The following is a 144,179-nucleotide window of genomic DNA, read 5'->3' on the forward strand; positions in this document are numbered from 1 at the left end:
GTCCTGGGAGCCGACACACTCTCGGTAAAGGGGGGGCCGTAAGAAGAGCATAATTCAAGCCTTTAGCTGCTTTATTCTAACATATTCTACCATATAACAAGACTGGCTGGCAGCTGTGAAATGATTAAATGCCCTGCGGCTCTGTTTCAAGGCTACATTCGGGAGGGAGCCGGGCATTCCTTCCCGGCGCTGCCTACGTTGTGTTTCAACGAACTCTTATTAGCCTCGCGGCCCTGTGGCCTTGTCCTTTCACGTTCAGACAACAATATTAACAGTCGAGCAGTGTAAGCAGAAAATGTGCTGCGAAGCAATAAGAACTGAAAGCAATGAGCAATTGTTAGAAAACAAAATGGCGATCCTTGTTACATCAAAATGGCCGTTCATTGGTAAACTCGGAAACCTGTATTTCTATCGTATCGTGCATGAGACGGTTGGCCCACGGCCACCAAAATGCGTTTGCCGTCAATCATGAGAGGTATGCATTTTTCTAGACTGACAAGCCTAGCAGTAGTGAATATTTAGTTTGCCATCTAAGAGGATCCTATGGTTGTGAGCTATAGGGAATGTGAGGGAGGATGGGAGAGAAAAGATAACGAGGAGTTGAGAACAAGTAGAGTGTTGAAAACAGGGAGTTAAATGACAATGGCATTAGATAGTTTGAGTATTTGGCATGTACTGGCATCCAGTGATTGATGGCAGAAAGATACACTCATACATGTTTGGAGTAAAGGAGTGAAAGAGGTCATAGGAGAGGCCAAATGAACGGATTAGTTTACCAAGAGTTAAAGCTTAGAGCATAAAGAGAAGTGAGCTAAGAAAATACCTTTGGGAACAACACATGTGGATCTTCATGATGTTTAAAAGAGCCCGATGGAGAGATGAGAGGTCAACGAGTTCAGGGCAGAGTAGCAGGGGCTGGTGTTATTGAGGTTACACATAAGAGGAGGGTGATCAACAGTATCAAACACAGAAGAGAGATGATAAAGGAAGGTGACCATCAATGAGAGTTTGAAGTGGTGAGCAGCGGTGAAGAAGCTGAAGATATATGTGAGTGGTTTTTCAAAGGAGTGTCGGCTGCTGGACCCAAATTGGAGTTGGGTTGGAAGGGTTTGTTGATTGCCAGGTGAGTCGTAATATTAATACATGGTACAGACTCTAACATTTTCCAGGCTGTATTTTCTGAAGAGTGTTTCATTAAAGCAAGAATTTTTGGAAAAGAATACTGGATAACTCTACTTACTATAACTTGTTGGGGCAGGCGTGATTAACTATCACTTACCTATTATATATAGCCTGTATATTTCATGAGGCTAAGAGTAGAGCCTCATTGTGCTAGTTGCGCAGCACGTGCATCATACTACCTTTAGGACTAGAGCACACTGACAATCGGTCTTACTGAACTTTCCATGTTCTAGCAGTGTTATATCAGGAGAGACACAGGTCAATACATTTCAAGGTTACTAGAGGTTATTCACTGGGTTTTGGGGGTTAGTACCTGGGTTTTATGAGGATGAATAGGACAATAGCTATTTTGTAACAAGCAAAGAAGGTCCTGGAGCGGTTGAAGAAAGTTAATATGTGGGAGCAGGTGGGAGCAAATAGGCCCAATTGTCTGTATGTAAAACAGGTCACCAGAAAAACATGATGAGCTGGTAGTGGCCGGGAGCAGAGAGAGGCGATGAGCTTAGTCTAGTATCTAAACTTCACTCAATACAGGGCTGTAGAGGGGGCAAGGAGGCATTCCTTGCAGGATGCAGATATTATGCTGCACAGGAGAAAACTAAAATGCACACTCTCAAAAATATTCTCTAGGATTCCTCCCATTGCGCAGTTGGCAAATGAAAGGTAAAGGTGAAAGCCAATGCAGGCTACAGACCTGCACAGATCAGGTCCTTATCACAGAATGAAGTGGCTGCCATGTGCAGGTCCTGGTGGGAAATCTATGCGAAGAAAGTGTGCACAGAAAGAAAAGCACCAGCTTAAAAACCAACATGTGCGCTGCAGCCTGCGCACATCTGAAAAATGACATGTGAAAGGAAACTGTGCGATGTTTGCAGCCCATCTACAATAAACATATATGTCCTAACTAACCAACAAGGTCGAGATAAATATTTCCAAGTACCAGAACGTATCCACCAACCTTAATTAAGATGAAAAACAGTCCAAATCTGTGATGAAAAGCACTGCATTTACAAGGACAGAAAGTAGAAATGGACCTGCATTTTCAGCTGGTATGTGTTTTTATTTCCTTTATTTAGGAATCAGTATTTTGAAACGTACATATGTTGAAAATGTGGACTTTAAACAGAAATTTGATTGCAAAGTAAAAGTCATAATATTGTTCTGTTTTAAAATGTCAATTGCATTATTGAGAATAAAGGGACCTTTCAAGGCTGCATTGGGGCAATAGCAGCTTTGGGGACTAGAAAGCAAAGCAACAAAGTGACATTTTACTGAACTTCCTGAACTGCCAATCGGGCCATCCAGAGCTAAACAGGTAGGCAGACTCCAAAATAATACAAAGTGCTTTCCTTTTCCAGAGCTCCCTCCTACCTTCATACCACCCCTGTCTCTGTGAGACTAAAGATCTCTGCCTACAATCATCTTCCATTGCCTAGGTCACCCTGGGGGAACATGCCCTAAGTGTTTGATACATTTTCAGCCCAAACTTTAGAAAGCTTCTACCTCACATGCTGAAAAATGTGAAACTTTCAACTGGTTATTGCAGAGGACTTCTGGCATGGGCTGAGACCTTTTGGGATCAGTACTAAAGAGGTGATGTTTCCCCAGCAAATTTTCCTTTCATCGAGAGAACCGACAAGTGCATGACAAATTAAGTAATGTGTATTCTTCACAGAAATGCTATTGATAGAACATTGTTTCTAATCATATCACAACATCCCACTTTTGCCTGATCTTGCTGTACATCGTGTCAGTGTGTTGGGTGCAGGGACACTGCCACAAGGTGTGATTAAACATTGGAAAAACCTAAGAATTTCAATGTATGCATTAAATATAAAACTTATTGCTGCAATCTTAGCAAACTTACATGATAAATATTATAGTTTTCATGGCCGTTATTGTATTTTTTTGTTGTTGTTGAAATTATAGGAATAAATGTGCCAAAAGATATCTGTTTATGCCCATCTCCCTAGTCCCACATAACCTCTTAAAGGAAGATAAAATGAAAATGTGCCACACCGTTTCTCATGGCAAATTTGAAGCTGAATGTAACCATTTCAGCTGCTGGTGTGTCCTTGCAAAAGCCCGCAGCTGGTGTTCACATACAGCAGCACAGCAGATCAGGAATATGCATCTGTACAATCAACGAACAACAGTGATTATGTTACTCACCCACTGAGCCAGATGGCAGCTCAGTGTAACTGACACAATGTTTAACCACAGAGAACATGTAGAAAGTATGCCTGACCAACAAAGCACACTTTCTTGCAGACGAAAACACTGTCACTTAGTCTTACAAAAAGAAGAATTAGGAAATTAGCTGTGCATGTGTGCGTCGTAATGTGTATAGATTCTGCTTCTATTCCATTCATACTACATGGTTGAATACGCTGGATATATCGAATTTTTATTCGCACGTGAATGGTTTTTTAATTTCCGTAAGTGTCTGATTTTTATTGCCTCAAATGTACATGCCTAAAAAATAGAGGCATCTGTAGATTTTGTAAAAGGGAAAAACTCTGATATACTCATCCAATTTTCACTTTTTTTTGTTATGTTCAGTCAATCTACGCGCATCTCAAAAGTCTACAAAAACGGAACATTTTCAGGATTTTTGTATGTTTAAATGAAAGTGGAGTTTTTTGGGGTCTATTGAAAACAGTGTTCTGCTAAAACAAAAACAAAAACATTTTTTTCTGAAAAAAACTCATGAGCCTTCACCTAATTTGGCATGCGTACTCCAGGCCATAACATAAGGGTGCTCTAGTTCACAGGACTTATCTGGGCTAGATCAGAAGTCAGGGAAGAAAGAGAGCCATGCAACATTTTGGTAGAGCTAATCTGCATATTTGTTGGACATTACAAAATATACTGTTTACATGAAATAACCCATTTACATTTCAGAATTGGGGGCTGCAGCAGGGTTTCATGGTGGCGTGTTGCCCTCGTTCTCTTCATTCCCCTGTTTTAGCTCAACAAGCCAAGGAAACAGTGGAACCTCAAACTTCAGCATGCCTGTAATATTAGCCCTTTAGTCTCGTCCTTGCTCCCGGGTTCATTTGTAAGAGTCATTATACTCTCCAGGTTCGATTACATCAAATCCCTATAAAGTTCTAGAACAAATGGGTGGAGAAGCATTGGGATTCCCTGCACAAAATCAGGAAACACAGCAGGGATGTAATTTCACCAAAATGCCAGAGTGATATCACATGACCCTTGACCTCTGATGACATCACAGGAAGTGATGTCATTTGACCTCACTCTGAAGTGACATCATGGGCAGCGATGGAGCACGACCTATCTCCTCTTTACAAAACAGCAAGTGGCATCAAATAGCATTGTTCCTAAGTACCCCACAAAAAATATGGTTATGATATCACTGCAATGTGATATACATTTCATACAAGAATGGATCACCAAATGTATCTTTAATATCAGTGTATATAGGAACCATTTTACCAAATCACTGTGAATGCAAGCAGATATCCTAGGCCAAATGATAATGATGTGTTATTATATAGCACCTACACTTAGGTGCTTTATATAGACAAAATAAACATACAATATCACCCAACCTGTGTTGGTACTCACCTCAGAAGGACGAAAGGCTGAGTTGTCCATGCAGGAATATGAACCTGTAACCTGCAGATTACACACACATCGTAGCAGCGAGCACTCTACCCACTGAGCTATCTTACCAGCTGTATTAAAATGAGCAATTAAATGTCTGAATATTCTCAAAGTCAGAAAGCAAATTACACTCTGTAGTGGATACCACTGAATTGGTCACTGAAATTCAACAGCAGGCCAGTTCATCTGCAGGTACGCTGAACTAGCATTCACGAGCCACAGTCCCACCGAAATTATCCGCCTGGTGCAAAGTTGGCCACATGTCAAGCCCATGTGGATGTACTTTCAGGCTTCAGGGGTTGGCAAAATGTATGCCTTTGGGAGGGTTCATATCTGTATATTATAAAATGTAGATTAGCGCTGGGAAAACCGCTGGCTCACACGGCATCCCGTACCCTGGGCACTCGCTACTTCATACATACAAACAAACATCCTGAACAGCATGCCACGGAGATAGGAAAGATAGACACATTACAACAAAGCATTAATTGTAGCACAATGAAATCAAGGGCCACTTTATGCACTGTAGTCAAACATTTCTACACTGTACACAAGCTTTTAGGCATAAGGATTTTGTCAAGTGACAGACACTGAGCTGGAATGTCTTGTTATGATTGTAACAGAGACAACAGCAGAAAAAAACATGCTATAACTGCAACTTGCGAATCACAAAATACAGTCCGAAATTGATGCTTATTCTACTCTAAAGTAGAGCTCTAAAGCAGCCTTGGGAGCATGGATGAACCACAATTGGCTCAAATTGAACGGAGACAAGACTGAGGTGCTGGTGGTGGGGTGTCCCCTCGACCCTTCACTCTGGGTTTCCTCTTTCTGGCCTACCTCCCTGGGTGTCCTCCCCTCTCCAGTGGGTAAGGTGAAAAACCTGGGTGTTATGCTTTCAGGTTCCTTGTCTATGGCCAACCAAGTTGCTGCTGTTTGTCAAGCGGGTCACTTTCAGTTGAAATTCTTAAAACGAGTTCTTCCTCTGATCCCTGCTCCTCTTCACCCTCCAGTGGTAGCAGCCTTGATATTATCGCAGCTGGATTATTGTAACTCACTGTATCTGGCCGAGCCAAAGAGCCAAAGGGTCTCATTCAGTGATTACAACGTCTCCAGAATATGGCGGCTCGAGTGGAGACCGATCCACCCTATGAAGCACACACATCCCCGGTGCTACGCTCTCTGCACTGGCTCCCCGTTAACCAGCGTATTCACTTTAAAGCATTATGCATAGTTCATCACATTATACACGATCAGGGCTCTGAGTTCCTGCAAACTATATTCTCATGCTATTGCCCTATTCTTCCGTTGCGCTCAGCGTCCGCTAACCTGTTTACCGTACCCTCTTACCATCGTGTGAGGATCTAAGACAGGGCTTTTTCTATAGCTGGAGCCAAACTGTGGAACGAACTACCCCCTTCTATAAAGATACTTTCAAATCATCTGGCCTTTAGGAAAGCAATTAAGACTCTCCTGCTCTAGCTAGCTCAGTGTCTACTCTGTCAGCAGCTTCTGCTATGCATGTGTGCCCATCTCTCCAGCGCCAAGATACCTCTGGTGACCGTGCGCTTAAGAAATGACAGTAACATAATGTAACATAAAAGCTTTTTGGAGGTTTTTTTCTGCATTGTGAATTTGAGGTGTTTAAGAACGGACTAAATCAGTGACTCACCCCCTGAAGTGTGCCTGAAATAAACCTTTAATGAGCCTAAGAATTATTGTATAGAATTCCAGAAAGACAAATTATTTGTTATTCCTATTGTTTCTTATTTAGGGTCACTGATCAAAGTGTTACACTTGTGGAACCCCCTGTTTTTAAGAGGCCTGAAGATGAAAACTAGCTACTCCAGAAGCAAAGCCATATGGCGCTGGCCACAGTCCAGGAGCTTCAATTTAAAAAAAAAAACGTTTAATATTGGCAGACCTCAGGGGTCGCAGGTGTGATCACTGGCAACCCCCAAATGACGTCCCTGAAACATGTAGTGGATTTTCAACTATGGTTCCCTGTTCGTGCAAGGAATCTGAGCCAAAGTGGTGTGGATGTGTCCCAACCCATGGTTCTCTAGTTTCAGTGAGATTTCACGCATTCAAACTAGTAAAATGAGGGTCAGAGTGGTGTGTTTAGTGTGTGGAGTGGAGGTTGTTTAACAAATGCTTTACAGTCCTTTGAACATTTTAATGTATCGATTCCCATAGAATGTGAATATGTCTATTTGATTTTACTACATAATCTGGTTATGGATGACTGCAAGTAAAGCATCAGAATCTGAAGGTCTGTGGGGCAGTGGATGAGAGGGCCAATATCTGTATACACCTCTCAGACCAAGAGAGGTAGCTGGCCTAGAACATCCTCCAGTCTACAATCAATCTTTTGAGTGGCATGCCATTCATTCTACTCAAGATTGTTTTCTGCATCATTTCTTTGCGGGAACATTTTGCCCAATAAAATCCTCAGAAACATGGTGGGAGGCAAGGGCAGGCAAGGGCATGCAAGGGCATACAAGGGCAGGGTGGGGTGGGCAATAGCAAATAAATAATAAAAAAAATAAAAATTCTGATGAGTTTTTTAGGCAAAAATGTCTGCAAAAAACACAGCAGAAAAAAAAAACCTGGAATGAATGAACATAGGACCCTGTTGAATAAATAGCCTCTGGGTAGCCCTGCAGCATTCCAGCCTATTTATGCCACCTTGACCAGCATGATTTAGCTCAAATAGTACTATTTGAGGGAGAATTATAAACACATATGGTACTTTAAACAAATGGTGTAGCCATCCCAGCTCTATGGCTTGCGTTTCCTAGACCGCCCAAAAAAGAGGAAACTCTTCCACAGAAGCCCACATACATGGAAGAGGGTTTAGGAAATGCTAGAAGAGGAGGCCCCAGAATGGGGGAACAGATAGGAGGTTTGTGGTGCGGGCGAGGGCTAAGACAGAGGGAGCAGTAAAATAAGAATTTCGGTGAGTGGGGTCAGGGGGCAGGTAGACTTGAACGAGACTAGTGCACCCAGGAGGCGAAGGCACGGTTTTGGGGGAGAGGACAGGGGTGATGCGTATTGAATGGGGGGGCAGAAGGTGAAAACCCCCAATTAAGTGAGATGCTATAGGCATTTGTGGCCAGTGTGAGGCTGCTCCGAGGTGCCCCAAAAAAAGGCTTTTTTATTGGGCGACCTCAAGTGGGTGACAAATACACATAAATCCGGTGTATTGTGTTACCTTGAAGAGAAAGTCTTCAATCTATGCCTTCGTAGCAGCAAACATTGAAAAGTTGCAGAGCGAAGGAAAGTAATGCTGCATTAGCAGTACAGGGAGTCTTGGGTGGGTCTTAGATGTATTATTTATAGTGTTGCACAGTGTTCTCACATGGAGCGTATAAAAGGCAATTATAGGGTATTAATTATAAACCAAGCAATGAGGAAAGATCAGCATAATAAAATATGAAGTTCCACTTAACAGAAGCAGTGGTGTCCATTTTAGGAGCCAAGACGACCTATGTGAAACACTTGTCATATGCCATAGGCCATATGCCATATCATATCATATCATATCATATGTTTGAGAATGGTAGGCCTGCTGCTGGGAGAGTTGTAAGAAAAGTATAAAGTTAAGATTTGGGGTACATTGGGAAAAGTGGATAAGGTCCCCACAAGGCATACCCCAGCTAGTCCTAATCATGACCAAGGAGTAAAGAGGAAAAGATTTGAAAAAGTCCATCTGCTCTGTGTTCCCAGGGATCTTTTTTTTTTTTTAAATCTTTTATTTTTGGTTTGCATATCACATCACAGCTGTTCCACATTTCAACTCATTTCAAGGTACACAAAATAGTAATGCTTACCCCCCACATCTTGTTCATTTATGCAACAATCATGTATATTTACACAGTTTCAGCCTTTTTTGTCACACACGGGTTGCAGGTTCTCCAGTCTTAGTTAGAATCTATTCACTATTAGAGTTCTCTGCATTGGATAGAGATCCACTCAGGTATGTTCTGAACAGAGTCCAAATAGCTTTCAGTCTACTCGTTGTTGGCGTCATGCCTATATAAGTTTCTTCGCATTCATTAACATATGTTAAGCTTTTAAGGAAGTGTTCTATGCGTGGGGCGTGGTTACTTTTCCATGCTTGGAGAATACATTTCTTAGCCACTACGCATGCAACATTGAACAGTCTTCTAGTTTTTTTCTGGGATTTTCCCTATATCCCTGAACATGTATTTGGGGTTGAGCTGTGGAGGGATCTGTGTCATATCCTCTAATATGTTCGCAACTGCTCGCCAGAACCCAGCTATCAGGGGACATGCCCAATACATATGGAATAAATCCGCACAGGGGCTACCACATTTCGGGCAATTTCCGGATATCGTGTTATAGAATTTCGCCATTCTAACTGGGGTGTAGTGGAGTCTGTTCAATATTTTAAATTGTATCAGCCTGAGGCCAGCATTCAGTGAGATTTTTTTAGACAAAGGGCAGTATCTAGCCCATTTCCCCTCTTCTATGGTTGTACCCAAGTCCTTCTCCTATGTGGCTTTGGCATTGTTCGTTGATTTTGAGTGAGTTTGGATTATGCTGTACAGTTTGGACACCCCTGTACCAGTCTGCGAATCGGTTCTTCTGGGTATGTTGGCCATTGCTTCTTGAATGCTGCTTTCATACGGTGGTATTGTAGAGTAACCAATTGGTTACTCCCCACTGTGTCTGCGAAGTCCACGGGTGTCACGAATCTCCCATTTGGGAACATGTTTCTCATTTTAATCTCATATTCAGGGATCCAGGTTTTATGTATGCTGGTGTTGTATGTGGGTTTGATGCCTGGGAAGTTCCATAGTGGGGCCTGCAAATCATAGGGTGAGTCTATTTTCAGCCTTTTACCGATTGCGACCCAGGCAGCAATCGTGGATGTTGCCGGGTCGAATTTCATTCATCCCTTTGGGTTTTCGTGAATATTATGGAGCGCAGGTCGGTTGGGCGAACCGAGTGTTGCTCGATGGGAACATGTGGTGTTCTATCTGTTGGATCCTGCCAGTATTTCACGTATTGTGCTTGTGCCACTAGATAGTACAAGTTGAAATCGGGTGCGGCAATGCCCCTCATCTTGTAGGGTTCTATCAGTTTTTCCCATTTCATTCTGTTAGTGCCGCTGTTCCATATGAATGTTGTTGCCATGGATCGCAAGTTATCAAAGAAAGGTCTGCCTGGCCTTATTGGAACATTGCTGAACACGTATAGGAGCTTGGGGAGCACCACCATTTTGAGTACTGCAATACAGCCGATGAGTGATATAGGCAGTCTAGCCCATATCTGTAATTTGGTATGGATTGTCTGTAACAGGAATTCATAGTTGTCCATGTATAATGACATTCTGTCTCGGGAGACGAGAATTCCCAGGTATCTGATACTATCAGGGGACCATCTTAGACCGTGTGTTTGTGTAGTGCAGGTCGTGGCTGATGTCAATGGAAAAATTTCAGATTTTGCGGTGTTTATTTTGTATCCTGAGTGAGTGGTGAATTCTTCTATCACTGCTAGTGTGGGAGCAAGAGTTTTCTCTGGCTCGCGAATATACAATAGTGTATCGTCTGCATATAGCGATATGGATTGGAAAATACTAGCCATCCTTATGCCCCTCTGCGCTTGTTCTAATCTGATCGCTGCCGCCACAGGTTCTATCGTGAGGGCAAAAAGGACGGGAGAAAAGGGGCATCCCTGTCTGGTTCCCCGGTTTAGTGTGAAGTGTTTGGACAAAGTGTGGTTCGTAAGGACCCTGGCTTTGGGGGAAGTGTAAAGCAGTCGGACATATTGTCTTAGGTATGGGCCAAATCCGAATTTATTTAGGACCTCGTACAGGTTTGACCATGAGACTGAGTCGAATGCTTTCTCGGCGTCTAGTGATATAGCCGCCGCCTGTTCCTCTGGTTTAATCTGTGCCATGATTCTGAATAGTCTACGCAGGTTTAGGGCCGTGGATCTCGTTGGAATGAATCTGCATTGGTCAGGGTTTATTAGTGGGGAAATTTTGTGTAGTAGTCTGGTTGCGAGCACCTTTACCTAGATCTTAGCATCTGTGTTGATCAACGAGAGGGGCCGCTAGGAGGACAGTTTGTGGGGGGGCGCCTAGGTTTTAATAGCACTGTAATGATAGCATCCATCATTGTGTCTGGGAATGAGCCGGTTCTCATGGCCTCTTCCCATACCAGGGTAAGTATTGGGGAGAGTATTGCGGAATATTCTTTGTATAGTTCTGAGCTCAGTCCGTCTGGACCCAGGGCTTTTCCAGTTGCCAGTGATTTGATTGCTTCTTCTGCGATCTCTTCACTAGTTATCTGTTGTTCAAGGGACCAATTGTTGTCTGGCGAGAGCCTAGGGAGTGTGATCTTGCTTAGGTTTTCCCTAAGGTCTTCCTGAGAACATGAAACATGGTTTGCATATAGGTCAGTATAGAATTTGGTGAATTCAGAGTTTATTTCTTCTTCTCTATTCACAGCTTCCCCTGTGCTAGCTAGGATGCTTGTGATAGGGGTGTGGTTGTACTCACTCTTCAGTAAGCGTGCTAATAGGTGTCCCGCCTTGTTGCCCTCACCATATCTGCATGCTCTGACTGGTGTAGCCATATATTGCTGTTCTTTTGTTGCTAATTCATTACATTTCTGGAGGTGTGTGTTAATTTCAGCTAGTGTTTGTTTGTTGTGTGCTATAGTTATTTTTGAGTGTTTTCAAGTGTGATTCCGTTTTGGTTAATTCGGTTCTGACGGCCTTAAGGAGTCCAGTTGCTTTAGACATTATGTTACCTCTTATCCATACCTTGAATGTTTCCCATATGGTCGACCATTTTCTACTGACCCTTTGTTTAGTTGGAAGAATTCCTCCATTTCAATGTGTAATGACTCTACTACATTCGGGTCTCTGAGGATATTTGGGTGCATTCTCTACCGTCTAGCTGGTGGTTTTATGTTTTGGATCGTTACTTCAAGTGTAAATGGCGAGTGATCTGACAGTGTGTGAGGGAGTATATCACAATGTTGCACTGAATTGATCAAGTGAGAGGAGATAAACCAGTAGTCTATCCTCGACTCTGTGTCGTGTACCGAAGAATAGAATGTGTATTGTCTGTCTAACGGGTGTATCCCTCTCCAGGCATCTGCTAGGGTTAATTCCGATAGGGCTTGATGTAAGACGGTGGCAGCTCTGGTGAGGTTTCTTTGTCCGATGATCTATCCAAGGAGATGTCTAGTATGGTGTTGAAGTCTCCTCCCCATAACACCCATACGTCCATGGTCAGGCCAATTTCAGCTAATACTTTGATGCAAAACTCGGGGTCATCTGTGTTTGGTCCACAAGTGTTGACCAGTATCAATTTCTCGCCTGTCATGGTGCCCCACACAACTACATACCTGCCCTGAGGGTCGATTTTTCTTTTCTCAATTACAAACCCCAAGGAGGGGTATATCAATGTGAGTACTCCCCTATTGTGAGATGAATATTCAGTATAATATCTATTGGTTCCCCATTGTCGTAGAATGTTTTCATTGACCCTTTGTAGTGCGTGAGTTTCTTGCAGCATAGCTATGTGTGGGCGATGTCTATTAATGTATGCCCCTACTTTACTAACTTTGGCCCTATTGTTTAGTCCACGGATATTCCAGGTAAAATGTGGGTTGAAATGTGTTCTGTGCCATTTCAACAAGATTGGATAATGTGTGAAGTGAGGGGCCACTCCTTTGAGGAGTCCAGATTGTGATATTGTGACGGCAATTTTTAGGCCATTAAAATGAGTTAACTTTAACTCCTGGTGCCCAACTGGTGAACTATCAGGGGGTAATAATGTATTCAAACAACACAACAGTCTCTTGTGTCCTGTACCCACCCCCACCCAGACCATCTGCCCCGACATGATGATGATGATCCCTTAATACAAACTTGTGGTTCTTCCCGGGGGGACGAGCATTGCAGTGCCGATCCTGGAGCCGAGCGTATCTCATCCGGCTCAACTTAAATTATGGAAGCTGCATCCCCCAATCTGCCGCAATTACGTCATTGAGTGAATAAAAGGATATTTTGAGACTGCCGTCAGTCATTGGAGTTTCTCGGTTCTTCCCCTGGTTGTTGTAGGTCATTTCGATCGAGTTTGTTTCTGCCAGGAGGGAGGGGAATTGAGGCTTCTGCATAGGCCATATCCGCTGCAGGGAATTCAAAAAAGTGTGCCCGTCCTCTGTGTTGTATGTGCAGCTTTGCAGGGAATAACAGAGCATAAGGTATTTTCCTCAGCCTAAATTGGCGTTTGATCGTTTCATAGGATCGCCTTTGAGTTTGGACTCCGGCCGAGAAGTCAGGGTTGATGTGGATATTGTCATTGCTGTGTCTCAGGGGTCCCATCTCTCTTGCCAATCGCAGAGCAGTGTCTCTGTCTCTATAGTTTAGCAATTTGGCGATGACCGTGCGTGGAGGGGCACCCGGTTTGGGCATCGGGGCCAGGGTGCGATGTGCACGTTCAACCAAAAATTGTGGGGAGAAGGAGTCTTTGCCGAGCAGGGATTTCAGCAGGGTTTCAATACGAGCTTCCATTGGGCCCTTACAAAATGATTCAGAGAACCTGACGATCCGTATGCTGTTGCAGCGTGATCTCGACTTCAAATCTTCACATTTGACCCCTAGCTTGGTCATTTCACCTTTCAGGAGAGTTATGTCGTGAGTGTTTTGATGAATTAAGTCTTTGTTGATGCTGATTCTGTTTTCTGTTTCCGAAATCCTGGCATTTTCTTTGTCGACACGGTCTTTGAGGGAGCCTATAGTTGAGACGATGTTGTCTAATTTGACCTTGACTGCTAGGAATCCGTTCTGAACCATGGTGAGGAGATGGTCGAATTTCGTGTCATCTGTGACCGCCGGTGAGGTGGCAGCTGGTGATTCCGGCCCATCAATGGATGTTTGTGAGTTTGTGTAAGAGTCCATTTTTTTCCGGGCATTTTAGGGGTGTCTGTTCCGTATGGACTTGTTGGGACTGTGGGCTTGGGTGCCCTGTTTGATCTGTTATTACCTGTGCCGGGGTCCAGGTTGGCGTGGGTATAGGCTGAAGGACGTGGTGGGTTCGGGAGAGACAATGCAGGCGTGACGGGCGCCTTTCCTTCTTTGTTACACTGATCCTCTGGTAGTTGGCTTTCCGGCACTCAATAAGCTTAGTGTCAGGTTGTCAAGTTCAATCGTTTGTGGCTGTAGGGCCAGCTTATTCCAGGGGATATCGCTGCTATTGGTTGGACAATGGCTGCAAGACTTTTTGGTTAACAATTTGGCTTGTGTACCTCGTGTTCGTTCTCAGAAATGGACTGTGACCTTTCACATCTACATTTGTACTTAGTTCATATTTCCACAGTTAAGAGCAATGTCTGCATGTGGGGTAATGGTGGGGCTTATAAATCTTGATTCTGGCGGATATTGCACCTGGTGTATCTAGCCCGAGGACTGGCACGGGCTGTGGGGTTGTAGTGGAGAGTGAGTTTAAATTTGCTTCATTCTGCCCATGGTATGCGGCCCTCCTGGTGACTGATAGTTTGTGCGGGGACTGGTTGCAGGTGGTCTTTCCAGCCACATGCACAGCTGTCTCCTTGCAGCGTGATATGAGACCGGGTCCCCGCGGTCGACTACCGCTGATCAGATGCCCCCTTGGGTGGGCTTGTTTAAGATCATGCGGTCCGTGTGTGGCGGTCCTGGTCTGCACAGAGGCCACTTATGGTGTCGCTCGATGGAGGGAGGGGGGGACCGGTCTCGGTGGGTTTGTTTCCGAGTGGGGCCGCACCTTGTATGTGGTTAGGTGTCAGCGTGCATGGCACGTGCCCCACTCACGCCGCCGACAGTGCAGGGAAAACAGGAGAATGGCAGCATTCTTACCGGCGGGGTCGGGTGTGCAGTTCCCCCCTCCAGCGATCAGGATCGTGGCACGTATCACTGATGTCGCTCATGGCTGTCCTCGGGCGGTCGTGGCTGCCTGGGGCTGGCACGGCGCCCCGGTGTTCTCGTTTCCACTTGCCGCAGCGCGAAGCGCAGTTCCCGCCCACCTTGAGGCCTGCGTGTGTCCTGAAGTCGCGGTCCCCGCGTTAGGATCTCTGGATCTGTGGGACAGCCACACGTCCGCGACCCCGGGCAGAATCCAGGTAAATCTTGTCTGATTTCTTTTTCTCTTTCACTGAAGATTTCTAGGAGGCCTTGCATCAGCAGTTCTGTTGTTTTAGCAAGTCGGGGGGGTCTTAGCAGCAGGATATATTTTGCAAAAGGATTACTGCCGGAGAGGAGCTCTGCTCTTAGGCGGCCATCTTTGTTGTGCAACAGCGCCCCCTCCTCCCAGGGCATCTTTTATATCATGGTGCCATTTACGTGCACACTGAAAATACTGTACAGGGACCCCTGGGCCTTATGGGGCTGGTCTTGCATCCTCTATATATTTTGTATAGTTACAACTCCTGACTATAGAGGTTTCTACAATGTGTATCTAGTGGCTGATTGTATACAAGTAGACACAGTGACCTCACTGCAATGTATGGCCTGGGGTGTTATCACAGCCATCGCCCGTGTAGTCTGAGACCACTCCATTTGGGCTCTAGGGACATAGGGACATTATGCCCAAAAATTAATTTTTATGACTGGAAATAAACTAACAAATTTGGATTTTTTCATAGTGGAACCAATTACTCTTTATTTGTCAGAATGGTTATGTGGTGCAGACTGATTGAAAATAGGTTCTAATTCACCTACAGTTTAATGCATGCACTACTAATTTTGCAGTTATCTCAGGCAGCCGCCATCATTACAGTAAGGCTCTGCAAGCTTTTTCTATATTTTTCCTCATTGTTTTCCTCATGTTTGCAACTTTCCTCGTTTGGTTTCAATATTGGTTGTTCAATTTAATTTATCAAGCCCATATCCTCTCGTGCCTTATGTTTTCCCAACTACCCCTCCTCCCCTCTCCCAGCCCCACCTCTGCCTCCCTCTTCTGCCCTCTGAGCCGTATTGTTCAGCGAGGCTGGAAGGCCAAACTAGCACCAGAGTCCTCCCTTGATGCAAATTCTCATGTTGCGGTTATCCCCTGCAGCGGCCGTCGCCACAGTAAGGCTCTGCAAGCTTTTATTTTTATCCTCATTTGCCTCGTATCTGCAACTTTCCTCGTTTGGTTTCATTATAACTTTGGTTGCCCAACACCTCTCCTTCCTCATGTTTTCCCCACTTTCCCAGCTTTGTTTTCACTTAAATTTAGCTCAGTTCCCCCTTTCCTTATGTTTTCCCCATTTTGCCTGTTTGGTTTTCATTTTAATTTCAGATGCCCATAGCTCTCCTGCCTTATGTTTACCCAACCATGTCTCCATCCTCCCTCCTTCCCTCCCTGTCTCCCTCCCTCCCAGCCCTGCCTCTGCCTTCCCCTCCCGCCCTCTGAACTGGATTGAGCAGCAAGGCTCCCTACTGATTGGTAGAGCTATATTTAGCAGCATCTCCATGGGCAGCTATGCCCGGGCAGCCCTCGGCTAAGGGCCAGAGGCAAAGGGCAGCTCCATAAGAAGCAGTCCGTCATCACCCAGCAGCAACTGATAAGGTAAGTGTGGTCTTGTTGGGAGTACAGCAATTACTGTATTCCAGTAAATCCCTACCTAATATAACATAGCACATGATGTTAGCCAGCTATTAAGTCATTTTCCAGTCCCTTCTGCATCCTAATTGTAGGTGGTTCTCCATTTACTGCTATATCTCTTCCCACTCACCAGTTACCTCAATTCTAAGTGTTTTCTACTTACTGCTGTATCTCACATTTAGGTGTGTTTTTCCCCACTCCCCAGGTATCTCAATTGTAAGGGTTTTCTACTCATTGCTGTATCTCATATTTACGCGTTTTCCCTTCTAGCACTGTGTCCCAATTATGGGGCGCTCCATACTGCTGCAGTGTTTCAAGTCTAGGTGTTCTTTCCATAGCTGCTTTGTTCTACTTCTGGGTGTTTCTCCAGTTGCTGTTCTGTTTCTCCAATTGTAGGTCTTTCCCTCTAGAACTCTGTTAAAGTTTTAGATAATCCTCCACAACTGCTGGGTTTCGGTTCCAGGCTATCTGTTGTATTGCTGCTGTGGTCCAAGTCAAAGTGCTCCTCAACTAGGATTCCCACTAGTGTGAGGCACCAATTTGGGTGCTCCACCATCACCGATATGCCTTGAATACAGGGGTTGCTGGAGAATGGTGAATCTACTATAATCGCACCCTTCTTCATACACCTCTCAAACTGAACTAAACACAACCATGCCTATACAGCACAATATACTGCATGCACTTAACTACACCACAACAATGAAACAAACCACGCCCTACAGCACATGGAGGCTACCACCCGAAAACCACACCTACGCTCAGCGAACAGTGTCAACCGAACTGAAGATGCAAACAGCACATCACAGCTCTCTTGCTCTTTACTCCTGCTCAGTCCTACTTCCCCTCGTCCCCCCTTGCTTTACAGATTCACCAGAGTGCAAAGGAACCACGCTGGTGGCCACAGTGCACGGTATAAGAACCTTAAAAATAACCTAACATTGGGGGGGCGTGACCAGCGGACGACAAATGAAGTCGTAAATCCCTTGAGCACCTGTGGCTGACCAGCACTGATCCTGTTGAAATTCTGGTAATCGAGGTACAACCTGGGAAATAAATGCACCAGAGTGCATTGGAACACCGTGAGAGCTGAACTGGTACCTTTCTGATGGGTATTGTGGTGCATACGATCCTGTTTCGGTAACCCACAGCTCCGACAAGATGGCCACCACCCGTGCAGCTTTACGGAAAGTTGTGGCTCGGGCGCACTGTCTCAATCCAGGCTGACGGAAGGATCCTCGGGCCCAGGTGGACTGATCACTTGGGGAACAGGCCCCAGCTGCGTAGGCCCAGCATTACAGTGGGCAGGCAACATCAGGAGTCCGCAGTGGTGACACTGTGTAGCACAGACACCTTGGAGAGAAGGTGCCGGGCCCGCGGGAGTGATGGCTGGAGTCTGAAAGTGGCAGGTGATCCGAGAAGAAAGAAGGAGGCCAGCACAGCAGAATGTGTGCCTCGCTCCGGTAACCACAGGAGTGTGGGGAGCACCAATACCAGGGGGGCGGTGAAGCAATCAACTATCTAGCATGGTGAGGCCCAGCGGAGAGTAGAATTTTAAGTAAAGTACCCCTATTAAATCCAAACATAGCAGTTCTTTTTGCATAGGGGGACACACATGTACTAACTGGCCCAGATGCAGGCTAGACATAAGGTGCAAGTGGTGCCCTGAGGGCAGAAAGGCAAGACCTAACTAGTGAATACAGGAAAGCGAAGGGCTCTTCCGGCACAATTCAAGCACCCCGCTGGCAGCAGCTAACAACACAAGCCTTAAAGAGAGAAGAGCTCAGGGACATTGCCTCTGATCTGACGCAGGGCTGGGACGGCAGAAGAAGGGACCGGGCGGCTGTGGGTGAGGCTGAGGACAAAGGATACTGCCCTGGTAGTGAGCACCCACCCACAAGATCACACGGGCGGCTTAACAGGAAGCTCCATTACTGACACATAAGGGCCTGGTGGTGATAGGGGGAGCGGAAACTTCCCGTGACCTTTGACAATGGTGGTGAGTGATGGCCATAAGTAACTGGCAGTGGTGGGTAGAGGCGGCAGGCAAGGAAGAGAGCACCAGTGTGCCCCAACCTCAAGTGGTATTATGGCTAAGGATCAACTCAGAAAGGGAGGATTTCAACACAAAATAGACCAATATACGGTGGGCGGCCCGCCCAACACCTCAGCTCACACCCAGCTGGAGGAGGTTAATGGAGGGGACACTCAGGAACACCAGCTCTCCCTCAAAGACATCATGGGAGCCATTGGGGAATCCAGAACGTTGCTTGAAGTTAAAATTGATGACCTCCCGTCTAATTTGTCATTTCTGCGACAGGACCTACAGAAGCTCTCCATAAGGGTGGGAGAGGCAGAGCAATACATCTCCAACTCGGAAGACGCCCTATGACGCCTGGAAAAGCAAATGGCCACAGTTTACCAAAAACGTTTACAGCTGGAGCAAAGGACGCAAAATAGCAAGGGAAGATCCAGACATATCCTACAGATCCTTGGGATGCCCGAAAAGGAGTAAGGCCCGATTAAGGAGCTCTTTCTGGAAAAATGACTAGCGGTCCTATTTGCCCCAAAGAAACTGTTGAAATTCTTCTCCATCGAAAGGATGAACCAGATCCTCAGAGGTCGCTCTATCCTAGGGGCCCCACCACACACCATTATAGCTCAGCTTCTGAACTACAGAGACTTGGATGTCGTGCTACAGATGGCAAGGGCATTCAGCCCGATAACATACAATGGTAACAGGATTCTTCCCAGACTATGCAAGGGAAGTGCAGAAGGCCCACCAATCCTTTGACTTGATCAAATGGAAGCTAGCATCCAGTGGTATCATATATGCCCTCTTCTTCCTGATGCAACTGGAGGTGTATCATGATGGAACGGTCCACTTGTTCAAGTATGGAACTGGATGGAAACCCAGATTCTTTCGACTCCTGACCCTAGACCATGGAAGGGGAGGCCCAGAGCGGAGGTGGCAGGGGAAGCATTCCCACCTATGCCTGATTTGTAGCTAGCGGAGCAACTGGAAGCAGTGGCAGGCGAGACTGACTTTGGGGGCCCCGGCTGAACACTAAGCTGGAATTAACCCGGCCCTACTTAGTGGATCAAAATATGGGGTTGTATCGCAATTTGGGCAGCGGGTGAAGGGTGGGACACAGACTGGGATGGTATGGATGCCCAACCCACATATACTTGGCTACGTTTGTCCGGTTGACAAGGGATCAGGGCAACAGGTGGTTTTCATTAGGGGGGAGAACGGGGTGGGGGAGTTGGGTTGTTTGGGGGGTTCTGTTTGTGTAGGTACATAGGGCAAAAGGAGCAATGAGATGAGGTGATACAGGGTGGGCCGGGGGAGACGGGCGGATAGGGCTGTTGCCAGTAGCCAGAGGTTTGACGAGGTTTCTCTGGGATGATGGCTCATAAGGGGAAGGTGTTGTTGATGACATGGAATGTCAATGGGCTATGCTCGAGTGGCAAGCGCATGCTGGTGCTACAATTACTTAATAAACAGTCTACAGACATTGTATTCATCACTAAAACACACCTAGCGGAAACCGAGTGCAAGTTCTTTTCTAAGTCTAACTACAGGGTAGCATTCCATGCGGATTTCACGAGGTGTTCCAGAGGGACACTCATTCTTCTGCATAAAAGGATCTAAATGCACCTGGAGGAAGTAAAGTCTGATCCCAGGGGGCAGTTTGTATTGGTCAGGGGGGAGCTGTGAGGGGCCACCACCTGGGGCATGGTGGCAGTGTATGCACCCCCACCGCTGGCACCTGACCTACTTTCGAAATTGCAGGCGCTCACCCTTCTGGGCCATGTCGACGTCCGGTTGATGTCTGGGGTTCAATTCAATGAGGTGATGGACTTATGTCTGGATAGAACGCACGTGGGTAGTAGAAACCTGGCGCTCTGCACTAGACTGCACTCCTTCGCCACTGCCCTTGGCTGGGTGGACGCATAGAGACGGTTGCATGCTACGGAAAGGGGGTTCTCGTTTTTCTCTGGGATTCATGTTTCCATGTCTAGGAATGACTATTTTTGTATCCCATCCAACATAACTCCTAGGCTGTTGTCCGCTAGCTTCTTGGCAAGTGAAATATCAGACCACTCCCCACTAGTCATCGAGCTGAAATGTGGGCAGCCCAGGTCCATGGGACGCTGGCGCTTGAATACCTATTATTTGGGGGTTCGAAATTCATGGAAGATCTGTCCAACAGGACTGAGGAATATTTTCCCACTAATACTGGGACAGTCGACAACCTCATTACATTGTGGTAAGGCTACAAGGCAACACTGCGGGGGGAGGCGCTCTCGCTGACAGCAGCTAGGTGCAAGAAGCATATGAAGGTGGTGGAAGAGGCGGAGTGGGAGGTTGGACAGGCGGAGGAGGAATTACACTCTTCAGGGGAGCCAGAGGCAAGGTTGACCTTGACAACAGGGCAGGAAATCCTGTGCAAAGTGGCAATGGATAATGCCAGGGAGGCGCACTGGGCTAGACAGTGTCAGATACATGAAGCAGGGGACAAGGTTGGGAAAACACTGGCCTGGTTGGAGAGAGAGAGAGGGCAGCAATGTGCGGGTTAAACAGGATGCCCAAGGGGGGGACCTGACAGAAGAAACAGAGATCGCGGAAACCTTTGCCCAATTTTATGAAACACTTTATAATCCCTTGACATGGGGCTCAGAGATAAGGGGGGGGGGACTATATTGGACCTGGTGCCTTTTCCAAAACTCACTGCCCAGCAGGCCTTTTGTATGGAGGCTGACATCTCTGAGGCGATCTCGGTTGCAATGGCGCAGCTACAGATGGGTAAGGCACTAGGACCCATTGGTTTCGCGGTGGAGGTATGGAAACGAATGGGGAGCGGGTGGTGGGACCACTGCATCGCCTTTACTGCAATGCAGACACGATGGGGTTTCCCGCTGGATCTTAGAATGGCAAGCATTGCGCTGCTCCCGAAACCAGGTAGGCCACAGGAACAGCGTGCCTCCTATAGGCCGATCTCTTTGATAAATTGTGAGGAAAAGATTCTCGCCCAGGTCCTAGCTCATTGCTTATTGTGGTTAATTGGTTTTTGGTTCACCCAGACCAGTGTGGATTCATGCCGCCCAGGTCCAAAGGGTTTGGCAGCAGAAGTGCCATTCCTGCTGGCCCACCTTGTGATTGACTGAAAAGGCTTTTGACTCCGTGAGGTGGGACTCGCTTTGGGAAATCATGGGTCACATGGGATTTGGGGGGGAACTTCCTGTCCTGGGTTTGTCAGATTTATACGTCTCCAGTGGCGGCAATCAGGGTGAACAGAGATCATTCACTGATCTTTTCCCTTGGACGGGGTACGTGGGAGGGATGCCCTTTATACCAACTTCAGTTCACAATGTATACTGATGGCATAACAAGGTTTCAGCGGGCTTGAAGTTAATTGAAGGGCTTGAATAAGTCGGTTATGTTTCCGGTGATGACACAATCCCGCTGTACTGTCCGTACACAATCTCAACGTTGGGTTTTAACCACCTAGGCATATAGGAACTGGTCAGACTTCACCCAGCTTAACCTCTCCCCCATAGCGAATAGGTTCACATTAGATATAATGCACTGGCAAACTCTCCCACTGACCCTGTTGGGCAGAGCGGCTCTTTTTAAAACGTTCCCCAAATTCCTATACATCTTGCAGAATGCCCCGCTCCCAATCCCCAGACAAATCTATAAGGAAATCTAGGGATCCCTGCGCATGCTACTTTGAGGAGAAATCAGCTGCGAGTGGCAATACAGATGCTCCAGTGGTCAATATGGGAAGGGGGTATAGGTTTGCCCAACCTACGCAGGTATTATTGGGCTGCACAACTGGGGGCAGTAAACGACTGGTTGTACAGCAACCCGGCACTCTCTCACATCGTACTCGAGCGCAGGTGAATGAAGGGTAGGACACTAAGCCAGGTGTTATACAGGGTGGCAAGGAACAGAGGGGCTCACCCCGGGTTGACGTGGCACACTTGCCAAATCTGTGCCAAAGCACACCAGGACATTGGATGGGGGGGTAGATCAACCCTTTACCAGCCCATCTGCCATAATATACACCTGACTGAACTACTCAAAGTGGGATATCTCAAGAGCTGGGAGGCAAAAGGGATAGCCACCCTCACAGATTTGGTGCATGAGGGCCGAATCAGTTCATTTGAGACGCTGCAGGGGAAATATGGTCTGCCATCAGGGGAACGGTGAGTGCTCAATTTCCCTCTCTGAAAGATATCCTGAGGAGCTCACCCTTGGAGGATAATTTTTTCCCAGCAGGCATCCCTGCCAAAGGTAATATCCACATTATACCAGGTGATTACAGCCTTTGGGGACAAGGAATTGGACCGCTTGAGGCAGAGATGGGAGGGGAATGTGTGGCAGTTGGAATCAGAAGAGTCGGTGGAGGTCTTAATGTTTCCGAGAAAGGTAGGAATTGTGGCCAGACTGCGGCTAATGCAATTCAAGATACTTCACCATGTATACTACTCCTGCACCGCACTGGCCAAGAGGGGCATCGTGGGGAGTGATGTATGTCTCAGCTGTGGGCAGGAGGGCAGCTCCTTTTATCATATACTGCGGGATTGTGCACAGATCCCTGTCTTCTGGGGGAAATGCTTGCGCAAATAGTCTGCTATAGTGGGTATTTGGTTGCCATTAGAGCCAAAACTGGCTCTGGTGGGGATCTCAGAGGATACCGGGTTCACAAAACACGGAAAGTCATTCCAGGGCGTGACAACGGGCTTGCCAAAAGGTTGATTGCAGCATCCTGCGGCTCTGCGGAACATCCGAAACTGAGTCAGTGGATGGCGGAAGTGAGAGAAGAGTGAGAGTGTACAGGGCAAGGGGCTCCCCCCACTAATTTCTGAACATATGGGGCAAATGGGTTGAAGAGGGCTGAGAGAGTATCGCAGTTTGCTTTTTCTCAACCACCAGATTTGAAAGAGGCGCATGTGCGCCCGCCGACACCTCGTGTTATTATCTCATCGCATTTATATTGTTTAGTGGAATCTGATGTATTAATCTTCTACGTACCTATGTTTCGTTGTTTTCTTTTCTGACATGTGTAAAGCAATAAGACGATTTCATTAAAAAAAAACATAACATAATGTGATTCTAAAATATAATTAAGCATGCAACCATTTAGGCAGAACAGGCCTTACATATTTGTGTGTGACTGGAATGCTCAAATAGCCTTTGATGTGTCCTGCTGCAGAGCCCATCTGTAGAAGCTTCCTCTGTGGAGGCAGGAGGGTGTGGCATTCATCGCATGAGGATGACACTTTCCCAGTCATCTGATAAGCAGAGGTTACCTCACTTTGAGACGGGGCTGTGAGCTGGTAGGTGGTTTGGGCTTTCAAGGGACACAGAGCACATGAACTCTTCGGCATAATTGAGGAAGTCGTGAGTGGACACATTAGCTACGGGGGTACAGGTAAAATGGCCTGCAACCACTCTCTGGTAAGAGTTTGGAACTCAGGAGTTTGAGGACATTGTATTTTAACTGGATTCTTTTGGATTGTTGGCCTGTGGCTGCAGAAACCACTGTAGTTTACCAGAGCTGGGACAGACTGCCTGCCACTTGCATTAGTCTGCTTACACAAGGGGGGGTTGAGGCTGATCCCACCCCCACAATTTATCAGTCACACAATGGAGTTATAAAGGTTTGCCATAAGAAGAACCGGTCATGCTGTGGCAGCCAGAGCTCCAGCTGAAGGGGGAATCAGGATGGGTCTGTACTGCTTAGGGGACTTGGGAGAGTGGACCTAACCCTGTGACTAGAAAAAATGCAGAAAGAGATGTCAACATTGGCATGGAACTTCACCCACTTGCAAGTGCCAGGGGGGTGACCACAGCTATGTCCCCTCAAATAAACGGACTGATGCTGCAAAGGCTACTAACCCGGCCGAGTGAAGGAGCAAAGTCACGGGACGCGGACATGATTTGGGGTGGCGTGAGCTTTTCCAGTGAGGAAGAAAATACTGAGGCTGCTGTAGGTCTGGCACTATTTGTGGAGCGTTATGTGAAGCCAGACGTGGATTACCCTTCTAGTGGGGTTTCTTCAGCCATCTCATGCTTTGACATTCTTTCAGTGATTAACAGTACTTTCTGCAGTACTGCTCTATGTGTTACCTCCCTTCAAGATGGTGATGCACATCATGGCTGTGCCACCCAACCTATTTTGACTCTATGCACTGTATGTATTGCTGCCCTTCAAGATGGGGCTGCACATCATGGCTGTGCCACCCAACCTATTGACTCCATGCGTTGTAGTTATGCTGTATGTCTTCGCCACACACTGGCCCTCATTACGACCCAGGCGTTGGACCATGGTGCTAATAGCCCATGGCGGAATGGGGAATTACTGCCCCATTCCGAGGTTGGCGGTGCGGTAATTCCCCATGCCGCCATGGCCCTTCCGATTACCGGTACGGGTACCCTTACCGGTACCGGTAATCCCTTAGCGCCAGGGTCGTAATGAGGCCCACTGTCTCCTATGCACACTTGCTACTGCCGTCCTTAATGGTTCAGGCAAACTGTATGTCTTTTCTAGCACATATGTAACCAAGTGCACTTATGTAACTAAGTAAGCAAATATTCTTTTGATCCGTCTCTTCCCTTTAATTACCAACATACATCACTTCTTAAATCTCTCTCTCTACGCTCCTTGACCGCATCGCCTACTCCCAGATCTCTACCTATCTTAATTCGAACTCTTGTCTTCCACTTTATCAATCTGGCTTTTGTCCCTTGCACTCAACTGAGACGGCTCTTCTTTTCGTCTGCGATTCCCTTCTTTTGGCCCACTATGCTAAAATGTTGTCTCTTTTGGTTCTTCTCGACTTGTCTGCAATTTTCGATACTGTTGACGAGTCTCTTCTCCTTTGCTCTCTTACCTTCCTGGGTTTCAGAGGTACTGTTTGCCACTGGTTTCTTGCCTATCTTTCTAACCGCACCTATTCAGCCTCATGGACTGAGCATACCTCTCCTTTTTTTCCTCTTCAACCTGGTGTACCTTCTCGTCTCTCTCTACACAGTTCCTCTTGCGTCGATCATCACTACCTTTGGTCTAATTTATCACTTCTACGATCAAGACTCACAGCTCTTCTTATCCTCGTCTTTGTTCACAGCATCCATCCCCGCCATTCTCAACTCTTGTATCCAAAATGTCCAGTCTTGCATGTCTGATCACTTTCTTCATCTCAATTCTTCCAAGACTGAGGTTTCTTTCTTTCAGGCTGCTACTATTCCTCCACCTCTCCCTCCGACTTCTATTTAATTTCACCCTGTTTTACTTTCTAGCTCTTCCTCTACTTGTAATCTTGGTGTAAACATTCTTTCTTTACTTTCTCCTCTCATATTTCTGCTCTTATCTGCTCCTGTCAATTCCATCTGTTCAATGTTCGGAAAGCCAGGCCTATTCTCTCTTTTCATGTTACATACACGCTTGTTTCATCATTCATGCATTCTCATTTGTTCTCATGCTTCAGTCTTCTTCTTGGTCTTCCTGCTACTCAACTGAGTCACCCTCGCTCTATTTATAATATCTTCTCTTCTCTCCTCTCGTGACTATTTCTCCGGCTCCTTAATCTATTCATTGGCTTCCTTTCCAATCTAATCTGCTCTTTCATTTTCCCTGTCTCGTCTGTAAACCTGTTCTCATGCCTTTCTACCCCCCCACCCAGCTCTCTCTGCTCTCAATCCTTTTTTTCTCCCTTCCGCTCCTCTTCCCCCATGTGCCCAATACAGCTTTTGAGCACCCTCATTACTTACACTGAGGTATTGGAACACACTTCCCTTTCCTCTCCACTCCCTGTCTTCCTATCCACAGTTTTGTTCTCGACAAAGGACCACATTCTCTCTTCTTAATTTGAACAATGTTATTAGTTGCACATAAAATGTACGGTTTTATATTTTGTCAAACGCTTTGGCGTGAAACGTTTTATCAATAAAAATGAATACAAATACATGCTTTGCATAGTCTGCTATCTAGTATTTGGCTTGCAATATTAAACATATGTTTGAATTTGAAAAACAGGGCATCAACAGGGGCAACACTGTCCCAGTATCCATATTCTACGTGTACAAGGACCCATTCACTTCATGCGTCAACATCCTCTGATTGTTTTTTTTTTTCTAACCATGATGTCTGTGAATTGTTTTACTCAGCATGTTGCTGAGGTCTTGTACTGCCCGTTGCTCCTTTGCAGGAAGGCAAGGCAGGAGAAAGTGATTCTAAGCAGATGCGAGCCACAGAAATACTATTATTGGGTAAGTACTACTTGTCTTCTGGGGCTTGTGAATCTACTTAGATTCGCAAGCTTCGCATAGATTAGCAAGCAGTACCAGAAGAAGGTGGTTGGCGAGCAGCGGGTACCAAAGATGTTTAAGAACCACTTGCCCTACCTGTGAATCAGCGCTTGCTTGCATGTCAATACAATAGTGTTGTGTAAATGTACAGGCTGAACTCCAAGTTCCAGCCCATGCATATGATACTAATGGTACTTTGGGAATAGAAGCCAATGTTGCACCAGTGCTATGCGTGGAATGGGCCCTTGGAGTGAATGGTAATGTTTTACGTGCTAAATAATAGCAGAATTGAATGCATTGGACAATCCATCTAGCAATTTCTTGTAAACAAAGAACTGGCTTGTTTTCCTTATTGTTTTATTTTGTTATTAAGGTAAACCTTTACAGCTCCACATACATCCAGTGTGTGTAAAGCTCTTTTGCCTCTACTTTAAGGAGCCATAAAGAAGGAGGGCAGTTTGATGGATTTATTGACATAGAATTTTAAAATGTATTTCAGTGAGAAATGAGGCCGAGTTCTTAAAACCACATTGTCCTTGTGAATGGATACATATGTTTCTGTAACACAAAGAACCTGCAATTCACATACTCTTCTAATGGATGTGGCGGCTTAAAGAAAAGTAACAGAATTGAAATCTCACCCAGAGGATAGGTGTGCAACTAGAGGGTGCATATGCGTTACCCCTTCTGTGAAAGCCTTGATTACGGGGACATGCCACCAGGATATTTTCTGTTGAGATTTAGTGTAGAATGCTAGCAATGCCAGATGAACTTTAAGGGAGTTAAAAACCAACACTGAGTTTATCACAGCATCTTCAAGTGTGCAGTCAATAGGGTTAACAATTTTCTGGGTGCACCACATTTCCATTAGTTGAAATAGCAATGGCTAGTGTTTTTTTTTTTTACTTCCCTTAGTATTTCCATGCATCTTGCTGTAAGTTGCATCTGTCCGAACTCTATGACTTCAGAAGACATGCTGCTAAGTTCAATGCCTGTGGACATTGATGTGTTAATTGTCTGTGGTTCTATGTTAGAACTCTTTCAGGTTTTATAGTTGGTTGAATTGCCATTGTTGTGGGGTGGTGATACTATGTTTGTCTTTCCCACATTGGCCCAATCAATAGGCGCTGTAAATAGGATGCAGGAACTCTGCCACCGACCCAGACTTCGCTACTCCCTTGCCCCTGCCAACATCTACCCCCTTCCTCCCATCCTGCCTCCCTCGACCCCACACCCCCACTTTAACACCTAAAAGCAGCATAGGACCTTACGCCAATGCAAGAGAAGGAGCCACTCTAACAGTTAGACCCACCAAAAAAAACAGTTTGGCTCAACTCACACACAGACTCAAGCGACCCAACACCATACCTATAACTGGTAATGCCCTCACCCCATCCTCCCACATGCAACAACACCAATGCACACACACACACTGCAGACCATGTAAATTTGTACCCATACCAGTACACACATAAACCATGCCACGCACAGCACCATCCAAACAACATATACGCCCTACAACCCTCAGACACCTAAGTTTCTCACAAGCTCCCATCTCTCACCAAACAGTATCAAAGAACTCCTAACTCTATTCAAAATGCTGAAAACCTTCTGACCTCTCCTAGCATCGCCACACCATGGCCACACTCTGAACGTCGCACCCATCTAACTGTGTGCACACAAAACCTATACCACCTAACTCTGACACCTTGCACTGCACTCAGGAATGCACACCTTAGGCAGTGCACCACTGCTCTGCCCCCCCCATGAAGCCCACCATCACACACAAGACCCCTCTACTCTAGCTAAATCTACCAACCCCCATGCAGATCAGATCCTCTGCATCTTGCTAAACACGAGATGGGTAGTTGCACACGCCTCACACATTCTAGACCTCATTACATTCTACAAACCAGATATCCTAGCCATCACAGAAACATGGATTACCCCCACATCCAGCCCGGCCTTGTCCATTGTTATCCCTTCTGGTTATTCCATCATCCTCAATGACAGAACGGACAGACACTATCCTAACCAACGCCATCAAAGCTTTGGCTCCCATCAAAGCCTGCTAGGCTATACCAGCCAAACACCAGAACTCCTGGTACACCCCAGATCTCTGTGCACTATGCACACTGAAAAGAGCAGCTGAAGCTGCCTGGCTGAAAATGCATTCTACAACTAACAAAACGCTGTTTACTGAGGCTGCAACAAATTACAAACAAAGCATCCACGCTGCCAAAGCTGCTAGTTATGGCACTAGGATAGACAATGCCACCTCCAACACCCAGGAACTATACATCATCCTGAGGAAGCTAGAAACACCCACTCTCCCACCAGCACTTGTTATTAAAGACAACGTCTGGTGTGACACTGTCCAGAACACCCCCATCAGGGAAATTATCCAACTCCAAAATAAGATCAATACAAAGAGCTCTCTCATAGCACCCCCTTTGTAACCAACAACATACACTGCACCTAGACATCCCACGCTTCCAATTCCAACCTATTTCTACCACTAACCTAGAAACTATCAAGGGTCTTAAACCCTCCCGCTGTAAAGGGGACACCTGCCCAGCCTCCATTGTCAAAGACCGTTAGTCTGCTCATTGCAGCCATCACTAACTCATCCTTTGCCACTTGCTATGTACCCACTACCCTCAAAGAATCTTAGATCTCCCCTGCTAAAAACAAAATCTTAGACCCCCACCGCCCCCACCAATTATCAGCCTATCACAACTGCTGAAAATCATTGATAGTTGCATACCTAAAGATCCGGGACTTCCTTGAATCTCACAACATCCTAGGCACCCGTCAATCAGGCTTCCGCCCAAGGCATGGCACTGAGACAGCCTTCCTTGACTTAAAAAAATATCAATTGGACAACGCTATTGACACAGGCGAACTCTCACTCTTCCTCCTACTTCACCCATCAGCAGCTCTTGACCTAGTTGACCACACCATGCTTTGCCATCACCTCACCACTTCAGCTAGCTTCTCCCCTGAAGCCACTAAATGGGTTGCATCTTCCCTATCTAACAGGACATCAAGAGTCTTCCAAGGTGACGCATTAGCCACCTCTACCCTTGTCTCGGGAGGATAGCTCAGGGGCAACGTGCTCGCCTTGGAAGGAAGACGACACGGAGCAACACAGATTCGAACCCCGGGTCCGCGCTTAGAAACCTCTGGGTATTAAGCACGTTATAAATAACCTATCATATCATATCACTTGCGGTGTACCCCAAGGATCTTGTGTCTCCCCCACTTTGTACAACATTTATACAAAGCCCCTCTTTGACCTCCTAGACTCCCTCAGCACCACTTACACAAACTACGCTGATGCTCCCCAAATCCTCCTCCCCTATCTGGCAACCACTCCCAGTCAAGGTAAATGCCATCTATGAGACAGTTCAAAAATGGATGGCAAGGCATAGCCTCTGCTTGAACGACGCAAAGACAGAACTTTGTATCATTGGCTCCCCAACACACCTCGCCAAGCTTGACAAGCCCTTCCACTCCTTCACCATTGATGGCTGCTGTAAACACTCTGGGGGCCTACCTTGTTGCCTCCCTCAACATGTTGCGGCAGGTGAATCACATTGCCTCCACTTCTGCATATGCCACCAAGCTGATCAACGCCAGCAAACTGTTCTTCTCTGACAACCACACCTACATCGCCTGAGCCCTCATCGGATCCAAATTGAACTATTGTAACCCCGTACTCTGCAGCACTTATGAAAAAAAATGTGAACAAACTACAAGTGGTCCAAAACAATGCCCTCCGAGCAGTCACCGATTTGTGCAAACATGACCATGTATCTGAAACGGGGAGAGCCCTCCACTGGCTCCCAGTTAGGGATCGAATAAAATGTAAAACTCTGTCTATCACCCACCAATGCCTAGCCAACCACGCACCAACATACCTCATCTAAAAGATCAAAAGACAAGCCCCTACAAGACCACAGTGCTTTATCTGCAAAAAATGTGCCTGGCGATTCCTAGTTATAACCTCAAAAGATGAGGAGGAGCTAGTTTCCTAGTCGAGGCTGCCACCCTTTGGAACAATCTCTGTCCCCCACGTGCGGGCTGAACCTTCCTACCTGATCTTCTGAAAGAGTCTGAAACCCCACCTTTTTAACTAATCACCACTGTACTGTTTCCTTTGTCTTTTCTGTGTGGTTAGCAGGGCTACGTGCGCTGCTATGAATACATGAATCAGACTTGACTGTTTGTAAAGCAGCTTGCATACCACCTTGCCGAGCAGAGGCGACTGGAGAAAAGTGTATGCAAATATCGTGGACTATCTCATGCACAGAGCATTCCTTATTGACCCTTTATACCTGAATAGTCTTCCCTTTAAGAGGTTTGATTTTGTCCATCAATGTAGAACACTTGATAATTCTTTTGATACCACCACTAGATGGTCTACTCTTCCAGAAAACTGTGACCACAGATGTGATAGTCAGTACTGAATAGTATGCATCCTCAGGCGTGTGTGCGGAACTATGTAGATGCAAGATGCCATTATACCTAAGAACTTAATCACACTTCTTTATTATCTATGCACTGATCTGGTAACAGAGAACATGTGCTTGTATTGCTTGTACTCTTTCCCGAGATGGGTATTCTATTGCTAGTTTTGTGTCGAATATGCCACCCAGGAACTGTTGCTTTTGCTTTTGTAACACGTTGACATGACCTCATTGATTGAGAACCCCAGCTTGTGCAAATGATTTACTGTTATTTGTGCATTGAACAAAGAACTCTCTAGTGTTTTTCCTATCATGAGTCAGTCATCCAGGAAGGGGTAAAAAAAAGACAGGAATATCTTGGCAGCAAAACTTTGGTGAAAATGCGCACTGCAGATGATATTCCAAAAGGTACTGTCTTGAATTGGAAGTATTATGTTCCTATCTTTAATCTGGGACTTGGGAACATTGAAATATGAAAGCAAGCATCTTTCATGTACAGTGTGGTCCTGTAATGTGGAATTACTTCTTGTGGTGTGGCCAGCCTGATGTGTTGTGCCTTTACATACTTGTTTGCTTGTCTGTGATCTTAGACTGGTCTCTTGGTTTTGTCTTTTTTGGAAACTAAAATGTAACCGGACTATATTCCCTTTTCACCTGGAACTGTGGTACTGGCTCAATGGCATTCTTTAGAAGCAGAAACTTGACTTCCTTTTCTAGCAGTTCTGTGTGTTCTCGTGGCATTGTTCTCTCCTGCAGAGGTATATTGCACAACCCCTACATCAACTCTAGGCAGTACCCCTGGGCTACCTTGTTTAACACCCACTGATCTGATGTTACTGTACCCCATGCATGGATGAATGCCGTTATGGCCCCCTACTGCAGAAGCATGGAAGGGAGCCCATCTCTTTGAGTCATTGTTTTGAGGAGGAGGAAACTCCTTATGAGGTTTGTCCTCTTTCTATTGGCCTTCCTCTGCGTGTCTGTTTTGAGAGTGCAGATTAGTAGTATTGTGAACCAGAGCACCGACTGGACACTGTTGTTGGAGTACGTTTGGTAGTTGGTTGTACACATGGTGTGGCTCAGAAGGACCTCAGTGTGCTGGGGAGGCCCTTCTTTGATAACACTTCTACTCGATATCTGACCCACTGTTTTCAGACTATGGTGTTTTTTAGCTCTTTATAGAGCACCTCTACAATACCTTTTCAAAGAGTTGAGACTACACTATTGGTTTATCTAACAAGGTAGCGTTGGTCTCTGCTTTAAAACCAGTCCCTCTTAACCAAACATGTTGCTTGAGTATGGCTGAGTATGGCTGCTACTGCTAGCAGTCCCCGGCCCTTTCTGCTGTGTGTAGGGTATTCATAAGTATGGTATTAGCTGTTTGTTTTCCTTTCTGTCTGATCCCCTGAACCTCTGTAGGAATTGATTACGGAGCCAGAGTCATTGTTGAGTAAATGGTCTCCTTATCCCATTTGGCACAGAGGCCTGGTGCCTGGGTAGTAGGGCTTTAGCTGGGACACTCCTCTCCTACCAACATCTAGCCTGAAAATGAACAATGTTCCAACATAAACAGTACACGAGCGTTCTTCCTGCCAGCTTTGATCCAACATAACATCAAATCTTGACAATATCTCAGCTATACACACTCATGTTAAGCATGACATGCACATATGGTCCCAATGTGACCTGTTGTATCCGCACACACTAGCCATAGCATTGGCTATCCTGATGCTATAGTTGCCACTGAAGCTGCTGCATTCCTGCCAAAAGCATATATATGCATCTGCTCTCGCTGTTTAACGGGTAATCTGTGACTGGCATGGGCAAATGTACTCTTGTATGTTCAGTGGCTACTGCTAGTCCGATGCCAACAGACCCCTAATATAAATAGGCTTCAATGTGGAAGGCCTATGTTTGTTCTCTACCTTCAGGTTTACAACCTTTGTTGTACCTGGTTTAATTAAACAGGGAGTGATCCTCAGTTGAATTGAAGCTAGTGGTGTGACACAGATCTCTATATGGCGGGTGTCAGGGCTTAGAACATATAAACACTATAAACACTGTATGACCATCTTCCTCCCTCCCCTCTTCGGAGTCAGTGATGTCTACTAGTGATTTCTCTGTATAGCAACAGAAGCTGTCTTCCCTCCCTCTCTCCCTCCCTCCCTCCCTCCCTCCCTCCCTCGAAGAAACCCTCTTTAACCTGTAATACTGCAGGGTCGAAATGGAAGTGGTATGTTTGGAACCCCCCCTTCTCTGTATGACAATATGTATGTGATGGCTGTGTGTCATGTTCGATTTGTTCGGAATCAATGCCTACCATGCTCAACAGTTGAGAAACGGTAGTGTCCATGCCCCTATGGGTAAATTCCAAACCCTCTGTGCCTTTGTCTCAACGTCCATCGTAGTGGTGTTATTGTTTGTGCCTGTGTGTTTTTGCAGCATCACAGTTGCCAGGGAGATCGGTATTGGCTGCGAGGCCTTACCTGCTGACACCTAACTGTTTAGCTGTTGGAGGGTGACCCAACACCTCCATCTAAAGCCCTGACCTTGAGTTCCTACGTGCGTGCAATTGAGTCTTTCTGCATGTTATATATTGTCCAGTGCTTCCAACGGTGCTCCCTGCGGTTTTGGGGTTAATTTTTGGCATGCCCGGTAGGGATCCTTGGTGTTGTTACGAGGCAGACAGTTATTGGACACTTCATGCATGCGCCAACAAGGGAACTTGGAATTACAATGTGGAGGCCATTTAAATGGGGTGATTTCCATCTGGGCCTGGAGGATTAGACGCAGTCTCAAGGTAGAGAGGGGGAAGGGGCAGAAGGCATGCTCTAAGCCTAGAAAGTGAATAGAAATATGCCCCCCCCCCTCTCCATTCTGTATGCATTCTTGATGCTGTGCATCAATTTCTTGGCACGTCGTAAACTTTCTCCTCCATCGTGAAGTTGCAGCCAATCGAGGGTGGAAAACCCCCCCATCTGAGGACATCGATGATGTTTGGTGGTTTAATGGCCCCTGTAAAGGTAGGATAGGAATAGTGTGACAGGAAAGGCCCTGTTGAGAACACCTTTTTTTATTCGAAAAAATATGTAATACTCATATCCAACCACTAAATGGCCAATTATGAAAAGCATTAAAATCTAAGCAGATTCACAAGCCCAGAAATATATTTGCAGAGTGATAGATAAGTAGCTATCCACTATGGGGATAGATTCCACTGTAGGTTTTCCAAATAACACTGAGAGTGAAGCGTGAGTTGCCTAGGACTTCATCCAGGACTCTGAAGTGGAATATACCCGTAGTTGAAAGGTAGACATCGATGATTTCATATTAAAGTATGGTCCCACCGGTCTTCCTTATCCACTCCCCTGTGCTATCCCCATGGACCAGAGGAGATGAGGAATCTATATACAACATAAGGGGTTTCCTCTCCCCACAGCAACATGAACATTACCTATCACTTTGCTGGGATGTCAAGGCAGTCGATAATGAATTCGATACTCCCTCATGATGTCACAGTAGGAGGATACAGCATTCAGAAAGGTAAATACTTGCCCATTGCCTTCTGCAAAAGCCAAACGCACAAATGAACAAGTGGGTTGCTATTTTTTGTGCATCTCTTCTGAACGGAATTTTATTTTTTAAATCTAAACTTGAAAACATATTGGGCCTCATTACGAGTGAGGCGGAACGGGTTAGCGGGCTCAGCTAAAGGAGGCGGACCCGTTAAACCCGTTCCGCCTCATTACAAGCTCCCCTCGCGGGACCCGGTAAGTAACGCCTGGTCAAACCAGGCGTCCTTACCGGGTCCCACGAGGGGAAGAGGGAGCAAACAACGGGCCGCTCGTAATTGGCCCATTGTTTGTACCCTCTCCCATTCCCCTTGAGCCCTATGGGGCTAAGATCGGAATGACGAAGGTCCGGGCCCGGGTTCCTGGAGGGAGGAATTACCGGGCCCTCCAAACTCGGAATGGCCCGGTAATTCCCCATTCTGGGAACCCGGACCTGGACCCGGTTTCGGCGGCAGCCATGCCGCTAATAGCGGCATGGCTACCGCCAAAGTCGTAATGAGGCACATTGCCTTTTAAAATCACATAGAATTGCTTCGCAGTAACACAAATCAACCGTGGGGAATAACCAAAGTAATAACATATTACTTTTGTAATCAAACAATTGGTCCTCTTTCAGCTTTTCACCCCAAAAAGAGTTTAGTAAAAAAAAGAAAAACTTACAATAAATAATTCTATTTTATTATTTTTTTTATAAAAGAAAACTTCTATGCATAAAATGTTGTACACTAAATATATTTCAAGACACTATTCAAGTATTTTAGTGATGCACTATTTGATTTTAACTGCATATTTTCTAGAAACGTGAATTCCTAATTAAAAAATGCACACATTTCGAAGATTTGTCACTTCAATAAGTATCTGAATTGTGGCAGTCAGTAATACAATAATATATAGACAGATGTTTACTTTGAGAAAATGTAAAAACTCGAAAGAATGCATTGCAGTCCCTTTCCTATTTTCTTTTTAAAAAACACAAATTGTTTTATTTAAAATATCGACCTTCATTGTTCACCAGGCACCGGTGAGGTAAACGCAGCTAAAATTCATCTACTAGAAGAAAAAGAGAAGCCATTTATTTATTTATTTAAAAAAGCTTTGATTATACATTGCTTCTAATCATGTCCCCTAATCTAATAAAGTACAAAAAAACGAATTTATTAAAAAGTTGAATATTCTGTAACAGTTGATACAACTATACAGAGGAATTGGGCAGCCTCATTCACGATAATAGAAGTGCACCTGCTTCCAGTGTGCCCCTGCATGGCCTTTGTACTGCAGAGGCCTGGTCATGGTTAAAAAACCACTACCCTCCTCCCCATAACCACATATCTTTTTCTACTCCAGCATTAAGTCTATCAGGAAAATTGGCCGGAGACATGAGGGAGCCGGCTACGACATAGCATTAATTGTGTGTTGAACATTACCATTAGACCAAAATAGTGTTTCCATTAAAATAGCAACCAAGTACAAAAACGAAACTCCGGGTGGGTCTACCGTGTGTGTCAAAAAAAGTGTTGCGATACGCTATACTAAAAACACAAAAAACCACATTGAAACTTTCAACCCGTGAATCTGCCACAGTCCAGCACAGCAGAAAGAAACAACAAAAATTCATCATCTCCAAACTCATCACTTTTGCAGAATAAAGCAAAAAAAGGTCTCAGAGCTTCTTATTACCAGAAGCAAAAACAGCACTCCCAAAAATGAGCAGAGCAGCTTTTGAAAGTGTCCGCCAGCGTGTGCTTCGTATCCCACGATTAGCACATGTAATAGCTTCTGGTGGTGTCCACCTGACTGTGCTTCCCTTCGTTGGCAGTTTCTTTGTCCTTCTCACTGTCGGCTTCCCAAAGGTTAATCAGCGGAGGGTACAGCTCATTTAGGGGAATTGAGGAGGTCTTCTGCATGTACTTTTTCAAGGAATGGTGGTAGTTCTTCCTCTTGAACCTCTTGGCAAGGTAGACTGCGACAGAAGCAAAGCTGATGACTGCGAACATGGACCCCATGACAGCTGCGAGGGCAGCACTGGTTTCCTGGTCAGAGATGTCGAGTGCAAAGGCAGTGCCGCTGGTGGTGACATTTACACAGGACTTGCGCATCTGCTGGTGTATGTTGGACACCGTCAGGCAGACCTCATACTCTGTGGCAGGCTGCAGGTGGGTGAGGTTATACTCGTGCACATCCACAGGGACACGGGCTGTGTAGGTGATGTGCGGATTGTCAATCTTCATGGTGGCAGAAGACCATTTCAGGTTGGATGTCATGACATTGGAGTTCACTTTCCAGGACACCAAGATGGAGTGCGCATCAGCTTGCTTGACGTAGATTTTCAAGAGCTGCGTGCCATCCAGAAGAGTTCCGTTCACTCGCAAAGTGGCCACTCTAGTATCAGCACCCTCTGTATTTTGGGCAACGCATGTGTACCTGCCTGAATCTTCAACTTGAATCGTCGAAATTGCCAGGGTCCCTTCTCCACTCAGTCTGTATTTGTCTGATAGAGTTTCCACTGTAATTTTGTTCCCAAGTGGAGTCACCCAATAAATCTCTGGGTCTGGCTCAGCCATAGCCCGGCAGTCCAAGAAGACAGTCATGCCGATATCTAGGTTCAGGTGATTGGGGAACGCCTCATGAGAGATCATTGGGAGACATTGCTCGCTTGAGTCTTGTAGGAGCACCTCCTTTACCAGCTGGCCCCTATATTCCGGTGGCATGGCACAAAACATGGATAGTGGCTCCATGAAGCGGATGTTTGTCTTGTTGGGATTCATCCAATGGATGACACAGTCACATCGGAGTGGATTGCTGTGTAGACTGATTTCCCGCAAGTTAGGAAGAGAGTCCACTGTTCTCTGGTACATGGCATTCAGAGCATTGTTATTTAGCATCAGGCTCTCCAGAGTGGGGATATTGCGGAATGCCAAGCGATGGATATATGATAATTTGGGATTATTGGTAGCTTCCAGTTTTGTAAGTTCAGGGAGGTTATCAAGAGCATACTTGTCAATGGAGACAAGTTCTCCCATATTGTTAATACCAAGTTCCTTTAGTCTGAGCATGTTTTTGAAGTCGCCTTCTTGCACTTTGTGTACAGGGTTTTTGTTAAGGTCCAGAAATTTCAAATTGGGAACTTTCTGAAGTGCAAGTTGCGGCACCCTGCTCAGCTTGTTATCATAAAAGGAGAGGCTCTCAAGGTTATCCAAGCCAACCAATGCATTACCAGGTACGTCTGTAAGGAACATCCCTGCCAAAACCAGGCTTCTTAAATTGGCCAGCGGCTGAAAATTCATGTCCAGGATTCCAATCACTGGGTTCTCCCCAATCATCAGGATTTCCAGGTTGGGCGTGGACTCAAACCAGCGGCTGTCAAGGATTCTAAGTTTATTGGAGTTGAGGTGGAGCCTCAAAAGGTTCTTCAGGCCAGAGAAGGCTTTAGGGGAGATGCTGCTGATCTGGTTGTGGTTGATGTAGAGCTCCTGCAGATTGCTCAGGTCTTGCAGGCAGTTGTCTGTCATTTCAGAGATCTGGTTCTCTTCCAGGTGCAATGTTGTGAGCTGGGTCAGGTTGGACAAGCCGGCATCCTGGATAGTGCTGAAGTTGTTCTGGGAGAAGTCCAACTCGGTTAAGTTGAAGAGGCGCTGGAGCTCATCCGACGTCTGGGCGATGTTGTTGCTCTGGAGAAGTAGAACTTGCGTATCCACAGAGAGATTGATGGGAATTCTTGTGAGTCGCAGGTCATTGCAGTCCACTGTTGTGGCCTCTCGATAGGTAGATTGTGGCGTAAACCATGGCCGTATTTCACAAACACAAAGCTGAGGACATTCGCTTGGGGCAGACGACTCGGAGAGCGAATGCGTTAACAAGCCGAGCAGCAGCTGGCAGGCCGCCAGCGTAAATGCATTCATTCGAGCCATGCTGAGTTTCACTCACTAATCCAAGGCAACCCCGAAAGTTATCAACCGACTGGATGCAGGTTATGAGGTGGAAAATGTCAAATACAAATATTCATGCACTCTTTGGCTGAGTGTCTGTGCATGCAGCGGCGGAAGTCTTCCAATGAGCAGGCACGGATCTCAAGTTAGCCGTCTCTGTTCGGATCCAGGCTCTCGCACGAAGCTCCTCTGCGGGGCTCAATGTCTGCAGACGTGTCTGAAAAGCAAAGCAGAGCAGCTGTTAGCATCAATCCGTGCACTGTACTTGAAGCAATTCTCCTTCCCTTCCTCCTTTGTCCCCTTTAAAAAAAAAGAATAAGAGCACATTCTCTAATGAGAAACACTTTGCATCTTTCAACAAGGAATCAACAATGCGCCTACTCTGAAATGCCGCTTCCCTTCCATGTTAATTACGGGAACTCGGATTTCACTGAATGGAAATTGCTTAGGTGGGCAGAGTACATACCATTTGCACTGGATTTGTGTTGCAAGGACATCACAAGCTCTGTTTCAAGCATATTTCCAGATATCAAGCTTTTAAATCCAAAGTGACAACATTAGATCTCTTTACGCCGCGGGGCAGTTCATTGTTCCGCTAGTAAATGTGCAAGCAATGCAGCGATTACACAGATACCCTTTCCAAGGATGGTTCATTGGCAAGCAGCACAATTCAGTGCCACAAAGAGATGCAAGTGGATGAGAGCCATGGGGGACACACAGCAACTTTGTGTGGGTGAGTGTGGAGGTGGGGTCCGGTAGAAAGGGGTCAGGGGCAGGATCAAAGGTGTCATTTATTAGGTCAAGCAGTGTTGGCATGAGAGCAGAGTTTGAGAGCGATTATGGGAATGAAGCGATGGAACACCTATTTCTCACCACACCAGGCCAGAGTTAAAAAGAGTGTTCCTGAATTCGGTAAATCTTACTCTTAAAGTCTTTTTTTTTACTAATTATCTTCCTGTTGTACATAGCGGAGTGTGGGAGCTGTTGTGTATATTGCCCGTCTACAGTGGCTGGTTTACCTGATGTGAGTAGATTGTTAGTTTAAGTGAAGACTGTAGAAATGGCTTCTACCTAATACCTACTACCACACCCCACACCTCAAACCCCACACTCTACCTGATACTGGGTGACCTTCTCCCTACCGTTTCCTCCCCTGCTTACTTTTAGATCCAGAATTGCCTGTCCCCTCTTCCACCGTTGTTCGCTCCCCTCTCCCTTGTTTCTCTGCTTCCCTCACTGTGTTCTCCCTCTATGATTGGAAAGCGCTCCATTGCTTCTCGGAGCTAGGGCCGCGCTCAATAAATACCGTAATAATAATAATAATAATATAGACTCGTCATTGATCTTGATAAACCTGCAGCGGTATCACGTAGGAGCCTCAATCCCCATTACTATGTCTCTTATAACGGGAGTATGAGTTGGGACTGGTAAACCAGTTGCCCATCAAATCTATAAACCGTGGCTACCATGGAGTTAAACATGGTAGAGTGGCTAATGACTGCCTGCAGAGAGACAAAAAGACGTCACCAATGGCCGGCTGGTCTACTGCACATGTCAGCACATTTGGGGGACCCAATAATGTGGGGTACAATACTTGAGATTACTGTAAATTGAAGATGATCAACCATAGTAGACACACTCATGTAATTTCCTTCCTCAAAATGTGGGATTTACCAGCCCATGCCCTCTTGACAGTGAAGCAATTGCAGAGCTAACTGAAGAGAAAGAGCGGAGACAGAGTGAAAGATAAGCAAGAGATTGTGGCAGGAGTAGCGCGTTTGCCAAGGTGAAAATGAGAGTGGGGCAAAGGTGAACAGTTGGGATATAAAACAGATAGTGAAAAAGAGGGAAGGAGGCCTAGAGATTGAGTACAATGATGGGGAAAGAATATAGCAAAGCCATAGGGTGATGGGTGACCAAGACAGTAGAGCAAACTTTGACTGTTCGTCAGAGGGTGGAGTAAGAGCGCAGGACAAGCAAGAGCATGGCTCAAGACTGCAGAGAGATCAAGAGGGTGAGGTATTACTGAATGTGAAGGCTCTAAGATTGAAGGGCATCCACGGATGAAGGGCTTCTCAGAAGCAGAACTTTGAGCAAGCCAAGGCGAGCAACAGCATGGAGCAAGACTGCCCATGTGACTGGTGTGTTAGGCACTTAAAAAAAACTCACTAGTGAGTTCCCCTCTCCCTTGTTTCTCTGCTTCCCTCACTGTGTTCTCCCTCTATGATTGGAAAGCGCTCCATTGCTTCTCGGAGCTAGGGCCGCGCTCAATAAATACCGTAATAATAATAATAATAATATAGACTCGTCATTGATCTTGATAAACCTGCAGCGGTATCACGTAGGAGCCTCAATCCCCATTACTATGTCTCTTATAACGGGAGTATGAGTTGGGACTGGTAAACCAGTTGCCCATCAAATCTATAAACCGTGGCTACCATGGAGTTAAACATGGTAGAGTGGCTAATGACTGCCTGCAGAGAGACAAAAAGACGTCACCAATGGCCGGCTGGTCTACTGCACATGTCAGCACATTTGGGGGACCCAATAATGTGGGGTACAATACTTGAGATTACTGTAAATTGAAGATGATCAACCATAGTAGACACACTCATGTAATTTCCTTCCTCAAAATGTGGGATTTACCAGCCCATGCCCTCTTGACAGTGAAGCAATTGCAGAGCTAACTGAAGAGAAAGAGCGGAGACAGAGTGAAAGATAAGCAAGAGATTGTGGCAGGAGTAGCGCGTTTGCCAAGGTGAAAATGAGAGTGGGGCAAAGGTGAACAGTTGGGATATAAAACAGATAGTGAAAAAGAGGGAAGGAGGCCTAGAGATTGAGTACAATGATGGGGAAAGAATATAGCAAAGCCATAGGGTGATGGGTGACCAAGACAGTAGAGCAAACTTTGACTGTTCGTCAGAGGGTGGAGTAAGAGCGCAGGACAAGCAAGAGCATGGCTCAAGACTGCAGAGAGATCAAGAGGGTGAGGTATTACTGAATGTGAAGGCTCTAAGATTGAAGGGCATCCACGGATGAAGGGCTTCTCAGAAGCAGAACTTTGAGCAAGCCAAGGCGAGCAACAGCATGGAGCAAGACTGCCCATGTGACTGGTGTGTTAGGCACTTAAAAAAAACTCACTAGTGAATGGCTAAACCTGCTCTGCCAATGCAAACTGTGGAATCACGAACGGTACCTCTGCGCTGCGAATGAGCCTTTAATACCCCCTTCCTTTCTCACATATTGTACCTTGCCTCATCGTCCCCTTTCTCCCTCCCTTCCTTCCTTCAAGACTTGCACACTGAAGCAACCTGCTTCTGCGAGGCACTTCATTAATCACTAATGAATAAAAATACGCGTTGAGTGGCGCAATAAGATGAGAAAAAGTGGGAGGAGAACAGGAGACTGAATGGCAGCAGGGACGGGGGTAAGCAGGAGTGTGGAACAAGTATGGAGGGAATGAGGGTGTGGAGTGAGCAATGACTGGGGGAAAGACTGTGTGGTAAACAAGTGGGCAGATAAGAATGGAAGCTGAGTGGTAGTGAAGTTTAAAAAAGCCTGGAGGAGCTTGAGGAAGAACAGAAAGCAAGCAGGTATCAAAAGTGATAAGGTGTATGGCGGGTATATTTGATCAAGGGATTCCATAAATTGTAAGGATAAGCCAGAGGCTGGGGAATAATCCAAGTGGAAGAGTCACAGGAAAGTTAAATATATCTGTTTTCCTGAAATTGGGCAGGATTTGCTCACTAAGGAAATGGCAGGTGAATAGATAAGCATGTGCAACTTCCTTTCGGGCAGCACAACATGCAGCAAATGCCTACCTCAGTGCAGACCTGCTGCAAGACAACTTGGGCATCCTGACTGGCTTCTAGAAGGCCACGTGAGCACATCCTGCTAGAAAGTGGAAATAAACCTGTCTAAGGTATTTCTTGCCACATCCAGCCTTCTTAGAGTTCCTTGACCACCACGTGAGGTTCCAAAGCATTAAAAGACCCCCACCTCTCCGGGGCCTGCAACTGCTTCCCAGAGGTCATCTTAACACATTCCCGTTGGCACCCTGAGGATCATGTAACATTCTGCTACCCTCCTTTTTCGGTTTCTGAGGCCTTCAAGCACAGGCATCCCCATTCAAGGGCAAAAACCAGAAAAGGGTAACTCGAGAGGGCCCATTTGGGGCAGAAACTTCTGGGGATGGGGGGGGGGTGAACCCTGTCCAGCACAGGTCATCCAAGCCTTTTTGGTGTTTTCCAGCAAAGAGATTATGATAAGGGCCAGATTTCCTGCTCCTTGCTGATCTACTACACTTCTGTACCAGTAAGCACAACCTTTTCATGTCCACCTGTAGCTGTCTACCACGATGTGCTTTTTGTCTGATCTTATTTCCTAGCTCCTCCTACTCACCCTGTCCCTGATGCTCCCTGCATAGTTTCCCCATGGAACCCGTGTTCACCCTCTTCCCACCCTATTCCTTCCTTTCCCTCTCTCTGCCATGACACTGGCATCATTGTCTGCTGGCAATACCGTACTCCAATGTTTAACCATAACTTATTTTGTTATGTGCACTCCTGCCGTTATACTGTAATATCTAATTTATCAACAAGCATATTTGCTGCACAGGCCGTCTGTGCATTTATCCTTTCCTGTGCACACAAAACACAATACAGATTCTGGGGACGCTTCGGATTTTCAAGTTGTGGCAAAGGGACCCTTTGCCGTTATTTCGTAATACAATGTTCAAGTCCTAGGGAAGATGAAGCTTGTTACTTTTTGAAAAATTATGTATATACATACATCAATTAGGCTATTTTGTTTTATTGTTTGCACCCAACAAGGCCACCTTTGCCAAGTGGCAGCCTGTCGGGAATGTGCGCATATGCTTACCGTATTTATGGGTGTAGGGACCAGTCAGTGGCCGCTGCTGAGTAAACAGGCATGGTGGGTGTTGGGGGTGAAGTATGGTGTAGGAAGCTGTTTGACTGGGAGCAAGGTAGAGGGAATTGACAGAGAACCCGACAGAAATGGAAGTGTGCCAGTTTGGAGACCGGATGTTGCAGAGGTATCTCCCTCAGGTTACAGGCCAATGGTTGAGCAGTGTGGGGTGGAGAGAGAATGTGGGCTGCAAAGATGTCCCTCACATTGGGCGAGGGGATAGAAATATTTCCGGCAGCACCGAATCTTGGTGGGAAACCTGGCTTCGGCAAAAGGGGCCTGCAGGAAAACATCATAGATCAGGGGAGAGTAACCGACATATGTTGTGTGTTTTGTTGACATGGGAAAGGAGAAATTAACATATGGAATATATAACAAATATTAATTTTCAAATGTGTACCTCAAAAGACTGCTATCGAAATCATTTGGAGAGGAATGGAATACATCTGTAAAAAATAATTCACACCTGAGCAAAGAAAATAACTGAGCTTGCTGATTATTTTCAGTACCGGGAGGATAGCTCAGGGGCAACGCGCTCACCTTGGAAGCAAGACCACACGAAGCAACACAGGTTTGATCCTCGGATCGGCGCTTAGAAACCTTGGGTATTAAATGCATTATAAATAAATAATTCTAATCATAACAAAGCCAGCCCCTTTACCCTCCTGCACCGCCTTTGACTTTCTCCTGTCTTCTCCGTTCATAAACCTGACCGTCGGCACCCTAAACTTCTTCCATTATCCTGACCTCCTCCTAAAATCTCTTGCCACTGAATTTCCAGTGGAACTCATAGGGGACCTCAACCTCCCTATGAAGAGGCAGTCACAAACTGCAGCTATACTGTACTCTTACCATGTCCTGATCACCCCCCTTAACACACTGACCCACAATCGGGGAAAATCGATGAACCTCATATTTCTCTCTTCCTCACTCAATTCATCTGCTCCTCCTGTTGACACACAGTTCCTCCTCTAAAATCAGTAAAGGAAAATTCAAACTTGATCTTGCAACCCCCCACCTAGAGAATGTTATGTCATACCAATAAGCTCACCCACAACTTGACATAACGGAATTTGCATTTTTTTGTATTGTTATATATTTAGCCAATATTAGCTTTACATAACAGTTTACTTTCACAACATCCAATAAACAGTAAAACCATACAAAATTCATCCCTGTACACTTAATACATAAAACACCATAAAAGGTTTAATACATACTAAAGCCCCACCTAATAACAAATCAAAGAAGCATTTTGGCCCATTACAGGATAGCTTCCTTATTTAAAAGCTCTACTCTCCCTTCAATCGCTGTGCATTACGCATTAAAATGGTATACGAATGGCACCAGATCACCTTTAATGAAATCAGACCAAATAGTTCCATAGTCAATATTCCCGATGGATGCAATTCCAACAGCCGAAAGCGATTGTTTCCTGCCATTCCCAAACTGATGACAACACAATAAAAGGTGTTTCGCAGTTTGAACTTCCTCACTCACAGAATCTGCACATTCGCTGATTGCGAGTTATGCTGACACGTGGCCCCCAAAGCCCCCTATATTTCAAAGGTATGAATAATACTGAATTATACCCTCATATAATCAGATCGCAAAAAAGCGATTGGGTAAAGACACAAGAAAGGTTGGCTGAGAATTGAAAGGATGTTCATGTGACAGACGATTATAGCAACTGCCTTTCGTGGCCAAATGAGTTAGGTTCTGCATCCTAATACATTCAGCTCTACCTTAAGCAGTTTCTTCAATTTAGCCTGGGTAATATTCACCATCACAATGTTTCATCGGTTTTTCCAGCTAGCACACTCTTTCATGATCTCGGTCAGATAAATAGACTTGTACAGATAAGGTTAAAAGCCAATAAATACTCATGTTTGCGACAGCATTAGACAGTTTCCAAGCAGATCTTAACTTTTTATACTTAATGGCCGCCCGGTGAAACTAGTACATCACTTGTGTCGTAAGTATTATACTGGGGGAGGTTTAAGCATATTTAACATGCACAGAAAGCAATAGCCCTCTAGTTTCTCCTATGGTTGTTTTCGGTTGTTTTTCAACATTTCAGCCCCACAGGTTAATTTAGCAGCAACCTTGGCTTCATATGCCTCAACAAATCGCCTTTAAGGAGACATCGACATGTTGACATGTTTCTCGGCAAACACCGTAATGCCTCCAAACTGCCGATGGACAGCAACCACAAAGTGTCAAGATGGGCATTCCAATTAAAATGTAGGTCTATTACAACGCCCAAGAACTTATATTCACAGACCTGTTCCATAATGTCCCCATTCAGGAACCATTTAAACTGCTTAGCAGATTTTCTAGAAGGTTTCCAAAAAAACCTAACCTTTGACTTCTTGATAATAATCTTAAAGTGATGCTTGCCGGGAAACAGATTTAGCCCATCGATATTCAAGTGAAGGCCCTTAGGTGTTTTTTCCAAAAGCAGGATATCATCGGTGTAACCCAAGCAGGCCGTAGGGACTCCTCCAGTTTAGGTGGATAAACATTGGGACCGGCCATTTCTGGAGTCCATTTTGCACCAGCAGTTACATTTGAGCACCATTACATTCTGCATGCTTTTACTTGCTCTCTCCCATGCCGACAACCGTGAATTTTGCCCGTCATCCAACAGCTGAGGACAACCATGTGCCGTAACCTACGCTACTGGCACTAAACAAACAGTTTCTCCTTGCTTTCTACAAGGAACCACTCCTTCAACTCACTACTATGGTGGTATATACCTGGGAATAAGTGTTGTGTCCCTTAGAGCCTGCTATTCCTGGATATATACCAACCTTGCAATATCAGATATCCAAGATACCATAACCTGTAACCTTCCCTTCCACTGACAACTGCGAACCCCAAATTACCTATATAGTGCTCAGTTGCATCCTAGCTAGTATTATACTATATAAACCCAAATACATATACAACAAAATACAAATACTACTCCTCTGGACTCAGCCAGGCCCCACTATAACACTATTGCCCTTTATGCTCTTATCTTGCAACCTATTCATTCAGTCTATTCTGGTCTATCATCGGCTCTGTCCTTCCTCTTCCACAAGTTCCTGTCACTGCTGACGGGTTTGTCCGCTAATTCTTCTCCATGATCTCTATGACACTGAACACTCTACTCTGTCTGGCCTACCCTCTTCTCCCGCCTCCTCGTTTCTCTGCACCAACCCTTACTCGCACGGTCTCCTCCCTAATCAGAATTCACATCAAACTCTCCACCTATGTGAGCACCTATCCTCTGGACTGCCAACCCTTCCTGTACGCCTGCTTACCCCTTTGTATCACAAAGAGTCGAGTAGTTGGCAATCTTGAACTTTCAGTCTACATCCCCTCTCCTCAGGTTTTCACTTTACTGTGATACGCTCCCAGCCTGTTTCAATGTGGCCACAATTATAACCATTTTGAATAAACCCTCAACTAAAGCCTACAAACAGCTAACTATTGACCCATCTCTCTCTATCGTCACTGTTACAAATTTTTCAAAGATCTGCTCTTCAACTGCACTACCTGGACACCAATGGACCCCTCAACATTGAGTTTTGCAGACACTCTCCATGGAGACAGCACTTACCCATACCAATTCCTCACAAGAGCTCACCCCTGCAATCTGTCATCTGTCCTCATTCTCCTTTGATCTCTATATCACATGTGACACAGTTGACCACGCCACCCCTCCAGCCCCTCCTGCAGACCCTCAGAAATCTTGGCTCCGAGGCCACTGTTTCCATATGGGTTGGGAGCCTACCTGCCTGATCAGTTTTTTTTCCAGGCACTAAACACTGGGACATCTCCCAGAACACTCCTGTTGGTAGGGGTCCATACAGATCTGTTCTTATTCCCATCTTCTTCACAGTCTACACTTCTTCTATCTCCTACTCTGGGTGATCATATTGCTTACTTGCTGATGCTGGATCTTTTTCTTCCTCCCCTCTTTCACCTCTGAGCAGTCTTGTTGCATCATTAACTTCCTATTTACTAGCTGTTACTGAATGGCACAGCATCACCAGATATTCAACTCCTCTAAACCTGAGGTGTTCTATTTCCGGCCTCCAATGACATACCTCTTGTCCCCTCTCTTGTATCCTCCCCCCTAACCTTCTTACATAGCCCCAAGGATGAAAATCTGGCCGTTCTCTTAGAAAGCGACATGAAACTTCAGAACTTTATCACCTCCACTACTAGACTGGAAAGATTAACCTCCTGAACTTTCGTATAATCAGTCCTCATCTCTCCTTTCACTCGACCAGAACATTCACTGCCACTCTAGTGTATAGCGGACTGCGTTACTGCTGCAGCCACTTCATGGGACTCCCCTTTTCTCCTTTCCTCCATTTAACAATGCTTTGAACTTGCTACACATATCCTCTACAACTGCCCATGATCCACACCCACTTCCATGCAGCGAGTTCTTACCGGATGGCTACCCATGCAAAATGCCTCCTATACAAATTCCTTCATAGGCTATCCACCTCTTCCAATCTGGGTGAATCTATATATTGACGCACACCTCCGTGCACTTTATTCCCAAGCTCTCCTTGGCTTAACTGTCCCCTCTCAATCCTAGGCTGTCAGCGATGTTACTGCTTGGCTATCCCCCTCAAGCAGTAACATCAAACTATGGCCTACCAGTGTTATTTCTAAGCAGTCTCCTGAGAGGTACTGGCTCAAATTGAGCTGTGAAAGAGATACTGGTGCAATGGAAATGTCTTAACCAATTTTGCCTACAGCTAATTGATGTATATCTATTTCAGGACTGAAATACAGTTAAAAACAAGCTTTGACAAAGCCAAAAGTGTTGGCTTGTTTATAGGTATTGCCATTTACCAGGCACTACCATTATATGCCCAGGTGATCACACCATTTCCCAAAATGTGCTATGTTATGGCCAAGGTAGTAACTATCATGGCACTCCTGGCCAATGCTTACCCCATGCCTACACAAAAGCCAAAACAGTTGGCTTTGCAATGGTTTGTTTACTTTGTGTGACATCCTTGCAGCGTCGCAGTGCTCGGTTAGACATCACTCTTTACATTGACCTTGAAAGGAGGAAGCAGTTTTGCCAGTTTACCATCTGAACATGGTAAACGGAAAGTCATAGGAAAATGAAAGTTATCTTCCTGATGGCACCATATTAACCATGTAATAGTGGCATGGCTTGTATTGTGCAGGATTGGGAGCAAACATTCCTATACAGACATACCAGCCACTTTGCGAACATCCGTCAAAATGCAAAAGAAGGGAAAACCGTTGCACACAGTACAGCAAGTAAATAGGAAATGATGTCGGAACAGGTGTTACAGGACTTCAACTGAGCTCCCAACTCTGCTAGTGGGGCATTCCTAGTAAAAACAGCAGATGGGAGGCATTGAATGCATAAGGAACCCATTAAAAAGACTCTGCATCTCGAACCCTCATGATAGTTATACTGGACATGCGACATGATATGCCAACTAGGCATAATGTAAACTAGTAATGATCAGCTAAGAAGGCCTTTGGCTATGTTATAACTGGGCATAATGTAAGTAAAGCGGTAATGATGTGCTAACTAAGCATAATGTAAACTAGTAGAAATGTGCAAGATAGCTTAAAATGTTCAGACACAAGAGAGAATACATAGCAAAATCTTTAGCACCTTAAAGTGGCACTGGCAATTCAATTTTTATTTTAAAATTGAAAAACAGGTAGATGTATTTGGAGTCTATAATATCACAAAGAACTGATGAATGCCACCACTTTCCTCCATTCACAGGTGTACAGTGTCTTCTCTCCTCACATCCTTGTATGGTGTGCTCTGAAAAGTGTCTAGGCTTGCGGTGCAATGGTACCAACTTGGGATAAAGTGAGTGTCTCGCGAATGCACAGGCTGTGTGCAGCGGGTGTAGAGAATGTTGTGGTAAAGTGGGTGGAACGGCAGCGGTGGTTGGTGTTACTTACATCGGTGGCCATGCTTTCCTTGCTACACCACCTACAGCTGACCAATTGGTGAGTACCTGCAGCACTATATAGAAACCAGGACGAGACCCTCAGCCTCCCTCGGGACAGAAGTGCTACGATGTCACCTACCAGCATCTTGAGTTATAGCCATTCCATTCTGCCTGCCTGCGATGGCGGCAGTGCATCTTAGGCGGAATGCCTCATGGCGCTATCGTCATCCATAGCAGCACTGCTTACTTGACCCGACCTTGGCAGAGCTAAAGGCAGACAGAGGTGCAGAGCTGCAGAGCTGCGACCTTCTATGCACAGCGCTCCACCGCCTGTGTGCTAAGCCACATAGTTATACGGCTGGCGTCGTGAAGCCAGCCAACACTTGACATGCTGTGCTGCCAAGAGACAGAGGGCTGTCAAGCAAGGCGCTATGTTTACTGGTATCTGTGTCTGGAGGCATCACATCAAAGATGCGGGATGGAGAGTAGTTGCAAGCTTAGTCTCAAGGCTGGCGGAGAACGTGTGTCACTGAGGAGGTCAGCCTTAGCCGAAGGGGTATCATCATCACGATGATGACCTCCCCACACCTGGGCATCATCACAATAGGTGTCCCCCCACGAGCCATCAAGCGCACGTCAAAGAGGCCAAGGGGAAGGGCCCATATTTCAGACGGCTAAAGAATGTGTGCTCTGACACAAGGGGACGCATCAAGATGGCGTTTACATGTTCCATATAAGGAGAAGTACATCTCGTACAGTCGACACCCATTTAATACGTAGAGCAACATAATGAACCCTTACACCACACTTTTGTTCTATTGAAAGATCAACTCGGGATTTAGGACAAGTTCTGCTGTTGAAATTCAGGGCAATCCCGTTTGTCGGCCTCAGTTTAGCCGCTTAGCATCCAGGAGCTAAATGCTGTTCAATGCACTGTGCCCATACCCCTATCCTGAGGCTGCTGTGGGCCGGGCTTCAAGATGATGCCACGTAGCATCCAGGGGCTACATGCTGTTCAATGCACTGTGCCCATACCCTTATCCTGAGGCTACTGTGGGCCAGGCTTCAAGATGATGCCCCGTAGCATCCAGGGGCTACATGCTGTTCAATGCACTGTGCCCATACCCCTATCCTGAGGCTACTGTGGGCCAGGCTTCAAGATGATGCCACATAGCATACAGGGGCTACATGCTGTTCAATGCATTTGTGCCATACCCTTATCCTGAGGCTACTGTGGGCCAGGCTTCAAGATGATGCCGCGTAGCCTCCAGGGGCTACATGCTGTTCAGTGCATTGTGCCCATACCCCTATCCTGAGGCTGCTGCGGGCCAGACTTCAAGATGATGCCCCGTAGCATACAGGGGCTACATGCTGTTCAATGCACTGTGCCCATACCTTTATCCAGAGGCTACTGCGGGCCAGGCTTCAAGATGATGCCCCGTAGCATCCAGGAGCTACATGCTGTTCAATGCACTGTGCCCATACCCCTATCCTGAGGCTGCTGCAGGCCAGGCTTCAAGATGATGCCACGTAGCATACAGGGTCTACATGCAGTTCAATGCACTGTGCCCATACCCCTATCCTGAGGCTGCTGCAGGCCAGGCTTCAAGATGATGCCCCGTAGCATACAGGGGCTACATGCTGTTCAATGCACTGTGCCCATACCCCTATCCTGAGGCTGCTGCGGGCCAGGCTTCAAGATGATGCCACGTAGCATACAGGGGCTACATGCTGTTCAATGCACTGTGCCCATACCCCTATCCTGAGGCTGCTGCAGGCCAGGCTTCAAGATGATGCCGCGTAGCATCAGGAGCTACATGCTGCTCAATGCACTGCGCCCATACCTTTATCCAGAGGCTACTGCGGGCCAGGCTTCAAGATGATGCCCCGTAGCATCCAGGAGCTACATGCTGTTCAATGCACTGTGCCCATACCCCTATCCTGAGGCTGCTGCGGGCCAGGCTTCAAGATGATGCCACGTAGCATACAGGGGCTACATGCAGTTCAATGCACTGTGCCCATACCCCTATCCTGAGGCTGCTGCGGGCCAGGCTTCAAGATGATGCCGCGTAGCATCCAGGAGCTACATGCTGTTCAATGCACTGTGCCCATACCCCTATCCTGAGGCTGCTGCGGGCCAGGCTTCAAGATGATGCCACGTAGCATACAGGGGCTACATGCTGTTCAATGCACTGTGCCCATACCCCTATCCTGAGGCTGCTGCAGGCCAGGCTTCAAGATGATGCCCCGTAGCATCCAGGAGCTACATGCAGTTCAATGCACTGTGCCCATACCTTTATCCAGAGGCTACTGCGGGCCAGGCTTCAAGATGATGCCGCGTAGTTTCCAGAGGCTATATGCTGTTCAATGCATTGTGCCATACCCTTATCCTGAGGGTATTGTGGGCCAGGCTTCAAGATGATGCCGCGTAGCATCCAGGAGCTACATGCTGATCAATGCACTGTGCCCATACCCTTATCCTGAGGCTGCTGCGGGCCAGGCTTCAAGATGATGCCGCGTAGTTTCCAGAGGCTATATGCTGTTCAATGCATTGTGCCATACCCTTATCCTGAGGGTATTGCGGGCCAGGCTTCAAGATGATGCTGGCACACATGTGACAAGATGCAATATTTTATTTTTATTTTCCTGTGCATTCTTTTCAATTGTCTTAATTTTCTTGGCCTTTTACTACCATCTGTGTAGGCCAGGGCTCTGCAACCAGAGGATCTCCAGATGTTTTAGACTATTACTCTAAGGATCCCCGACCATTGATTTTGCTAGCACGGGCTGCTGGTAGTTGTAGTCTAAAACTTCTGGAGCGCTAAAGGTTGCAGATCCCTGGTTTAGACTGCAATTTGAAATGTTAAATCCCCCTCTTATTAAACTTGTGTTATCTTGGAATAGCTCTGCTCCCAGTTTACGTCTTCTGCTCTATATACATTACATTCGTCCCTTTTATCTGCCTTTTCCCTTCTTGTTTCATTATGCATCAGGGCCTTTTCCCATCACCCATATAGACCCTGAGATGGTCTGCAGTCCACTTCAGTCTTTTTTCTTCTCTTCCATTTTCACCACGTGGATTATAGTGGTGTGATTACACACCAGCTGCTACATTGTTATCTTGCCACGTTGTAGCTTGGGTGCCTCGTCTATGTTCACACTCTAGTAGCCTAGCTCAGCGGCAACCTGCTCACCTTGGAAGCAAGACGACGCAAAGCAACACAGGTTCAATCCCGGCTCCGCGCTTAAAAACCTCTGGGTATTTAATCACGTTATATATATGCAACTAAGAGAAAAAAACAATTACACAACTAAAAAACAAACAATTCCTGTAACAGCGCCTCGATGCCCATGGGCTATGTGAGTGCTTTAAAAATGCAAAATTAATTAAATAAAGAACAACAGTCCAAAATCATGGTCAAGTTGAACCCTGGGTTGCCTTTGAAGACTTCGTCCTCTCACTGCTCATTATATGCCATCACTCAAACATGACTTCTATGCTTCCTCTGCTTTCAATATAAAGGTGAACAGATCTGTAAAAAGGACTACCATTTTTATTCTATTTATACCCCTCCAACACCATCTTTGTCATTACAGGGATTACTCTTCAAATGTTTCGTTCACTTGCTCTCGTTCCCTCATGTGAAAGAGCAACAACTAAACATTGAAAAAGCAATGGCCTGGACACTTCTTTAACTAGTCCCATACCTACAGCACCCATGACGTCTTGCCCCCTCCGCCCTATTATGCCGTGTAACATATTTTTCCCTAGGGAGTCAAAGGCCTGGTCATAATCTCTTTCTTTTGTGCATCTCATAAGCTCTCTAATTCAAGAGTGAATGAAGGCCTAGTGACCCCATGCACTAGTGCCAGAAATGATCGGAAGCCTTTCTGGCAACCGCATATAGGAAGACCTAGCGATATAGCTCAAATCTAGCCCTTAATAAGCAATATTCAATGATGGTTCACCAAAAGAAAGTTGACATTTTTTATTTTATTTATTTATTTATTTATATTTATATAGCGCGCAAGCAGCCCAAGGGCATTGAGGCGTTGTTACTTGCAATAACTTAGTTACATGGTACAGGCATGATAGCGATTGTTGACACATTATTAATACTACAAGACATCATACTGTTGTTACAGATATTGCATTTAGTCATATATTACAACATATATGATAAGTATTCGTGCTGATGTGTGTAGGCGAGAGGTCTCTTAATAAATGGGTTTAGATGGCAACTAATTAAGGACAGTGCATGCAAGGCTGAATTATGTGCATCCTTGAACCCCCCAGTTCCATCGGTAAGATCCTTGCCCCGACACCAGATCTCATCCAGTTAATGTAGTCAACTGCAGCCTTATATAATCCAGTGAGTGCAACCAACCCTAGGTGTAAGCAAATCTGTATCCCAGTGCATTGCACGGCACTGGACGGGACCTAGAAATGAGTGGATCCCAGTGCCGCATTAAACCCTGTGGAGGCCCCTAGACAGTCGAAATTTCTTGCCCGCCAAACACCCCTTGCAAATGATCTCCTAATGCTTTCTTCGAAGATCAAATCAATTTAATTTTGATCTGTTGTTGTGTGGCCCCTAAAAGGAGTGGGGCCCATAGGCAGGTGCCTATCAGGGACTGGTGGCAGCACATCCCTGTGCCACTCTCCTGCCCTAGCTAACACGAGAGGGAAGTCGGTCCTTGAGGTTACTCCGTATCCCAGTGCCATTCCATGACACTCCACAAGTCCTCGACATGGAGTGGCTCTCAGTATGTGTGCCACTCACTCCTGGCCCTAGCCAATCATAGAGGTGAGTCTGTCCTTGAGATGGGTGAACCCCTATCCCATTGACGCCCCACTGCACTCCACCACTCCTCAAGAAGAGTGGCCTCACATCCCTGGGCTGCCCTCCCAGCCGTAGCCAGTTCCAGTGAGAAGGGTGTCCCCGAGGTCAGAAGATCTGCATCCTTATGCATGTCCACAGATCCACACAGTCTGCGCAGTGAATGGTTCTTTATGCACGCAAAAGTGCCCCAAAAGCGTGCTGTCTAAGAGGTGAATTACACAAATCAAGTCTGAGCAACACAACACCCAGACAAACGCTTTTCACAATCCTGCGGGGCATGAAATATCAGGCGAGCCCCACTTGCCACGACACTGCCATTACAAACCCTGTGCCAAATAATTGAAGACCAATTTTCTTTCTTACACGAAGAGAAAAACATTTGATGTAAGTTTTAACCTGGTCATTAAGCATCAGAAAGTCATTGCACCCCATTGGGACAATCATGGACTGGAGGTTAGAATCTAATTATGCAGCAGACGACTGCGGGGAAAATAAAGGATAATGGCCATTCCTCCAGCAGAGACGCAGAAAGGTGAAGCCAGTCTCAACCATTAGGCACAAAAACCCATCAGGACACCATCAAAAGCTTTCAGTGCATTCTGTAGCTTGTACAAAAAAGATCACGCTGGAAAACCAAAATGTGTACCCGAACTGTAGAGAACAGAAGGTCCTGCTTTGCACCGACTGCGGACATATCTCCGAGGGCGTGGAGAGGTCGTGATCATGGTACTCCCCTTTCGGGTCTGTGGGCTTTTAGTAGACATGTGGTTTTGGAGTATCCGAGTCCGCCAGCATGTTCCGGCTCCCTGTTGGGTACGTTCTGTTGGTCTGTAAGTGCTTGTTTTTGTGTCTCTTTGTGGGAGAGTGAAAGTCGCTGCTCTGATTTCTAAATCCACAGCGATGGCCACGCGATTACTACGTATCTTGTCCCTTTGGACCCAGGAGTGTGGCTGTGCTGTTCAAGGCCAGGAGTAGGTTAGGACTATTTGCGACCCACCACAATGGTTGCACTTTTTGGACTGGTGCGCACAGACTTTGGCCCATGGCTCTGTGAGCAGCGACGCGCCTTTAGGGTTCACCAAAATGTATCTACCATGGGTCTATGCTGCTCGAGCCTGCAAGACACCGCCCTTTGATCTCGCTGGAGTGGTCTCTGTTTTGTGCAGGGGTAAGGCGCCTTTATTTCCTACAGGCAATCAAATACTGTGCCTTGATTAGATCTGGGCTCAAGTCGAGGGTACACGCGGGGGGACGGAATCCCCCCACTTTATTCAGAGGGGGGACTTAGTCCCCCCCAGCTAAAAGAGAAACACTGGATGTCCTCTTTGAATTCATGAATTAAAGCAGACCTTGACCGCAGTCGTTAGGTTTGCAGGCTGGACACTTTACCACTGCACTATATAACCGATCAAAAATAACAAACAACTAAAGGTGAAATATCCCATTTCGGTACTGAAAGTCCCAGGGAAAACATTTGTAGTGGTTCTTGGAGTTTAAAATATGCACACCTTTTAAGGAATTCAAAAACACTATTACAAGAAAATATCCTGTCTTGGTTTTGTGCGTGTGTTGATTTTATGAAAGGCAAATGCCATTCGTCCTGTTCAATTTGCGTGGTTATTTATGAATTTAATGAAATGCCCATATTTCACCTTGATATGCTAATTTCTGGCGACATCACATCCCACTGCGTTTGTTGATGAGTCCCCCCACTTAAATTTTTAGGACTTGACCCCTGGATCAGATAACAAGCACGAGCACGGAAGTGCCTGCGCGCCTATAAGCATTGTAACTGCTGGGTCCCAAAGTGCAAGCGAGAACTATACGCGTTGATCTTGCTGCCTCTGAAGATGGCCATGTCTTATAGGCCAGAAGGGACTGGCGTTCCTTTTGAGTTAAGAAGTCTGGAGGTGCCCACTTGGCCCACTCTCAGCCATGTGATAACAGAAGCGAGTTAATAGTACTGTTAGAAAGGCCGTGCAAATTGACCAAATAAACATGGTGCTGCCTGTTCAGACCCATGAATACAGACATGCCAGGTGTGTGTATGGGAGTGTCTTGCAACGGAAGCCATGCCTCTTGAGTCCGATACTATGTGCGTGGGTTTTGAGTTGAAAGCAAGCCATTTAATGTGGGTGTGCCTTTGTTGTCTCCATCTGGGTCCCCGAGGATGAGCACGCCCCTCCCCTTTGATCCTGCAAGGATAATGGAAAAGTGAACATGGCCATAGACTGTGTGTCCTTTATAAGGAGTGTACCAAGGGGGCGCCTCTTTGATCTAGGAGCATTAGTGTGCATTGTGCATCAACTAATAAGGGTGTTCTTTTTAGGTCCATAAGTATGAGACGTAGGTCATGGCCGTGTCTTTTCATAGGGGTGTGACTTTCAGACCTACATCTATTATGTCTTCTATGTCTATGATATGCGAAATCTAAAGTCTCATCATGCCAGCCAGGCTATGATAATTGCCTGTTGCTCCCGATTTACATGGTCTTTTACCCTGGTGAGCCTTCATTTGAAGTCTTATTGGAGACCCGAATATTGTCTGTGCAGGGGCCCTAAGACCCGCTAGTGGTTGGTAACATTCTTGTGATTCTGGTAGTGTACCACCTGCTGTGCCACACGGGTCACCCAACCCCCCGAACCAATGTAACATCCAATAGAGGGTTCAGCATCCAGATATTGGTCATTACGGAAATAATATCTAGCTTTTGTATAGCGCTACAAACACGCAGATATCTGAGCACTGGAGTAACAAGTGATAGTATTATCCCACCACGTGGTACTCAATTTATCGACCTAGGACAGATGACAGGCTGAGTTGGCCCTGCCGAGATTTGAACCTGCATCAGCAGGCTGCGCAGAGATGTCAGAACGAGCACTCAACTCGCTCTGCTATCTGGCCGGCATAGTAAGTGAGGTACAGGTGGGGTGATATATGGTCATGGTGAGTGACTGCCTCTGAGAGCGAGGGCTACACTTGCCAAGACCAGAAAGGATTCAAGTTTGTGAATGGTTTCTGAGATTCAACCATGGATGGCTGTGACAGTTGAATGGCATCTGTCGATCGGGCGGCCACCATAATGTTGGAATAGATGCAACCATGCCAGAGCCTGGATTTCCTCCCAAGCCCCAATTCCCCATAATGGTGGAGGGCCTGCTCACTTATTTTAAAACACATGGATACGAGTACCGAAGCATGGAGGAAGATGACAACCAAAAAACTCAGTGTGAGGTGGACCAGCCCTTCAGATCCTAATCTTTAACAATCAATAGAACACAAAAGCAAATCTTGATTAATGAAAACCGATAAAACCTAGGAAACCCTACCAGAGTTGAGGTAATTAACCAAGGATCCATGCTCTCAGTCTTTGGCGGCTGACGCCTCATGAACATGGGTATTACGACCGTTTGCCAACTGCAGTTTTTCAATTGATTTTTTACAGACATGAATCCATCGAAAAACTATGAAAATATATATGGGGAAGCGGGTAAAGGGTTTAAAAGAAGTGGGGATGGGGCTTGATGGGGTTAATAGCATGGGGAAATGGGGGGCTTAGGGAAGAACCTCCAGCTAAAATAAAAAATACTTCAATGAGTTTTTTCTATGGATTTGTTTGGTAAAACATCCATCAAAAAACTTACTGTCGGTAAAACGACATGGAACTGATCCTTCTCCCCTGGGAGCCAGGCTAGTAAATGAGGACATCGCTTTTACTGGTGGGACTTTCCATTTGGGGGCCCAGCATCAGTTTGAATCTTTGCATTCTGAGAGCCCAGTACCTTTCAGACAGCGGAATAGAAAGCCATGGGCATAGCTACCTTTCTAAAAGGCACTGGGCTCTCAGAATACAAAGATTCAAACCGAGGCTGGGCCCCCAAACGGAAAGTCCCAACAGTAAGAGCGGTGTCCTCATTAATTAGCCTCCCTCCTAGGGGAGAAGCATCTGCATGGTCTGCAGCTGGTGGCAGGGCGAGCTCTGGCAGTGCTCTAGAGAAACAGGACTACCTCTCACGAGTGAGGAAGATGGCCACTGACAGTGTTCTAGAGAAGCAGGACTACCTCTCACGAGTGAGGAAGATGGCCACTGACAGTGTTCTAGAGAAGCAGGACTACCTCTCACGAGTGAGGAAGATGGCCACTGACAGTGCTCTAGAGAAGCAGGACTACCTCTCACGAGTGAGGAAGATGGCCGCTGGCAGTGTTCTAGAGAAGCAGGACTACCTCTCACGAGTGATGAAGATGGCCGCTGACAGTGAGGAACATGGCCGCTGGCAGTGCTCTAGAGAAGCAGGACTACCTCTCACGAGTGAGGAACATGGCCGCTGGCAGTGCTCTAGAGAAGCAGGACTACCTCTCACGAGTGAGGAAGATGGCCACTGACAGTGTTCTAGAGAAGCAGGACTACCTCTCACGAGTGAGGAAGATGGCCGCTGACAGTGCTCTAGAGAAGCAGGACTACCTCTCACGAGTGAGGAAGATGGCCGCTGGCAGTGTTCTAGAGAAGCAGGACTACCTCTCACGAGTGATGAAGATGGCCGCTGACTAGTGAGGAACATGGCCGCTGGCAGTGCTCTAGAGAAGCAGGACTACCTCTCACGAGTGAGGAAGATGGCCGCTGACAGTGTTCTAGAGAAGCAGGACTACCTCTCACGAGTGAGGAAGATGGCCGCTGACAGTGTTCTAGAGAAGCAGGACTACCTCTCACGAGTGAGGAAGATGGCCGCTGGCAGTGTTCTAGAGAAGCAGGACTACCTCTCACGAGTGATGAAGATGGCCGCTGACAGTGAGGAACATGGCCGCTGGCAGTGCTCTAGAGAAGCAGGACTACCTCTCACGAGTGAGGAAGATGGCCGCTGACAGTGTTCTAGAGAAGCAGGACTACCTCTCACAAGTGAGGAAGATGGCTGCTGGCAGTGTTCTAGAGAAGCAGGACTACCTCTCACGAGTGAGGAAGATGGCCGCTGACAGTGTTCTAGAGAAGCAGGACTACCTCTCACAAGTGAGGAAGATGGCTGCTGGCAGTGTTCTAGAGAAGCAGGACTACCTCTCACGAGTGAGGAAGATGGCCGCTGGCAGTGCACTAGAGAAGCAGGACTACCTCTCACAAGTGAGGAAGATGGCCGCTGGCAGTGTTCTAGAGAAGCAGGACTACCTCTCACGAGTGAGGAAGATGGCCGCTGACAGTGAGGAACATGGCCGCTGGCAGTGCTCTAGAGAAGCAGGACTACCTCTCACGAGTGAGGAAGATGGCCGCTGACAGTGCTCTAGAGAAGCAGGACTACCTCTCACGAGTGAGGAAGATGGCCGCTGGCAGTGTTCTAGAGAAGCAGGACTACCTCTCACGAGTGATGAAGATGGCCGCTGACAGTGCTCTAGAGAAGCAGGACTACCTCTCACAAGTGAGGAAGATGGCCGCTGGCAGTGTTCTAGAGAAGCAGGACTACCTCTCACGAGTGAGGAAGATGGCCGCTGGAAGTGTTCTAGAGAAGCAGGACTACCTCTCACGAGTGAGGAAGATGGTCGCTGGCAGTGCACTAGAGAAGCAGGACTACCTCTCACGAGTGAGGAAGATGGCCGCTGACAGTGAGGAACATGGCCGCTGGCAGTGCTCTAGAGAAGCAGGACTACCTCTCACGAGTGAGGAAGATGGCCGCTGACAGTGCTCTAGAGAAGCAGGACTACCTCTCACGAGTGAGGAAGATGGCCGCTGGCAGTGCTCTAGAGAAGCAGGACTACCTCTCACGAGTGAGGAAGATGGCCGCTGACAGTGCTCTAGAGAAGCAGGACTACCTCTCACGAGTGAGGAAGATGGCCGCTGGCAGTGTTCTAGAGAAGCAGGACTACCTCTCACGAGTGAGGAAGATGGCCGCTGACAGTGCTCTAGAGAAGCAGGACTACCTCTCACGAGTGAGGAAGATGGCCGCTGGCAGTGTTCTAGAGAAGCAGGACTACCTCTCACGAGTGAGGAAGATGGTCACTGACAGTGAGGAAGATGGCCGCTGGCAGCATTGAGCCTTCATGTGCTAGCGGGTGGCTTTCACTCGGCCTTATTTCTGTGTGTGTCTCGGCTTTAGCATAACAAGAAATGCTGCAGTGTGTCTCTTGAAAGACAAAAAGACTAAAAGAAAATGATTCACCATTATTGTTAGGTCATAGATAAGTAAATCGATATATGCAATCATCAAGCGAATTTGAAACTGTTTTCATGGATTGCAATACATTGTTTAGACAGTACATTACTTGACTGGAACATTAACATTCATGAATGTAATGAATTTAATTTGTTTACTGGACATGACAAATTTGTTTGACGATTGTATATATCGATTTACTTATGACCTTACAGTAATGGTGTACAATTGTATTTTTGTCTTTCAAAGAGACAAACTATAATGAAGTATAAATATGCTTTCAACAGGAGTCTGGTTAATACTTAATAAGGAGCAGCGCCTTAAAGTGGCACTGCAAAATGAGCCGGGGTTCATCAAGGGGCGTGGCCTAAGGCGAGATCACCTGCTGGCTCATTAGGCCACGCCTCGTGACGGCCCCAGCTCAATGGGCTACAGACACCGCCACCAGGAAGCCTTTTGTACAGAACAGCACACTCTCCCCGTGGGGGAGAGGGCGCCGATATCTGCATTTATTTTCTATAGGCTTGCCTGGCAGGGCACAGCGCCTTGGCTTTTCAGCCTTAATGCTGCCACTCGCCAGCTGGGGAGTGTCAGCGTCACCATTAAGGCTGAAAGGGTGAGACACTGGAAGCGTAGACCTTTTTCCTAAAGACTGAAACTCCCACAAATGTGCAAGAGCTTCAGGATTTATAAAACAAAGCCTCTGCTTCCAGCGGCCTCACGTTGCACTCCATAATGGTGGCACCGGCCCAAGTCCATCGCAGGTGCGGCGCCACCATTATGGATCAAAGGCTTTTTTTTCTGACGCCTGAACCTCTCGCACACGAGCGAGAGCTTCAAGCTTTAGAAGAAAGTCCTTGTCATTCAGTGCCCGGGGCTGCCAGGGGAGATTAGTGAGCCCCAGCAGAGCCGTGCATGAAAATGAGATTTCGGAGCCCCAGCCCACTTAAAGCTCTGATAAGGAGTATAAATATGAAAAAGCAAAGCAGGACGAAAACGGTCACAGCGTACATGCAGTTGTATGGAGTGGCACTCTACTTTGCTTCTCTAGGTCGAAGATGTGTGCCGAGAAAAGCTGTCCGATGGTGAACTGGGCATCAAGTCTGCACCGGTTCCATATCTGTAGCATCTGGCAAATGACTGCAGAGACGGGAAAGCAAGAGCTCTGCCCACAAATCTGCACAGTGAGGAAATCGTGTGCATGGGCAAGGGCGGCTGCAGTTATGACCACAGCAGAATAACCCAACCTGGACACTCTCAATGTCCAGTGCCCGAAAACAACAGTGACCGCACATCCCATGTTACTTGGACCTAGACCCTAAAGTGTCTGAGGTGCTACAAGGGCTAAAGAAAATGATTCAAATGACCAATAAAACAATGACAAAACGAATAAAGGCACCCACTGTTCTCAACAGCTTTCACTGTAAAGGATTTGAAGATAGTTCGGGATGAGCTGAAAGTTGTCTGCCCCGCCACACTTCCGCCCAAAACATTATTGATGGGCACACAAGACCAAAACATTATTGCCTGGCCCACAAGACTGCAAAGCAAAATAAATGATCGGTGAGTCACCTTTCCAGAGAGGTGCCCCGATGCCACCAAAGAAGACAGCAGGAATCTGTACTTCACACTAGTCCGGTGTGTGCCAAAGGCCAAAAAGGAATCGCTGCTTTGCAAGGGACAGACAAGGAGCACCCAGTACACAAACCCGAAGCATCTGACTGTCCACACACTAGTGATACATTGCATTACATATGATGGTAAGATGTGTCCCAGGCTTAAATACAACAGGTCCTAGAGCAATGCAGAACCTGCCGCAGCAATCCTTGGGCGCTAAAGGGGTTTCAAATATACCTACAGCATACACCACATCGCCACATCCTGAATGAGCCTGTATACCCCGGTCCTGATCATAACCCCACTCACCACGATGGCCAAGCTTCCCGTTAACAGCGGCAGCCCACATACCTTCTTATCTTGCAACTTCTCCACTATGTCCAAAAAACGACCTCACTACGGATTATGTTAAACCTACAGCCTTCCTCGCTCCGCTGACACTTGCCAACTGGATTAAGCTTACCCCATTCCTACCACCTTTGAAGCCCATACACACCAATGCCTCCACCAACCCCCCAACACAACCACTAGCCCCTAATGCCTACATTATGCTGAGGGATACCAGCCCAGAACACCCTATCACATCACCTACCCCAAATTACCCATGCCTAACCACAGTAAGAAATACCAGGCTAGGATCTAGACTTGGGAAATCTTACAACTTACTGCCCAATGCCTTACCCATTAAGAATCCCTTCCAGTGCTCTAGAAAACCACTTTGAAAAAATGCTAAAACCTCTATGAAAAATAGACAGTTACCAACCATGCCTAACCCAACTGCCCACAACACCAGCCCTACAGCGATCATTGGGGCATTAATAAATACTAGATCCCTAGTAGCCTATGCAGCTGAAATTGCTGACCTGATTTGCGATAAAAAATTGGATTTCTTGGCAATTACTGAGACTTGGTTACATGCAGCTGCATGCCCATCTCTCCTTATTGCGACACCTGACAACTACACAGTCTACAGATCAGATAGAGAGTCATCTAGAGGCGGAGGCATGGCCTTTATCGCTAAAGCATCCTTGGGACTCAGAACTGTCCCACACGACCCTACCACCTCATGTGAACTTTTGACAGTGAAACTACCCCCTTCCTCCTCAAGCACCTTAACTATGTATCTAATTTATAGACCCCCGGGACCTTTAGGCTCTTTTGAAGAAGAAATCAATTCAGTGATGTCTGCTAACACCAAACTATCCTCCCAAATCCTCAAACTAGGGGATTTCAACCTAGGATTCAATGACCCTACTGACCTTTCTGCATTGCTTCTGGCCAACTCCTTGTCTGAACTAGGCCTCACTCAGAGAGCCCTTCTACATACTCACAATAAAGGAAGAATCCTTGATTGGGTAGCAGACCTTAATTCCACATCTAATATAACCGCTATCAAACCACTATCATGGACGGACCATTTCCTACTCGCATTCAATCTGCAAGACTGCAAACCTCCTATCAAGATGAAGTGATTGCCCCCTCCATGCCAACTAGAAACAAGAAAAATATCACAGTAGATAACCTTAAGCCTTTCCTTGAAACCTTGTTCAACCCTCCTACTTCGGCTGATCCAGCTGAGTTAGTGGAGCTGAACAACAAAACAAACTTCAATGCCCTAGACTCTATTGCACCCCTCAAAATACATAAAAGCAAACCTACTGCTCACCTGAACACTTGGTTCACCCCTAAACTCAAAGATTTAAAAAAAGAAAAAAGGAAATGCGAAACTTTCTGGACTCGTTCTTAAACAATAGTTCCATGAGAGGCTTTTCCTTGTCGGCTGCAGCGGACCCGATCCCCATATCTTGTGGAGTCCCACAGGGAGCGTGTGTTTCTCCTACCATGTACAATGCTTTTATCAAACCACTGTTTGTCGATTTGAACTATCTGGGTGTCACCTACACAAATTATGCAGATGACACCCAGATCCTTATACCGCTAACAGGTGACTATGATAAAGACATGGCCCTTGTAAACAGAATCTCATCATTCAGGCTTGGATGGCCATACATGGTCTGTGTCTGAATGATGAGAAAACTGAGTTGCTCCCCCGAACTACCACAATCAATACCGCTCCTTTAATATCGATGGAAACAACATCAAAGTTGCCAACTAAGTAAAAACACTAGGTTTTTACCTAGACTCCTCTTTGAATAAGCGCTAACAGGTTAGCGCAACAGCCTCGGCAACAGCTTACACCTGTAAACTCATCCGAGCCTGCAAACCATTCCTCTCCACAAAAAGTTGTCTTACTCTTGCCATTGCTCTAGTACTATCCAAATCAATTACTGTAATGCACTAGACGTGGGTGCCAATAAACCTATCATCAAGAAACTACAGATCCTGCAGAACAATGCACTTAGAACAGCCCTGAGCATTCCTCGCAGACAACATATCTCTGCTACAATACAGGACAATAACTGGCTATCTATCAAAGAACAAATCCAACTTAAAACAGCATCTCTAACTCATAAATGTCTCAATAACTCAGCCCCTCAGTATCTTAGGGATAGATTCTCCAAAACCAACCGAGTTCCTCTAACTCAGGGTGCTTACAAGTACCTAGATACAAACTAAAAAAAGCTGTCGGTAGTAGCTTTCCAGTTTTGGCCACCCAACTCTGGAATTCTCTACCAACGACACTTAGATCAGACCAGCGCTTCCTTAAATTCAGGAAAGATATGAAGAATTGGATTATCACTAATGATGCACCTTACTAGTCCCACCTGCCCTCCTTAACCCGATTCTTGTACAGCATCATCCTATCACCTCTTTGAAAATACCTAGAATGCATCATGACAATGCCTACCTAATCTGTACATAATTGTTACTGTAATAAACTTAATATTTCCTTGTTATAAATGACTGTATTTTTTTTGTATTGACTATTGTCAATTTTCTGTGTGTAACTATGTAACTGCATATCCTTGTAATGCGCCCAGATACCTCAGGGTGTGGCGCGCACTATAAATAATAAACAAACAAAACAAACAAACAAACGGATGGCTGCCTCAGAGGACTTCACCATGATTCTGAGAGTTCTACCTTTCAGTAAATCTATTTTCGTTCCATACTGACACTGTCAGTTTGGAGAAAAGTGCAATATAAATGTCAAATAAATACAAATTCAAAGAATACTGTGCCCCGAAGCTGGGAACCAGTTGCCAGAACCTTTTCAAGTAAGGCGCCTCAGAAAACAATTTTACAGAGAGATATTAAGCGAACCAAAACCCCCTTTCAGCTTTCACATAAATATCTATTTTTTTCCAGTTAAGACTTGACAAAAATAAAAGGTTGCATCCTTCTGACATCCTACCTAAGTAAAGTACACGGTGAACAGTCTGTATGGTAAAACAATCAATCATTCTCGCAGGCCCAAAACACGGTCTCCTTGCAATTCCAGGCAGGAAGCTGGGAAGTCAGGACGCCTTCCTGCCCGAGATTGGACAACACATTTCTGAAAGGGCTGTTCTCCTGGATGCTTCAGTGTAGAGTGGAGTCCAACACCTCATAACATAGTCCATTTCCCATGTAACCCCTCAACCCCCAATACAGTACAGTGCCCCAGTCTATCCTTCTGTTATGTTTGTAGTAAATAAAGGCAAAACATTACATAAACGACCCCTCTTCATTACATAAATGGAGCAACATAGCTCCTGGTGGTACCTCCCGGATTCAGTACTGCCCACTGCCTCCCTCCGGGTGCAGGCTCCTACTTGCAGGAAAAGTGTCGCCAGCAGGAGACTCCCCCTGCCAACGCTGATGGTTGCGAAGCTTACGAGACTGAATTAGCATTGAGGTGTACCCCGTGCTAATCAAAGCCACCACCCTTCATCACCAGCTATGATCGCTGATTCAGAATGACCGGGCCGGCCATGCAGGGAGCACATCTGCTGAATTGAAGAACTGGGCTCAAATTGGGGGGAATTCTACATGGGCACCGCGGTCTAGCAGAAAGTGGGAGCTGTCAGCGAGAGTGCTACGGGATCCGATCCTTATGTATGGGTAGAGGGGCCAAAGAGGACACCCATTCACTCGAGAAGGAAACACCATCCAATCACTGCCTTCCACCTGGGTGGTGTGGGATTACAATGGGACTACTTTTTGTAGGACCATTCCGCCATGGATTTTCTGTCAGCGGATAATTACTATCAGCCATGGCATATGATAATTGTTATATAATGAACACCATCATCCAACACACCCAGGCCATGATATGATATGACATGATATGGCATTTATAATGCGCCTATGAACAAGTGTTTCATATAGACCAGCATCAGAGTACGGCACTAAATACAAAGGAGTGAGTTTTCCCCAAATGAGATCAACGGTTGCCCTATTACTTTGTAGAGCTTTCTCGCCATATCTGCCTGCTCGACTAAATCTTCAAGCCACACTTCAACTTTAGAAACAGAAGCGATTCTTAATTCTTCAAAATCCGCCTCAAAACAATTACATCTGAGAAAAAAAGCTTTTCAAATGTTCCCGATTGGAATGCAGCAGCAACTGGTGCTTGATGATTCTTAACTATCCCTTTCTGCAAAAGAAATTCTCATCTGTCTCAGACCTGAGACCGTAACCATAAAAGTGATGGGTGGAAGGTTTTGAATGAATCTTTACCACTGGCATTCCTCTGGGCAACCTTCCACACCACTGTTTTTTAGCCTGTCTGCGCCATTGCAAAAGGGGTCCATCCATGTGCAAATCAGTCAGGTACTGCCACCGATGGTAGCAGCCCAGCACGAACTGCTAGGCCAGGTCCCCTCTGCACAGAAACACAAGCAAACCCAGACATGTTTCGGCCTTGTTGGGCCTCTTGAGTGAAATGCAGCTTGGTTCCCTATGGCGCAGCGAGCAAGGGACCCACGTCTGGGCATACCCTCTCTCATAACCTCTCTCACATAGTGAGACAAACTGTAACCACAAAAGTGATGGGTAGAGGGTTTAGAATTAATCTTAACCACTGGAATTGCTCTGGGCAACCTTCCACACGCAACCTTCCACACACCGTTTCCCAGAAATGTGCCAGTGGCTAAGATTAATTCTAAATCTTCCAGCCATCACCTCTTTGTTTTTGCTTTGTCACCCCCCAGAGGAACAGGTATGCCCAGACGTGGGTCCCATGCCTTCTGGGCCTAGAGACCCAAGCTACTCCTCACTGATGAGGCCCAACAAGGCCGAAACATGTTTGGGGATGCTTATGGTCTCGTGCAGAAGGGATGTGACCGAGCAGTTCAGGCTGGACTGCCCCTTTTGGGGGTGGGACCAAGCCTGGTTTGCATACGGTCTTTCTCCTTCTGTAATGGCTTGGCAGGTGAAGAACGATGGTCTGGAGGGTTGCCCAGAGCAATGCCAGTGGTTAAGATTAATTCTAAACCTTACAGCCATCACCTCTTTCTTTTCGCTTTGTCACCCCGAGTGGGATGGGTATGCCCAGACATGGGTCCCGTGCTTGCTGGGCCTAGAGACCCAAGCTAATCTTCACTGATGAGGCCCAACAAGGCCGAAACATATTTGGGGATGTTTGTGGTCTCATGGAGAAGGGGTGTGACTGAGCATTTCAGGCTGGACTGCCCCTTTTGGGGGTGGTACCAAGCCTGATTTGCATACGGTCTTTCCCCTTCTGTAAGGGCTTGGCAGGCGAAGAACGATGATCTGGAGGGTTGCCCAGAGCAATGCCAGTGGTTAAGATTCAGTCTAAACCTTCCAGCCATCACCTCTTTGTTTTTGCTCAGACCTGAGACCAGCATCTACTCAGAAAGTGGTGGAGCAGCAACATACGCCTGTCACTCTTAATGGCAGCTGTAATATATGGTATTAACCTGGCCTTCATGGATATCAGCATCTGCTACTTAAAATCTGTATTGAAAAAGTCCACGGACGGGCAACGTGATCCCAGGGTCTCGCACCCAAAGGGGTGGGGTGGGGAAGGCTGCTCGCATAGAACTGCTCTGCTGCTGCTGCAAACAGAATTGACACAATTATCTGTGCAAAATCTATCCAGAACTACAGAATAAAAAACAATATTTAGGCTGGCATTTGACAAAGGTTTTAACTGACTTGGGAAACATATAATAAATTCACTTGGCGCATTTATTTGGATTGTGCTGGATCGCTCACAACAGCAGAAGCAGTTTACCATTAGCCTACCTGGCGATCCTTCAGGACCTTACGGTTCCAAACTGTGTCCTTTCGCCTGTTCAGGGTCGTTGGTTCTTTGCAGATGAAACTAGGCTCAATGCCCACCTGAAGTACAGATGATGATGTGTACACAGTCCCAGAACAGAAGTCGGGCACTACATATCACCATGGACATTCACTCCTCAACTGATTCAAAGAAGCCTTTCCCATTCGCAAATTATACACAAGACAACTGCAGATCTTTAAGCAATGGGCTGCAGGCATATCAGGGTCCATACACTCTGACACCCTATCGAAGGTCCTAGACACGCGTTCCCATGACTGCTGGACTAGCTATGCACCTGAACACTGCCAAGGGGTTTCACCCATTTACAGTTGAAAGGTTAAGCTCTCAGGGGGGTGTTCATGTTGAAAGATGAAGGGAAGCCGTGCAGGCTACTCGAATTTCAGTTTTGGGGATCAGTCTTTATGTCAGCCTTCACACATTCTTGGATTGGAGTTTAGGTTTCACACCTTCAAAGCAGAGCTCTTCAGCGACCTAAATCTGAGCTCAGGCAGCAAATCAAGTCCTTTATATTAGTCATTTTTGCTGAGTGCAGGTCCTGTCCGCCCACTGAGTGCACTGTACGATATGAACTTATTAGAGGCCAGGCAATAGAACTTTGACTTTCCCATATTCCAGAGTAGGTTGTGTATCAGGCATTTCAAATCCCCAAATCAGGGCTTGCGCTGTTATGAATCACTTCCACATTCCAACATTACAGATTGCTTAGCCAGTGACCAATGGATCTCACTCTTTTACAGATCTACAAATCCCAATATCGGGAATTTATTATTTCCATATTACATATAGGTTTATTTGTGGTTTTTGCTCTGAGCAAATCTCACCATTTCAAGCAATAGAATATTGTATAATATCAACAAATTAGAGCCCATATTGTATGTCTCATTAGCACCCTGTGAGGTGCCGTCAACCAATGAGAATGCTCGGAACGCAGGCTGTATTCATTGGTGACGGGTGCTTCACTTCCCTTCTCTGCTCTCCCTTCACCATTTAGCATACATGTAGTTTCCACCTGGACATGGACAAAGGACTTGTTTCTTGCCATTTTAGAACTCATTCAGGGCTTGGTCCATACTAAACGACAGGCCTTATTGGGCTAGTCATAACCTCTACTGCAATCTCTTCATCCAAACACTGCTCTTCTCCACACCGGAGGAGTAATTGTGCAGGCATTCATTCCATTATGCGCACAGCACAACTTTTTATTCTGTGTTAAAAGTGGAAACCCGGGTGGGTTGGAACGACGCCTGTGGCACCGTAAGCTAGATGTTACGTCCCGCTCGGGGACATTCTCAGCCTTGAATGCTCTATGGCATGCACTTTATGAAAACGATGGAGGCAAAAATGCCAACCAGACTATGTGACCCATTTGAATGTCTTCTATTCTAACTCCGTGCGGAGGAGATGTCATTGCCCTCGTTTACTCTAAAAGAGAGCCGATGCATTCGTCTGAGAACACGCAGTCTGCTGCTCCTTTTAGGTGTTTTATGCTTCCTAAAATACTGCAGTGTCCCAGAGGAAGTAATGTCTTCTCCAAACGCTGCCGCATTTTAAGCACTGCAGCTTGCTTGCAACGCACCACGTGACACTTGGGCATTATCTTGTGCAACCTGCTCCAATATTCCCAGGGCTCCCCCTGCCGGGCATGAAAAAGGCATCTCATCTCAATTGACTAAAAAATCGTGCTTTTTCCCAGAAAATGTATGGATTTAGATATGTGCTTACCTTAGGATTCAAGTCCCTGGTTTATGTTTCCACCTTCCCCTGCCACCTCTGGTCTTCAAGTCACAATCTCTCACCCCATTGTAAAGGACCCATGTCTTCCGCTGTTATCAATGGTAGATTCTGTATGTGTTTTTGTGCCAAAAATACCTTCCCTGTGATTTTTATGACTAAATACTTCTGAAGTCCAACAGAATGCCTCATTCCTGTGGAAGTGGGAGGTAGGCCTAAATGGGGGAGGCTGTGTGGGAGACCACAGTCAGAGCCACAGTTCTGGACCAAGGAGTCAACAGACCCAGTGGGGTGTGTTGTGTACGAAGATGGACTGGGTCCCCCCTCTGGAAATAACAGGCAGGTTACATGGAAAAAAAGGAACCCAATGAAGGCACCAAAATCTTTGCAGAAACCAGGAACAGATTTATTACAGGAAGTGGAGTAAACAAGGACGGAGTCTACATTAAATTAAGGCACATTTGTGGATGCTAGCACTAAAGAGTAGGCAGATCCATTTCACAAGACATACGGCTCTGTTGAAGGCCTTATCCTTTAGAATGGCCACATCACAGGCACAGAACCCAGTACTTGGTTTTGAATTAACAAACTACGATACCAAAATGAAAAAAATGAAAGCCCAAGACTGAAATACTGTTGTCACCATGAGCTTCCAGGTTACCTCATCCGGTCAGTTATTCTTGCATTCTGGAAATTGTAGTCCTGCATTTATAGCGTGAGTTGCACAACCTGAAGAACCAGAGCACAAAAATTAAATATATGATAAGTTATTTATAACGCACTTAATGCCTGAAGATTTCTAAGCGCGGACCCGGGGATTGAACCTGTGTTGCTCCATGTCATAGGCAGGCACGCTACCCCTGAGCTATCGTCCCAAATCAAGGATTTCATGAGCAACTCGTCCATAACAACTTCAGGGCTTTGGCTTGGGGAGGAGTCATCTGGTCATTCTGCATCATTCCTGGAATGGGGCAAGCTTAAAAAAAATAAAAAAGAAAGACACCTCACCTAATTAGGCAGGCTTTGTTTTTCAATTGTCCCATTTGAAATGGCCTCAGAAAAAAAATGAATTTGGACTTCCTGGGATGAACAAAGTTCGTAACTGGAAAACCCAACACACGAAGAGAGCCAGGGAAGAGATAATAGCCGTATTATCACTTAACGTTGAGACAGATCCTGTATACGTATTCATTATACCCAACTTGTTGAATTCTCAGACAGAATATTCACACAGACCCTAGTCACAATTCCCACTCCTTTCTAAGGAAAAAATTATTTATTGCCATATTGATCATGGTCATCAATGTGCACTCCCTCCCAAATGAACACCCTGCAAGGCCACTTTCACTATTACTAAATCCTGCTGTAGACTTCAAGCCAACACAAGCCTCTAAGGCCTGCCTCACCTTAAAGAGCAAAATCTGTTACTACTCAATAAAGCAACACATACCAATGAAATCCCTCAAAGGAAATATCAACATGCAGACTTCTCCCAAAGGAAAGCATTCATCACATCCACCCAAATCAAGTTCAAGCACCCTCAATCACCAAGGTGAACTTCACCAGCATGGATAACATATGCTAGTATCTCTCAAAGCAATGCCTTCATGGGCCAACCCTACAAAGTGAATGACCAGTCCCAACATTATGGTAGTTGTGTTATCCTTCTAAAATCAACCACGCAACGACCAAGGGCAATGTTACCATCATTAGCAATACATGCCAATAGTTCACAAATCTACATCATCCAGGCCCCGCCACACAAACTCTAACTTTGTATACTACCTCAGAAAAGAGTACATTAAAAAACTCAACATTATACTGATCATGTATCACAAACCTCACAAACTCAACACCCTCAATTTATAATATCAGCTTAATAGGAGCTGTACATCACTAAATTGTAAACAAATACTGTCAAACTTGTGTGCAGGAATAACATCAACATATGGTCTACCCTCAAAATCTAACATACACCCAAGGGCATCCTCATCATCATGGATGCCATCAAATGTTCAACATCAAACTAAAAACCTCAACTTCCCAAGGCAAGCTCATGAAGAATAGCATTGCCCACTCAATCCCAAACCACACCTCACCAAGCCCCAACTCTGCAAACGCTTGTCCCTCAAAACCAAACTTAATTCTCACTCTCGCAAACCAACTCCATCAGCCTCTGAGTCAGGTTAAATTAACAATGCATCAATGCTAAAGCCCTTTGAAGAGGGATGGGGAATGCTACCACCCCCTGCCCCTCCCACGAAATTCACGACACGGAAGAAGGCCAGGAAACACTGCAATCACTCATTCTATTTTGGATGAATGCCCAACAGACCAATGGTTGACAAATATGTCGAGAGATACCCCCTCAGCCACCATAAACCCACAACAAGCCCTACAGACCAGGTGCGGTACAAATTTACCCCAGAGTGGACCAGGTTCCCCAGGCTATAACCAAAGACACCTCAATTGACAGTCTCGATCAAAGCAGCAGGAAGCCATGTTGCTGATGTCGTTAGAGACACCCCGGCTTAGCAGCGTTAGACATAAAACACACATACGATCCGCACTCCAGGACATAAACACACACTTGAATACATGAAGAACATGAGTGTACAGTTCTATAGTTAGAGGAAAGACACATACACATACTGTTATTGCTTAATATTTTTGCCATTAGCTAAACACAGCAACACTGAAACCGCAAGAAGCGAGAGATCCTGAGCAAGGCTTGTAGGTTCTTACATGCGAATAACCCTATGGAACTGCAGGAGCACCTATTGGACCTTATAGAACCAAGTATGACTAACCTATGGAGAATGTAGTATAGCACGAACATCGGAGAAACCACATTATTATGGCTCAGGAAAATTACAGCGGCCACAGGTCTCTCAGCAAGAGCCGAGCCGAGCTGAATTCAGCCTAGACAAAGAGCAAGACGTGTGAGACAGGAACCGCTGCCAAGGCCACAAGATACAGATGACATTCCATTCCCTGGATGACAAAGGCACGAGGTGCAGTAAATATAAATAATTCCTCATAATTCAGAGCTGAACAGCCCAAAATCATGGTCTCTGAACACGTGACCTGGCTAACGCAGACAATGGACAGCAACTAGCGTTGGGAAAGGGAGCCGATCTTAGGCTATCAGACAGTACTGCACCAGATATGCCACAATGTGAGGCAAGTGTTGCACCGAGCAAAAGAGCACTCTCATAGACTAAGGTGGAACAATGAGGACGTCAGCTCTTGCCAACCACAGTTCAGTATCCATGGGGTGGGTAGCAACGGGCAGAACCAATTGTAAGCCCACCAAACTGCAACATTGTTATAGATAGTGACTTGGGGATGGACCAGGCCAGATACCTGACATGCGAGGGCCAGTAGAATAACATGTATAGTGTCACCTAAGAGGCCCAGTAGCCAAGTAGGAGGGCTGCCCAAGAAATGACAAAGCAGTGACGTAATTGTGCGTCAAAACTGGCCTGCGAGCCAGGAGAAGTTGAGAGGTGCATGGATTTCTGCTGTTCCTGTGCTGATCCCTGTTGGTTTTGTCTGCAACAAACCGCAGTTTGAACTTGTCGATGACTGAGTCCTCCGTTTATCCTTTGGAAGATTCTGGGTCTTCCGAGAGTCCGCAAACTCCTAGTCGTGCTCAGGCGTACTTGGGAGTTTGTCCCAACACCTGAAACTAGAGGCTAGAACCAGGCACCATGAGGGTCGCAAGTCCCCTGACGAAGTAAACCGTGGCACTATTTTTTAAATTTTGTTAGACATTTGTATGGTGTCTATACACAAGTGTTTCCAGGCGCCACAAGACAAGATGGGGGGTGAGGGACATGGGAATCACAAAAGTAGAACAACAAAAATGGTTATATTGGCTTTGTGACAATCCTACCGTGCAAGTGCATGAGAAGGTGGTATGTGCAAGGGGGAGGGAATAGGGGGAGAAGTGCAGGAGTGGTGTGCCCCCAGGGGTAAGGGGGGGGCAGGTGCTGGGCGGGCCAAGGCTGCAAGTACCAGAGGAAGAGGGGGAGGAGGGAGGAGAGTGCAGTGGACAGGGAGGACCAAGTTGGACTAGTCCGGGAAAGGGAGCCCAAGGGTAAGTGCAGGCAAAGGATGCTGGGGGGACTGGTAGGTGGTGGCCTGACACCTGTATGACTCTGAAGGGATCAGACCCCAGTTGCAGAGGCACAGTTAACACAGAAGGGGGAGGGAAGGAGGAGAAGAAAAAGAAAGTTTTGAGAAGTTTCCAGAACTCAAGAAGATCTGGCTCAGGGGGGAGGGAGGCAGTTCCAGAGGGAGGAGCCAGCCGAGGAAAGGGATCTAATTCCCACTCTCTGCTGGGAGGACTGAAGGACTCTGGCAGGGAGGTATTTAGGGAGGGAAAGCTGGATGTAAAGAGGTCCCAAGGCCCCAGACAGCCTTTTGTATGATGCAAGGGTCTTGAATTTGATCCTTGCGGTCACTGGGAGCCAGTGGAGAGATTTTAGGGCTTGAGAGATGTGGTCCCTGGGCTTGAGGCCAAGGAAACATCTTGCAGTCGTATTCTGGATTAGTTGAAGGGGGCAAAGGGAGGAGTTGGGCAGATTGAGGATGAGGCTGTTGCAGTAGTCCACCCTGGAGAGGACCAGAGCTCTGGAGACATTGAGTTTCTGGAGGAAGGTGAGGAAAGGGAGAATGCCCTGAGGAGGTGCAGCTGAAAGTGGGCCTTCTTAGCAAGGTCTGTGATGTGAGGAGAGAAGGAGAGAGAGGAGTCAAAGATGATCCCAAAGTGTTTTGCCTCACAAGTGGGTGAGGGGAGGGGACCCAAGGAGTCTGGCCAGAGAGTGGGGGGGGGGTGACAAGGAGCAGGCGTCCCAATGAGAAGGATCTCTGTCTTACTGGCATTAAGGCACAGATCATTGGCAGAGCACCATGTCTGAATAGCAGACAGGCAGTCTGGTATGTGGGAGGAGGAGGAAGCAGAGGATGGCAGCTGGAAAGAGAGCTGTGTGTCGTCTGCGTAACACTGGAAATGAGGGGAGAAAGTGGAGATCAGGTAGGCCAGAGGGGCCAGGTAGATGTTGAAGAGCCATGGAGATAGGATAGAGCCCAGAGGGAAGCCACAGGTAGAGAGTGAGTTGGAGGAGAGAAAAGGACCCATTTGCACTTGGGAGGGTCTATTTGAAAGGAAGGAGATAAGCCACGCCAGTGACCTGTCCGCGATGCCTAGGGTATCATGGAGACGGTTCATGAGGATGGAGTGGTTAACTGTGTCAAAGGCAGAAGAAAGATTGAGGAGGATCAGAACAGATGGAGTGGTAGAGTCCAGGCTAGGGAGAAGACACGCCTCTGGTTGTCCTGAATCCAGACTAGTGGTCATGGAGGCAGCCCACCACTTCGGTGTGGAGGGTCAGTTGGGAGATAACCAGCTTCTACACGAGTTTGTCCAAAAAAGGGGTGATAGAGATAGGGCGATAATAAGCCAGGCAAGAAGGGTCAGACTTGGGGGAGGGTGCACAAGAGAGTGCTTAAGGGATTGAGGGAAAGACCCAGTGGCCAGTCAGTGGTTGCAGAGGTCAGCCAAGGCTGAGGAGAGGGAGGCAGTGTTTTCTGGAGGATCAAGGGAGCACCTGTTCAGAGGAGACTTTCATGAAGCAAACTCTAGAGATCTCACCTAGTGCAATGGGAGAGAAAGAGGAGAGTATAGGGCCAAGGGATGGAAGAGAAGGGGGGTGGGGGGTGGGTGGAGGGCGCAGATGACAGCGAGGATAATGACACTCCAGCAGGGTTGCGGAGCTAAACTTCCGGCATTGCGCCAGTCACAGAAGCTTAGTAGCGAAAACAGGGAAGACTGCTGAACCTCCAGATACACCTGCCGCACACCTCGTCTTTGATCTCCATAGCTGCTTACACAGTTTCCTGTGAGAAGTAAACATCTCTCTGGAGGCCGTCGTGGGATGGTGGTGAGAACGCGGGCCTTTGTTTGTGTCCCATTACCTTCGGCCACTTTGTGATAAAAACATTTCCTGACCAGACGTTGACGATTGTTACTCGACAGGAACTCCATGACGAAGGAGGAAAGACCTCAGCTCCTGATTTCAAAGGGGCTCTTCACACATTCTGCTCCCAAGGAAGAAGAAAATAAAACAGCCCTTATTCGAGAGGGCCGTGGCAGGCCTGTGCGTCACGCCCAGAGCGCTCACAAACAACACCAAAGATGTCCAGTCTCAGGCGCAAGTTTACAGTTCATACATTCTGAACAACGTCTCTAGGATGTCTCAGACAGACGTGGGGGGTCGGGGTTTTTGTATAGCGCATACACTGCACAGCTCGGGTACATAGTGACATGGGAAGAGCTCCGAACTGGTTGCTTAAATAAGTTATATTTCAGTGAGGTAGGATATCAGAGTAGCAGTGTGTGCACCAGCGACCTAGACATGCGCGACGTGCACGACGTGGGACTACTTCCCGCGCATGCGCAGTATTCCTTCAGTAGAGTGTAGGTGGGAGGTTTGGTGTAATATAGAAAAATGCATAGCTGCGGGTAGTGAGTGGGTCATGCCGCAGTGTTCTGCATGGAATCGTGAATATTAGTTGTACGCATTGAAATATGCAACGATGGCCAAGTGCGGCCTCTACAAAATGTGCGATGCAATATGATAAAAAAACAACCCTTGCTTTACTGTTGCCAGTGCTGGAAATAATAACTGTCTATATTCCCAATATAAATTAGGAGTTGCTAGGATTCGGGTTAAGGTGGACGCGGACTGCAGCCACAGGCGCTATTGACTGGGCAATCTAACCGGCTCTATAGGGGGGAAAGGCGCTTGGCGTGACCGCTGATGTCACAACGTTCCTCCATACAAGGGACACAACGAACACACATTTAGGTTTCCATCTATCACGCCCCCCGCGTTTTCGCAGCACGTGTGTGATTTACAGGAAGCGGCCCACACTCTGCAGGGCCTGGTTTTCCATCAGGGGAACGCAATGGGAGCACCTGCAAGGGAATTCTGCACGCGCCTTTGTTAAGTATACTTATTTACATGAAGCCTAATTGCAGTTTGGTGCCACTGCGATTTCCATATCCCTTTGAAAAAGGTTGACACGAATGCCGCATATGGCGAGGTCTGTTTTGTGCAGGCGACTAGCTGGGCCTGGCGCTCCAAATCTAATAACATATTATGGATTTCCATAACACAACTAAAAGGAAAAGCTGCCATCGTGACCAATGCGCAATACAAACGCCAGCTGCTGGGGGCGGGGTAGGCTTGTTTGTTACGTGCACCCTGGCACACAAAGGCCTTTATCTTCCAGTGTATGGGCCTCCTGTCTTCAAGAACAGTGCGGGGAGCTCACAGGAGGCGCCGAGGCACAGCGAAGGGCTTTAATATTTGCATTGAGGCTGTCCAGCCTGCACGCCCACCTTTGTCCTTGCCACGGGGCGTGGGTGGGAGGGGGGGCAGGGCGCTCCATACCTTCTCTGACCTTCCCTTGACAGCGGCCGAGGACACTGTGCTCAGAAGAAGATCAAGGGACAAGGAAGCACGGTTCGCAAGCAAATCAATACAGCTGATGCCCCTGGGGGCCCCACAACGCACAGCTCAGGATTCACGCATTCCGCCCATGTGCTCAAGACATGGCGAACCAAACATGAGACGGATAGCTGCACTACAGACCGCAGAGAAAAAGCAAGCAGCTTCCCTGACCGTCACAGCACTGAGAAAGCTAGCAGCTACTGACACATTGCAGCGCAGAAGACGCCAGCAGTTATCCTGACCTAGCAGTGCCTAGAGAAAGCTAGCAGCTACCGACACATTGCAGCGCAGAAGACGCTAGCAGTTATCCTGACCTAGCAGTGCATAGAGAAAGCTAGCAGCTACCGACACATTGCAGCGCAGAAGACGCCAGCAGTTACCCTGACCTAGCAGTGCATAGAGAAAGCTAGCAGCTACCGACACATTGCAGCGCAGAGGACGCCAGCAGCTATCCTGACCTAGCAGTGCATAGGGAAAGCTAGCAGCTACCGACACATTGCAGCGCAGAAGACACCAGCAGTTATCCTGACCTAGCAGTGCATAGAGAAAGCTAGCAGCTACCGACACATTGCAGCGCAGAGGACGCCAGCAGCTATCCTGACCTAGCAGTGCATAGGGAAAGCTAGCAGCTACCGACACATTGCAGCGCACAGAGGACGCCAGCAGCTAGCCTGACCTAGCAATGCATAGAGAAAGCTAGCAGGTACCAACACATTGCAGTGCAGAGGACGCCAGCAGCTACCCTGACCTAGCAGTGCATAGAGAAAGCTAGCAGCTGCCAACACATTGCAGCGCACAGAGGACGCCAGCAGCTATACTGACCCAGCAGTGCATAGAGAAAGTTAGCAGCTACCGCTACATGCAGCACAGATGACACTAGCACCTACCATGCACATGGAAAGCAAGCAGCTACCCTGACCCGTCACAGCACTGAGAAACCTAGCAGCTACCGACACATTGCAGTGCAAAGGATGCCAGCAGCTATCCTGACCTAGCAGTGCATAGAGAAACCTAGCAGCTACCGACACATTGCAGCTCAGAGGACGCACGCAGCTATCCTGACCTAGCAGTGCACAGGGAAAGCTAGCAGGTACCAACACATTGCAGTGCAGAGGACGCCAGCAGCTACCCTGACCTAGCAGTGCATAGAGAAAGCTAGCAGCTACCAACACATTGCAGCGCACAGAGGACGCCAGCAGCTATACTGATCCAGCAGTGCATAGAGAAAGTTAGCAGCTACCGCTACATGCAGCACAGACGACGCTAGCACCTACCATGCACATGGAAAGCAAGCAGCTACCCTGACCCGTCACAGCACTGAGAAACCTAGCAGCTACTGACACATTGCAGTGCAAAGGATGCCAGCAGCTATGCTGACCTAGCAGTGCATAGAGAAACCTAGTAGCTACCGACACATTGCAGCTCAGAGGACGCCAGCAGCTATCCTGACCTAGCAGTGCATAGGGAAAGCTAGCAGCTACCGACACATTGCAGCGCACAGAGGACCCCAGCAGCTATCCTGACCTAGCAGTGCATAGAGAAAGCTAGCAGCTACCAAGACTTTGCAGCACAGAGGACGCCAGCAGCTATACTGATCCAGCAGTGCATAGAGAAAGTTAGCAGCTACCGCTACATGCAGCACAGACGACGCTAGCACCTACCATGCACATGGAAAGCAAGCAGCTACCCTGACCCGTCACAGCACTGAGAAACCTAGCAGCTACTGACACATTGCAGTGCAAAGGATGCCAGCAGCTATGCTGACCTAGCAGTGCATAGAGAAACCTAGTAGCTACCGACACATTGCAGCTCAGAGGACGCCAGCAGCTATCCTGACCTAGCAGTGCATAGGGAAAGCTAGCAGCTACCGACACATTGCAGCGCACAGAGGACCCCAGCAGCTATCCTGACCTAGCAGTGCATAGAGAAAGCTAGCAGCTACCAAGACTTTGCAGCACAGAGGACGCCAGCAGCTACCAAGACCTAGCAGTGCATAGAGAAAGCTAGCAGCTACCAACACATTGCAGCGCACAGAGGATGCCAGCAGCTATCCTGACCTAGCAGTGCATAGAGAAAGCTATCAGCTACCAACACATTTCAGCGCAGAGGACGCCAGCAGCTATCCTGACCCATCAGCACACTTAGAAACCTAGCAGCTACTGACACATTGCAGCGCACAGAGGACGCCAGCAGCTACCCTGACCTAGCAGTGCATAGAGAAAGCTAGCAGCTACTAACACATTGCAATACACAGAGCCCACCAGCAGATATCCTGACCTAGCAGTGCATAGAGAAAGCCAGCAGCTATCCCGACCTTGCAGTGCATAGAGAAAGCTAGAAGATACCCTGACCTGCAAGACACAGAGGAGGCAAACAGCAATCTGTCAGTGCATAGGCCCCAGACCTGGCAGCACATAGAAAGCTATCAGCTACCCATCTCTGGCAGTGCATAGGGAAAGGTAGTAGCTACCCTGACCTGGCAGCGCACAGAGAAAGCTATCAGGTACCGAGACAGTGCAGCACACAGACAAAGCTAGCATAAACAGCAGCATACAGAGAACGATAGCAGCTACAGTGCACAGGGGATGTGAGCAACTACTCCCTGACCTGGCAGCACACAGAGGAGCCTAGCAGCTACCCTGACCTGGCAGCACACAGTGAAACCTAGCAGCTACCGAAAAAGTGCAGCACACAGTTAAGGCTAGCAGTGACACCGTGAAGGCTGGAAAAACATACTCTGCAGTGCACAGAGAATATAGCAGCTAAACAAACTTGACAGCATACAGCAAAGATTATAAGCTATCCAACCATGGCATCACGCTAGGCTAGCAGTTACCCAAGTCTCGAGGCACATCAAGAGCCTGCCCAGACCAAGCTGCTGTGTACAGAGAAGACTAGTAGCTACCCAGGCCTCTCAAAACATAGCAAAGGATACAAGACAGCCCCACCTTGTATTGTAGAGTAAGCACTAACAGCTACTCAAACAAAGCAGCACACACCAAATTATATTACCTACCTACACCTTGCTAGACACATTGCAATTTAACAGCGATCTACTCATGGCAGGACACACTGAAAGCAAGCAACTACTTAGACCTGGCAGCACTTACTGAAAGATAGAAACAATCCAGATGAAGCACACTATGAATGCAAGCTGCTACTCGGACGTGTCAGCACACACAGCTAGCGGCTACCCAACTTGGTGGCACACAGCAAAGGCAAGCAGCTACCCAGACTTGGCAGCACACCACAAAAGCAAACAGCTAGTCAGACTTGGCAGCACACAACAACGGCAAGCATCTTGCAGCTACCCAGACTTGGCAACTCACAACAAAGACATGAAGCTACCCAGACTTGGCAGTTCACAACAAAGGCAAGATAGTACCTAGACTTGGCAGCTCACAACATAGGCAAGATAGTACCCAGACTTGGCAGCTCACAACATAGGCAAGATAGTACCCAGACTTGGCGGCTCACAACAAAGGAAAGAAGCTACCCAGACTTTAAAGCACCTTAAAGGCTAGCAACTAACACAGTACCATATAATGAAGGTAAACCGCTAAACACACCTTACAGCATGGAGTGAAGACTATGATCAAATCAAGTCAGACTTTGCAGCAAAGGCAAGCATAGCAGTCTCAATTTACTGAAGCATAGAGTAACAGCAAACAGCCATAGAGGCAAATAGTAAACACTAAGTAATGTGATCGTGTGGCATTTTCTCAATGAATGTTATGGAGGACTCCACACCCTGCTGAGGTTTGGTGGAAATCCCTGGTTCATATCTACTCCTTAAAGGAGAAGGTGATGGCTAGCATTCACTCTGACCTGTGACCAGGGGTGGACTGGCCTATTGAAAACACTGGAGATTTTCTGGTAGGACTCTGCACCGTGGTCCTCTGCACCGTGGGCCTCTTTTGTGTCGCAACTTATTTCACTGCTGAAAATGTGTAATATGGGGCCACTTTCAATATTATTTCCAGGGCCTCTTTTGGTTCCCAGTCCATCTCTGCCTGTGACACAGAGAAGGCTACAAGCTTTCTGTACCTTGAAGCCAACTGTTCTGGCTAGAAGCCAGCAGTTCTTTGAGCAGAGTGAATACTAGAGCTATCCAGACAGCATGCAGGGTAAGCAAGTTGCTAACACCGAGCATAGAGAGCTTGCTAAGAGCTCTCAGCATACTGTGAGGCCCATTAGCTATCCTGATCTTCGAGTAGAGAGAAGCCTATGAGCAATGCAGACCTTGCAGCATGCAGTGAAGTCTAGCAGTCTTCCTGACCATCAAGTAGAGAGAAGCCTATGAGCAATGCAGACCTTGCAACATACAGTGAAGTCTAGCACTCATCCTGACAATCGAGTAGAGAGAAGCCTATGAGCAATGCAGACCTTGCAGCATACAGTGAAGTCTAGCAGTCATCCTGATCTTTGAGTAGAGAGAAGCCTATGAGCAATGCAGACCTTGCAACATGCAGTGAAGTCTAGCACTCATCCTGACCATCGAGTAGAGAGAAGCCTATGAGCAATGCAGACCTTGCAGCATACAGTGAAGTCTAGCAGTCATCCTGATCTTTGAGTAGAGAGAAGCCTATGAGCAATGCAGACCTTGCAGCATACAGTGAAGTCTAGCAGTCATCCTGATCTTTGAGTAGAGAGAAGCCTATGAGCAACGCAGACCTTGCAGCATACAGTGAAGTTTAGCAGTCATCCTGATCTTCGAGTAGAGAGAAGCCTATGAGCAACGCAGACCTTGCAGCATACAGTGAAGTCTAGCACTCATCCTGACCATCGAGTAGAGAGAAGCCTATGAGCAAAGCAGACCTTGCAGCATACAGTGAAGTCTAGCACTCATCCTGACCATCGAGTGGAGAGAAGCCTATGAGCAATGCAGACCTTGCAGCATACAGTGAAGTCTAGCAGTCATCCTGATCTTCGAGTAGAGAGAAGCCTATGAGCAATGCAGACCTTGCAGCATACAGTGAAGTCTAGCAGTCATCCTGATCTTCGAGTAGAGAGAAGCCTATGAGCAACGCAGACCTTGCAACATACAGTGAAGTCTAGCACTCATCCTGACCATCGAGTAGAGAGAAGCCTATGAGCAACGCAGACCTTGCAACATACAGTGAAGTCTAGCAGTCATCCTGATAAGCCTATGAGCAATGCAGACCTTGCAGCATACAGTGAAGTTTAGCAGTCAAAGATCAGCAGATCTTGAAACAAACATCGGAGGCAAGGAGTTAATGAAACCACACTGTGAGCTACCCAGAACTATTGCGATACATGCAAAGAATAAACAGTTGCAGAGTGCCAAAGACAATAGGGTGTGTGGAGGAGAGGTTGGAGGAGGAAGGATGAAAGACCATGGGGAAGGGACTAAACATTTCAAGTTGCAAGCTTTCAGCCAGGCATAAAATGTCACTTGCCGCCCTCAGTTCTCCACATGCAAACAGAACACCATTTCTTATACGCAAATAATCAATTATCACTAGACAATGAAGAGTGAACATGTTGAAGGCCTCCAGAGAGATGCCTAGAGTTAGTCAAACCTTGAAGCAATAGAGGCCAGTGCACAGTGAACGATAGTGGTGCTCTTGACACATGCAGGCGTTGAAGATTTTATAGCACAGTGAAAGCCAAGATCTACGGCAAAGGAGCTACCTTGCCCATTTTGTACATTACCTGATATCTCTATTTAAGTGGAAATTATAAAAACATACTAGCCCATTTAGGCTCCCCATTTCACTAGCCTTCTGCGTCAACTGACCAGGCAGTCAACGTTGTCATTGATTCCCTACTGTTACAGCCTTCCTTGAAGGCAGGTCAAACTTACTACTCAACGACAATGTCCTAAGTCTCCCACCTTGTATTATGCTCATTTCATTTTATACACAACCTGGGTAGCTGAATAATGCCAGGGCTAAGTACCTGACACAAACACTGTACTTTAGTCGTTGCACTATTTAAGGTTAAACATGATCCACGTTGGTGTTCCATATCTGGATCATCTGCAATCTTGGAAATCTGCCTTCCAGAAAAGGATCCAATACCAAGGCACATTCGTTTTCAAGCACTGATTGGCAGAATTTGCTAATTAAAATTCTTGATTAGCAAACAAACTTATTTGCTTAGCAATTTTGTACTAACATTTTAAATGTCACTTGAAGTGTTTGTACCCAAGACATTAAATTAGCAACAATACAGCATTTCTGTGTACCATAGAAATAAGACATTAGTGCTAGGAGTGTCTGTAAAATGTAAATGGTTAGGTTCATGAATGGACCCAAATAAATAGATATGATTAAAAGGGCTCTGAACATTTTTTTCCAGTGCACAGCTCCATGCAGTCAGTGTTGCACAGGGCAGTTTCCTTTATATTGCATGCTTGACCCATAATTTCCTGTGTAAAGAGAAGTTCCGTAGTTTCATAAAGCCAAAAAATTCACAATGTTAAAGGAACGTCACAGCCTGCGGACTAAATACGTAGTATGGTTTTGCACAGAAAGGGTAACGGTCATCTTCAGGTGGACAACATTTATTTATTTATTGTGCATTTGTAAGGCGCTTATATAACAAGTAAATTGTGTTTCAAAATGCACATTGCACTTACTTGTCATTGATATCACTGTTTTCAATATAGCATTAAATACCACTTTCGGGGGAGGGCAGGGCCGCTAACGGTCCTCAAGCCCGAGTCACGTAAGCACAAGCGTAGCATTCCAGCCCTGAACATTGATGAAAGCAATATGTATTGCTTTTAGCTGGCATCTGGGGCTCTTATACTTCGTTTTGTTTGTATGAAAGGGAACTAAGCTTTGCGCAATTCATGCTTCCTTTAAAAAGAAATTACCCATATATCCCCTATTGGAAATAAGTATTTCCAGGATCAGAATGTGAGCAAGGAGGTGTGCAGATGAGTTGGCAGTGGGGATTGAGATGCAACACTACAGTGGAGACATGGTCTGGGGCCCCCGCCTGAAAGGACATGGTGAAGGCTGGGCACAGGTGCAGCAGCCCGGCATGAAATGCGGGCAGTTAATTGCAGATTCTGCTTTAGTTACCAGCCTCCGGATTATATTAGGTGCTAATATATAATGCAATCCTAATCATAGAGTCAAGCGAACTCTGGAGGCTAACTACAGTGTATGGTATTGCAGTAGGTCTGTAGATGTACAGAGTGGATGGGACTATTGATCACCACTTTTCATAAACTTCTAGTTAGTTTTGTGTATTCATTATGTAAGAGGAAAGGAAGTAAGCGACTAAGCAGAGTGGATGGTGTAGCAGGCAGAAAGCTGGGTGAACTAGGTCGAATATTGTAGTTTTCTGGCAATCTCACTTTCAGGGGAATTGGTATATAGCAACAGGGTGGTAAGATAAAATGTTAAGGAGTTTGGGATCAGATCATGCGTTGAGCACCAGTTGCACACATGGGCACAACCAAAAGGTCACAGAACTAGGTTTGCCATCAAAATCATTTGGCCCTGTGATCATGTACCTTTTCACAAATATACCCTCGCCAATAGGATGCACTTCCTGAACAAAATTAAATATAGTTTACACTATGAGATTAAGATACACTAACCTGAACCTTACTGAATAACATAGAGACAATGCAGTGTTTTACAGTAGAAATACTGTAATTATGCATAATATAGCAATTTACATTTTTAGGAAGGGAATTGCAGGAAATAAAGTTAGCTCATACTGGTTTTTGCCAGACAGGATATAGTTAGCTTAATGTATCATCCCAATTACTTCTGGTTTGCAACTATTTGAAAAAGAGAATGTTTCTTGCCTAGCGCTCCGACACAGACCTTTGACAATTTTAATAGTGGAGGATTAACCTGTTTAAACTTGCAGTGAACCGATACAAGAGGGTGGAGGGAAGCCTGATGGCGAGAGAGGAATGCCGGGGGAGCTGTGCTTTCATTGAACAAGGTAATTTAAATAGCTAGCTGTGCTACGCATGTGTCAATTTAATTAGCAAACCTACAGAATTGCAGAGCAAATTGCTATGTGACACTATTTATTTTATTCCTTGCAATACTGCAGTACTCCAGCCCCAGCTCCAACCCCGGGTCTGCCCAATGCAACAGAAGGGCTTTTAGTAAATCATATATTATCAGTCGCACTCTCTTCTGTCTGAATTCCTTCAATAAATAATTCCCCTAATCTACTACTCCACAAGATGGAAACACCAATACGAAGAGAACCCCTCCTTTATCTCAGAAGTGTTATGCCTATTGCTATTTCTTATTAACGTGCCATGTGTGACACAAACTCTTTTATGATTCTTCATGTTATGCAGAACTAGCCTTACCTCACAATCCCTCTACGTTTCCACACTGAAAGATGTTGACACCACGACCGATCATTCTAGGCCATTGCTGGTGGAGCATTCGTAGACAGATATTTGGCAACTAAGAAAGCCAGTTAGTAAGGTGCTGACCGCATCAGTGTCTTATCACTATGTTACCCAAACTCTACCAGAATCCTATGTGTGAACAAGAGCTGAAAGATTTCCCAAAAACCAATAACCATTCCCTACTGTCCGGTCAACAACCCTTACCATCCACCACCACACCCTTAATTCAAATGCAAATACTCGCTAGACTTTGACCCGACATATCAAATGAGCCCAAGAGATCCTCACTGCCCTGCATAGCAAGGATAGGCCTTCGTTCCACACTGCCCTTATCTCAGCAATATTTTTTTAAAGCACCATTGTGCTATACTCTCAAAAGTGTACGCACAAACTGAATACATGCACGATGCTAAAAAAGAAAAGTTTCGGGAGCCCGCTGAAAGGGAAGTTAGGCCTCAATGGCACGTAGGCAAAGGGGAAGGGAATCCCATGCCGTGCCGCAACCACTGAAAAAGCATGGCCTCCAACCCGAGAGAGCCTAATCCTAGGGAGTTGAATGGTCACAGAGGATTGAGAGCGTAGTGATCTCAGGGGAACATATGGGCAAAACTTGGGCAGAAGATAGTCTGCCCCTGTTTTGTGAAAGGCTCTGTGCACCAGGCATAGAGACTTAAACCTCACACGCTGCTTCACTGGAAGCCAGTGGAGCTGTTGGAGGAACGGCATCATATGGGTACCGTACAGGGGTGGAGCACCACTCTCGCTGCCATATTCTGCAGCAACTGTAGACAGCAAAGCAGATATTGTGGAAGGGCAAAATAAAGCGCTTTATAGTAATCAATTCCAATGAATACCAAGGAAGACATCACAGGGGCATGAAATTTAGAGGGGATGTAGGAAAGCACCTTCCGTAGGGTTGTAGCTTGAAATGTCCCATTTGACAGGTAGATGACACCTGTTCGGACATGGACAGAGATGCCATGATCTTAACGCCTAGATCTTTCACCAATGAAGCAGGCAGAGGAAAAGGGCCAAAGCTAACAGGCCAGAACTCCAGAGTCCAAAACATAGAGGGGTGTGCAGTGCCGACCACCAGCACCTCTGTTTTCTCAGCGTTCAATTTGAACCAATTCCTGGCCATCCCATTGCCCACTGCCTCGAGTCAACTCCTAAACCGACCAGCCGTCTCTAGCTGAGATGGATCAAGTTGCACAATAATGTGTGTATCATCAGCATAGGAGTAAGTCAAGCACAGTAAGCCATGTGCATGGATTATGCCAAGAAACGGCTGGATGTATACATTGAACAAGGTGGGAGATAGTGAGGAGCCCTGAGGGACTCCACACAACAGAGGGACTGGCTGAGATTGAAAGGGTGGCAAGGACACAGATTGTGAGCGTCCTGCCAAGAAAGAGGAGAACTAGGCCAAAACTTGACCGGCTACCCGTGGAAGAGAAATGGGAGATCTGTCTTAGCTACATGACGGAGACCTGTCTTAGCTACATGTCCCAGGGCACCAAAAACACACATGGATGGTGAGGGCATGCCGTGTGCCCCAAACTGCACCGAGTACCGTATGAATTAGGAAGCTGAGTACACTAATGATGGTGGCGGGATGGCAGAGCCTGTGGTATTTTACAAACTGCAGTACCCATACCTCACCAAGCTAAACCCTCAACCAGCTGTTCTGGTCATTCAAAAAAACACACCTCAGCTAAGCGATCAACGCATCCTATCTGATCTCTATCAGGTTAAACTGAATCCCCTGCTCCCGGTAGTGCGGATATCAGCTGCACTTTTACAGCAAGACAGGGTCTCTCCCTGATCACCTCTGACATCACCAAGGTCCCACTAGCTCATATCACCGAAACCAACAGCATCCATTTTGAAGTGCATATGAAAGACACTAAACTCCATGAGAGGACTGGACTGTCAGCAAGTTGCAAGCTACACGATGCATGTACAGAAGAGGAGGCACCATAAGATCCAGACCTTTTCCCCTTCATCTGGTCTGTAACTCTGGGCTCACCCCCCACATCGCTACCAAAAGTATTCAATCTAGAAATACTTTCTGATAGAGACCACACAGGTAAAGAAAGTCACAATCCCCCCGACTGTTGCTTGATCCGTACAGCTCAACCAGAAACAGACTTCATCCTGGCAGTGACCAGATCGCATCTTCATTACACCAAGGCCTTATGCACACAAGTCCCAGCAGAACCCCTAATCAGCCATCAAGGGTCACCCTGAGTCGCTGATGCTTTTACCACCTCACACCAGCACTGAAGACCCGTCACTGGCTGTGGATCAAGGAAAGATCATAGTTCATGACCCTATATATAGTCCACCCAACTGTATGTCGCCCCACCTCAGAATACCTTTCCAATACCTTTCCATGATCCACCCTCAAGGCATCCGAAATCAGTTTCTCTGATTCATACCTCCAATCAGCACCCCCTGGCAGCGCTGGTCTGACTTTTTTACCCTTCCCTCCTCAAAGTGTACTGGGGCTACTTCAACGCAACAAAGTAAACAAGCATTGGCAATGCCAACAGTTTGGGTTTTTGTGTAGGCATGGGAAAGGCATTTGCCAGGCACAGCCGCGGTGCTATGAACTACCCATTGTTGGTAGCAGGTGCAAAGTGGTGCGAGTAGCTGAACACCTAATAGCAGTGCCTGCCGTAAGCACAAGTACATCATCATTGCTGGGACACTTCCTGGTCTAGGGCTTTGGGAAGGGGCATTGAAACTATCGGGCAGGAACTCCCTGGGTGGAGCAGGCATCCCATTAGGGAAATGAGCTGGGACGGCAGCCAGCAAGGCAAGAATCTGGAAATCCTGCTATAAATAGTGTGTTGTTGTTACCCAGTCCTTGCCGCTAATGCCCCGCTGATTCATATCAGTGTAAGTAACCAGCGTGGCAGCAAACGCCCTGTAAACCCACTGCGTCCAATCAATGGACGTGCACGCTCCAGACGCGCGTGCTTTGACACCCGGAGCCCTTTAACTGGCTGTTCTATGTATCGACGGAAGTGTCTCAAGAAAGAGCAGTGGTTTGAAACAGCCACCACGAAACAAGGGGGGCAAGGAGGGGTAGGGTCGGGACCACAGGACTCGTCTTTTGGAGTAAGTGCTTCTTGAGTCCTCGCAATTAAAGATCCATTAAGACGCCTGCGGCTCACCGGGTGCTTCTAAACACAGTTTCTTAATGTTTGTAAAAGACGGCAAGATAGCACAGTTCGTCAATGTACTTGCTGCCCGCGTATTCCACTACGAATTCGGCAAGTCCCAGCAGGTTCGGGTCGTGCCGCCATCAATCATTATAGGGGGGGGCGAAAGCACAGACCCTCCTTTTAATAATGAACTGCAATATTCGAAGTTTGGGGCAGGAGGACTGCTTCTCTGCGGCGTAGACACTGCCCGCTTTGGAGTGGGTCCAGAGCACCTGCAAAGGACAGACACGCTGAAGAGCCAAAATAAACCCGCGAAAGCGTTACCCGGGATGTAAATGAACAGGAGACATTAAGAAAGGAAAGTCGATACTCACACGAGTTAATGCCCGGCTTGCTTGCAAGAGGTGGCGCTCAGGGGTACGGGCTTCATCGATGCCAGCCTGACCCTCTGCCTCTGCCCTCTGGGACTCACTGGGAGCGACGGGGCCATGGACGGGAGAGCCGCACGTGGGAGAGCCTTTGTTCCGAGGGAACCCTCGTCTTCTGATGAGGAGTCGGCTCCCGACATCTGCCAGGAGCGGGCCTGCATTAGCATGCCAATCGCAGGTCTCTGGGCGGGGAGGGGGCATGCGCCAGACAACGAGACCTGTGCCAGGACCCAAACAAAGCACCCATTCTACCGCAGGAGGATGCTGACAAGTGCCATTAACTCCCTCTATGAGCACATGTCAGACACCCCTCCCCCCGCCGCACAGATCGTGTGGTGGCGGGGTAAGTGCCGCCGGGCGCTATAACAAAAAGGAACGCGAGATGGCGGGTTACAGATACAGGCAGGCTTTAAGAAAGACCAAAAGAATAACTCGGGGGAAGCTGTTTGCAGACATACTAAAGCGCATCGACGCCATAGCATGCGGCTTGAGGCGCTATAGAAATCTCAATATAACATACTCCCTTCCCAGAGACTATGCAAATCACTGGGCTTGAGCCCTCGGAGAAAGCAAACTGGCCAGAAACATCTCACACGTGAAGGAAACCACATTACTAGGGAACCACATGGCCCTGGAAAGTTTCTTCCCAAGTTTACACTGCCATATAGTGTGCGTGTATGCATCAAAACACGTGCCCAGTGCATTGTAATGTAAGGTAACATTTCCTGCATTTTGTATACCACGCCAGCAGGGAACACCTCGCGTTTTTCATTAGGAGAGAGGGGGGAGTAGGGGAAAGAGAGGAAGACAACAGGGTGATGATACCTTAGATATCCTAATCATCCATTGTCTGTTCTGGATTAACTATATATAAACAGCATGTGGTAGACGCTTGTTTCCACCTTTCACCCCCCCCCCCCAACCCCAAATAAATGGAGAAGGAGCCGCGTCCCTATCACACAGGGGGCGGCGGAGAGCAGGATGGCCATGTTCGATGTGTTGGTACCGCGCGGCGCTGGGCGCAGAGCGCGAGCAGAAGACAGCGAGTGCGGCCCCCAGCAGCGGCGGTGTAGGTACCGGAATCTGCCTGGGCAGCTCGCAGGGCATTGATCTGCTGTCAGTTTCTTTGCGTGTGGCAGGGAGTGCGCTGCCTCTGCCCACGTTATCTTCACAATGCCACCAGGACAGTCTGCGTTCGATTCGTGTTCACTGGTATATGATGTGTACATATTTTACATAAACTGTGGGCAATGGTTGTCCACTGTCCGCACGCGTGTGCCCCCTTATGTAGTGAGGGTAAAAAGAGTAGAGATGGGAATTTTAGATGGATTCAGACAGTGCCCATGTTATGCTTAGTGTATTAACTGCAACCGAAGAGGTCACCCTATCACGCCTTGAGTGTATTTACAATCCTCGTTTCAAACCATCCCCAAAACAACCCTCGGCGCCCCAGTCACCAAAAGCGCACTTTACAGTGTCCTCTTTCGAGCAAGTGCTGTGTGACCCCAGATTCCTTTCCCAATCCGTCGATATTGTCTTCTGGCGCAATGGTCTAACTCCGACAAGAAGTAAACCACTCGTGCGTGGAAAGCCCACGACTCACGGGGGGATCAGCATACACTGTGCAGATCCGAACCCCGACAGATCAGACTCAGCCCATCATTTTTCCGAGGTCGATACACTGGCCGAGTATCACCAATTGGGTAACAGAGACGTCATCTGTTAAAGTGCTTAGAAGCGAGGGGAACTATGCATGGCGCCCTATATGAAAACCCCGAATTACTATTCAGCATCAATGCATACCGATTCCAGGTAGCAACCAAATACATGGGGGAGGGGTCCAAGCACCCAAGAAGGCAATGCAGCTGCCGCGCCTGCCAGGGGTGTGGGATTGTGACCCCTCCCCCAGCAGCACATTCTTTCACAGCCCATCTGCCTTCCCCTCCACCCGAGTTTCACAAAGGTCACTCCATAATCCGCCCCTGGGGCATGCCCAGAGTGGGGGCTCAGTGTGTGCCGTGGGAATAGCACAGCTCACCCTTGCTGCGGGGGCATGTTAAGAACAGCTTGGTGACCGGGCGTGCATAGCCGGCGGTGGGTGACCCAGCCGGCAGGCACAGTGCTCACCGGCATGCCAATGGTGTGTAGAAAACCCCATGCCAAGGAGGGGTCCCAATAACACATGCAGCTTACAGGCACGCCCGGTGAAGGCGGCGGCGATCCGGTGTGCACACGCTCAGTATTTCGATATGAAAGATTACCCAAGCACAGGCTCCGGGTGTCAATCGTCTTGGGACGACAGGGATACCCGTAGGACCAAGCATCAGGCCATGGATGTGGCCGCCCTGGGAAGGGAGCAAGGCGGCATTAGCCCTGCACTACGCGGGCACCGACCGGGATCGTGCGCGGGCGTGCAGTGGGTAATGGCTGGTTGCCCGGCAGCCGCTATGAAGTGCACTACGGGTCACTGGCCGGGCACCAAGCAGCACTAATGGGCCGGTTATGTTTATTGGTACACAGTGTCATCAACCTGGCATTCCAACAGCAAGGGGTTGGGGGCAGGAGCGGTATATGCAAGGATGCCAAGGGCATGCAACCTGGCTTTCCAACAGCAAGGGGTTGGGGGGCAGAAGCGGTATATGCAAGGATGCCAAGGGCATGCAACCTGGCTTTCCAACAGCAAGGGGTTGGGGGGCAGAAGCGATATATGCAAGGATGCCAAGGGGCAATGACATGCAACCTGGCTTTCCAACAGTAAGGATGATTAGAGGTGTGGGGGGCAGGAGCGGTATATGCACGGATGCCAAGGGGCAAATGCATGCAACCTGGCTTTCCAGCAGCAAGGGGTTGAGGGGCAGAAGCGGTATATGCAAGGATGCCAAGGGGCAAGGACATGCAACCTGGCTTTCCAACAGCAAGGATGATTAGAGGTGTGGGGGGCAGGAGCGGTATATGCAAGGATGCCAATGGGCAAGGGCATGCAACGTGGGTTATTGGCTGCCAGGTGCTCTCGAGACTTGGCATTTCAGAGATGACCCATGCTGACTGAAGACGCATGCTAAATGGGAGTGACTGGAGGGCCAGGCGTGACACACTGAGAAGTGTGACGGAGATATGCTCGAATGAGCAGATGTAACACACGTTGGACACCAACAGAGGCAGCCCAGCCCCTCCGCCCGAAAACCATTAGCCCTGCAGTGGTCCACCCATCCCCTCTCCCGGGGCACTTCATCAGAACTCTCACTTCCCGTAGCTCCTTGGCCTGGAAGATGCCCCAAACATGCTAGCTTTCTTCATTGTGTACATGATCACGTGTCTATCAAACAGCAGGATTGTTCTTCTGACATGCCTGTTATATTGCACTGACTCATATCTCACCCCCCTCTCCTTTTCTGTGCCCTACCCCCGGACTTTGCACAAAAGCACTCGGAAGTATTTGGTTTTCAAAACTATATGTGCTTCAATGCGGCAAAGACAGAAAACAGGGGGCAAAAAATCAAGTTGCAAGCTACTACCCACCCATATAAAAAGACACTCACCACTTCAATTCTATGCATATACACAAGGTACAATGTCTTACTAGCGAAGAGTCAAATATCACCAGCCAATGGGTAGGGGCAAGTGCACCCTGCAGAAACCATGTACTAGGTGCCTCTATCCTGCCATTGCATCCTGTCCCTTGACCTCTTTCCATGGGCCCATCGCACTCCATGGGCCCCTATGCAGGAAGCTCCGTTTTAGCTTCCACAGCCTGCTTCCCTCCCCATCACGGGTCTAAAACATGTACAAGAAATGGCTCCAACTCCTCAGGTGCATACTTCCCAACCTTAGTTCCGCACACAAGCTGGAGGTGACTCTGACTTGGTTCGCTATGGATTAGACTATGGCGAGGCTTTATCTAGGCCTACCAAAGTGCTCACTCCACCTCCTTCAGATCCTACAGTATAAGCAGCCAGCCTCCTCTGGGACTCTGACCTTGTGAACACTTCGCTCGTGATCTGAAATCCATGCACTGGCTCCCAATTGAATCACAGATATTTTTTACTGTTTTTGGAACTTGGTATGAGTTGAGCCTGTCTTCAACATAAAGTCCCCATCTACTGGCCAACTAGGCACTTAGTTGCCGGACTCTTGGGGATGCGTAACTCCCTTCCTCAGGAATGAGATGAGAATTGACGTTTTAGGCTTGGCCAGTCTCGGGAGGATAGCTCAGGGGCAAAGCGCTCGCCTTGGAAGCGAGACAACACGGAGCAAAACAGGTTCGATCCCAGGGTCTGCGCATAGAAACCTCTGGGTATTAAGCGCGTTATAAATAACCAATCACAATGGCAGGCAAGACCATAAGACTCCCCTGTTCACGGCTCACTTTGACTCTTAGGTGGCTGTGGGCATCTGCACCAGTACTAATGCACACTGTTGTGCAATGAACCTGTGTGCAGGCGTAGCTTCACTGCAGGTGTTCCATGGTTACTCTTCTTCTTGAAACTCCTGTGCATTATCGCTCTTGATTGCCGCTGGCTCAGCTGATGTCCCTGACGGGCACCCCTTGCACATGAGACTCACGTTGCTGCTCAACTTTTCCGTTCTCCAGACCTCCGTACTCATATGACCTGAATGTTACATCGCAGAGACGATCTCCGTTTTATTTCTCCCTATCCCCTCGCCCCTTTTACGTGTGGCCCTACACAGCGACTCATCGCGTTTGCTTTCTGAATCAACCTATTAAGCATACCATTTGGGCGCTATATCAGAAAAAATACAATAAAACCAATCAAATGTTGCTATCTCGTGGGAGTTTTGGAGGATAGAGTGGAGAATCCAAGCTGTGAGGAAGATGAAGCCATCTGGTCAACATCTGAAATGGTGTTTGAGGGCAACTCGCCTGTGAAAACCAAATAAACTCCATCGCTGCCTGCTTCTGCCAATCAGATCTCAACCTCATCGGAAGGTCACTAACACAGAGAGCAAAGGCAGCGACCATCAAACCAAGGTTAAAGATAGGTCACAGCCAAGAGGCCACACACTCACTTAGCACATTGATTTTCTGAATGCCCCAATGGTTCGGTTCCTTGTATCCCTTGCAGGCCTCCCAAATCTCCAATGATGTAGAAAGAATGTTGTGCAATAAACGATAGATACCACCACTAATGCGCCATGCCTAGAGGTTTAATCCTCTGCAAAAGCTCAGACGGAGGCTGCCTGAAATCATTCTCAAGCGGCAACCTAGCTTTGGAAACAAGGTAAACATTTCAAGTTGCGATACTTGCTGCATCGATTCCCCAGAGAGGGATTGCTAGGGTGGGAGGGACTTTGACCCGGGAATTTTGTTTGTAGCCCCAGATAGAAGGTTCGGGGATACAACTAAAAGGCTAGCTAGCCCCGAGTCCCAACATTAAAATAGCCCCAGATCTTTTCCAGACCTAGCAACACCCTTTGTTCTCCACATACAGCACACCATTGCTTTCTCAGTAAATTATCACTACAGTATACAATTGCCAAGCTGCTTGTTGTTACTGAACCATCAATGCGTGCCTATTTTCTGCCACAAACATGCAGTGCCATTGAAACCTCAACAGCCGAGCTCACCCTCCGACGCGTCCATGACTTTCAATGCAGTGGACCAGGAGATACACTCTGGAGGTCCTGGACCAGCGTCTACGGTCTTTGAAATCGACAACATGGTTCTGTACGCTTGAGGAACAGGATCGAGAAGGCCATCAAATGCTCTGGGCTGTAGGAGCATAGCTCATGCTATGTGTTCCTACATCGCAATTACAAATAGGGCTTTCATGGACCCTGATTCATATGCACATCTCTTCATCCAATCACAATGCCTGGAGGATGTTGCACATGGCCCGCAGAAAGTACTTAAGGGAAACCCACATCTCTGCTTATATAGGGTTAAGGCGAGCACTGCCTTATCTATCCCTGGTCAAAGATAGGCCTTGGGTTCACAATGCTACTATCTGAAATACATGCCACGGGCCACCACAAAACAAACGGGCGCAGAGGGCATACAGTGTGCCACCAACTGCACTGACTGAGCACCATATGAATTGGGGAGATGAGTAAACTAATGATGGTGGCCGATGGTATTTTACAAGCTGGTGTATCTGGCCCTCACCGGTGGACAAGGGAAAACGAGAGCAGAGAGTTGGCCGGTGCAGTTTGTCCCAGTGAAGAATTGCACACTTGCCTGGCAGACAATGCAGTAGGAAGGGGCTGTGCTAGGAGGGAGGGATGCAGAGGGCAGGGAGTGGGCTTTAAGGCAATAGGCATGCATATGTTTTGGGGTGCTTAATAAGGCGGATCTTTTGGTACTGTTATGGTGTGGGGAAGGGACACAGGGGGGTGGGTGCTTCTTTGTACTGTTTTGGCTATAAAGGAAGAAGAGTGCTGTGTTATAGAAAGAGTGTAAAGGAAGAAGAGTGCTGTGGTATAGAAAGAGTGTGAAGGAAGAAGAGTGCTGTGTTATAGAAAGAGTGTAAAGGGAGAAGAGTATCTGCATGTTTCTGTTATGGGGATACAGTTGTATGTCTCTTTTACGAGTTTGTATAGTTACAGCTTCATGCGCGATGCTTGTGCATGTGGGAGATGGCATGTTGTTGCAGTGTTAGGGGGATATGAGAAGGGTAGAATTTAATTGTTAGTAAGGAGCGGTGTATTTATGTTACGTCATAGGGATGTGCGGAATGTCTTTGCGCCGTCAGTGTTGCGGGGGAGGGGGGCCCTGTTTCACTGTACTGAATTGGGATAAAAACAGGGTCTCTTTTGATGGAGAAAGGATTGGACTCGGTCGGCTGGTGTTCATCCTGCCGATGCCAAGGAGCTTATTGTGTTTGGAGGGAGTGGGGGGTCCCGCTGTGCATTATGTGTGTTGTTTTGGGGTGTGCCTGTTGTCTTTATGGGGTCAGGGGTTGTGTCGTGGTGTACCATGTTAGTAGGTTTGTCCTTTGTGGACGGGTGGTATTCATGTGTGGGGAGGGGGCGCGGTCTGGGGCACTCCTGTGTAAAGCGGCAAGGTCGGGCTCATGCCTCACCTGCTGTGGCTGTTCCTCCTCTTCGTGCTCCACTGGCTCCGTGGTCCACTCAGTACCAGGGTCCAGTGCACCCCCAACCCCCAGCCAGTGTGGTGTCTCCCCCCTTGCGCTGCTCCTTTCTCCTCTCCCGGCATACACGCGCTGCTTCGGGGCTAGCTTGCCTCTGTGTTCGCCTAACCTCTCGGGTGACCTCTGGCGCTCTTCCCTGGGCTCGCTCCCCTCCGCGCCGGCGCCCCTACTTCCTCTGCCCGTGGTCGCACTCCTCAGACTGAACTGGTCTCGCGCCCGCACCTGCTCTAAACTGGCAGCCGGGCTCACGTGACCTCCTGCAGCGCCCTGATTGGATGCCGCTGCCTCTACCCTACAGCCTGCGAAAGGAGGGGAAGGAGGAGGCACCATCTGCACCAGGAGGCAAGCGGGAAGGGAGCGAGGAAAAGGGGGAGAGGAAACAGTGGGGCACAGAGAGTGAGAGAGAGAGGGAGTAAGTATAAAGAAAATAGGCAGGACGTGAAAAGATAGTAGCACGACAAAAAAAGCACAAGAGGGGAGATGATGGAGACACCAGAGGAAGGGAGATAAGGAGGGGAAGAAGGCGAGAGAGATTTGAGAAGGGAATATTAGAAAAACGGAGGAGAGGGAAGATGGAGACAGGAATAAAAAGAGCAGCCGGTAGAGTAGAAGCAAACATGGAGGATGCAATGCGAGGAGAATGGGTGGGGGAGAGAAAGACGCAAGTAGGGCTATATTAACAGGAGGGCCAGGGCTCAGGGGAGGAAGGGGAGCAGAAAAGGCAGGGAAGCTGCAGAGAGGACGAGAGCAAAGTTACAGGCGAGGAGGAAATGGGGCTAAAAATAGGATGCAGTAAAGAGACGGCAGTGAACAACAGAGAAGAGACTGATAAAGTTCCACAGACTATGCAAACGGCATCAGTGCGCACCTGCGCAGTACGACACCCCATAACATAACATACACACAGAGAGTATCCATGCTGCTGCATGTCAACTTTTGGGAACACCCCAGAGGGAGATTTTTAGAAAAGGAGAGAGACATAATTAATTAATCATTGGCTTACATCAGAGGAGGGATCATTTAGAAGGGACAGGTCTTAAAATATGAACAAAATCAACATTTATGAGTAAAAACCATATATAGGGAGAGACGAAGTCTAATGGGTATGTTGCCGCGACGTGGTCCTGAGTTCCTATCCGGGAAACGACTTTTCCCCAACATGTTTTTATTCTTGCTGAATCACTCTATAGCCCTGTGCATTCAAGCACCCTTTCTGTAGAAAATAGGAGTATTCACTAACAGGCTGAAAACAAGTATTGGGCACTCATAAAATATTGTTCTGTCCAGCCTCTGAGTGCCTTCAGGTGGTCCAGGCAGCAGTGTTAGGCTTTGCAAATCTTCTCACCTATTCACTCCAAGAATAGCAGCTGGAGAGGTGACTATCCTAGGGTAGAGTGTCAATAGAATAGCAAGATTATGCGTTGAAGGGGATAAATGGTCCTACCAACATTTTGGGCCACAAGAGATTGAGTTACATCATTTATACCAGAAAAATGGCTACTGGATCATTTTGGCCACAAGTAGATCCCGCGTCCCCTACAGGAGCAGGACTGGAGAAGCTAAACTCAAGAGACATACTGGATTCACTAAGGCACTGAATCACCACCAGGAGGGTGCCTCAGCTGCCATCAATGAGTAGTCATTGCCTAATCAACATGGACATCAAAGCGCTCCGAAAGGGCCATAACATCTGTTAGCGCTATATGCACTCCAGTTCATTCTCACGCACTCTCTTTTACACGCTGCTCTTTGTAGGCAGGGGTCTGCAACCTGCCAAATGTTTGTGACTATGGCACCCTTGATCCTTCACCATTGGCTATGCTGGCTATGGCTGATGGGAGTTGTAGACCAAAACATCTAGAGAGCGAAAGGTTGAGGTCCCCGATTGTAGAGATGCAAGTTAGGAGTCCTTTCTTAAAACATGAAATTAAGTATAATGAAATGACAGGAAAACCAAAACACTCACTCAAAACAACTGTACATTTTCCTCTTTTAGTCACATTTTTTCGTTTTAAGTACAGGGGCATCTACCTAACCCTTTTTAGTTTGGGCTTTTTATTTAGCGCCACCTATACGCCTACATTTTTGCATTAGAGTGCATATAGGGAAAAGTGGCACATGGGGAGGGACACACAGCTTGTATGTGGTGTTTGGTTATTTGCCCATCCTTTGACTGCACATGGCCATGCTAATCCCTATGGCCATTCACAACAGTTTCTGCCTGTCCTGACCCAAAATACCACATCATGGGAACTATTTGAGCTCACTTTAATCAAGCAGTACCATCAAACTTTGCACTCAAAGTGCCTGCCAGAGTTTTCTAAAAGCGGTCTTCTGAGAGGTAATGACTACATTTAAGTTGTAAACACTCCAGTAGTGTAATAAAAATGTCTTAACCAGTTCTGCCCGGCGCAATTACTGCTGATGAGGGCCAAAATAACTGGAACAAAGATAAAGCAATGAAACAATGTCAATTTACAGAACGTCAAAAGTCCAGTCATATGTCCAGAACAAGGAGCAGAGGAGTCTTCTAGAGCCACAAGTGAAGCCACTTCAAGTAGGTGTGACCTGACCTTTTTACAGAAAGCATGATAAGAAGTAAGTTGGCATTGTGGCGAATGAAGCATATTGGAATCTGCCATCCCCCAAGCCTGGTGACATTTCACTCCCCGTCTGACAGTCCACGCCCTCAAATGTTAACATTGTTTTCAATGGAAGATTGAAATGACTGGGGGTGCTAAGATATTGCCTGGACCTTTAGATAGTCTGGGCCCTGAGCCAGGTGAGCAGGGCAGAGGATAGCCATGACCTTAAACCTGATCTGCCCTGCTATCTGAAGCAAGCCCTGTTTTCTCATAGGCTGGTAATACATGAGGATTTGGACCACTCTGTTCTGGACCAGCTGAAGTTTTGGAGGCCTATTATTGGGGATCCCCATGCTTCAGCCATTGAGCCGTTGTAGGTTCAGTGCCTGAGAAAGGGTCACCCGATGGTCGTAAGTGGGAGTTGAGGCCAATATGGTTGTGGGCACTCTTGACAATGGCACTGACCTGCTCATAAAAAGCTTGTGTCAGAACGCACCCTCAGACTGTGGACCACTGCCTCTGGTGTGGGAGGAGGTCTCAAGGTGATGGGGCAGGCAACGCGGTGAATCTTTGCGCATCTCTTGGGCCTATCAGGAGGACTTCAGATTTGCCTGCATTAAGGCACTGGGAGTGTTCTCCAATCTAGCTCTGGAGTAGCAGTAGATAATGTTCTATCCTTCTTGTATCTCGCACACTCGGGCTCAGATCGACCAACAGCTGGGTGCCATAGGCCTACGTCTTAAAGCCCATGCCATTGTCATGCAGAGGCGTAGACAGGGTAGGGCCTGAGCGGACAAGGCCCACCCAACATCTGTAAATGCCAACTAAGCAGTGCTGTGTGGGTATTACACATGTTAAGGTCACTGTGGTGGACCCAACCACATCAGCTTCAGGCCCTGCTCGTTAGACAATCCTGGCGACGCCTCTGTTGTCATGTTCAGTCCTGCGTGTGACCTGAAGGTTCAGTGGCGGTCCTGCAACAAAAGGGCTAATGATCTGTCATTCATGGCGATACACCACCAGGACGCCTTGCCTGTAATGTGTAATTTACCTTGCTTATTATTCAGCAAATGCGTTGAGCTGGGTGGGCGTACTCCCACAGAACCTCTAACTGCGTGGTCTGCATTGATCAATGTATTTGGAAGCATCTTTGCAGTACTGAGCCTTGAGTCGCCAAGATGATGAATAAGTGGGTGCCAGTATCGCTTCATTGAAAGGGTGTGAGAGCAGGGCACAGGGCCCTTCCTTCAGGGAAAGCTGTACTGGGGCAATAAGGTTGTGGTGTATTGGGCATGCCTCCCCCCTGGCATTATGAAACATGATGGCCTGGTTCCCAAGGAGGTGCTCTGTGAATCTTCTGTTTCCCCTTTCAGATTGCAAATTGCCTAGTAGGCGGGCATCCCTGGTTTATGTGGGAGAATTAAAACCCCATGACAGTGGGTTATGGCATGAGGGAGGTGTGTCTGTGCAATGCAGATTGGAGTTCCCAATGCAGTCATGGCCTTTGAACATGTTATAAACATATGTTTGGACACTTGCATTTGAGAAGGCGTATGGTGGAGCGGAGCAGTCACCTCATTTACATACTGGGCTGGAAAGCATCTGTGAATGTGTTAGCCCACTCAAAACACTCACACCTTGACAATTTCATACATTTCAGGACAAATCGAGTGTCTGGGCGAAGGACGTTCCAATCAATCATCGAAGCGCCATGGAGCTAAAGGAAGCCTAAGCTTGCACAGTGCACTTACGCCAAGCACAGCAAAAGCATGCATGCTAAGGAGGGCTGCACGTGCAACCTTGTGCTTGTGGAAGAGGTGATGCATAATTTCCAACATTAAATTGACAAATTACTGTTTTGCAAGATATTTTCCTGACTGAATTTTTTTTTCTCCATTTATTGAAAAACGATCATGCATAACACAGCCCCATGATTTATTAAATGACAATACATGTTAATGGCATGACAAGTGTGTCTGGCTGACCTGCATTGCCAGCCGAGATTGGATTAGTGGAGAATATAAAAGTGAAAGAGGGCTATTGGGGTTGGTGACAAAGAGTGGATCCTTGTCAAGAGGCCTGTGTTTACAGTAACAGTAAAATCAGCATGCAGCAACACCAAGATACCAGAAACGCACCATCCACGCAAAAACAGCCTTATCGGATGAGCAAACAGTGCAAAACCATATAGCACCACTGAGGGCAGTGACTGTTACAGATTACAGATGACTGAATCCATAGTAAATCGGGGCAGCCGTATGACACTCATGAAGAAATGAGTGGATCACAGAATTCCTGCAGTGCAGCAGGTGAGATGGCTGCCCATGCAATCCAAAATGCGCCGAGTAGGAGGTGGCATCTATAACTGAGGAGGTTTATGTTGGATACCACGCTCACAGACAGGTAGCGCTGCCTTAATCTTCTTTGTTGGGTATCATCTAACAGACCCCTTCTCCAGGTTGCTACTTACTCTTTTCCCTTCAAACGGACTCTCACTTCCCACTCTAGAACCCCCATCTTAAGTTCTATCAAAACATTCTCGTAACCATGGTGCAGGTCTATAATACAACAGCATAATACACACATCTCCTTCCCTAACAACAGTTATTTATAATATTTTTTGTTATTCACTTACACTTTAATTAAATATAAACAAACAGATATTACATAGTATATTAGCCTACACATTTTATTATTTCGAAACCACAGTTATGTGCTACCAACAACAACACACTAACATAATTTCATACTTTCACAACTCTTTTCATGTTCCACACCTGCCTATTCTCTAATCTAACTGCACCACTCAAGACTTCCTTCACTCTCACTTGAGGGCCATACTTGAATCCCTTCTTATCGTTCACCCTTCCCAACTTCACCCTCACCACATCTCCTCTCTCAATCACAACTTTATTGACACATTTTATTTTGTTGTACCTTTGCTTAGCTTTCCCTTACACATGCGTTTCCCTGGTTCCAACCTCACTCCCACTCATATGTTTCACACAAGTCCTCTTCAACCAAGGAGGACAACATTTAGTGTTGACCTTCCTCCCTCATCAGCTCAAATGGCACAACACCTGTCGTGACATGTGGCGCATAACGAAGAGCTTTCACTAGTTCCAACATTTCTTCCTTCCAAGTTTTTCCACTCCCTTCTGCAACTCTCACACCTTCCACCAAATATCTATTTATCCTCTCTGCTATGCCGTTCATCTGTGGATGATAAAACGCGGTCCTCGTCCTCATGTACTTTATTGCATGCTTCTCCAAAAACAAATGTATTCATTCCTTCTCCTGTGAATTAGTGTCCATTGTCAGATAAAATACTTCTCGGAATCCCCTCTCTAGCAAATATGTCACACATCCCTTTATCAGCACTTACAACTGTAGTCTCCCTCACCACCTTCACTTCCACCCACCTGGAAAATGAATCCACCAAAAAAAGCACATACTTCTCAACTCACGAGCCCAATTTTATGGGCCCTAGAATATCCATGGAAAGAAAGATCTTTCTACACACCCCTGGGCAGCTCAGGAACCACCCTCGCCCTCAATCTCTTCCCTAATTTGTTACACCCAACACAGATTCTTAGACTGTCTTCAACATGCTTATTAAATCCAAGCCACCAGAAATCCACTCTCAAAACCTCTTTGAGTTTGGTTACTCCAATATGCCCCTCATGAGCTATGTCAATCAGCCTATCTTTCAGTCTATTCGAAGCCACAACTGTTCAAGAATAATAAAATAAATTGTTCTCTACACTAAGTTCATGCCACACTTCCCAAACTCTTTGTTGCTCTTAATGCAGCACAGCTTTCTTAGGCCACCTCCCATTCACATACTCCTTCACTTCCCTGACACACGCATCATTTTCACACTCTGCCTCCCATTATCAATTCCAAATAATTCCATTGCGTGTGGTCCAAACGTGTTCATTCCACCCAAAGTCCCCACTCCTTGGCTTCTCTTCTACACATACCCTTTATAAATAATCAGCAAACACATTCTGTCTCCCAGACAAAACCTCTACCTTAAGATCATGACACTGCAGGTGCATTACCCAACCTGCAAGAACACAGCTTTGAGTGGTTTCTGATCTGCCCTAACTGTAAACCTTTGACCCCATACAAAGATCTGAAATGTCTCTATTCCCCAGACACACCATAAGGCTTCCGTCTCAATCACGGAATGCTTGCGTTCAGCTCCCTTCAAAACCCTAGATGCATGTGCAATAATTACTTCATCTCCTTCTTCTCTCAGTTGGGACAACAAAGCACTGAACTATGTATTGCTTGCATCAATATTGATAATGGTTTTAGCCCTGGTGTCAAATTGACCCAGAAGTTTCACCAAATAAATGTTAGCTTTTATGGCTTTGAATTTCATTTCACACGAGTGATCCCACTGAAATTCAACCTTCCATCTCCACTCTCCCTCCTCCATTCCACCTTCTCCGAAAAGTTCTTTATAAACTGTTGATAGAATTCAATTAACCCTCGAAAGGATCTAAGATCACTCTTAGACTGAGGTACCTTCCCCTTTTGTATGGTGCTAACCAATTTCTCTTTTGGTTTGACCACACTTTTGGATATCACATGCCCTTTGTATGGAAAGATAGCTCAGTGGGTTGAGCACACGTTGCTCTGATTTGCAGGTCATAGATTTGAATCCTGGCATGGCCAACTCAGCCTTTCATCCTTCCGAGATGGATAAATGAGTACCAACTTTGGTTGGTATGATTAATGTATGCAAATATATTCTATATACACGGGTTAGGCGTAAGCGCTTTATACATAACAAATCATTACTCAACTTGTTCTCACCTGAAAACACTTTTTTATTTTTTCACAGTGAACTCTATTTTTCACTCAATATAGTTAGCAGTCTTTCCAACACATTATCATGCTCTGACACATCCCTGCCACAAACTAAAACGTCATCCTGAAAACAGAACACATTTTTCACATCTCTGAACAATCTGTACATTACTTTTTGGAACACAGACGCTGCCAACACCAATCCAAACAGCATGCGTTTAAACTGAAACACCCCTTTGTTGAGTACTTTCCCTACAACCTTCCTAAACGCAACAGGTACCGACCGCAGTTTAGCCACGACAGCTGTTGCATTATCCTTCATAATAATCTTATGCACCAACACATTCAACTATCCAATATTGCTAGGAACGCATTCGGATATTTCAGTCTGCCTGCCGTCGCATCCTATCTCTCTGTCACCATTAACACCTGCTCAAAAGTGTTGGGAGCCAGCCTTTTCTTAAGCTTCCGCTGCTCCTTCCAGCTCAACAACGCTGCTCCCTTCAGCATAATATAGACATTTCTGACCACCTCTCTCCCTTTAAATGCTAACTCGGCCATGAAATATCCAAGAATATTAATTCTGCCCATATTGTACCCCACTGGACTAGTGTCATGTGGCAACAAGTCCTCCTCCTTCCCTCCCAATACTTTCTCCTATACATCCCTTGAAACCAGGGACACCTTTGCTCCAGTCAGCCATCCTGTGTATCAGTGTGCCATTACCATGCACCTCAGCGATGGGACTCTCCTCCTTACTATCACCTTCCTCACCCCCAACACCTATGGGGGCATAGGTCAGCTCCAGCAACATCTTCACTATCCTCTGAGTCATCTCACCCTCAGATTTTCCCTCCATCATTCACTACATTGACACTTTTTTAACTCGATTTGACGTTTTTGCATTAATTTGTAGTGTCCCCATTTGTTACATTTCTTGTAAATGACTTTCCTGCCTCGACAATTTGGCGCCCCTGAGAAATGTTCTTTGCTGCCAAATCCGTAGCACGTTTTCTGTTGAGATATTCCTTCTCCTCCTTGCCAACTGTTTGCTTTACTATTTTCTTTTTTATCTTTCATTGCACGCATTTCATTTTTCTCTCACACTCGTCTCGATCTTCATCACTTCTTTCAAACTTTCTTTCTCAGGTACTTTCGCAAGCTTAGCCAGACAGCTCAAGGAGTGCTTAACCTTCTTAGCTATAGCAAGACCTTCAGCTAGAGAAGGACCATCCTTCAGCCATAGTTCCTCTCTAATAATGTCTTCGTTGCACTTCACCATGAATTGATCCCTTGCGTGTTCATCAAAGTTAGTTCCAGAGTTGCATGCCCCTGCAAAGGTCTCAGAGAGCAGTCACATATTCTTCAACATATCCCCCTGGCATTGGCTCGCGCATAGCAACCTTTTAGCTTTCCAAGATGGTGCTGACCTTGGGAATGATTAACATATAATCCAATTCACCAGCACCTTTGCTGACACCTTCGTCTTCATCCATTTCATTTAGGGCATCATACATCCGTTGTCCGTCATACACTAGACAATGCATAAGTAAGGATACCTTTCTATCAATTCCCACATTCCCTCCACAAGCTCCCCTTGAATAGTGGAGAAACACTGTTTTCCATGGCCCTCTTTTTATATTAGGGATACCAGGATGTGCCATGAATACCTTTAGCCTTGAGACATTCTGCGTGATGGTGTTCTTGTATCTGTACCGTGTTCTGCCTTACAAGGATCAGTGTCTATCTTTCTGTTGATTTGGCACAGATGAGAAAACCTGGATTCACAGTATAGATGGTATGTGTATTACCCCTTCTATAACGTGTGTTTCTACTGGCCAGTTTTATTTTTTTAACAACCAAGTCCCCGATCACTGAGGCGACTAGACTCTGAATAACGATGTTCGCATGATCACGACAATGCCTCCCCATACCCTCGGGTTCTTTCCTCACCAACAATCAGTGTGAAAGAACAAGATGTGCCCTCAGCCCGCTGGTGCTCCGTGCACTGCTTGTTAGATATCACGCTCACAGGCAGGTTGTGTTGCCTTAATTTTCTTTATTGGATATCATCTAACAAGCCCCTACTTGGGCTGCTACTCACTTTTCTCCACACCAACTGACTCTCCCCTCCCACTCTGGAACAACTCCCACCTCAAGTTCTATCAAAACATTTTTGTAACCATGGTGCATGTCTAGAATACAACAGAATGACACTCAGGAGATACAACAGTTGCCCAGTAAGCACCCAGACTAGCTGATCGTTTTATGGGCAAAACTGTTACCAGCAAGCGTGCTGAACTCCAGAATAGGATGTGGAACAAGGTCGTCTCAGCATACCCCGGAATAGCAAAAAGGAACACAAGCAATGAGTGTGTGGCATCCAGTTCTTACATCACAATGTATGACAACGGGAGGTGGCATTGTACCTGACCCCTTCATACATCTCTGGTTGCTCTAGGAAGCGAGCATTGTGGAGATCAGAAGATTGACAAGTGCAGGTGATGTGGCGGTCGCAGCTGGTTTATAGATTGCAGCTGGTGAGCGCCAATAAGTCATAGTGAACTCTGCTCTTATAGCTACATATTGGACCTTCCAATGCAACATCCATATAGGAGCCATGCCTGCAGAGCATCCTTAAAAGTGATGCTTGACATTGTCTTAACAGAGATCCAAGATCCATCTGACATTACATCCATATCCAGGGTAGACACAAGAAGACGCCAACATAAGGGAATCCTTCTGCAGGTGTGTAAAGAGAGAATCTGTGGGAACAGGGCCTACAAACACCTTTAAGGCCCGAGATGGATGGCCATAGTAGACAAGTGGACAAAAAGGTGTATTTCAGGACAATCTATGGTAAAACATATAAACCTATAAAAATGCAGGACAATGACAACAATGATTCAAAATGCTAACCTCATTATGCACGAGTGAAATCCCTTGAAAACACAAACGCTTGGAGGTGCCAAACTTGAGTGTGATCGAAACATTTATAGGTGAGCAGCCATCTATGAAAGGATCTGTGTAAAAAATATTGTGCTTAGTGTTAAAGATTTTCCCATCAAGAACTTACCTAGCAAGTTTCCTCATGGCTCCAGCCTTCTCAGCAACAGACACGTGTCCAGGAGAGGCCTATGTCATCTATGGCGTCCTCGATCTACATGGAAGAAAACAAGTAGACTTAGACCCTGGAATATTAAGAGTCGTTTCTAAGGCATTCACTTCTCATAGTTTGGATACTGGCTGAAGGAACATTGTGTGCATATCTCGCATGCCTCCTGAAAAAGACCAAGCAAGGGCATTACAGTGCAGAACCATGTGCACGAACGTTAATGCCCGACATTGGTGACCGCAAGTTAATACCTGAAAAAGTGCCTCATTTTGCAGCAGACCTGCTTACCTGGAAACAAGCAGGCAAGGCCTCTATTAGGTGAAGGAACTTGCACCTGCATCCAACCCCAACCAGAAAGTCCTAGCATAGTAACTGGAAAGTCTAAGCTACACATTGAGGGCTACAAGGCATATCAGAGTGAAGTGGGGTTATCACGTTGGGTGGGGAATCCGCAATATGCAGTATTTAACCATTTGGCTGACATCACGTTAGTGGAAGATACAGGTGAGAAAACAAGCAAGGCTGTGGCAGCCCAATACCTGCATCCTTTTGGAGGCTCGCCTCAGTGTTTGTTCTGCTCAGACTCTGCGGTTAGCCTTTTGAGAGTAGGAATTCTAAGGCAGAACTCACTGCACCCCCTGTGAGTACAGACAAGGATTAGGTAAGGCGTTATAGAACATGGACTGTGGACCAGGACTAGGAGCACCTGGGTTTTCTGGTCTCTCACATGCTCCAGTAGGAAGAACCTCTAGACCCATGGCTGCAAGGGCTTCCTCTCGTGCTCCTTTCAGAGCTGAGGGACTGCCATTATTATATTGGGCACAGGAAAGTCATTACCACATAGTCTACGTTACTGAATTCTTTCAATGCTATGCAGTGCTTAGAGGTCTTCACTCTCCAGCATAACTCCACCACGGCCAATGGGCAATGGATACGGCCATTAAACCCGCTGACAGGCTACTCTGGACCCTTGATGAACTGCTGTTCCTGTGCCTAACTCCATCTTCTAGCGGTGCGACTAGCTGTGGTGTCACACAGTGCAGGAGCTTTGTTTTCATTGATACAGACATGGTCCAAAAGAGAGTGTCATCAGGGTCGGGGTCAACCTCTTGTAAACCGGTGCCTTTTACACTCTGTGTCACAAGGGAATATCCAGCCTTTCCCTGTCCTACTTAGAATTCCTCTGCTAAGAGGCTCCCACCGGTGAAGATGGCTTCCTCCAGGAGGCAAGCAATAATTTGGGCGCCACAATGTTACGGTTACCCTCACCCTTATTTTCTGAGTAAGCTGACAAGTAATTGGGGCTGGGATGTCCTATCATGCTCTTGCCAGAAGGGTGAAACCTTTGTCATTACCATCCTTTGGTTTACTTTTATCTGCAGCCTTTTCTTCTGATTCAGTGTATTTGCCTAAGCCTTCTTCTGGACTCCAGTACTCACATACCTGTCGGCATTCTTCCAAGCTCCCTAGGGAGTGTGGTATCCTTATGCAGTGGATGCTGGTGGAACTCTGCCTCACATTATTTCAGGACATGACCACATGCAATCCGATTGAACATTCCCTCAACTGTATCAATTGTGTTACCAGGGACCCACCCTCTCAGATATTTCTAGGGCTGATGTGTAAATACCTCAAAACTTTGATTCACCCTTTTTGTGAACATTCTAACGCTGTTGAGGTATTGTTGTAGGTTTGTGAAAAACCTCCTGAACATGGCAGCCTTCATTTTGGCATAAATGGGCATTTCTTCGGGGGCCAACTGAATGATAACATCAGTTCCAGCCATTGGTAGATGGCTAATGAGGGTTGTACCCCACATTTCCTCTTGCACCTCCTGGAGCTGGAAAGCTAGCTCAAGATGTCCTCTCCCGCCTAATAGGTTTGGACACAGTCCTTGGGGATGTGGGTCCTAGGTTTTCCTTGAGTGCCAAAACTGGCAACACTTTTGTAAACATCACTGGTCTGTTTTCAGGCCTCCTGCTTTATATCCAGTTCCAGCGTGCACAACATCACAAAATCATTTTGTTTTTGCTTTTCCAGTTCTGCTAAATCCCCCTGTTTCTTTCTACTAAGACCCCACTTTTCTAAGAGAAGCTAGCCCCGCCCCATAGATAGTACGCTGGGACCAGAGTGAGGCTTGGGACCTAACCGAATATTAGGACCTTAGTAAAGCTCGAGGTCCCTGGGCAACCACATTACCCACTGTCTGGAAATGGTCAGAACAACTGACACTGTTGATGTCCCTATACATTACCGTGCCCCTAATTGAATGGGTACCTGGGTTGGGGCCCCCCTTTGCTACTGGTCCTCTGAGTCTCCTCTGCCACCCTAGATTCCTTAAAGACTTTGAGGCTCTTAAGCAATTCAGGTTTAGTAGACTTACTGCCATGGGGGCAGTCCTCTTTCCTGGGATAGCTCACAAAGGGCGCTGGTCTTCAGACCCCTCAATGAGCTCATGCCCAGTTACATTGTGCAAAATCTAAACATGCCTGTGAGTGTTTCTAACTTTGAATGCATAGCCTTTTATTTTGGTTGAATAAACTGTAGATTCAGTCTGTATCAATTCCCACCAATGCCCAACAATGCGATGAAATCTTCTGGTCGGTTGGAGTACAGGGATGAGCGGCTGCTAAAGCGCCTATGCATCCCCACACTACAACTGAACCAGAAGTGATGCCAATCATAAAGGTGAAACTGGCACAGTCTGACAGGCACACCTCCTTGGCCTCTTTTGGTAATGTGGGTCGCATTGCAGGCTATATGTTAAGAATAGGTGTGCGCTGATAGCATAGCAACCCAAACAGCTTTATTACAGTTGATCCAAGATAAAAAGAATGTTATAAAACAATCAACGCACACAAACTAATTAAAAACACTAAGAATCCAACTATGTAAAAGAAATACAGAGAATGCAGAAATCTGATGTGAAAGGGCGCTCTGGGGTGATAGCATATATGCCAACCCTCAAGATTTAAGCAAGAGACTCCTGATTTTTAAATGAAAAATATTGCTATTTTTCACTTGCTCCCGCGTAAAATAATTTTAGCCCAAATGCATTCCTTTGGGAAAATTAATTTCTCATGATTTCTCGGAAGACATCTCTCCCCCGCCCCAGGTGCTTGGGATGGTGGCATGTATGTGATAGGCAGGGGTGTTCAGGCAAGAAACCTAGCAATAATCTCAGCTGTTCTGGGATATGCCTTTGGAAGGTATAGAAGAGGGGACTTAAAAGACACTATTGTCCTTTAAAGCTGCTTGAACGTTGCAACTTGCTTTTTGTGGTTTGCTCACATTATCCTATCTTGTGTGATCTGCATTGGCTACCTGTAGTTGTCTGCGAGAACCACAAGCGGGCCATTATGGCCTTTATACTTTGCAGAGGTTTGGCCAGTTTATATGCAGATGTGAGGGGTGTGCCAGAGGGTAGCAGAGGTCCTTAAAGGGGGTGTGCCTCACTATGGAAGGATATTTCATCTGGCAATGGGTGGGTGTGCGTGCTAAGGTGGACCAACAGAACCCATGACACGTAGGATATTAAATTAAAAAAACGTATCCTTACCAGGATGGAAAATAGGGTAAATGCCTGTAGGTCCTCTGGGTTTCTCAGTAATGCAAAATAGATCTCTGTCTTTCTCTGAAAAGTCTAAACAAAAGGTTTAGGGAAGGAACACACAATACTATATTAGAGTCTCCCTATCGAACAAGCATGCTAGCCTCCCTCTAGTTCTCTGCCAAAAATCCCTTTCTTGTCCTAAACACAGTATGAGCGTTATAGCACCAAGCACACACCCGGGCACTCCAATTTTCCTCATAAAGAAAGCACAGTCTCAGGGATATAGTGCCTGGCTCACTTCCATGGATACAGTGCCCAACACACTCCTTGGCAGAGCTAACACTCAGCTCACAATGTATCTAGGTATATAGCAGCCTGCTTGCTTTGTCACAGTCCCCGGGATAGAGTGCACTGCCACTATGCCCCCAAGAATATGGTAACCTATTCACTCTCACAGCCAGCACTCCCTATTCCTGCACCCTTGTTGGGTTGCCCTCCTGGGCAGGGTTCCTATAGGCCACTCTATCTCAAGAGGCGCAGGATGTGTAGGTTCTTCTGTCTCTGCAGCCTCTCTGGGCCTCTTGGATGTCTCTAATTCCTCTCTTGTATCTCCCAGCTCTCACAGGTGTCTTGTGTCTCTGAGGTCTATCACCACTTGCCAGTGCATCAGCCTTTGTAACCTGTAAAGGTTGCCATTTGAGGAGATTCTGATTTTCTGGTTTCTCCTTTTATTTGCCGATGGTGTCTCACATTTGTGAGTGCACCTAGGTTACAGAAACCTTCTCACTATGCCATCTGCTTGCTCAGGCACTCAGGAATATAGCCACCTCCCCCTTCCTTCTGCTCTTTCAGATACCAATGAACAAATCTGCCTTCTCACCCTCCTGCCTTGCCAGACCCTTAAGGGATAACATGCCTATTTTGAGGTTACACAATCATTCTGCTTTGGTTCCGTTTTGAATGTGTAATTGTGTGGTCGCTTTCTCGAAGAAGACTTGACATTGGACAACTCTTTATGTTAGTTTCCTTGATAACTTTACAGAGTTAATTAGGCAATCTGGATTACTTGCGGGTTTGGTGTCTACATCTGAGCCTTTAAATGTCATGGTAGCCATTTTGGAATAAGCAGGAAAGTGGTTCAGCATTCACTCCCTATTGGACTCCTGTGTCTCCATTGTCTCTAAATGTTCAAGAGCAGTGTTATTACTTGTAATGCCCTAGCCTCTAACACGTAGGCATGTTTGGGGTGGGAAGCACTGTACTCAGGCTCCTATAGCTGAACGGTGAAAGCATTATTATACAGAATTCTGGCTCTATGGTGGTGAAACTTAGTAAACAGTCATATCTCACATTCATCACATACAAGGGACAAGAGGCTTAGATGCAGGCCTCAAATGGAAGCATGGCACCAGGGTTGATGAGAGATCTCTCTTTGGGCAGTAATCAGTTGTTCTTTAATATACTGATTAAGGGAAAATGACAAACTAGGAGCAAGACTTTTCTCGGTATGGTGAAGTGATTTGGCAATCTTTAAAAAACAAATTAAATTGGGTTCTTAAATCAAATGTCATAACGAATTCCAGAATCTAAGCTCGGGACCGGGTATCAAACCCATGCTGCTCACTGTAAGGAACTCATAGTGGCAACCATTGTTGCTTCTAAGCTGGGCGCATGTGCGCTTGCCCAGTTTCCTTCTGGGTGCCGCTCAGAAGAATTGTAGCAGCTCACACAGACAATTCCCACCTATTCAAAAAGATTTAATAAGGGACAAGCCACAGCAGCTACCTAATAATTGCTTTCTCTCGAAATTAAGCTAAATTATGCTAACTGCTCTTGGTACTGTGGTCTAACCTATTTACATTGCCCTACTATACAAGCTTGACCGTAAAAACCTAAAAACAGAATACAGCCACAAGAGGTTAAAAATAATATGAAAAAGTGGCTCCATGAACAGAACATATAACTAAGAAATACCTGCACACATTAACCAAATTATCTTTCTTCCCCACCCATAACTCCTATACTTGACTCTCCCATACTTAAACCGAACGACGCGAACTCCGCCACAGGCCAAATTCAGATATTACCAGACAACTTTGACTCTACCTACCTTAGCTCTGCAAAAGTTACCAGAGTCAGATACAAGTCTTGTTTTATGTTTGTTATAATATGAATGACGTTCAAGCACACACATTTCTGCTACTCATGCTGCCTTAGAAAAAGCATTATCCACACTATGTGATCCAGGGTCAGCTCAAATATCAGATACTTACTGTAAGTAAGTAGGCGACTAGGATGTGTAACCTCATCATTTGCTTCCTATTCATTGTACATATGGCACACAAGCACATTGAAGAGCCCCCCCCCTTTGCAAGTTAACGCATTATACAAGTCAAATATGAATTCGCCCTCTAAGGATTTTGAGTTTGCAAATGTCATGCTCAGTGTCTCCTACTCTAGCTTCACATGTGTTGTATCTATTTTCTCTCTCTCTCTCTCTCTCTCTCTCTCTCTCTCTCTCTCTCTCTCTCTCTCTCTCTCTCTCTCTCTCTCTCTCTCTCTCTCTCTCTCTCTCTCTCTCTCTCTCTCTCTCTCTCTCTCTCTTTCTCCCTCCCTCTCTCTCCCTCTCTCTCTCTCTCCCCCCCCCCCATGCCTCTCTCTCGTTCTCTGCCTCTCTCCACAAATAATTGTGTACATTGTGCAACACATAACAATTAGTAATATGTTCTCCAGGAAACCATGCCTGCACAACTAGCTGCTTAAACACGTCTTTGTACTAGACCACTGCTGAAAGCAGAAGTTGCAAGATAAAGATGACAGTGTGTTGCTAGCACGTGGCTGGTGGGCACCTGCATCGCCAGCCCCTAGACAACAAGCAGCCCGTGACATCCGTAGTAGAAGTTGCCATTTTTGTTATTGTCAGTGGAGCTATTTAATGTTATTGTAATCATTATACTCGTATGGTTATTCGCGTGGCCTGGACAGATGGAGTGTGACAGGGTTTGGGAACTGCGGGGCTCTTGTCTGTGGGAACATTTGGGAGGCTGCCCCCCCTTTGTCTTTTGGGTCTCCCCCTCTCTGTGACCGCACTCCTCGTGGCAGGCTGACAATGGCGGCCCTGCATCAGTAAACAGCACAGCTACAGCCCTCTTGTTCCTGCAGACAACCTCTCTGACCGGGCATTCTTTTTTATTAATTTTCTTTTTGGGGGCAGGGGGGGCGGTGGAGGGAGGTAATGTGGCAGGTGCAGCTGGGCACTGGGCAGGCTCTGGGAAGAATGCCCAAGACACAAACAGATCCTCGGTGCTGTATTTACTGAAGATTAGTGACGTATCCACTACATGAGGGGGGCTGGGGGAGAGGGGCAGTCACATCCTTTCACCGAGATTAACGGCACTTCCTAGACCCTGAGTAATGTGCGAACGAGCTGGGATTATTTTCCTTTCAGCTGCCTGCAGAAGAAAGCCCCAAAGCCGTATTGTGGATCTCCACAAAGACCCATATGGTATGTGAACGTTGCATGGCAGAGCGACATACGCTATCGAACAACATATATTAACCATAGCATAGCACATTAGATTTCACAATAAAGCATGCAGCATGTGATCTAACGTGGCATACCTGTAGGGCTCTGCTAGGATGTTAGTCCTTTCACATAATAATATCGAGTTGTTATAGAGCGAGTTATGATGGCCTTCTAAATGATGATGATAATGATGTGTTATTTATATAGCGCCTTAATCCAAAGCGCTTTACAGAGCACATATTTACAAGGATGAAAGGATGAGTTGACCTTGTCGGGATTCGAACCTGCGACCTTCAGATCACGCTCAGATCGCAGCAGCGAGCGCTCAACCCCTTGACTATCTTACCGGCGATAAATCTTTCAAGTGCTGTAATAACCATGGGTGTCAAGTACATGGAGGCAGTTGCCCCAGTCCTCATTGAAAAAAGGGGGCAGGGTTGTCCTTTTTGCCCCTGTAGTGTATCTACCAACCACAACAAAAACGAAAAAGAAAATCAAGTTGTGCGCTTCTGGCTTTTCTACAGCTGGGCTCAGGCTCTGTGACGTTTTAGCATGTATCTTGAAAAATTAGCAAGTGCTGCTCACTTTAAAGTGAGAAGGCTGCCTCACCATCATTTCGGCCTTGATTGGGGGATTGATGGGGACAGGCAAAAGCTGTAGGTAATCCTAAAGCAGAATGCTGCAAAGACAGCTCAGCCGGTAAGGAAACTGTTATGTTATGTTATGTTGTTATGTTATTGAATTTCTATAGCGCTACAAGCCCTGAGGCATCCAAGCGCTCCATCACAAGCAGAAAGGTCAGTGAGGACAACCGAAGATGTAGGTTAGATGAAAAGTTCTGTCTTCAAGAGTTTCCGGAAAGCCAGGTGATTGCTCTCTGTACGGAGCCCTAACGGTAGATTATTCCAGGCCTTAGCCATGAGCACCGGGAAAGAACGTCCATTTCCACGCGCTTTCTTAGTCCTTGGCACCTGCAGACTTAGAGTCATTGTAGAGCGCAGATTTCTTGCCGGTTGATATATCATGATTTTGTCCTTCAAATAATTAGGGACTGTTCCATAGATGCATTTATGACCTAACGTCAATAATTTAAAGGAAATTCTGGCTGATACTGGGAGCCAATGTAGCTCCCTTCTTGCGTTAGAGGTGGGTTCATGCCTCTTCATACCGTATATTATACGTTCAGAGGCATTTTGGATTTTCTGCAATTGCTGTACGTCTTCTCTACTAGCCCCCCCCAACAGAGCATTACAATAGTCAAGTCGTGGCAAGATAACGGCTCTGACCAGTTTGGCTCGGTTGTTTTCAGAGATAAGAGGGGCGACCTGCCTCAATACTCGTAGATGATATTGGGTATTTTTTACTATAGCATCCACGTGTGCGCCTGCATCCAAGGAAGCCTCCATATAAACACCTAATGTTTTTACCTTGCCAACAACTTCAATAAAGCTATCATCAACCTGAAAGCCAGTGAAAGCCTTAGCTAGTCCCTCTCTCGGTTTATTGGGCCCGTAGATCATTAGTTCCGTCTTTCCTGCATTTAGGCATAGCCAGTTTTGTGGTCATCCAGTCTTTTATTACACTGTATAGCTTATTTAATTTGAGTTGGTCTGCTTGATGATCACCTGAAAGTTCCATTGACAACTGGAAGTCATCTGCATAGTTGGTGAAAAAAATAGCCCAACTTCTCCAATTCTCTGCATAGAGGGGCAATATAAATGTTAAAGAGCAAGGGCGACAGACAAGCTCCTTGTGGAACGCCACAAAGGATAGTCTCTACTTCCGAGAAGGCCTCGCCCCAATGCACCCTGGAACTTCTACTCTCTAAAAAAGATCTCACCCAGTTAACAGTTTCAATGGCCAAGCCGCCGGTATCCCACAGTCTGTGTAGTAGAATTTTATGATCTAGAAGATCAAAAGCAGCACTGAGATCAAGTAATATTAACAGGCCTAATCTGCCTTTCTCAATTAGTGATAGCATCTGCGTCTGGAGATCGACCAAGGCGCTCTCTGTGCCATGGAAGCGGCGGAAACCCGATTGCCTCTCGTGCAACCTTCCCGTGTTTTCAATATATGATTGAAGTTGAGAGGTAGCAACCTTATCTACCAGTTTCAGAAAGAAAAGAGTGTTGGTAATTGGACGATAGTTAGCAGCATCTTTAGGATCCAAGCCAGCTTTTTTTAGAAGGGGGGTAACAGCCACTGATTTAATGGCTTGTGGAACTGTACAATGCCTGAAAGAGGCGTTTACAAATCTGCACATAAATGGTGCAAAGATGTTTTGATGATCTAATATGATTTTCGATGGAATCAAGTCTCCTGGACAACTGGTAGGATTCATAACTCTCATGATGTTTTCAATCTCTGCCAATGTGATTTCAGGGAATTTAAAACCAGTATCCATTGATTTTTGCTCCTCTTCTTGTGGTTCAGTGTGATTGATCATATGGTTAAAATTGACCTCTTGAGTTAAAGTAGGGTTTATCTCAAGGGTTTGTTGAGGTAATTGCCTCCGAATTTTATCTTGGGCGCATGTAAGTTTATCAGAGAAGGCTTTTTGTGTTCTAACACAGTCCTCTTTAGTGGGGATAATTGAGTGATTTAAAACTTCCGGTTTTTCCCAGGACCTAAAAAGGCGAAAAAGTTCCTTGGTGTCATTATCAGCTGAAGCTATTTGATCATTGTAATAAGTCCGCTTTGCTTCCGCAATGGCGTCTTTGTATGTTTTGGCATGGGTTTTCCAGATAACTCTGTTTGCCAAATTTTGGTCTTTGCGCCAAGCGCGCTCTGCTCGTCGCTTAGTGACCTTCAGTATAGTTAACTGTGGTAAGAACCATTTTTGTTTGTGGTTAGATTTTCTTATACTTTTTAATTTCATAGGGGCTACTGAATCCAATAAGATGGCCATTTTGGAATTATATTTTTCCACAAGGTGGTCCGGATGATCGGAATCAGTTGTGGCGGACATGAGTGAGGACAGGCATTCTGTTAGAATTTCTGTAGTAAGTGCCTTGTAATTCCTGTGCATTATTTTGCGCGGCAGCTCATGTTCATGCTTTTGTAGGGGAGGAAGATGTATTAGACTAGAGACAAAAAGATGATCAGACCATATACAAGGTGTGGTGGTGATGTTTGCTAAGACGATATTGTAACTCGCCATCCAATCCAGGATGTTGCCTTTAACATGTGTCGGGTCGTTGTTATGCACCTGAATGTTATTTTTTTTTTTTAAGCATTTTTTCCAGTTCCTTAGCTTTTTTTATCTTTAACATTCCCTTTCCACAAATTTAAATCCCCCACTAATATGGTGGCTGAGTTTGTGGATAGAATGGTATTTAGATCCTTAGACTTGAAAGTAAATACTGTAGCACTGATTAAAGGAGTGTAGAAAATTACTCGTTTTATTTGCACTATTCTTAGAAATGCTCAGGTCACCTTATTCTCAAAGGCGACTTTCGTGTTTTAGGAAGGGCAGGATAGTAGTGCAAAGGTGTGCTGTCCAGACCATTTGCATATATTAGTGTCAGGAACGTGCTCCTGACATCCATGTATAGCAGGCTTCTAGCAACCATGCTGATGCTGGGAGCACATTTTGCATTTTCATTCCTGTTTGGGGGATGGAAATACAAGTGGCTGTCACACTTAAAGAAAAAATCATGACATGGTCAGAAATTACCCTGCCATGATTTGCGCCTCCCCTGCGCCTGTTTCAAACAGGCGTAGAGGGATATTACCTCATTTCTGCACACTTAAACACGCATCCTTTTTATGAATTTGAGATGCATTTTAAATATGCAGAAACGCCCCTAATTTTCAGCCATGCACAAAGGGGGGGGAGAAAAGCCTATGAAGGAGTGCATTTCATTCAGATTATGAATTGGGCAACTCCTTTCTTTGGAGAAAATGCCACATAAAACGTTTTGAGATCTGTCCCCATGTCTTTTTTCCAAATCCAGCTGCTAAGTGTGTTGTTTCAACCTGGGAATGGGCACATCTTCCTCACATCGCTCCAGTGATAGAATTTCTGCCATGGCCAAAATCTAAAGTTTACATCCATGGTAATAGCTGCTATAAGCACATGGAAATGGTTATTGACCTCCTCCCAGTCAATCAGGATATTTACAGTTGTTGGTGTGGTCAAGAAGGTTCCCCATGATCACAAAGGGTTTATGTTGCGTGCACCATATTCATGACTGAGGGGGGGCAGCGGCAAATTGGGCACAACGTTTCAATTTTATATACATCGAGTGTTGGTAATTATGGATGGGAGATGTTACTTTAGTGCATGCATGCAGAAAGATAACATGTTAACTCCACCAAATGTGAAACATATATGCACAATAATATAAATAAATGAGGAATTCATGAATCTCACAAATGAATCAAAAACACAGTAGTTGCGGCCCTTTTGCAAAATGCACCTTGACTTTGAAACTGACTTTGCCAGGTTTTCAGAAGGAAGAGGGCAGGTGAATGAGTAACTTCAGAACCTTTGTGGTTAGCAGCTGCACGATTAATTTTAGGTAGCAAGGACATTCGGTTTTTCTGGGCCTGGGGGATTGACAGAAGAAAGAATGAGTCCTCTAGTAAAAAAAGGTCTGTTTGCGAAGAGGAGGAAAGTTTATGATTTAAAGATTCCACAAGGGAACAGATGTAACCTTGCTCATTGCACTGAAGGTGCATAGAGGGCGATGACCATTTGCTTAGACTACCAATAAAGGTGAGGCCCAAGGCCAGGGTGTCCGGTGGTCAATTGTTTTTCCAGGTCGAAACTCGCTCCGCTGGCACCCGCTGACCTCAAGGATCAAATTCAAGACCCTTTGCATCATCCACAAGGCTGTCCGGGGCCTGGGACCTCTATACATTCAGATTTACATCCCTAAATACCTCCTCTCTTCGGTCTTCTATCTCCAACTCTCTGCACGCCAAACGCTTCTCCAAGCACAGAGTAGGAAGTAGATCCCTTTTCCCGGGTGTCTCCTCCCTCTGGAAGGTCCTCCCTCCCCCCCTCAGACTTGAGCCAGATCTTCTTAAGTCCCGGAAACTTGTCAAAACTTTCCTTTTATCCTCTTCCTTGCCTCTCCCCCTCCCTTCCTAACTCTCCATCTTCCACTGCGGCTGGGGCCTGGTCCCCCTCAGAGTCATACAGGGGCCAGTCTACTCCTTATCAGTACCCCGAGCATCCTTTGCTCCCTTCACCGGACTAGCCCTACTTGGCTCTCCCTGTCCACTGTACTCATCCCCCATCCCCTTTCTTGGTGCCTTGGCCCGTCCTGCATTTGCCCACCCCCACCCTTGGGGGTACCCCACGCCTGCACTTCTCCTTCTACCGCTTCTCCCTTGCACTTACCACCTTGGTAGGATTGTCATAAGGCCAATATAACTGTTTTTGTTCTTCTTTGATTCCCATGCCCCCCTCCCCCCATTGTGTCTTGTGGTGCCTGGAAACACCTGTGTATAGGCGCCATACAAATGTCCAATACATAAATAAATAAATAAGAGGCTTTATGTGCTAGAATGGTGGTCGCATAAATTTGTATGTCTTAAGAGGAGCCAGGAGTGAGATCGCAATCAGTAGTTTAAAAAGAAATGTTTATTCAGGCCTTCCTCGCATTGCTAAAATATTTAAGCAGACCATGTGCAAAAACACTTAAGGTTAAAGGCCCTAGACCAGTTATTGGTAGTAATGAATTATTTGCAATACCAATGTTTGAACATGTGCTGATGTCATGACCTACTACTGACAAATCATATGCAGAGGTGTGTTATGAATATGATCTGAAGATGACTAATAAGATAAAACTGGCCAATGAAAACATAGGAATTAGGGAAAGATGGGATTTGTCCACTCATGTTTGGGGGTGGATTGTAATAGAATATTGGGGAGTGTTTAACTGTTGCAAAATTGTATGACAGATGTCAATTGATGTGGTTTGTTGATACTTGGGTTAGTTCGAGAATTGTACAATAAACTTGTTTTCTGTACAAAACGTGTACTCATTCCTCAGGTGGTGAACCCGGTTTGGGCAGAGGTGATTAGAGGTCCGTCCCTGCAGAGTGAAGTCAATAACTACTGGTATTGACTGCATTCTGAACATTATAACTTCAAAAGCAGACAGGGAAACAATAATGCAATTTCCAGGCAAGATGTATTTCGCAAGACACTCACTCTCTAAGCAAACTATTTTTTTCTGCAACATCTGATTAAGCACACCAACGAGAAAGCTAAAACATGGGAATACTTTCCCTTTCTTATTGAGAAGCTGTTTACTTTTACATGACCCACATGCTCATGTTAAAACCACTCCAGTTCACCAAGTTTGCAATGGAAATGCTTAAAGTTTGATTACAAACTTTGAAATATTACAAAACAAAACCACATTTAATTTCCTAACTCAGTTTGATGATTAACTTTCTCATTCTCAATATTAAGCTAACGTTTTTTACTTCAGCACCAAAGATTCGAAACATGGATTGCTGCTACCATTATGTGCTAATAGCCTTAAACACCTCGGGAGTGGTAATTATCACTTTGGATAATGGCCCCTCCCAAACCTATGGCACTCAGCTTCTTCTCGCCCATAACTTGGTGGCGGGTCATTATCCTGTCATAATGACCCCTTCCTCTTTCTATGAGACTATATTATTACGACCCAATTTAATTGCATTCCGTGAATCAGCCTCTGAGGGATGGAAGGCTGGGCCCGGCCTTACCAGGATGTGCACATGTATTGGGCAATCAGACCCACCCCTTGTCAGAGTTGAGCACTAAACGCATGAGGTAGAAGCCTATTTTTCTTTATGTGCAAACAATCAGGTACACCAAAGCAACAACACTACACCACTGCTCCTCCTCCATAGGTTTATTCCAACTATCAGCAGTCCAGGATGTCACAATGCCACAGACAGGATGACATCAACAAGAGATGGCATATACAAAATCCTATAAACAGGACGCCAGACTTCCCCTCTTCACAATTCCAAAGACTGTATGACACCAAGCCGTAATGCCACATAGAATAACCTGCACATAGGATGCCAGGCTTCCCCCTCTTCATAATCCCAAGGGCAGGATGACATCAATGAGAGAAGTCACATAGAATTTCCTGCACACAGGATGCCTTAACATCCCCTCTTCATAATCCCATGGCCAGGATGACATCAATAAGAGAGGTCAGATAGACAATTCTGGACACAGGATGCCCTAACTCTCCCTCTTCACTATCCCAAAGACTGTATGACACCAAGGACTGATACCACATAGTATATCCTGCACACAGGACTGCAGTCTTCACTCTCATGAGAATACCAAGAGTAGGATGACATCAGTGAGAGATATCACATTGAATGTCCTGCACAGAGCACACTAGAAATCACCCTCTTCACGATTCTAAAGACTGTATGACACCAAGTAGTGAGGCCACATCGTATATTCTGCATACAGGGAAGAAGACCTCCCCTTTTCTCAATTTCAAGGATAGGTTGATAGCAATGAGAGTACCCACATAGAATATCCTTCACACAGGATGCCCTTAAACTCCCTATCCACAATCCCATGGACTGTATGACACCAGGGACTGATGCCACATAATACATCCTGCACACAGGACAGCAGCCTGCCCCTCTTCACAATCCCACGGAGAGGATATCAATGAGAGATGCCACATAGAAATCCTTCAAATTGGATGCCAGACCATTTTCTCTTCAAAGTCCCAATGCCAGGACGACACCAAGGGGTGATGCAACATAGAATATCCTGCACAGGATGCTAGACATCTCCCTCTTCACAATCCAAACACCAATGAGGGATGCCACATAGAAATTCCTTCAAACAGAATGCCAGACCTTTCCCTGTTCAAAATCCCAATGGTAGATTGACACCAAGGAGTGATACTTCGTAGAATATCCTGCACACAGGACACCAACACCTCCCTTCTTCACAATCCCAAAGACACGAGGACATAACTGAGGAATTCGATACCACATAGAGAATCCTGCACAAAGGATGCCAGCTGCTCCCTTTTCGCAATCTCAAAGACAGGATGACATCAGCGATTGACAGCACACAGAATATCCTGCACACGGGACTCTAGTCTTCTCAGTCTGCACAGTCCCAATGACAGGATGACATCAGCGAGTGACAGCACACAGAATATCCTGCACATGGGACTCTAGTCTTCTCAGTCTGCACAGTCCCAATGACAGGATGACATCAGCGAGTGACACCACACAGAATATCCTGCACACGGGACTCTAGTCTTCTCAGTCTGCACAGTCCCAATGACAGGATCACATCAGCGAGTGACAGCACACAGAATATCCTGCACACGGGACTCTAGTCTTCTCAGTCTGCACAGTCCCAATGACAGGATGAAATCAGTGAGTGACAGCACACAGAATATCCTGCACACGGGACTCTAGTCTTCTCAGTCTGCATAGCCCCAATGACAGGATGACATCAGCGAGTGACAGCACACAGAATATCCTGCACACGGGACTCTAGTCTTCTCATTCTGCACAGTCCCGACACACGGGGCTCTAGTCTTCTCAGTCTGCACAGTCCCAATGACAGGATGACATCAGCGAGTGACAGCACACAGAATATCCTGCACACGGGACTCTAGTCTTCTCAGTCTGCACAGTCCCAATGACAGATGACATCAGCGAGTGACAGCACACAGAATATCCTGCACACGGGACTCTAGTCTTCTCATTCTGCACAGACCCGACACACGGGGCTCTAGTCTTCTCAGTCTGCACAGTCCCAATGACAGGATGACATCAGCGAGTGACAGCACACAGAATATCCTGCACACGGGACTCTAGTCTTCTCAGTCTGCATAGTCCCAATGACAGGATGACATCAGCGAGTGACAGCACACAGAATATCCTGCACACGGGACTCTAGTCTTCTCAGTCTGCACAGTCATAATGACAGGATGACATCAGCGAGTGACAGCACACAGAATATCCTGCACACGGGACACCAACACCTCCCTTCTTCACAATCCCAAAGACACGAGGACATAACTGAGGAATTCGATACCACATAGAGAATCCTGCACAAAGGATGCCAGCTGCTCCCTTTTCGCAATCTCAAAGACAGGATGACATCAGCGAGTGACAGCACACAGAATATCCTGCACACGGGACTCTAGTCTTCTCAGTCTGCACAGTCCCAATGACAGGATGACATCAGCGAGTGACAGCACACAGAATATCCTGCACACGGGACTCTAGTCTTCTCAGTCTGCACAGTCCCAATGACAGGATGACATCAGCGAGTGACACCACACAGAATATCCTGCACACGGGACTCTAGTCTTCTTAGTCTGCACAGTCCCAATGACAGGATGACATCAGCGAGTGACAGCACACAGAATATCCTGCACACGGGACTCTAGTCTTCTCATTCTGCACAGTCCCGACACACGGGACTCTAGTCTTCTCAGTCTGCACAGTCCCAATGACAGGATGACATCAGCGAGTGACAGCACACAGAATATCCTGCACACGGGACTCTAGTTTTCTCAGTCTGCACAGTCCCAATGACAGGATGACATCAGCGAGTGACACCACACAGAATATCCTGCACACGGGACTCTAGTCTTCTCAGTCTGCACAGTCCCAATGACAGGATGAAATCAGCGAGTGACAGCACACAGAATATCCTGCACACGGGACTCTAGTCTTCTCAGTCTGCACAGTCCCAATGACAGGATGACATCAGCGAGTGACAGCACACAGAATATCCTGCACACGGGACTCTAGTCTTCTTAGTCTGCACAGTCCCAATGACAGGATGACATCAGCGAGTGACAGCACACAGAATATCCTGCACACGGGACTCTAGTCTTCTCAGTCTGCACAGTCCCAATGACAGGATGATATCAGCGAGTGACAGCACACAGAATATCCTGCACACGGGACTCTAGTCTTCTCAGTCTGCACAGTCCCAATGACAGGATGACATCAATGAGAGATGCCACAAGAAATATCCAGCACACAGGACACCAGACTTCTCCCTCTACGCAATCCCAGAGACATCATGACATCATTAAGAGAGATGCCACAAGAAATATCCAGCACACAGGACACCAGACTTCTCCCTCTACGCAATCCCAAAGACATCATGACATCATTAAGAGAGTTTTGACATACAAAATCCTGCAAAAAGGATGCCAAAACGTTCCCTCTTCAAGATGACACCAAGGAGTGATGCGTCCTGTGAGGGCTATTCTATAATCTATCTGTAGAGGCAGTTTTCAGATTGTAGGTATCTAATAAGGGTTTTACACTAAATCTACCTCATATTCCGTTAAGACAAGTTTAAGATGTTTTGCTCTATTAATCGTTGTGGTTTGATGCTCTGCCCACAAGTACCCAAAATGTTTAGCATCCTCAACCTACCATCCATTTACCATTTAAAACAGTTAACACATTTTCCATTTGAGTAACACATCATTTTTGTGTTGCTAATTTTTATTTCAAGTGTTCTTTGTACAAGATATTTTACTATAGTGACAATTTTTCTTTAGAGCCTCATAGATTAGATCCTAACAGGTTGGGATTATGGGGTTGCGTTTCCAAGGCAGATTTGGAAAATGGTCAGGTAGTACACAAGGAAGTGTTTCCACGATCTGTTACTAATTACTCTGGATAGAAGCTGTAGGTAGTTTCATTACCACCACATTTGACGGAAAGCCATCCAGCTGGATTTTGATGTTCCCCAGTTATGCCATTGGCGCCTCTCTTTCTTGTCAGATCTTGCTAGTCCTGTAGAGCCAAGTAGCGTGTGTGTTCAGGTGGATGTTCGGCCCACGCCGCTGTTTGTGATCCCCAGAGACCACCCTTATCAGACAGTGGTCGAAGCAGGCGTGAACGTTGCTCCTCTTCTTTTTCTATTAAGTTTTACTGTTTCTATACTTCTATTTTAAAAAAAGAAACCGTTCCAGAATGGTTTCGTTTTAAAATAAAAGTAGAGGAAGAAGTCAGAACTTGGACTTCAGTGCACTGTGTCCCTCAGCCATCAGGCATGGTTTTTTTTTTGTTGCGTTCGCCTTACTGGGGATGTGAACCTGTGGTCTACTACATCAGCTCTAGCTTCACATCAGGGGGAGCTATGGTAGAACTGCTGAGTTGATGTTATTATTACAGTGGCCTGCCTGGGGCAAAGCCCATTCCCAACCCCTAATCCCAGCCCTGCCACTACAGTAATCAGGACTTATATATAGCATTTAAGCAAGTCAATGTAAAGATTCTGCAGGCACAGCTGTACGTGCATCTAACGGGTAGGTGGGAGGGTGGCTTTAATCTTTAGCATTCCCCTTAAAATGCCGGAATGGTGGGTGAGTAATGCTGCATGCTGTGGGGGACAATGAATAAACGTAATGTGGGTCGTCTAAAAAGCATGCTGCATTCTATTTCACTGTGTTTCTTTCATTCTTTACACAGTGGTGGGGTGGAATGGAGGAAAGGCAGGACCAAGGTATGGGGTTTGTAGTGCGTGTGGGATGGCGAGTGGCGATGGGGTTTGTTGGAAGCGGGCACGGGCCCGCAGGGGAAATACTTTCACAACTTCTTTTTGTACACTTGGGCCACTGTTGTCAGAGAGAGTTGTGGTACAGCACCAAGTGTAGCTCTTAAAACTCTTGCTAAACCTAGTTCACTTTTAATCTGATCCACTGGCTTCAAAAAACCCATTAGGATTTTACATGAAGTGGGGTGTGGCAGAGCCAGTGATGGAAGTGAGGGGGAAAGGTCGGGAGCGGTGTTCCACTACTTTTTTTGTTTTTGTTTTCCGTTTGCCATTCCCCTACTTTTTACGATCATATTCACTTTTCTATATAGAGGATTTGCCCATTCATGTTCCTGTTCCAGTTTAAAGTTGTGATAGGAGCCTTAGTTAGTAGTCACTTACACTATTGTAATACCCGGGCCGCAACACCTTCTCACATGTTCCACAATGCTTCTTCCTACACTCTCCACCGCCAAGACCACAGTTCCACTACTTTTTATTGTACACTTCTATCACTGGGCAGATCACCAACACCCCACGTCTGTCTGTGTCTGCTGGAGATCAGGCAGCCGGGTACCTTGTTGATAATTGTGTTCTGCTCGCATTGAGACAGCAGGATTTTCTTCGTTTATTCGTCCAGATTTATTTCTCGATGTGAGGTGGTGTATTTTTCATATGTAATCAAGAAGACCAATGTAACGCCAACGCATAGAGAGGGCTTCCTCCTACCACTCCCTAACCTGCTATATCCCATTCACAATCCCAGCCTCCTGGGAACAGGTGCCAAGAGCAGGATATGGTAGACAAAATGGCGACCTTGGGTTAATGTCTCATAGAATCTCCTGTACTCGTCTCAAAACCTATATACCATGATATTACAAATATAAAGCTGTGTGTATAAATCCATATTCATCAATCTAGAGTTAATATTAAGTCTATGGAATTCAAACCAGATTCTTAGCGACAAGTGAAAGATTGGTGATGGTATAGATATTGCTCAAAACGACTCACCAAATAATTCCGATTTTCAGGAGAACTAAGAAATTCTGTAACAAAACAAAAGATGAACTTAACAATCATTGACATTCAAGTATCGCTCTGTGAAAACGAATTCAGCAAAACCCTGGAGGTAAGCATTCTTATCAAAAGTCAACCCAATCAGAAGGAAACCAAATTCAAAGTTAGCCAGAACGTCACTAGCATCACTACATTACCCACAGGTCCACCCTTAGGCTAAATACGAAAAAAAGTTAAGAATTGTCGGGGTATGTGAAACCGACCACTAGGACCTACTACAATACACGCCACTAATCTGCTAGTCAAATATTACTACTTGAAATGAATAACACGATTGATTACCCCAATACAGAAAACTGTAAATGCCCGAGGAATGATAAAACCACCAAACGTTTACTGAGACCCAAGGTGGAGGATGGCACTATAAGATGTTATGTTATGTTGATTTGTACCGTGCACCGCTACCACCCAGGGGCGATCCCCGGGCGCTGAATTGGCTCTGCAAGAAAAGAAGGCGGGGTGAGTTAGTGGAGATAGGATGATAGGGTAGGTTCAGAACCAGGAGGAACTGGCGTCTGTACGTGTTGTCTTGCATGTGAGTTGGATTGTGTGGCCCGGCTTGCTGTAACCGTAAGGTTACACAGTGCCTCGGTTGTGTACTAGTGTTTCTGTTAGGTGTGTGAGTCATGTGCGGTTTAGGGTGGAAGTATAATCGCGCACACTGGTTTATTGTATCTTTAAGGGGGATTCCAGTGTCGTGGTTGTTTGTTGCAAGCATGAGAGAGTTGTGTTGGTGTCTGTTTCAGTGCGTTCTGCGTGATTTGGCTGGGTTTCATGTGACCAAAACTCTGGGAATAGTCATTCCTATACAGAGGGTGGTACGTTTACTCGATCTGATGATCAAACCTATGTGTTGGGAACTGCTACGATTGAATACATTTACTGACACGCCACAAATAACATAAAAGGGGCTCATTTTATTTAAAAAATGCTAATGGCATGCAGGGCACTGATAATGACAACACCTATGGGTTGTTGGGTCCTCTTTTCTACGTTGGCACGAAGTAGTGCTACAGAGTAAAACTGGTGAAATTGCTTTTCCTCCTTACTTTTACACCACGTTGTGTGCAACATGTCAGGGCTGCCTGCAAATACCGCTTTGCAGACAGCATGTGCAATGGTTTCCTACAGTAGGCGTCTGCTTTTAGCAGGTGCGAAATGCAGGCAGTCGGAGTCCATTTATTTTCTGCCTGCATGAAAATCTCACACAGGCATGCGAGGAAGAGGCAGGCTGAGCGGGAAAGAAGAGGAGTACATGGGGGCTCATCACAAGTATGGTGGTGCAGGATTTTTTTTTCCTGCACCGTATGGCACTCGAAATCCTCCCGCTTTCCGCTGAAAATCTGCAAAATCAGTGGAATTAACGCAGTGGTCATTCCGCCAGCGGTAATTTGGCCACAAATGCCCATTGGAGTTCAATGAGCTCTCCAAAATGGGAATTAACTCTGCCACTTGTAATCCGGTGGTAATTTCACCGACCAAGTGGCAGTAACAGTAATTCTGTTGGGCGGTATTCTGGCAGATTTACTGCCGGAATACTGCCCAACTCGTAATGGGACCCATGGATTTCCCATCCAATCACCTGTTCCTCCTGCAAAACTTTTACAAAATGTCCCAGAGTGATAAAATAGGTTTGTCTGACAAACTTGTTTCTCTTGTACGTCTCTAAGCATTTTTAGCATTGCCGCAACCGAAGACAATATCATGCGTTGCGCGCGTGCTCTCAGCCTCCTTATTAATGAGGCGGTTCATTAAATGACCGTGCAAAAATGCCTTTACGCATCATTTAACGTGCCCCCTCCTTCTACAGTATTGACGAGGCGAGGGGGTGCACGGCGTAGATAAATGACCCTTATTGGCGAGCTCATTGCATGCCCAGAGCAGCATGGCTTTTCGGCCCCAGTCTTTGCTCCTGTCAGGTGTTAGCAGAGCAGACGGGCTCCTTATTGGGTGCATAATCCCTTGACCTTTAAGAGCTTCTCCTGGGATTTCTCCAGGCTCGTCGGTGATACATCTAGTGCTACAGATCAATACCACCCCCCAAAGGATTGGTGTCTCTACCCATAATAAAGCAAATAGCAGACAGTACAATCATAATCGTGCTTTATGTTTGTCGACCTTCGATGTGTTCCGGACCAATGCCTCATACATTACATTGGAACCACAGATTTGAGGGCTAAAGCAAGTTCACATATAGGCAGCACCTTTTTAACTCTTGAATAGGTTTATTGCATGTTTTACATATTGATATAGGCATAAAAAGGGTCCTGGTTTCTGGGAGAGACGCCTCCTACACCCACAAGATTTTGCAGACAAGGGGGGGGTCATTACTCATTCCGAGGTTGGTGCTAAGCGACAAACGATGCCGGTAAAGGATTACCGGCATCGATTACCGTTACGGGCTATTCTGACCAGCCTGACTGCTATTAGCGGCATCGTAATTTACGGCATCTCTAATAGCGGCATGGGCGCGGGCACGCGGACCACCATGCCGGAATTAGCGGCATGCCGTAAACTGTAGGAGATCACAAGTTAAGTGGACATGCAAATAACGGCTCCATGAAGGCGTTAAAAATGGTTACCGGCATGCCATAAATACCGGCATCGCAGACCTATCGTAAAATGCCATGTGCAGTGATCCCAACTGCCACAGATGCACACAATCAGCACAGGTGGAGGCAATGGAGTCAGGCCCACTACAAAAGGAGCACACCCACACACCACACCCCCTCCCACACCAAGATGATTCCAATAGCAGTAGCATTACTGGAGCTGAAGGACATGCTTGCATTGCCACAACAACAGCAACAACAACATCAGCCAGCACCACAGAGGATACGCAGAAGGAGAAGGGGGGTGAGACAGGCCCAGCATGCCCCACCAGTGCAGCCACCGTTACCACGCAGGCCACCCCCAATTCCTTGCATCAGAGTCAGTCCTTTCAACCTAACCCCTGAGCAGATCCACACCCTGTACCATCTGGACCGGGACACCATCACCACCATTGTGGACCTGATACACGACGACATTGTCAGCCTCATAGAAATACGCACCGCCATCCCCCCTCTACTGAAGGTAGTGTCTGTGCTCCACTTACTTGCCACAGGCACTTATCAGCACACAGTGAGGCGCATGCTTGGCATATCACAACCCTTATTTTCTCGGATACTGAACCAAGTGCTGGATGCCCTCGTCAAGCACTCAAGGGACTACATATCCCTACCACGACTCCCCAGGAGATATTTGATACAAAAGTTGGCTTCCATGCACTGGCAGGCATGTCAAATTGTGTAGGTGGCCTTGACTGCACCCACGTGGAGTTGGTGGTCCCGCATGCCATGGAGGTGGCGTAACGCAAACGCAAGCAATAACACTCCATCAATGTGCAGATGGTATGCGACGCCAGCAAGATCATCACACATTGTTGTGCCCGATATCCCGGATCAACTCATGACTCTATGGTCCTGCGGAACTTCATGCTACCACGCTTCATGGGGAGACATGCTGGATGACGTGCCTGGCTGCTTGGTAAGTTGCATGACTGGCACATGCCATTGAAATGGGGGGAGAGATGCACCCACCACCATGCTGCCAAATATGAAGTGACTCCACAATGTGCTCATCACCTAACACTGTGCCCCAAAGCATCATAAACGGTACATGACACCCAAATCCCATAGGAATGAAGTAAGGTTGACACCTATCAATACATGACAAACACGAAACCACCCCACATCCCACAACACGTGCACCACTCATCAGCTGCCCTCACCCTCCGTAACGCCATCCTGACCATGCAGTGCATATGCACTATGTTGCTGTCTCCAGCATATCACCACACAGGACAAGCATCCCCAGGAGTGCATTAAACTGAACCAACTAGGGAATCCACAGTCTGTCACAGGGCCACCACATCCACAGGAGTGCTTCATGTCACCATAGGAATGATCAGTGCTGATTGCAAAATAATGCACAGACTACTGCCAATGCTCCCTCTAAGTAAATCTCACAGAACACAACACATCGCAATTCTGACATGAACACAGCTGTATGCGTACACGATGCATGTGCAACAAGACGTCAGTGCACACCGTGTATCATTTTGAAGATGCAACCCACATCATTAGTCCATGGCACAGGACACATTGAGGGGCTGGAGATGGCGTAAAGACATCCATGAACATGTGCATGTGGGCAACGATTAACTGCAGGCATATGTGACTAATACAGCTGTCCATCATGAATTGACTAATATTTACCTTTTATTGCCCGTCATGCAGGTGATAGTGGCTATCCCTTGAAGCCGTGGCTCCTCACCCTTGTCCGAAACGCACAGAACAGGCACGAGGAGGACTACAATCGTTCCCATACCCATACCCTTGTGGTCATCGAACAGACCTTTGGCCTGTTGAAGGCACGATTTTGCTGCCTCAGCCGGTCGGGTGGGGCACTCCTCTACAGGCATGAGAAGGTGGCCAAGATCATCATGGCATGTGTCCTGCTGCACAATATGTGCATCCGCCGGAATGTGCCCCTGCCCCTGTCATTGAACTGCTACCACCTGGTGATGATGAAGGGGAAGAAGAAGATGTGGCTGGACATCATCGAGGTGCCGATGCACAGGAGGGACGTGAGGTGCGCCAGTCAGTGATTGCGCAATATTTTTCTGACACACATGGCAGCAGAGGGTGACGTGATGGTTGGACAGAGGGCACTGGGTGTGGGGGTACATGTACACTATGCACTGTAAATGAATAAATGACACATGTGCAATGATGAATGTCCACTCAAGTCTTGTTTTACACACAACGGTGTATTAAATATAACAATCTAAATGTAAGTGCAAAAACCCTCCACCACCCTCACCCCCCTCCACCCACAACTCCCCCACACACCCTCCCCCCCTCCCCCACAACTCCCCCACACACCCTCACCCCCCTCTCGCTCCCCCCACAACTCCCCCACACACCCTCCCCCCTCCCCCCACAACTCTCCACATGTGTCCCATCGAGTCTCCAATGCCTACATGAGGCTGCCCTGACGATCAATTGGCACTCCCATGTCCAGGTAGCGGCATGTCTTGCGCTCCGACCTGCGGAGTGGGCTTGACTGGGTCGAACTGGATGAAGACGGGGTGGCCGCCTGCTGGGATTGTGAAGCAGGATGCCCTGCCTTCATGACATCCGCTATGCGGCCTAAGACCTGGCGGAGGGCCGAGACCTCCTTGCAGAGGCGGCTGGTGTTGTCAGCAAAGGATTTGGACATGGAGGCAGTGTTGTCCGTGATGGACCTGCCTAGAGAGGCAAAGTTTTCATGCCACTCCTGTCTGGCCAGTCTGTTGTCCTCGACAAACTCCCGCACAAGGGCAGTAAGCAGGTCAGACCGCTGCGGCCTTGCGGGTGCACCTGTGGAGGTTGTTGGTCCCCGCCTATCCTGCCCAGCCTGCTCAGCCTCCCTAGTTGTCAAAATGGGACTGAAGTGCCCTTCCACCTGCTCCTGACCAGACTGCTCCGGGGTGGTGGCGTGCTCTGTATCGAGTGACGATATTAGTGGGGATGCCGGTGGACTTGGGTACGGACCACTTCCAATACATTGTCCTCAATGGGCACCCATATGTCGTCCTGTGGGTCCTTCACAGCCAGGGGTGCTGTGGCTGCCACCTCCCCAGCCAAACTGGACTCCTCTGACTGTGGTGCCTCACCTGATTCGTCAGGATGGCCGATGGGTGATGGTGGTGGTGGTGCTTCGCCCTCTACGGGTCTTGGTGGCACCGGTGTAATCGCTATCTGGGGTGTCTTGCCAGTTGGTGCACGGCGGCCCCAGGGTTGTCCCCTCGAGGTCGAAGGGGGGTTGGCATCATCCCAGGACCTCTTCTGGGGTTGGGTCTGTGAAGGGGTTTAGTCCTGCCCATCGCTTTCATGGTCGGAGCTTGTGGGGGTCGAAGAGAGGGACGGCATGAGTGATGTTTTGATAGGCATCATACATACATTTGGACAATTGATCATCCACAACATTGGGGGTAATAGGCATTTGTGTTTGGATGAGCACGTTGTTTGATACATGGGTGGGTTATGCAGGCATACTTCTGCATCACTCATGTTGGCCAAGAGCAATGCTATCTGACATGTATGGTATTTTGGGCCTGCACGCTGTGTGACTCATGGCATTTACAACTTTGTGTGGTATGTGTGAGGTACGGCATTGCCTTGCAGCAGGCATCTGCCTGTGTCTGTGATGCATCCGCCTACTTTGCTGGGAGTGTGTATGTGTTGGACCATGGCTTGACTCTTTGGACTGACATATTGTTTGACTTTCATCAGACTTGGCATTACAATGTTTTCTTAGGACACTTACCTCCATCGCCCGATGTTATGGCGCCACACACCATCTCGCCAACACCTTCGATCCCCTCCATCCCTATATTGCTGCCACAGATGTCCTCCCATGGGGTGAGCTTGATTGGAGAGCTGGGACCTCCTCCTGTTTCCATTGCCTGGCTCCGGTTCACTGAGAGGATGTTTCGGACTCTCAGTCGTAGGTTGTCCCAGCGCTTGCGACAGTCTTTGATGGCGTGTGGGGTGTTCCCAACGGCACTGAACTTCTGAGCAACAAGTGCCCAGGTCTCCTTCTTCTTCAGTATTGCCTCCCTCTTCATGTCATTGGAGAATATTATGCCAGCATGCTCCTGCAGTGTGTCAACCAGCATCTGCAGCTCATCCTCATTAAATCTTTCTTTACGCTGGTGGGCAGCTCCCTTCTTCAGGGCCTTGGGCACAGTGGTGTAATAGGTGGATCTATTCGCGACAACAGCAGAGTCCAAAGGGTCCTGTGTGGTGAGGATAGCAATGGATTGTGTTTTTAAAGATGGCCGCTGTGCTCCTTCCCTTTCCTGTGCGATGACGCTACTTCCGGTTCCGCTTATTAACGGTGACCGCTATTAGCGGTCAGCGCTATTGCCGCATTGGACCTTGTCGGTAGTGCTATCTGCGCTATGCTTGATGCCAATAAGGGCATTTAAGGTGCCTTTAACGGCATGGCGGTAATGACCTTACCGGCATGGCATAAAGCTTGTGCCCGCAAAGTAGTAATAGTCCTCTATTAGCAGACTGATGACTGCCCAGACACGCTATTTATGCCATGCCGGTAAGGACCGTTACTTACCTCCAAACTCGGAATGAGGGCCAAGGTTTTGGATTACACACTTAAGGAAAAACAGAGGGAATTAACTAAGAGGAAACTATTTCACTGAGTTAAAGGCACAGCCTATAAATAGTAATGTATCCGCAGATATAAAACGCCAGCGTTAAAGATCCCTTAAGGATTAGTGGAAATGAAACATTTCTGAGATGTAATCCCAGACCATCACACTACATCACTACTTTATGACACTCACTTTACATATAAGGTAGGCTGTGTCGGCCATAGTTAATCTGGGTCTAGCCAAAAGGTGTTATAGGTTAACATATTTTAGTGCATCCTACTGAAGTATTGTGACATAGTAACCCTTTTTTTCTGTTCCTTTGGCGAAAATATAGGCTAGAATGCTTCCTGAACTGTGACTCACTATCCATCCACCATGTTCAAGGTCACACTCAACTTGTGTTGACTGGTTGTACAAAAAAAAAGGGACACGTGCCACCTTTTCTTTACCCTAGCCAGGGGTCTGCAACCTTTGGCTCCCCAGATGTGTAGAACCACGACTTCCATCACCCCTAGCCAGGATAGGCAATGTAGAGGGATCATTTGAGTTGTAGTCTAAATGCATGCACTCCTTGGCATGCCCACCCCTGCACTCCCCCCCCTACGGCGACCCTGCTCTGCTCTCTATCTTTTCCCCCCTCTATCACGCACCTACTCCTACTCTATGCTACCAGGCTCCCCTCAGCCTAATGCCCTGTCTCCTGCTTTCACTCCTTCACCATCCTGCCTCCCCATCACTGGCACTCTCAACACACTGAAATGAAAGATATTGCAACTGGGGATTTGCCTGGATCAGAGATGACATGGAGTAGGAACCAGGCTGACCCAGGTAAGTACAAACAGAAGATACTTTATTTGCGTAGTTACATAGATGCAGTTCAGAAGGTAGAAGAGAAGGTCACAAGCATCTGCCCTGGTTCCCTGCCATACTCCAAGTCCCAACCATAACTTTACGGAACCCCCAAGCCTCCAACACTCCAGGCTCCACCTCACCCTTCCATGAGGCCCTGCACTCACACAGTCACACCGATCATCCAAGCTACAACAGAGGGCTTTAGGATTGTTTTTAAGATCCTCCTTCTCTACCGGGCGACCCAGAGTCATTGGCTATCACCCTGACACCTAATAATTCCCAACCATCACATCTGTACCTACCTGTAAAAACTACAATTCCTGCAGATGTATTTGAAGCCTATCATTTGCTCCGTCCAGCATTCAATATACCCTTTCAATATTATTTCTTGGCGAATCACTTTTCCTCGTCAGGAAATACAAAAACAAGTAATGCACAAGTAATGCACGTAAATCATTAGACAATATTATCGGCTGGCGGCGTGCAACTGATGTCAGCTGGAATGTAATCCTTAGGAGTTCAGCAGATAAGGGGCGGCATCGAGTAGCCGCCATTTCTAAGCAGTCAGATGGAAGTTGCAGCAGGGCAGCTCTGCGCCTTCCGCGATCTCAGGAATGCCCCATGCAACGGTCTACAGGCCCTGCCTCGGAATGGGGGCTGGGTGGGAGTCGGAGGGGATTCTCAGTTAGTGCCACTCTGTTTGTCTGAGAGGGCAGGCTTGGATGCAGACAAGGAGGGGTCATAGGTCACCATTCCTCCAGTGCTCTGCATTGCCGGGTCATGTGAACGACCTCTCCAGAAGAAGGGGCGACAGATGCTGTCTTCCAGGACTCCGCCAACAACCCTGCCTACACTGATCTTTTTAAAAAGTTGTCCCCGCATTGAAGGGCTGTGGGCCAATGAATGACCAGTCCCCCAAAACCTCGTCCCAGAGTTCATGCGCCTGGCACCTCCTTTTGAAAGTGCTCACTATTCAGTGCAGACCCTGGCGCCGCAGGGGATGTGCGTCTCCCCCACGCTCTCCATTTGTCCTACGCTGGAATGCCCTAATTTGTATTGTTCCAAGATTCCCCTGACTTTTGGACCCCCGGCGCCCTGCACCCCTTGGTCACCTGCTTCTAAATCCGAGAGAGAATGCTCGTGTATAAGAAGTATTTCTCTAGCAGGAGTATCTTTGCATCGACCACGTGCGTCCTTTTCCGTGGAGCACGTTCCTCTTATCAGATCCCCTGATTAAGCATCAGCCCCAGCACGTCACGTGTTCCTCTTCACGACAGTGCCAAAAACCGATTGGGAGGAAAAGTCACCAAATAGCTACGTGCACACGATTTGTTATGTAGCCTCTAGAGGCTGTTTCCTGTGAAATGTTGATATTTTCTACGTGGTTTGTCTCCTCTGCTGGGATGCCGATACAATTGCTCTCCTCTCTGTTTCCCCAGGAAACCTCAGGATCAGTTATATTTTTCCTACCAGAAAGTTGGGAAATGAGGGTCCTGGATGTTGTGTAGTAACCCTCCCATATTTGTGTTGCCCCTTTAAGTGGATGTGTTCCTCTCCACGTGCATTGCCCTGTTACAGTACAAGCGAACGGCTGCAGACTCCGAACAGGAATGGTCTGAGTGTGTCTCTCATTGAGGCCTGCAGGCCCACCCGGTGTAAGCAGGGCCTGCGGGTCAGGTTGCCATGGGGCCTCCCTGCCAGCAAGGCAGCGAGGGTGCGCATGTGCAGGTAAGGCTAGCTATGCAACCCCTAGAGGCACAGGGCCTCCCAGGTGCTGGTGTCCCATAGCACCTCAGGGGGCTGGGGCAGCGTCCATGACCAGCCCCTGCATAACATTGGCGACGAGGAAGCCGGAATCTCAAAGAGAAAAGAAAAGGAGAGAAGACAACGAGCCCACGAAGCACAACACCTGCTGCCCTTGTGTACTAAGGAAAAGAAAGGAGGGAGAGTGAGATGAGGAACGCCCGACACCCACCGCAAGCCAGGATTGGCTTGTGCCTCACTACCTTAACTGCGGTGCAGGCCATGGCCACCCTGCCGTGAGGTGCGCCCCGCAGCATTCCGCCACAAGAAAATAAGTGTGCGCCCCCCCCCAAAGGGAGAAGAAACAGAGAGACTGCTGCTGTGAAGAGAAGGACGTCTCCCGCTCAGAGAGAGTGGTGTGCTGGCCCCGCGCGAGAAATAAGAGATGAGGTGGTGGAGTGTGGGAAGAATAAGGGCCCGCCGGGTGGTTGCTGCGCCCGGGCTGCCATCACGAAATAGAAGATAAGTTACGGCCCCACCTTAACATCAAAGCAGAACCCTGCTGGTGGGTCCTCCCTGGCCATGGCCCTCTGCATTGAGGGTGCTCGTGTGGCCAGGGAAGGAGCCTGCCTGCATGCCCTGCGGCATCCGCCGCCGTGGGGGAGAGGAAATGGCCCAGCCCAGGCCAAGAAGCAGCCTCCTCTCACCGAAGGAAAAAGGGTAGTGCTGTCCCATGGGGCATTACGCCACAAAGAACAGGTTTGTGATGCTATAGGGGCTAGCATGATGTCCATGACCAGCCCCTCATAACACTGGAGGTATTCTTGTACAGCAGAGACATGTTTTAAAAAGAGTATGTTAGCAAACCCGGGTGACTGATTCTGTCATCTCTGAGTTTCCCGTTTCATCTGTGTCGACCACCCCCACCCCCACCTAAACAAAGAGAAATGCTTGCATAACGTTTCTCATGCGCCTATCAGCAGTGGGACTGGTTAAATGGCAGTACCCAAGCAGTGATAAGCCTTTCCATGCGACAAGCTGTTTATTCTTTAAGCATTGAGGAAACCACTTAGCAAATGTAGTGCTTAGTAAATGCTTAAATACGTCATGTTGGAAGCAGCGTACTTGCATATGCGTAAATCATATGTAATTATATGGGTGCTTACAATTGTTTTTCACAACGGGAGTAAAATAAAAGGTGTGCACCCTTTATACTTTGCCAGCAATGTCATGGGAAAGTCCCCTCCAGGGTCATGTTTCGTGTGGTGACGATTCATCTTCCGAAAGACAAATGTTATTTTGACCTCTGCACATATCACAGATATTTCACTTAAGAAATGGGCGCTTCCGGCACGCCTCTTCAGAGAAGTGTCAGAGCAACCAATCTCAGTATGTCTCCATGTTTGTTATAGGCATGTCACTACCGAGGTGGACGCATGTCTACGCACGTGGACGATCCCCTTACACAGCAATAGCAATCTCCAGTTCTAGATTCCTCAGCTGTTGCAACAGCTGCATACTAGTAACGCCCCGCTCCCCCACCAGCCCGCCACTTCAACCCTCCTTCCAGCACACTCTGAGAATTCTTGTGCACTTGGCTATCCTGAATCCTCTATTTAATAATATACTCCCATGTGTCCCTTTGGGGTTCTGAGTTTAGGGTGGTTTTATTTAAAAGCATACATTGCATGGAGGGGCCCTGTTATGTTGGAACCCGCGTGAAAGCAGGTCTCCGCGTGCAACTTTACTCATATACACAGCGAGGTGCATAGCAAATGTGTACATGCCGGTGTAACAGGTGTACATGCCGGTGTAACAGCCGGAGCTGTCGGAGGTTTCGAGGTTAGTGATGATGGCACGCCTGCACACAGTCAGTGGTGGGGACAGCGATACATGGGTTACCTGGGCCTCTCCACTTCAGCTCTTGGCAAAATAGGGCGAGGCCAGCCTGGCACAGAGAGCCAGGCAATGGGGAGGCACATACTGAATGGCAGGTACTCTGGTCAGAATGCACATGGCAGGAAAATCACAGTGACTGCACAGATGAATACCCGACTCCAGAAAGAAGAAACATGCCACGTGAATAGAAATCAGCACAACCTTTAGTGACAGGTTTTCATAAAAAGCTCCATGCATAAATAACACTGCAACAGTGTGGGTAGATTTTCCTCTGTACACAGAAAGGATGCAAACAGCGACGTGTGTTTCAATTGTACTTTACAGTGCAATGTCTATTTGACAACAGAAAATGAACAATGAAGGGTGTTTTTTTTATTAGCAGGTAGTGCTTCAGCTGACTCTGGGTAGCTAAGAAATGTGTGTTATTTGTTAGATTTCGCATCTACGTATAGCTATCCAAATAATGCAATATCGTTATAATGCAATACCGGCTTACATTGGTGGGGTTGTTCTCTCTCTGTCTCTCTCTGTCTCTCTCACCCCCCCCCCCCACCCCCGCACGACGACCCCCACCCGTGTGCATGTCGTCTTGCGACAGCGCTGCATACATTGCCACTGCACGCTCAGACACAATACCACGTGTAGGGCACAGCACTGAAGATCAGCCTTTTGTTTCCTTTTGCAAGTAACAGACCCTGTCACGTGCTGGGCTCTGGGAGGCCTTCACCTGTGCTGCTATTACATTGGGAAGTTGTATAGTGACCAGAACTGCAGTCCACCATTCAATAATCTGGCATATGGCATATTCGTCAACTTCTGAGTATGCTTTAAATGCACTCATTCAGGTATAAGGAATTCGAAACACGCTATTTTTCTTTGTAAATGTTTATGCATTTATGCCACACTACTACTGATCATTTCTGATATTTGACTGTGCTTATATGGCGTTTAAATCATTCCTAAATACATCAAATCGTGACTAGTATCATAATCCCCATGCTGCCACCAACACAGAGGCCACCTGACTTTAGCCCAGCGTGCCTATTCCCTTCAGACAGATAATCCATGCTTCATATCTTCTGGATGTCAGTAGGTAACACAACTCACTGGAGCGGGCAACCGTTGCACAGAAAACGCCAGGAGCCTCAGAAGGCTGCTCCTTTCCCGTTAGACATCTTTCATGTAACCACAAGGGAAATGCCCTGATGCAATAAAGCCAAGGGCTGGCAATGCCGCGTCACGATTGCATCCTTTAAGTACTGACTTTTACTGTCACCTAATTTCCAACTACACACAAACCTTCTTATTTCCTCCTGAGCACCTCCTCTTTGCGGGCCCTGGTGACTGGCTGAGGACACTCTTTTTTTCCAAGTTGGATTGTTCGTACGGGTATTTGCATACCTCTGGGAAGGCATCTGTGGCGGATGGCCATCTGCAAACCCGTGGGAGCCCTGGCTTTTTGGAGACTTATCGTAAAGAAACGATGCAGGTAATTATGTTTCTTAGAGGGGAGTCGTCCTTTAAAAAAATGATGCATGTCAAAATTATAGTGCACACATGCCCTTTGCTGTAAAGAGTCTACCAACAACTGCAGTGGTAAAGAGCAGGTTCAAAGGTCACCCGTGCATCCCTGACAACTGCTAGGACACAAAGTCTCTGTAGCCGGAGGCATTTTAACTGTCTGCACCTGTAATCTAAATTCAAATAACTGTGAAATGTAGACAGTCTGGTGGCACTGAAATCTTTAAAAATAAGCCATGCCTGGTTTGCCATTGTGTCTGCTAGAATCACACAATTACCACAGCAATTTGGTATCACACATTAACGCCAACGCTACAACTGAGAGTGCATTACACATCCCATCTTGCAAAACCATAACTACCTGGACAACTTTCAGGATACTCACTATGGAAGACCCCACTGCCACCCTAGCATCCCTCAAGGCCCCATCATACGTGGATGACATCCTCCCTGCCTCCGTACTCAAGACCTTTCCTACTGAAGCACTCATCCCTTATCTGAAAATCATCAACAGTTCCCTAACTCAAGGCACCTTACGCTCAACCCTCAAGACTGGATACATTCTCCCACTTCTCAAGAAACCAACACTGCACCCTGACGACCTCATGAACTACTGCCCCATCACCCATCTTCCCGTTTTACCAAATGAAACATTGAAATACTTGGTGATCACCGCACTCAGCAGCATCTTTTATGTCTCCCTCACTGCATGGCCATTCCTGTAGACCCTTAAAACGGGTCTATTATGACCTCTTTTAAAAAATTGACCCTAGACCCAGATAACCCAGCCAACTATTGGTGGCTCATTATGAATATAATGGCGCCTCGAAACACCATTTGTCGTATATATGCACTTTACAAATACCCAATAAATAAAATATATATACCAGCAACATCTTTTCACCAGAATCAAACAACTACATTTCCTACACAACTATCAGTCGGGGGTTCCACTCCAAATGCAGCATCAAGGCAGCCACCATCCAGATGGTGGACAATGCCCTCCAATTCATGGAAAAAAGCGACTCATGCCCCCTCGCTCTCCTTGACCTCTCAGCTTAATTCGACAACGTCAACCACTGCATCCTCCTCTTCACTGAAAGAATGGAATTCACTGGCATTGTCCTGAGTTAGTTTACCTCCTATCTCTCGGGAAGACACCGGGCAATCCAGATGAACATGTTGCATTTTAACTGAATCCCAGTCTCTTGCAGAGTCCGACAAGACTCCATCTTCTCACGGATCCACTTTAACATTTACATGGAGCCTCTAAGCACCTTCCTCAAAAGGTCACAAGACAACCATCCACCAACAAGTGGATGATACAGAATTATATGTGAGAGTGAAAAGTCCACAGTACGTTAGTAGTCTCTATGATTACGTAGTCATCACCAAGTTCTGGATGTCAACAGCCTACTTCCAACTTAACCCCTTGAAGACCAAATTTGTCCTCATTGGTCCGCCACTAAACCACAATTTATCCAACAATGGTTCAATGATATGTGCCTAGAGGGATCAGCAACTCTCAGGTCATTAGGCTTCACCATTGAAAGCAGGCGGTCCTTCCAGAAACAAATAGCCAAGAAGGCCCACACCATCATGCTCCAAATCTCCACCCTTCCCAGTATAAAACCCTTCATACCACTGAATGACATCCGGGCCAATGTGCATACCTTTATGGTCTCTCACATTGATGGGGAAACACCTCAACCTGCTCAACTGGCTTCCATAAGAGCAGTCCACTTGACTGAATCACCCACATTCCCCACAAACTACACTGGCTTCCTCTTCAGGCCAGGATACTGTTCAATACTGCGTGGGGGTAATTCATAGAATTTAGCACACGAGTGGCGCACACGGCTGGCGCACAGAGGGAACGTGCACCAGTCTGCGCCAGCCACGTGCACCAAAACCCATTTTAGCGCACAGCGTATTCATGGATACTTACATCCATAACCAGCCATGACACAGAGTGGCGCAGCGACCTTGCAGCAGCACCAGTTACGCCCCCAACCCCGCCCCAAGTGCCAAAAACATTGCACAAGGCCCCTACATGGCGCAAAGGCCAGTGGACCAACATACAGCCCCCCAATCATGAAAATGAGTGGAAATCTCCCAGCACACCCTTTGGAACACGCATACCCCGCTTGCGCCAGCGAAAACGAGTGTAAAACTCCCTGCGCACCCCCGGAATACACGTACCCTGCTCGCGCCAGCAAGAACGCGTGTGAAAGTCCACGCGCACCCCAGGAATACATGTAGGCCAGCAAAATCGCATGTGAAAGTCCACGTGCACCACCGGAATACACGTAGGCCAGCAAAATCGCGTGTGAAAGTCCACGCGCACTCCACGTCGATGTTCCGGAGGCGGGTCTCTTCCCTGCCCTCAAGGCCTCACAGGGATGCATTCATGGCCTCCTCCAACTCCCTGCGAGTTGCCTCGAGGCACTCAGCCCACCTCAATGCCCTGCGCATGGAGTTCTCCACCCTGACCATAGTGAGCTGTGCCCTCTCCGCCCGCCGCCTCTCCACATCTATTTCCCGGCCCAACCGCTGCCACACGGAAGACACTCCCAGTCCGGGGTCCTCCTGCCCCTCGGCCGATGCCTGCCGCCGGGGTGTTAATGGCCCCGAGCCATGATGTCTCCCACTCTGAGCCTCCTGCTGCCTGCAACCAACTGCCTCTGCCACCACGATGGCATCCGGGCTGATAGAATCCACCGCGCCTTTGTGCACGTGCCCTGCCCGATGATGCCAGCACATCCTCCATCTGCTGGGGTCCAGTTGGTGGGGTGGCGACCCCTGCTGGACCACCGACTCCTGACTGTGGCAGGGATGGGATCTCCGCCAGGCTGGCTGCGTTGGTTTGGGCAGATCCACAGGGGGCCCTGGTGGCATCTGGGTGGGAAGACAGTACGGAGAATGACTGGTGTATAGTGTGCACAGAGGAGGAGAGGGCCGCTAGACAGGCCGACACATGGAGGAAACCCCCAACCACGGTCCCTCCTAACTGGGCCACGTTGGCACACAGCTCTTCATGATGACATGCGTGGTCCCCCCAGGAAGCACGCACGTCATCACGAATGTCACGTGTGCGCAACATGACACCAATCAGGACGAACTCAATCCATTCACAGGTCCCCACGTCTGCAGGTAGAGGAGTGCCAGATGACGTGGACCTCCCCCTTACCTGGGGATGGGCCTGGGACGGGGCATCCCTGCTGGTGCATGCTGATGCAGTCACAGTGTCAGGGACAGAGACATGCACAGGCACCTCTGCGGCGACCTGTGCTACCTCCTGCCCCTGCCCCTGGACTGCACCACTTGCACCAGTGGTACCACCCCCGCCAAGCCCCATGTGCGGCTCTGTAGCGGCCTCCTCCTCCTCTATACACACCACCAACCTGGATGGCTCTGCACCATCTTCCAGCATTGCAAGCCCCTGTGGGGGCTCATCCGCCTCTTCCGCTGCAGCCGTAGTGGCAGACGCGGCACCAGTCCCCTTTCTTCGGGATGATGGAATGTCCTGGGAGCAGGCCATGCATCGCCAGCCGGTGGAGGAATCCCTGCCGCTTTCCTCCACAGCGCCGTCTCCGCCCTCTTCTTCACTTGCCACTGTGTAAAGGGAGACATTGAAGACAAGCATCAGGGTACTGAACAATAGCCCCCTAGACACAAAGCAATAGCACATGAGTGGCACTTTCAAACGTCACTTCCATCATGTCCCTCCACAACACATGGGTCAGTGCAGGCAACACACATGCAGGAACAGGCATGGCACATGCAACAAACATTGGCATCCATGTCGAAGGCACCGTAGATTCATCCAATGGTGGGCTGATACTCACATGCATCATGGAACATGCTGGTCACATGCACACACATCACCGGAGGGTCATGCATCTGGCCCCGTATACGCCCAGACACAGTGTATACAAGGATGACTGGGCTGTATCAGTGAATCAACACATCGTCACGGACATGTGTCAAGCATCCATGGCACACACACTACTCAGACACACGGCATGTACATCAT

General features: G+C 47.0%; 1 protein-coding gene across 4 annotated transcripts; it reads right to left on the bottom strand.

Moving 5' to 3' along the window:
• Positions 1–35,441: 35,441 nt before the first annotated feature.
• LRRN1 (leucine rich repeat neuronal 1) lies at positions 35,442–96,981 on the bottom strand. 4 transcript variants are annotated; one of them, XM_069643513.1, is made up of 2 exons: positions 96,842–96,981; positions 35,442–38,928 (listed from the first exon to the last, which is right to left on the bottom strand). In XM_069643513.1, exon 2 carries the CDS (start codon positions 38,691–38,693, stop codon positions 36,543–36,545), a length of 2,151 nt encoding a protein of 716 aa, XP_069499614.1. In that variant the 5' UTR covers positions 38,694–38,928; positions 96,842–96,981; the 3' UTR covers positions 35,442–36,542. The 4 variants fall into 4 exon arrangements, with proteins under 4 accessions (XP_069499614.1, XP_069499613.1, XP_069499616.1 ...); XM_069643512.1 differs by having other exon boundaries at positions 96,664–96,942; XM_069643515.1 differs by having other exon boundaries at positions 96,825–96,939.
• Between the last annotated feature and the right edge of the window lie 47,198 nt (positions 96,982–144,179).

This window comes from Ambystoma mexicanum, chromosome 2p (assembly GCF_040938575.1).
Source record: "Ambystoma mexicanum isolate Mex_15411 chromosome 2p, UKY_AmexF1_1, whole genome shotgun sequence".
In the NCBI taxonomy this organism is placed as follows: Eukaryota; Metazoa; Chordata; class Amphibia; order Caudata; family Ambystomatidae; genus Ambystoma; species Ambystoma mexicanum.

Bases quoted from the DNA above. Each gene is read 5' to 3' on its own strand.
- LRRN1 (XM_069643513.1), bottom strand. From the start codon at position 38,693: ATGGCTCGAATGAATGCATTTACGCTGGCGGCCTGCCAGCTGCTGCTC.